Here is a 144,179-nt window from a genome sequence, read left to right as displayed (position 1 = left end):
ACTTACATGAGTGTGATCGCCAGGGCCCACTTCTTGTTTTTTTTATCCAGAACTTCTTGTAACACTGTGCTTTCCGCATTAGAGTTGGTGCTTCCCACAAGTATCCCCCCATATCCAAGAGTATGGGGTCCTGCAAGGATGTGTATTAACAGTAGCTGTGAGATCTTCAGTATCAGCCTCCTTGTCTGTCAATGATTTTAGCTTTTACTATTGCTCCTGGAGTGTGGGTGTTGCTGAATTCTAACTGTAGGGTGCCATTCATAAGGCGCAGTCTTGGGCCCTCACTCATGGCTTTCAATTTTTGCTGACAAGACTCACATTGTGCACTTCTATCACTGTCATAATGTTCATTCACCACCAGAACTTTACCTTGAAGAACAATTACCTAGCACTTTGGGCCCTGAGCCATAGTGCATGAAGCTCTACCACAAGTCCTAGCTGTTTTTAGCGAATTTTAATTTACTACAGCTCTCAAATGGTTTTTGTTATAGTAATTACGTTGCTCTTATTGTAAAGCCTGAACTTTCTAGTTTGAAGTTATGTATAATACTTTGTTCTTTTAATTAATATTTGCTTTCATGAAACTTTCAATTATAGCATTGTTTTTGAAAAGAGGAAAAATTGGTCAAGGGTATATGCACTTAATGCTCAGAAGGAAAACTACATTATTTTAAACAAGAATTTTAATAATTATTTATACTGCTTGTTTTATATACAGTTACCTCCTATGGCTTTATTTTAAGATGCAATTTTGGTCTTTGTGTGATAAATTTTGAAACACGGTAGTTTGCATAATGCTACTTTGTATTCACTACATTGGTATCTTGTGTCTTTGCACCACATTTTCCCAGTAAGCTTTATGCCTCTCAGAGAACACGCAACACATTGTTTTTGCTTCTGTTTCTTGCCTATTTCTGTCTGTCTTTTCCGGAAAATGGTTTCCAGTTGATAGTCTGGAGAGTCCTGATGTACCAGGTTGTGGCTTAAGATCTCTGCTGTCTGCAAGACCTGCACAAATAGTTGTCATAAACTGTGATGTTGTGAGGCATTTTCCAGTTACCTTGTTGTGCAATATACCTGAATTTATTACTATAATTAGTATTATGTGGAATGACAACTTTCTCCACCACTTCAAAGTTCGATGCTCAAAAGCCACGTATGATAGTCGTTGGTCTGATAAGTCAACACCCAACTTGTTTTTATTATAGTCCACTACACAGGCTGGTTTTGACCCCTCTGCCTCTTATCAATAAATGTCACAATCTCAGCAGTGTGTCTTATACTTATCATGTGCACATTTCTTTTGTCCTTCCAACAGAATGCCAAGGTATTTCCTTAATGCCTAAAAATTAGTTCACCTTGCTGAAGTTTTGGATCTTCTGTAGCAGAAGGTAATTCCTGTCTACATTTTCTTGTAGTTCCCACAAGAGCAGTTTTTGCAGCTTCCAATTCTGAAGCAAGGACTGGATGGTGTAGGATCCATCTGTAAACAAAGTGTAACCTTTTACTGACAGACTCCCAAGCAATGTCTTTACAAGTGTCAGACATCTCACCTACATAAACACAAAATTTCTAGACATAACCTCTCTCTGACTCTGACAACATGTACAGTTTTATAACACATTTATTTGGCTTCTGTGGCATGTAATGCTTGAAATACACATGGCCACTAAATTTGCACATGCCTTCATCAATAGTAATGTTTTGAGAGGGTGTATATGTTTTCTGGAAATTAATATACACCATATCCAAGAGGGGTCTCACTTTTTTAAAAAAAAAATATGTAAAAATCAGCCAACGTCAGTCATGTCCAAAGTTCGTCTCACACTTACACACATACGGACTACAATTGCCAGAAACTTTCTTATTTGTATGAGAGTAACTCCTTTCCACTTTGATAGTGAGCTGGTAGGGGAAAGGGAATTTGTGCTTTGTAATTTCCTTATGCTTTGTTGTGCATACAGATTAGTTTTCCGCTTTATATGATTCACCATACTGTCTTCTGTAAGTAAAAACAAAAAGTCTAGAGGCGTGCTGTTCTGGTCTAAACTGTAAGGCTGCACGTTCCAGAGTGACCTGAGAATGGATATATATTTGGCACTGATCAGTGGTCATCCAGCCGTCCTGAGAATCAGTATGGTGTAAAGTTCTCGGTCTCTCACTCACCCTTGGTCGCCCACGCACTTCAGGTATGGTATCAGCAGCAACAATGACAATACATGCTTCTGAAGAACTTGGACACTCCCTCTCCTTGTCTGAATCTACCATATAAGTAGTATTTGCAAATAAAATCACTTACTACAGTAGTTTTGTACTGAAAGCTCTTTCAATTGAAATCTGAATAAAAGTATTGTGTATTTTGCTATCTGCATTCCTTACCTGAAGACTCAGAATCTTCTTCTTGAGTATAGTCTACGTCATCATCAGAATCAAGCAAATCATCATCCTCTGAAGAAAGTAATGTTGATTTTTCAAACTCACGCCATAACTCACGAGGAATTTCATCATCCATCAAACCATGATTCACCATGACGACGAGACTGAGTGCGTGTATGCGTGGCAGAATATTTCCGCTCGCAAAGCCTCACGAAGAAAAGGACTGGTTCTCCCTTCTCCAGCATGCTCGCACCATCTTGTGTCAAATACTTTAACTATAGCCTCTGTCATGCTTCCCAGACCATTGGGAGCTCTACGAACACATAAAGGAAGGAAGGGAAAGATCGAGCACACGAGCCCGTAAAATTACCGGCATCAGATTTTTGGGATGGTCAGGCGTGCCCTTATTTTTACAGGCATCAGCTCCTAAGTGTTAATTTCATGAAGACTTATCACTTTTTGGGACAGGTCTTCGATACCAGGCTGATGTGGCTTCCTAATCTTTATCAACTTAAGCAGAGGTGCACGCTACACCTTAATACAAGTTCATTGCCTCAGTAACACCAGCTGCAGAGCAGACCTCACTACCCTTCTGCAGCTTTACGAAGCCCACTGCCTGTCCTGTCTTGATTATGGGAGTATGGTTCAACATCGGCCTCAACATTGTAGTCATTGGACCCGATACACCACAGTCATCTGCAGATTGTGGCACATGTTGGAACAAATTATGCCTGTCGTCTGGGCTCTGAGATCATATGTGGGACAGATGAGGTACAGAAGACCAGCTTTGTGCATGAAGTTACAACTATATTCACAATTTGCAGCATTTTCCCAAAGAACTGATTGTGACAGTTTTTCTGAGTCAAGTGGAAGGATTAAACCAGAGACTTCAAAGATTCTGTGAAAAGCTAGCCTGCAACTTCCTGGACATTCGCAACATATGGATGAGAACTGTAGGATCCCCCTAAATGGTTCAGGTGTGCACTACCTGTCAGAAGCTCCTACACAACTAGCTGACTGTGTGTGTGTGTGGAGTGCACACAACAGTTTTTTTTTTATATAGGCAACTCTTCATCCAGTCCAGATAACGATATCTGAAACCAAGAAGTATCAGTGTAAGGTCAAAAGCAATGTGTGTCACAGGTGAGAGTATTAAAATCCTAATAGTTGACTGCTCTGAAGCATTTGAAACAAAGTGCCAGAGTTGGAAGCTCTCCTGAAAAGCAGAGCAGCTAACAGAAAGCTGCCCAAAATTCATAGCAGCGAGATTCTTGGGGAAAATTTAAGTGTATAGCAAAAGAATAGGCAAACAGGAAATGGAGGTGGTGTATTTGTCACAGTAGACAAGAAACTCAAATCCACCAACATAAAAATTGAAGCTGTGTATGAGATTGTTTCGGCAAGACTCAGTATCAGAGGTGGGCACAAAATGACTGGATCCTTCTATCACACACCAGTCTTATCTCCTGATGTCGTAGCAGCTCTGCCTGCTTTTATTTCATTTGGTGTCCTCAGTGTTGTTGTATTGCACTGCTACACTGGCTGAAAAGGCAGATGTCAAAACAAGAGGGGAAGTAAAAATATCCCAGCTTGCTTCATCACATTGTAACTGGAAAATTTAGAGAAAACATCAGTTCACTTTTACATAATTCCCCAATCATACTATAATCACTGAAGGAGACTTAAATCATTCAACAGTCAATTGGGAAAATTACAGTTTTGTTAGGGGTGGGCATAATAAGAAACCCTGTTAAGCATCAGTAAATGCATTCTCTGAAAACTACATAGAACAGATTGCTAGAGACCTGACTCTTGATGGAAATATATTGCAACTAATGGCAACAAATAGATCTGACTACTTTGAGGATGTCCATATTGCAACTGAGCAGTGATGCAGTTGTAACAGCAATGATTCCCAAAGTACAAAGGATAACTAAAACAAGCAGAAAGGCATATGAGTTCAGTAAACTAGATAAAAAATCAGTAGTGTCATATCTCAATGAGGAACTTGAAATTTTTAGCAAAGGGCAGGTACATGTAGAGGAACTGTGGCACAATTTTAAAATAACAATGGACCATGCACATAGATATGTACCCAGCAGAACAGCCTATTCCATGGTGCACAGCCACTGTGAAGAAACTTCTAAAGAAACAGAGATTACTACATGATAGGTCTGAAACAAAGTGAAGGGCTATGGACAGAGACTGAATGAAATGTGTTTAGCTGTCAGCAGAGCAATGCATGATGCCCTCAATGACTACCATAGCACAATATTGTGATCTTTCACAAAATGTAAAGAAATTCTGGTCATGTGTATAGGCTGTTTGTAGCACCAAATTTAGTGGCCAGACTCTAGTGAACGAGACAGGTGCTGAAACTGAAGGTACCAAAGCAAAAGCTGAAATGCTTAACTCTATTTTGAAATGTTCCTTTACATAGGAAAACCCAGGAAAAATTCCCCAATTTCATCGCTGTACCCCTGAAAGGATGAAATCTGTATTAGTGTCAGTGGTGTTGGGAAACAGCTTAAATCGTTAAATTTAACAAAGCTCCAGGGTCCGATGGAATACCCTATCAATAGTTAGCCCCTATTCCAACTACAACCTATTGTAGAGCCCTCAAAGAAAAAACTGTGCCCAGTTCTTCTACGAGAAGTGTAGTAGTAGTGATCCACAAAACTACCATTCATTATCCTTGACAGTGATTTGTTGTATAATCTTAAGACATATTCTGAGCTCAAAGATAATGAGGTATCTCAAAAAGAATGACCCACTCCATGCCAACCAACATGGATTCTGAGAACATTGATCATATGACACACTGAAAGCTCTGGACCCAGGCAGTCAGGTAGACGTGGTATTTCTTGTTTTCTGAAAAGCATTTGACTTGGTACCACACCTATTGTTATTGGTAAAGTATGATCATATGGGGTATGTAGTGAAATTTATGACTGGACAGAGGACTTTCTGGTAGGGAGGACGCAGGATGTTATCTTGGATGGAGAGTCATCATAAGATGTAGAAATAACTTCTGGTGTGCCCCACAGAAATATGTTGGGACACTTGGTGTTCACATTGTTTATTAATGACCTTGCAAAATATTAATAGTAACCTCAGACTTTTTGCACATGATGCAGGTATCTATGATGAAGTACTGAGTGAAAGGTGGTCCATAAGTATTAACTCGGATCTTGAGAAGATTTCAGAGTAATGGAAAGATTGGCAGCTTGCTTTAAATGTTCAGAAAAGTAAAATTGTGCACTTCACAAAATGAAAATACAGTTTCCAATGACTATAACATCAATGAATCACTGTTGGAATTGTCCAACTCATATAAACAGCTGGGTGTATCACTTTGTAGGGATATGAAATGGAATGATTACATAGGCTCAGTCATGGGTAAACAGGTGGTAGACTTTGGTTTATGGTAGACTACTAGGGAAGTGCAGTCAGATTTCTTACAAATCACTCATGTGACTCATTCTAGAATATTGCTCAAGTGCTTGGGACCTGTACCAAATAGGAAGAACAGGGGATATTGAACATATACAGATGAGGTCAGCATGAATGGTCACAGGTTTGTTTGATGTATGGGAGAGTGTCACAGAGATACTGAAGAAACTGCTGGCACTCTCTTGAAGATAGGGAAAAACTATCCCAAGAAAGCATATTAACAAAGTTTCAAGAAGCAGCTTTAAATTATGACTGGAGGTAGAAACTGCTGTGCAGTCCTGCTGTACCCTGCGCTGCTAAGTTCCACAAGAAACTAAGTCCTTTCCCTGAAGCAGAATAATATAGGTCCAGCATCTGAGGCAGACTGAGTTTGGAATTCCTAGCATGCCAGCATGCTGCTTATGACCCTCATGACGCAGCTCCCACGCAATCATATGCCATCCTCCTGATGTCTGGTCATTCTAGAAGCTGCTTCTACAGCCGGTCATGTAGGCTGACATTAGGTTACTCCTTTACATGCATACATCATGCAACATTTCCAGTCTGGCTACTCTCATCATATCTCATGCAACTTGTTTGAGCCAACTCCCTCGATGAGGGAAAATGTTTTAGTTTCTGTCCTCAGAGACTGCAACTTTTGTATCAGCTGCGTTAGAATGTGCCTCATGAATTCATTACTTTGTTTACAATTTCCCATACATAAATCTTTTAAATGTAAGTCTTTTTCTTCATTTACACCTACATTTTCTAAACACTTTCACTTTTGCAACCATTCATCAATCTTGAAACACTTATGTTTTCTATACGCACCATTAATCATATATCTTTATCAACTAAAACATCTACTACACAGAATAATTTTCTCACTTTGAATTTCACATTTTCTGTCACAGTACTTATATTCTGGACGCAGCAGTATTAACTTTGTATCTTAGATTACACACTTTCTTTACAATGCATGCTTTTGCACAAAGCAGCTTCTTTAACAAAAACACATTATAACTTTTCACTTATCTAGGGCAACATACATTACCATTTCATCATAAATTCACAAGTTATACATATTTGCACAAAGAAACTTTTAACATAAACATATTATGATCTATTTTCTTTTCAATGGTACACAACAATTGTCCTTTCTGGCTACACACTCATTACAATTACAACAGAAGTGAACTGTTTCATTCTCTTACTACTTCAGCTCTTCAGTTTCACTTTTGTCTCTTCTTGACACTAGCATTAAGGGCTCTCTACATCTTACAAATATCTTGTTAGTACAAGACTTCATTCATATGTCACATTACCACTATTTCTAGCTTCATATTGAATAGATATTCTATCAACATCAACTTCTTCATTTGCTCTTAAATCTCTTCGAGCAGGCTGGTAGTATCTGACCAGTTATCTACGGGCTACTGGTTCCCTACATTATTTCTTGCAACAGTTGTCACCCGTGATTCTAAACATGAACTGAAAACAATCCCTACAACATTCACACTGTTTGGTAAATACACAGAATTACAATTATAATCACAATACATGATCTCATATAACTCCAAGTAGGTATAATACTAAATGAAAACCCACTAAAAGCTAATCTTTGCTGATATAAAATTCCATTCTTTAAGTCATCCAGTTTGTGACCTACTATATTTAAATCACTCTACTGTCTAACCATATGATCGACAGGTAAATTCAAAGCAAGTTCTGTTATACCCCTTTTTCTTGGTTAATATTGCATTGCTCTACATCCATATTCAAGTTTGGAACTATATCATTATTTGGTATGTTTGTCCTAACAATATGCTATATCAGTTTTTGAGCTGCATATCCTCTATATTTACCGAGAAATTTCAATTTACCTTTACAATGAGTAACTACATCACTCGGTTCATTATCACTGTGTAACACTGTAAGACCTCCATCTTTCAGAGCTACAAATAACCATTCAGCACCACATATGTGTGTCAACACTTTTATTTAACACTATATACTATGGGATACAGTCTTTGGGTATCTTTGTAACACGCTGTAACATTATTACTTCACTCATCTTATGATCTTATGTCAACAATAGAACAAGTGTCTGTTTACACACTCTGTGACTTTGATCTACCTTTTACATAATAACTGATCGTACTCAGCTTACATGTTGGCTTTTAGAATAATCTATGAACAGTATTTCTTTCTCTGGAGCAATATAGTTTTCTTGCATTAACTTCTACAGAAAGTAGCCAAATTTTGTACATGTCAAACACATCTTACTTACAAAGGGAATATTTAATATGTGGATTAACATATTTTCAGTAATGAATACACCAAGATCTGTATTACTTCAAGCAGTGGATAATCATTATCCCCTGTAAGAGCTATTGAAAATGTCTTATCTTTCGTATCATCTTTTGTCAGTTCTAGATAATTTCACTACTTGCACAGTGCTCACCAAGTGCAGTTTCAAAATACCTTTATGTACATTTACAATTGCTGTACTTAGCAATTCATGTTCCTGTTCAATCTCATTAAAGAAATGCAGCAGCTGAATGAGTCACATATTAATGGTTATCAACATAACAGCTCTCTGTACCTTCTCTCAGTGCTGTTCTAGAACTCTATGATGATGTGCTGACCGAGCCCTTTCATCCTTTGTGTAATGACCTGTTTGTTTCTCTTGATGGAGCATACTGTTTGACAGAAACTTGTTAACATGGCATTTACTGTTGTTACTGACTCTATGGTTAATCATAACTGTTGTTTTTTCTGCCTGTAGCACACATTTTTTCCCATAAAATAAGATGCACCATCTACATCTAGGGTTACAAATTATATCTTTCTGATTAATGCAATAAAATTCAGTACTCCACATTTTGTTATTCTTTATTCATGGTGAGCTGATTGTCCAATTCGACTGAGATTTCTCAGTTTTATGAATGTGCCATTGTAATGCCTGTTTTGCACCTTCACACTCTAAAGCACTCATGTTAAGTAGAGTGATAGCTCTGGTAGCTATTATTATGGTGTTTTCTAATTTATCCTTTAATTCTACTTAATTGAAACAACTTTCGATTTCCCGTGTTACACTGTAACAACTGACTTTCCTCATGTTGTCCTGAGAAGGACTAGAGTTTCATAAGCTGTAGATCCAAATACTGTAACATTGTTTGGCCTGACTAATCCTGAAAGATAGAATGGTAATTCCCACTACCAGACGTGTTACTGTCTGAGTAACTGAAAGAAATCTTTCAGGCAGTTGGTGTGTACTGTAATACTTATTCCCTCTTAAATGTATGACAACATTTGATCCTTTACCTTGATTTGCAATACATGGGCCATGCCATTGACTATCTAATTTCTTTGACCTTCCACTGCATACACTTTTGCCAAATAACAAAACTTTATCTCCTGATTGGAACTCTGTGGATGTTGGGCTCTAGTATAATATTACTTGTTCTTCAATTTAGTCTGAGTGTCAAAAGTTTGTGCATAATGATACCTAGTTCTCATTCACTCTTTTAACTTAAGTACATAATCAGCATGATTGTAAATTATTTTTGCTGGGTTCTTTTGTAAAACTTCAGTACATTACTCTCTCTTCCAAAGAATAACTCGTGAGGTGTATACCCAGTTGCATCATGCAGCATTGTGTGAATACAAAAAACGCATATGGGATCCAGATATCTGTCAGTCTGTGCTCATTCTACATAATGGCTGAGCATTTCTGTTGGAGTTCTGTGTGTTCTTTCTAATGCTCAATTACTCTGTAGCTGCTAACACATGGTTTGGACTTTCTCTGTACCCCAGTAGTGTACATGCCCAGCACATGGTTTCACTGTGCCCCAGTAGTGTACATGCTCATCACATTGTTTCACTGGTAAAATTACTACCCCTATCATTCAGTAGTATCAATGATATTCCAAACTTTAAAATAATCTTTTCTGGTAGTACTCTTGCTACCATTTCTGAGTCTTGTTTCTCAATGGGTTCTGCAACAAAAAATTTTATCAGTGTTTTCTGGAAGGTAAAGATGTACTTATTAATGTTATCTGTTCGAAAAAGTGGACCTACAATATTTGTATCATAGATTTCAAAGACTTGCTCAGGGGTTGTTGTTGTTTCCATTGGCATTTTCATTTTATTTTCAGTAGTTTTGTCATTCTGTGGCTTTCACAGCAGCACATACACTGTTTTGTAATAGCTTTTGTGCATTCCCACATAAAATATTTCATTGTCCCATTGAAGGTTCTCTCTATTCCTTGATGACTCAGTTGGTGAATCATGGAACTGCTTCAGGATCACTCTCTTTTCTTCTGGAGTCAAACTAGCAACTGGTTTCTACTCACCTTTGTTCGCTGTTAAGGCCTGTGTGTCACCCACACCTACATGGTATGGGTTACTGCCCTTGTTTATCTTTCCTTCTCCAGGAAACCCATTAGCTTCACCGCATGTGACCTCAGGGACAGCCTTTAAACTTCCACTTCCCACAGCTGTCTTGGCTGTTTTGGTTATCTTTCTTGAATCTTCAGCTTCATTACTAATTCTCCTCAAGTTTCTGATTCTAGAGAGAGCATCTGTGACTTGATTTCACTTACCACATTTACAAAATTTGATAATCATATTCTTCTAGTTGCAATCTAAATTTCCAACAATCTTGATGATGGATCTGAAATACTAGTTCACCATTTCTGTTTGTGAAATGTGCATACTATGAATTTCTGGCCAAATAAATGTGGTTGTAAATGCTTAATTGCCCAACATCTCGCTAACATCTTCCTCTCAATAGTTCTGTATGACTGCTTTGCTTTATTTAATGTTCTAGATGCATATGCAACGGGTAAGTCACTGCTCACTTTTCCTTGGCTCGAAACAATGCCAATTGAGTCTGGCTTGTGTCAGCCACAACAGTAAGCCCATGGGTAGAATCCGAATACTGAAAAATCAGAGGACTTAAAAGTTTCTCCTTCAACTGTTGAAATGTCTCTTGTTCTATTCCTCAATTTATGCTACTCCTTTCTTCAGCATGTTACATAGAAGTTTTGCAATTTTACTATAATTGCTTATGAAATGAAGATAGTACCAACTTGGCCCCCAAAATGATTTTAACTGAATGGTAGTCTTTGGCTGTGGCTACTGTTTCACTGCCTCAACCTTCTTTGGATCAGGCTTTAATCAACCTGCAGAAAAAAAAAGCCCCAAAAATTTAACCTCTTTGTGCAGGAATTCACATTTAGCCACCTGTAATCTCAAATTATAGCTTCTAAGTCTCTTAAAGACCACCTCAAGATTGCTATTTACCGAGGAGTCAAATGTTACTTCACCAGCTAGATATATGAATAGAATAGAATAGAATATTTTTATTCGCCTTTCAGTATTTTTCATACAATTGGCTTCGTCAAAGTTTACAATGGAGTACAGTTAGGTCAATAAACACTTATATACACATAATTATTTAGCTTATTTAAGAATTGAAAACATTTATCACTTATCAAAAGCTTATATTATAATGAGTATTTCCTAGGAATTCTTCAATTGTATAGAATTCACTGCATTTTAACCAATTTTGCAATACACTCTTGAGTTTATTAAATGGGGCTGTACGAGCTGAGTATGGTAACTTATTGAAAAATTTTATGCGCAAATGTTTATAGTTATTATGTACAGCAGCTAGCCTCGAGAAAGGAAAATCCAACAAGCGACTATTTCTAGTATTGTGTGTGTGTGTGTACATCACATCTCGTGCTAAATTTGTCCAGATTTTCTTTAGCATACATTAAACAGTTATATATGTACATGCTAGGTACTGTCATTACATTGAGATATTTAAAGTGGTTTCTGCAGGAATCTCTGGGTGCTAATCCTAGTATACATCTGATGGCCTTCTTTTGCCATCTGAAAATACATTTAGCCCCTGAGGAATTACCCCAGAGCAAAATTCCATACTCCAGATGGGAATGGAAGAAAGCAAAACATGACTGGAGTAACAGCTGTTTGCTCACACTGTTTCTCAATTTGTACAATAAAAAAGGTACACGGGCTAGTTTGCTGCACAGGTGATTGGTGTGTTTTTCCCAGGAGAGTTTTTGGTCTATGTGCAATCCAAGTAGTTTCACTGCTTTATTTTTACTTTTTGTAGCTTTTAGGTTAAAAATTATTTCTTCTGTTTTGTATTGTTTATGCACAGTTGATTGGCCTGACACCAGTGACTAGCCATTTGCATTATTTCTCTGTTGTTATCCAGCACAGATTGTAAATTGTCACCTGAGGTTATTAGTGTTATATCGTCAGCGTACAGTATATTCTTACATGGAATATAATTTGAGAAATCGTTAATATAGACAATGAACAGGAAAGGCCCAAGAACCGAGCCTTGGGGTATTCCTCTTTTTATAGGGAGTATTGTTGATCTCTGTTTATTTGCATATACAAGCTGTAACCTATTGCTTAAATAAGATTTGAATAAGGTGAGTGGTATATCTTCAACACCGTAGTATTCTAATTTTTTAATGATTATGTCATGAGACACTAAATCAAATGCTTTGCTTAAATCAATAAGTGTTCCAGATATATGCAGCCTCTTCTCATATACTTCATATACGTTGTTCACCAAAGCTTCAATTGCTTTTACAGTTGATAAGTGAGACCTGAATCCGAATTGCTGTTCATTTAGTAGTTTGTTGCTTTCAAAATAGTTGTATAGCTGCATATGCATACAATTTTCTATTATTTTGGATATGATTGGTACTATTGATGTGGGTCTGTAGTTGTTTGGGAGGTTTTTATCACCTTTTTTATACATAGGTAGTGTAACTGTGAGCTTAAGACATTCTGGAAAAATTCCTTCATCTAGTACTCTGTTTGACAGTGAGAGAAATGGCATTTTGATTTCCTTTGCTATACGCTTTATGATGAAATTACTGAGTCCATAATAGTCTTCTGTTTTGGAATTGCTTAGTTTGTTTATCGATTTGCAAATGTCATTTAGGGTGATAGGGGTCCAAGTAAATTTCTCACTAGTCTGTTTTGTACGAATGAGTAGTGTTTCTGCATCTGTGGTAGAATTATTGAGTGGAGTGGTAGTGGCACTATTTACAAAATAATCATTGAGTGTATCGCAGTCTATAGGGATGTTTTTTTCTTTATTGATGTTATTAATATCCTGTTTTATGACTTTCCAAGCTGCTTTACATTTATTTTTGGAATTCAAAATATATTCATCATTTGCATTGCAATTAGCCCCTTTTATTTCTGATTTGTAAAGTTTTCTCATATTTATGTAATTTGCCTTGTCTTGATCACTTTTTCCAGACTTATCCTTCAGAATTAGGAGTAGTATCCTAAGTTTGTTAAGTTTTGTAGTGTACCACTTGTTAGTAGGCCACTGCTTATGTGTATTATTAGGATGTTGTCTTTTTGTTACAGTGGGGCACGTCTTTTCTACAATGTGCTTAATTTTTGTGAGGAAAATAGTAAAGCATTTGTCAGTTATTTTATTATTATTAATTTTATGAGACCAATCAATTTCCTGTAATTCATTAATCATGTTATTTACATTGGATTCTCCTAGAAGTCTATATGTTACTTGTCTTTCTTTAGGGTTGAGTTTTGTATTTTCTATTCGAAGCCATAGTCCTGCATGATCTGATATTCCTAATTCTATTACATCACATTCAAGAGTATCTTTATATACATTACTAATTATGTTATCAAGACATGCATACTGTCTGGTGGGCTTTTCATTAAGACAATAATAGTTCAGTGATTTCAGAGAATTAACCATATAGATAACATTTTTCTTCTTTGCTCTTATATCTATGTTAATATCCCCTACAATTATAATTTTATGTTGTTTATATTTGGACAACTGCAAAATTAGAGTGTTAATTTTTTCTATAAATATTATTTCATCAGATCTTGGGGTTCGATACACTGACACAATTACAATTTTTTGTGTGTGCATTACCATACCAGCTACTTCAAATATGCCTTCAAGGCACATTTTGCTAAGGTCTACTACTGAATAATCTAAATCTAGTTTGCTTTTAACATAGATTGACACTCCACCATGTGAAATGCTTCTTCTGCAATAGCTAGTAACTAGCAAATATCCTGGAGGAACATACAAGCCTATTTCAGACTCTTTCGTCCAGTGTTCATTGATACACAATATACTGCAGTTAATTTTATCAAGCCAGTACTGCAGTTCATTGATTTTGCCACGAAGTGATTGTACATTTATATGTAAAAGGAGAACATTGTTATCTGCACAGAAAGGTATTTTGACGTCACAAGGTCTTGTATGTTCATTTATTTTCACCGATTGATCTAAAACAACACAGTTATCTGAATTAATTACTTTTCTGCATTTTTCCCTTATCGTGGTTTCTACCCTTCCTTCCCCTGTAACGTTGTATTGCCTAAAAAAGGAGGTCCATAAGTGTCCATAGAAATAGTGTCTTTTAAAACTAGACAGTTGCGTTCGTGAATTTCGTTTATAATTTTGCTTATCTCATGACAGAGTAATTTTTTACCCTGGTAATTCAGATGCTCACCGTGTTCAGTGTGCAGATTTTTCGCCAGTCTGTTAATAACTACTACATTGCATTTTGCGTAAGTAGAGCATAATTGTTTTATTCTAGCATTGGTTTTACGAATTTCTTTATTCACACACGCATTATACACGAATTCGTGTCTATGAGGTATCGTCACAACAACAGTGTTTTTCATCATATTTACGTTTAAAAATCCCTCAAACCTGTTATGCACTTTCCGGCTTCGTTATGAGCTACGTCGTTGGCACCAGTCACACAAACAACGATGTCACTGTTCTTCAGTGTATTCCCGTGTTCTGAGACACCTTCAATAACGTTTTTGGTCTTCGCGCCGGGTTTCATGATGCCAGTTGCACACAGATCCGCATTCACTTCTTGTAAAATACTAGCTAGCTTTCTCCCATGATTGTCAGCTAGAAAAAGCACATTGCATTTCTTTGCCTGCTGCCTACGATTCCTGGTGGTTTTGATTTTACCGTTTGCAATTTTAATTTGATTTTCCTGTTGGATGTAATGTTTATTTTCAATGTTTACGAAGTTGCTGCTGTCTTCTGATAAAACACTGAACCTATTTGTGCATACGAGACCGGTTTTGTTTGATGAATTTTGTTGAGAGAAGGTTACTTTTTTACGCGCTTTGGTAGGCAGTTCTTGAGAAGCAGGGAAAATGTTTGAATGGTTTACGCACTTTTGATCAGTATTTTCACTTGGAACTGTGTTTGAATTATTAACGCACTTTTGGCTGTTATAGGCATTATTTTCCACTATTGCACTGTGATGGTTTGTGTACAGGAGCTTCAAATCATTGGTAGTTTTCCGTATTACATTTTTACCTGGTATTTTGCTTGATGCAACCCAATTAAAACTGAAGTCATTAACTTTTGAGACCTACTGGGAGCTGTCTTCAAACCCATTGGCATTCTTTTATATTTATGATGCCCACGATCTTTCTCATCTAATAGCACTTGGTAATACCGGTTGGCTAAATCAAGAGTTGAGAAATACTTTGCTTTTCCTTGCCCATTGAGAATTTCATCTATTCTAGGGACAGGATACACATTGTCAATAGATACTTGATTTAGGCACCTAGTATCTGCTACAGTCCACTGTTTTTGTTTCCCACGAGCATCCATTTTCTTTGGAGTCATAATTAGGGGAAAATTCCATGGACTGTTAGTTGGAATTATAATGTTGTCATGCAACATTTTATCAATTTCCTCTTGCAAGACCTTTTTAGTGCCTGTGATATTTGATGTGGTCTTGAACATACTACCAGACCTTCTGCTTCCAGTATCAGCTTGATTTCATGTCTTTTAACATCAGTATGCATCAACTGATTGCCTGGCAAGTGAAATATGTCATTGTGTACCATACAAAAGCCCATAATGGTATCTCTTTCTTTGCACTTCAAATTTTTGACTATTAAGATTTTTTTTAACTTACTTGGCCTGTCTGCAGTCTTCCCACTTGCCGTAATTGAAATGTCACCTCTGGTGGTACTTCTTCAACCACCAGTAACAGGGCAATTCATTGACACTCTCTCTTCTGTCGCATTTAGCACACTCATTACACATGTTCCTTCTCTTACCATTACCAGTGCTTCTGGTATGTAGACTCGTGGCTTATTTCTTGCTTAGGAATCATTGCTTTCAACACATTCTGTATATGTACTAGCACTCTGAAAATTCGTTCCTTTCTGGGACCCGTGGTCAATTTTTGCCCTGTTCTTACCTCTTCTCTTGCGGGTTCTCTCCTGCGCTGGCATTTCCTTGTTTTTGCCACTTGGACAGAATTGAGTTTAACTTTTCTCTACCATGGAGCTCCAAGTGCTACCAAACCTACACTTTGGTGTCTCATGGCTTTTACCATGATTGAACCAGCAGCTACCATGTTTGATACAACTCTTCTAGGTTTCACAGCTCCAGCAACAATCAAACCTACATTTTGATATTTCATGGCTTCTACTGCCAAGACTGGCACCCTCAGCATTCCACACAACTCTTCTCAGTTTTGTGGCTCCAACCAACAACTGAATAAATATGTTGTTTCCTCAGGGCTCCTACCACTTCCACATCAACATTTGACGTTTCCATGGCTCCTAGTGCCACCTGATCAGCTCTTCCCATGTTTGATGTTTGACATAACATGTCATTGTTTCAGGCTCCTACTGCTCCTGAACCAATACATTACTGTCTCTCGGCTCCTCCCACACTTACTCTAATGTAATTACTTTCCACAGCCTCTGCTGCTCTGTCATTAATTACTTTTTCACAATGTTCTCTCTCTTGGAGCAGATGTTCCCTCACTGTTTGCAACTCAATTCACTTCCCAATGAATCCATACACTTTTTGCACCATAATCTTTCACAGCATCTTGTCTAATTAGGAAACCTCTTCCTAATAGACCCTCGAATGGTAAATCTACTTTTGTCCTAATAACATGAATTTTGCACCTTATTAACATGTCTGTTGCAACAAGCAATTCCATGTCTACAGCACCTTGTGTCTTAGCAACAGTCTTAGCGATCCCTCTGGTCATAACTCTCTCACCTGGATCACTTTCCATTTTAACTAAAGTTATTTGCGTGCTACTATACATCTAAAACCTCACTGGATACCATTTTCTTTTTTTACACCAAAATTCTATAAATTCACTTCTTTTTGTGCAGTCAATAGTAAATATTTAACCTGCAAAGGTGCAATGTTATTGAATCACTGTGCCTCCTTTTAGTTTTCCAGCCTCTTATTCTTTCTTTTCTCTAACCACAGTCATATGTACATTGCCCCTTACAGTGGTCTCTCTGATAGCACTTAAAAACATATTACGTCACTTGACTCTGCACATTGTGCACTGCGACCAAATAACTTTCACTGGGAACACTTCACTGGCCTTAACTGTCCATTTCTCTGCAGTACCCCTTAAATCCAGGGTTTATTTCTGCGAGCCTTTCCTAATTTCTGTGCTCCAATTTTGGTAGCCAAACTGCCTTGTCTCTTCCCTCCTTGAGGTTTCTTTCTGATTGTCTCATGTAATCACACCCATCTATGTGCACAACAGTCTTTTGCCATGTGTCCTAGCTTACCACAGGTATAACATTTTAGGCTTTTAGGTCAATCAGTCCTCAACATTCCAAATACTTTTTTGCCACTGGCTTTTCTTTTGCTGATGCAATAGCACTCTCCACTGTACTGACAGCATCACAGTGTTACTGTTTCTTCTCTAGCCCTTACTATTATTTTAACGCAGTCATCATGGAGACCCTGTATCAATAATGCTCTGCCCAATTTCAGAAGTAGGGCAATACTCCCAGCTAACTCAGGTTCTGTCATTACACCCGTAATGGCTTCTCTAAACTGATGTTGCAAGTCACCAATGCATGAAGCACACTATGCTATACTTTCATTGTGTTCTCATCAACTTGCAAACATCTTACAAACATAGCAGTATAATGTGCAAGCATGATTTTCCACTAAACTAGCATGTGCATCAGACCAGGTGGTTGTCAGACCCCTGACTAACAATTTACTCCTGGCAGCTCCAAGTGTTCACACCTTAACAAACTTAAGCAAAACATCACGCTGGGGCCACTAATTGAAATGCGCTATTACAATTGTCTTCACTCATTCAACTGTGCTTTGTTACCATCAAAAGGTTGTGGTAATAACTTCAATACACCACTTAAAGTAATGTACTGCATGATTGGTGACAATTGCACAATACCTCCTCTTTTCACAGCACAGTGTACCAACAAGTTTTCTCTCCTAATTTGGCCCTCGTCTCCAGTCTGTGATGCCTTCTGTCCCATCTGTCTCTGCACTCATCACTTTCCAGCCTTTTACCCTCACTGCCAGCCCAGTCCCAGCAGCCATGCACCTCCTGTTAAGTTTTCTGCTTCCTCGCAGCTGGAATGGCATGCTCCCACACCTCGCCTCGCACGTATTGGACTCGCGCCATGAATCTTCCTGGCCCAGCAGAAACTCTTGTGCCATGTCCCTCTGGATCAGTGTGCTGACATGCTTCATTGTCAACCTGCCTCTCACATAGTCGAACCTCTGCTGTAATGGACCTTCCCAACCCATCAATACCATCATCTTCTCTCTTCGCCTCAGGGCACCCACCACCTGTCATCACAGTCTTAGCTCTCAAAGCTGTCAGTTCTTTCCTGATTTTGAGCTGAGTACCGTCAGAAGTTCACTACATCCTACATCTATTTCTCAAAACTGTGGCCTGGCCCCAGTACTGTGTAGAGACATAGTAAGGCTGTGGCTTCCTGATAGCCAAAACCTGACAAAAAGGATGCCTAATTTTTGCCAACCACGCAGAATAGGAATGTGTACTTTTAGCCACCCCCTCATTTGGCACCAAAAATTTCATGTCTTTAGTGCCCTGTGATCAGAGCAGGATGGGGCCTGATGCTCTCTCCAGCTGTGAAGTGTCTCGTCCAACTCGTAGATCAGGTGTCAAGTAGAAATATTTTCAGATAATGAAACTAAGAGGGAAAGAGATGAAGAACTCTAACAAAGGCTTCAGGCTCAACAACAAAGTAGGATGGAAAACTTGTATGTAACTCGTGAAGCTATGTACAACAAGAAACTAAGTCCCATCCCAGAGCAGAGTAATGCAGGTCCAGCATTAAGGCAGACTGAGTTCGGAATCTCTAGCAGCGCTGGCAGCATTTTGTATAAAGCTTCACATGATGCGATCACATGTCATCCTCCTGACCTCTGTTTCTCCCAGAAGCTGCTTCTACAGCTGATCACACAGGCTTCTTCTTCTTAGCATCCCTACTGAATTTAGATTACCCTTCTACATGCACACATTGTGCAACATTAAAATCCTGACTACTCACTCTTAGTATCTCCCACAACTTGTTTGCAACAATAGTAATATGTAATTTATATGTATGTAGTCTTGTTCCGAAACACTTTTGTTTGTAAAAATTGATGTTTGTGACAAATCTCATTACACTCTTGCAGCTGCACTCCCAACCCTTTGTATAAAATGATAATACTGCACTCAAGTACAAATTAAAATATTGTAATTAATAAATACCAAAAGTCGACCACTCTAAAGTTTGTGAGAATCCTAGTCTGTGTCATTATTTTAAGTCTATGGCACTTTTTGTAATGAGTTTTTGCTGACAGTTGATACTGACACTCCTTCACAGTGAACACGCCACACAGCAACTACCTTTGACACATGTGCTATGCACCAAATAGTACGATTTCATCATCATATGGTGCCAGTGTGAAATTCATGTGAATCAGATATATATTATTGAGAACATATGAAACCACACTATGTTTTCTGCCTTGCTGTCACTTGTAACTTGACTCTGAAACTGGTAGCCCTCTATACAGTACACAATTGCTGTCAGCAAGGTTGGTATCCAGTGGACGATCAGGACCATGTAAGTTACATCACATAGCACTGCTACTGTTTTATTACTTTCAGTTAATGAAATAGACGCTTAAAATGTTTCCAGTGTTTCTATAATAACAAAGAGACACTACTGGATGTTGTTATGCACAGATCTCATGTACAGAAGATGGATGGAAGGTATTGTGAGGAGGAATAAATGGGAAAGTAGACAAAAATTCAGTGTCACTTTTATGATACAGAAAGACAATTTCAGGAGCTTACATAGACCATCATCATGGCATGTATTATTGGGGACAACTGTCAGTACAATAGAATGGTAGTTGTGGACCTAAAGCTAATTTTGAAATGCTAGATCATAATTAATTCGCACATGATATTTTGTAAAACACATCATAAAAGAAACCCTTCATGGATGTGGAACAAGTAAGTTACTCATTAACAGCACAAGCAGCCACTGCAGATAGTTCTGTAAAGTAGGCTAACCACAACTTCTCTTTCTCACCATGGTAATCACAGTACTTGCTTCTAGAGTACTTCATATATGATTATTAGGAAATATCGGGTACTTTGGGATTTTTTTTTTTAATATCACTGTTTCCACTCTTATACTATTCAGCTACTGTCTTAATATAATACTTCAAACAATATTTATGTAACATTACAGTGATTATTTCTGTCTATAAGGGGGTTAGTCTGTGTTGTTGCCCCGGATAATGATTACACGAATATTTTAACAGGATTTGTAAGTGGTGGGTCCTTGAGGTACGGCAATACACGAACATGAGAAGTAAGTTTAAACAGTTTTATTAACAAAGGCGGATTATAAAACATGCATGCCATGCGCACCCATCATCACTGTGTCTGACATCCTAACACCGGCTAATTATGGTTGTATCGAAAGGCTCCATGGTGAGCTAAGTAAAGAGACATATTCGTGCCCGAGGCCACGCTAGTTAATACTGCCCGCTGCGGACAATGGCCAGTCGTGTACTCCCCGTCGCAGTGAGGCTGGACATGAGACTACTGACCAAGCAAATCGTCAGCATTCCAGACAGGTCAGCTGGTGAGCGCATGTTAATACACAATACGGCTGCGAGCAATCCGTAGACCCTTACATCACTCTCCTCATAGAAAAAGAGCAACCATAGGTGGCTCAAAATAACCTCCTAGGCGTTATTACTCTATTTTGCCACTTGTGGCTTCAGAAGGCATTGCAACATGTATTTCATTTGCAGGCACAGTAATGTTCAGTACAGAGAAGCGTGCCTTCAAGATGACAATTACATACATGAAAAATGCTGTTGACAAAAGACAAATTAATAAAAGCAATAAAAACACAATACTGACAATCAAGTATTTATTAACATTACTGGAGGGATCAAAGGACTCAATTCTATTTGCTGCTTCAATGAAATTTAACTCATTATTTTAAGAGATTACATTTTCATGGATGTCCTTAATCAAATTATGGTCTTCAGAAAAACTTGATGAGGAATGCTTTCCATATGTTAATATGTATGAATCATTGTAATAAACAGATAACATTCTAGTTAATGGCAAATATAGTTGGCAATACACTAGATATATCAACTTAGTTCACATGATAACTCACAATGTGTGGCATTCAAGATTAACCCACTATTGTTCAATTTTAGTGTAAAGGGTAGCTCAGGTGTATCATAGTTTTTACATGTAAATGCGACATAAAGGGTGGAGTTAAATGAGAAAATTATACCATCAGAATATCATTTAAGAAATGGATGATAAAAATACGTTCAGTCATCTGTTGAGGGATGATTCATAAACAATTCTTTCTCACAGCTGTACACTCTACTGTCTAAGAATACTGTTGATTCAGGGCAAATTAAATTATGACTACATTTACACATATGCAAATCATTTTCATTTAGGGACACACAATATCTTCGATCCTTGCTCATCGGTAGATAATCATTCAGTACATACTTTACACGAATGCCTGCCTGTCTCCATTTCACAGGGTGAGTATAAATCTTATACATTTCAAAATTATGCTTTGATCTAGCAGTGGGAATAGAAACAATAACAGTTAATTCATCTTCAATCATTAGGAAGTGTGTGGTGGTTAACTTACAGTAAGCATATAAACTGTAAGAGTTAACAGGGTAAATCATGGTATGTGTTACATCTAGCTTTTGTTCAATTGATAGTAGGATCTGTAAAAATTGTTCTGGATGTGGTAATACACTGCACAGACAATCATTTGAACTACTTTCTATGGCTGTTCTTAAGTTAAGGGCATCAATTCTAGCAGTGGACACACAGAAGGAATTAATTTAGTTTTTTAAGTATGTATGTCCTGTATCTTGACACTGTTCAACACAGTGTAGTGATCATTCAGGAATTCATCACAATACACACATTTCAATCAAGGTACTGTTAATCACACACGTGTCTGTAACGTGTTTTGTGTATACTCGCAGAATGTGATTACACTCTCTCTCTCGCGAATGCTGCGAAACCAACGTTGCATTGTTTTTGTGTGGCGCGGCTGGCCCCACAGTCAGTCACATATTTTACCCACAAAGACGCTCCGAATCAAATTATTAGAGGTCACGAGTTCCTTTTAACTGCTAATATTGGCAACAGAACTTAGCGTCCATAGCATTGCTGTTACCTTCAACACTACATGAGTGTTCTTAAGGTTTCTTGATCACAGTTTATCACTGTTCACATTTTTCGCTAAATAAATCAGTGTCCACTAGACTTTTGTGCAGTTCTTGTAAGACACAGATCACCTTTCTGATTGCTGTGAGTGCACGTCCATAGTACTTACACACAGTCTATATGCGCACGACACCTTTCATGAAAAGAGGTCCGGTACATTTGCACATATTTTCGCATTACAATAACCAAATAACAAGATCAAAATTTTATCCAGTTACATAAACATAATACAGTATAAAACTTTAGGAATCTCATACATTGTTGTGATCATTAGATCATTCTCGAACAATCGAGATAACAGTATATTTTCATGATCTCTCAGCCCACACATGACCAACACTCTTTGCATGTATGGGACTATATGACTCAATCTCATTTAAAATATTTTATGCATTTCATTGATATGTACACTACATTAAAACAATATATTTATTACATCTAATACAATACTATTTAAGTGAACTTTCATGAAGATACTGATTTCTTTTATTAAAATGTGTTTATCAAGGAGATTCTTAACTTCTTGCACAAATAATTCTCCCCAATCCAGCATTTTATGTATTGCTTTCATGACTTCGTTCTTCTTAGTCCAGGGAACGACTTCGTTCTTCTTAGTCCAGGGAACCGATTAAGCTACTCTACAATAGGTCTTGTGCAGGAATACATTCATTTTATATCGATAATCTTTTATGATACCAGGTTGTTCAACGAATACTTCATGATATTCAGACAATAATTTGGCCAATTGCTTAGCCTCAGAAGTTTTAATGCAAGCTGTCTCCTTTATTTTTTCTTTTATTGTTGCCACGATGTCATTCATGTTTCTGGGTGCATCGTTATTTTGGTTTTGACTACATATTTGCGGGTACTCTTGGTTCAACATTAACACCTTCTGTTTACTGACAGAAAGGTGTACCTTTTGCATTAATGGAAGGTTTGCACTGAACTCCCGATTCAACATCAAAGTTTTTGGTTGCTGTTGGTGATTAAGATCACACGTCTCCCAGGTGAGATTAATTATACCTTCCTTTTCCCGAAGGAACTAAAGTCCAAGTAGCACTGGTACGGATAAGTTATCTATCAATAGGAACAAGCATGTCAAGCGATCATTTCCTAAGGTAACTTCCGCCTGTGTCTGGAATTTTATGGTTTGTGTCTTATTTCCCAATGTTCCAATAACCTTGCAATTTGCGACGGGTAAGATTGGTAATTTTCCTAGTTGTGAAACCTTGAAAAATTGCATATTCATCATGGATACATTTGCACCTGTATCGAACAGAATTTTAGTTGGTATCCCATTTACTCTCTCGGTGGCACTTGCTTTAATTATTTCCTTTTCTATCTTATCAGAAATGACAAGTTCTTGATATAGCCCATCTTCTAATTTATTTCCATCCTGATATCGAATCATGTTTATATTGTGCTTCTTCGACATATTGCCTTCCTTGTTGCCCTCGGTTGCGTGGCAAAGGCCTACAGGGACTACAATTAGTTTGTTGGCTTCTGCGAATTTTTTTTGGTATCAGAAGGTACCTCTGTTATTTTCACATTTTGTGAATTTTCTGTTGGAGTTGGAGGTGGCCTTCTTGTATCCCACCACAGTGGATATTGACTGTTTGAGATTGGAATAGCTTGGACATAGTTTATTGGCTGGCCTGTATTAAAAATACCTTGTGACGGTTGCCAATGGCTTGGTCCTGGTTGCCGCCAATATTCGTTATCTCTGCGCATATTCTTTGGCTTATCTTTGTACAGACTTTCTGGTCTGTGGTCATTCTGTCATTTTCAGTTATTAATGTCACTATGAAAATTTGAATTCTGATTGTGATGCTGCCTTTGATTACCATTTGGCTGTTGGTATTCTTTGCCTTTACTATAATACTTGTTATTGTCGTTGTAACCACAATCTTGGTTGCATTGGTTTCTATTACTGTTATTGTTGTAATTGCTGTGTCCATAAGATTTATTTTTATTTTGTTTAGGACTAGCTTCACCCCTATTTCCCTTGTTTGAATTCCATGAATTCTTTCCATTCGGACTGTTTGTATTGCTGGTGACATCAGAAGTTTTTCTGGCGTCGTCCTGCACAAGATCCAAGGGATCGATTACAGACAGAAATTCTTTTAAGTCAGTGTCTGTAACATTGAACAGTTTCTCTCTATTGTGGACTGGTAGTCTGGCTTTTAGTACTCATAACAAACCTCTAGTGGTAACTGGCTCATCCCACTATCTGGTCATGTTAACGTAGTTTTCAAAATATTTCCTTAATGAACCTGAGTTCAGATTATAGACTTAGGCATTGTATACTATTTTACGAAGTCGCTCTTGAATAGAAGCTGACCAAAATTGATCTAAAAATGCCTTTTCAAAGTCATGAAAGGTTTTACAAGTTTCTGCAGCATTTAATGCCCATTATGACGCATCACCAGAGATATGTGATACCACAAATTGTATCTTTTATTCTTCTGACCATGATTTTGGAAGAACACTTTTGAAATTATGGATAAATACAACAGGGTGTACGTTTCTTCTGCTTTCTTCATTGAAGATCTGAAACTGCCGATGCTTGATGAGACTCTCTTCATGCATCAGAGTTGTTAGTTGCGTTGAACTGCTATCATTTGCAGGTTGTGCATTTATCTTTTTACAAGTACACTGTGCTTCGTTATCATGATAGTTTCTCGCATTGCTGTGATTACCAAAGTCTGGTTTTCTTTGTGGCAGAACAAGATTCAGTGTAGAATGTTCTGTGTACGTTTGCCTGTCAGCTTCAGTGTTGTTATTGCTGCATATTGACAGATTTTGTGGGTTACGGTTTTCAGGATACATTGCTCTGGCTACCTCAGTTTTGACTTGCCTATGAATTTCAGAAGGAATATCTTCCTGCAATGTTTCGACAGCTGTGGCTAGAGCTTTGAATCTACTTTCAAGTTTATCCACATCAGTTTGAAGGCTGCTAACCTGAACTGGAATTTTCATTAATGGTTCGATCATGGATTTCACTGCAATGATCTCTTGTTTCACATGATTAGTAATTGCACTATCCCATTCGTTTAAAGTTTGATTGATCTGGCAGACAATTTCCTCATCTCTTTTAAGAAATATGTTGCTGATATTTTCAACTATTTTCTTTTCCCTTTCTTGGTCTTTAATTTCTTCTCTCTCTCTCTCTCTCTCTCTCTCTCTCTCTCTCTCTCTAGCCATTTCTTCCCTCTACTGGATAGAAAATTTTTCGAATAATGCTGTTCAACGTTCCAGCTCTCTAGCTCTTTCTTCCCTAGCTGGATAGTAAACTTGTCGAATAATACAGTTAACATATCCTGTAACTACATAGCTTGTGCATTGTGCACTTGTGCCCCTGGACCGGTACAAATAGTGTCTCTATTTTCTAACTGAATGACTGGTGGAGTGCCAGTTTGCTTCGGCAGCTCTTCAGTCCACCTATCTGTCGGAACATAATCTACAAAATTGTCATCAGTAATTAAATTCTCTAATGACTGAGTAGGAGTGTGAACAGATTGTTCTACTGGAGGATCTGATACCATTTCTGCCTCCATACCCTCACTACGTTTAACCAGTTTCCTTGGCCTAACCATTTTATACACAATAAACACAACAAGTCTATATATATATCACTGACACATTAATCAACACAAAATATGATTACATTTAGCAGTAACTTTCCCGCAGCCGGTTTATTGAATCTCTACTACTTATGGCTGTTCGTGTTGAATCTTATTTGAATGTGACTGCAACTTTCTAAAATCAAACATGGACCCCTGCTCCTACATATATACTCCTCTGAAGTGGTCAGCAGTGCTCTATGTGATTTGTCTGTCGCACCAGCTCTAGTATTATTATTAGTACAGCAACTCAGTGGACAGATGTCAATGTTCGTGAAAAACAATACATACAAATAATTAATAAATTGTTGTGGAAATTTATACCTGTAATAAACTACAAATTTTTTGTGTTATTTCATTTAAATGAACAAATGTCCATTGGTGGTCCCTGTTCGAGCACCAGTGTGGCAGTTTTTGCGTATCATCAACATGGACAAATGCAATGAATATGGATGATATGATACTCTATGGTATTCTGCGGTTTGAATTCACTCTATGCTTTAGCAGTTGCATTGATTTGATTTTGTAAATGATACTGACAATATTATACACATGTATAATGTATTATTCATACTACTACTCCCAGATAATTATTTTGTTCAAATTGCACAAGAATTCCACCTGACGTAGTGTAATAGTGTTGACTGTGAGTTGTGTTCATATAACTAAAATTACAGATCATACATCAGAGCTTTTATAGTTTTGATCTTCAATGGATTTAATTAATCTTAGCAAATTGATCATGAAAAGGAACCACAAAATACCACCCGCACACAACACTGATGCAAGTTACCAGAAATATTTTTTCTACGTGATTCGTGCATAGTTTAATTTTGGCCCTATACATCAACAATGAAATGTTGTTCAAAAATAAATACCATCAGCATTATTCTTAGACAATGCAGTCTGATTTGATTATTTGTTTCTTTTATAAATAGAGTTCAGTACCACCGGTGCACATTTATTTCTTACACATCGGAATATTGTTTGCAGTTTCAAGTAATTTAAATTTGCTGCCGAGATAAAAGTTAAGATGGCGGACAACAAAAGATAGAGGATTTCTTTTTCAATTAAGATTTTCCTTTGCTCAATAAATAATTAATCATTTAAATTGATGCCACCAAAAAAATTATTAATACTGTTTTGCAAATTAGTTTAACACACACCCTTGATATGTCGACCAGAAGTACAGACGAAGTTGCTATATAATCGCACCTAACAATGGCTGTGCTTCTTGCAGCTATGATAAAACAATTAATACAAAATTATAATTAAAAGAGGAAGTGATTTTTCAATAATTAATTATAAATAGTTTTAATGCATTTGGCTCTATTTGTTTTTTACCAGCAAATGAACATAAAAGTACAATAATTTTACATTAAATGTTTTTCATTCAATAGACCTTGAATCGATTCACGTCTTGTGTCGGTGACGTACATCAGTAGAAGATGACAAAAGGGTACAAAACAAAAGAAAAGAATGACATAGATTAGCAAAGAATGTGAGACAAATATTGTCTCTGTTTTACATAATTATCATCTTTTTAAGAAATAATTACATAACTGAATGAATATTGTGGAGTTACGTAATTTTTCCACATGTTCATATTCCAGTCGTTTATGCAACCAACGGTTGCTTCTTCAGGAAAGAGGGAAGGAGAGGGAAAGACAAAAGGATGTGGGTTTTAAGGGAGAGGGTAAGGAGTCATTCCAATCCCAGGAGCGGAAAGACTTACCTTAGGGGGAAAAAAGGATAGGTATATACTTGCGTGCGCACCACACACACACACACACACACACACACACACACACACACACACACACACACACACACACACACACAAGCCAACGTTTAAACCTGTGGGAAGCTGCTAAAAAATGATCGGTTATGTGGGAAAAACGGGAATGGAAATAAAATGAAAGTTGTTGGAAATAGGTGAGACGGTTGTTTAATGGGTGAAAGGAACTGAAGCTGTGAAATACTATTCACAAGTTTACACGAAATGTTTGTAAACTTGGAACAGTGGATTTTATAGCAGTGGTAATGTTGAAAGCGTTAAATTTTTTAGGTTATGGTTTGGAAGTAAATTACGTAGTATTGAGTATAATTAGGCAGGATAAAATGTATGGTAGATTACGGAAAAAGGGAAGATGAATACAAAGTGAAACTACTTGTACAAACAAAAAGAGAAAGTAAGATGATAGAAAAGATTTCGAAATGCAACAGAGACAATAACAAACGTAATTGTTGGGTTCAAATTAATGATGTAAATAAAATAGAAAGAAACTTCCACATGGGAAAAATATATTAAAAACAAAGATTCCAAGACTTACCAAGCAGGAAAGTGCTGGTAGACAGGCATAATAAAATAACACACAAACACACACACAAAATTTCGAGCTTTCGCAACCGGCGGCTGCTTCGTCAGAAAAGATGAAAGGATGTGGGTTTTAAAGGAGAGGGTAAGGATTCATTCCAATCCCGGGAGCGGAAAGTGCGCGCGAGTATATACTTACCCATTTTCCCCCTAAGGTAAGTCTTTCCGCTCCCGGGATTGGAATGACTCCTTACCCTCTCCTTTAAAACCCACATCCTTTCGTCTTTCCCTCTCCTTCCCTCTTTCCTGAAGAAGCAACCGTTGGTTGCGAAAGCTAGAAATTTCGTGTGTGTGTTTGTGTGTTATTTTATTGTGCCCGTCTACCGGCGCTTTCCCGCGTGGATATTATACCGGTACTACCTGATATTTTCTTTGTTTTGTTTGAGTACAATGCTTTGGTACTTGGTTTAGTGGGTTGTTGGAATGTGGCCATTCATTCTGAACTCCCTTGCATCCTTATCCTGGGAACACTGTCAAAATGTTATGTTCGCCACTTCAGGAAGTCCTACATGTCTTCCTGAATGTTCTTTATGGATCAGTGGCAGTGGCAGTACCACTCCTATAAGCGTTTCCTGTATTCACATTCTTTTGTGCAGCTCTGTAAGCTATTTGGTTACCCGAGCAATACTGTAGAGTCCAACAGTTTGCTCTAACATGTCCAGTATTTCTACAAATGGTGCACGCTGGTGCCAAATACTTGGACATTTGCAACAAATGCAGTGCACTTCAGTAATAATGCACGTCTAGCAGGGTTTACCGTGGTCGAAGACAATTTCAAGTCATACAATCTTAGTGTGCTTGACGAAGCACACTTTACCTCAACACCTACCTTTGAGTCAATTGCACAAATAAATACCTTTAGACAGCAAGTTTCGGCTTCACTAAATAGTACCTTATTCCTTTTGTTACAAGGTGTACAACTTTGCTTCCGCTGTTTGCTGATAGGTGGCGACAACGGTAAGTAGCAGTTGAACTCGAAAGAAACACGTCACAGACGTCAGACAATTAGCTTGGACCTCGGTCAACATAACCTCATTTAAACAGTAGTCGATTTGTGTCTGCATCATAAAGTTGTTCTTGATTGAAAATGTCAGTTTACGAGGTGTTATTGTTTTGTTTCAATATGAAGAAAACGGCAGCTGAGGTTCATCGAATGCTCTCAAGTGCATATGGTAAGGACAATATTAGTGAAAGAATGTGTCTTGAGTGGTTTCAACACTTCAAGAACGGTGATTTTTAAAGTCGTAGACCGGCATAGTAGTGGAAGACGGAATGTTTTTGAAGATGCAGAATTGGAGACATTGCTGAGTGAAGACTCACGTCAAACTCGAGAAGAATTGGCACGATTGATGAGTGACACAGCAAACCATTTCAAAATGTCGCAAGGCTATGGGAATGATTCAGGAAGAAGGAACGTGGGTCCTGTGTGAGCTGAAACCAAGAGACATTGAACGGCATTTGTGCGTGTGTGTGCATTGTTGCTTCAGAGACAAAAACAGAAGGGATTTCTGCATTGCATTGTGACTGGGCACGGAAAATAGGTTCATTATGATAACCCTAAATGCAAAAAATCTTGGGGATATCCCAGCCATAATTCCACGTCGACAGCCAAAACAAATATTCACGGGTCCAAGATCATGCTCTGCGTCTGGTGGGAACAGCTCTGCATCGAGTACTGTGTTAAAACCAAGTGAAACAATCACAGGTGCTCATTATCGAATGCAATTAATGTGTCTGCACAGAGCATTAAAAGACAAACGGCCACAATACAGTGAGAGGCATAATAAAGTGATTTTGCAGCATGGGAACGCTCAATCCCACGTTGCAAAAGAGGTCAAAACGAACTACCCCACCCACCGTATTCTCCAGACATTGCTCCCTCTGACTATCACCTATTTAGATCAATGGCACATGGCCTGCCTGACCAACACTTCCAGTCTCCTAAAGAAATCAGAAATTGGATCAATTCGTGAATGGCTTCAAAAGATGAACAATTTTTTAGATGCACGATTTGTACACTGCCCGAAAGATGGGAGAAAGTAGTGGCCAGCAATGTAAAATACTTTGAATGATACATGCGTAATCAATTTGTTTCATTAAAGCCTGAAATGTTGGGGAAAAAATACGGTGGAAGCAAAGTTGTACACCTTGTACTGTCCCTCAATGTGTGTACAAAATGACTCAGTTCTTATTCTGTCAGCAAAGTGCTCTAAATCCTCTCCAGAATTTTGTAGTGTGGAAAGTTGGTCCTCTTAAGAGCTAATGTTATGCTTACCTCCGTATCTATCCACCAGCCCTTTCAAAAGAACATCAAATGCCTTGGTATATGTGAGCCATTCCACAGAATTTACATGAGCATATGTCTCTCCTTGCAACTTAAGGCTGACAACTCCTACGAACACTTAATCACTCCATGTGGACAGTTTCGGGAACTAGTGAACCCATTACAATATCAATTACAGGTCCAGAAGTGGGGAAGCAGCGCTAACTACAGCACTGTGCTGCTTTGTGGTTCTGCATTTACTAATGCTTCATGAGGGATCCTTTGCATATGTCCATTTTCCACCCAGAGTTGCCCAAGCCTTGCTTGCTTGTCAGAATCCATCTCCAGCTGTCCCTGTGACCTGGTGGTGGGCATTACCTTACCTTAACTTACACACATCAAATCAGATAAAAAAATCTTCAGCAACAGGTCTCGGCAACATCTCAGGCAGCACTGGAAGCTGGCACTCTTTCTTCCTAGAAGTGATGCTCACAAGTTCAGATAGTATTAGACGTGTACAAGTCGAGTGTAGGCGGCCTGCCACCTAGCAGCAGAACTGGTGAAGCTGTGATTTTAACAGATGGTTTATACGCTGGGGAGAAATATGAAGCATTCTATTCTGCTGTGGATCTAGTATGTTCAGGTGTATGCATGCATGTGCAAAACACATCATTTTGAGTTAGTTTTCTGCTTGTTTTTGTTTTCACTTGCGGTTAGAAGACAGAAATACATTAGCTTTTGAAGACTCTTTTGGCTGCTGTGAGAGATTTCAGCGAGTTATTTTTTATAAATACAGAAATAAAATGAATGAAAATTCTCTTTCTTATATTCTGCATCTTTGCGGTCGCACTGTTGTGAAATAGCTTCCCCCATTACTGAGTCATTTGCATGAATCCAATCATATACGAACCACAGCAGCTTGGTCAAAACATGGCTTATCATTTCTGACAATATTGCTAAATGCCTTTATATGTTAGGGCCTCTACACATTCATTACCAAGGAGTATATGCCCCTCCCTTCACCCCCCTTCCTCCAAGCTGGGGTGGAACACAATTCCTACCCCTGGCATTGTGTCATTCTGGCCTTCTCCTAGTGACTGTTGTCCAAGGCACAACAGCAGCTTGCAGCTGTGACAAACAACGTGGCTGTTACAAATAATAAATACTGGAGAATATTATACTAGTGCTGTACATGGTGTGATGTAAAACATGGGTTTGACAGTTAAACTGTGTGGCTCCTTTGTGTGAATGGCACGCAGTATGTGGCTAGCGGTAGCACGGTACACTTCGACGGTGCTGAGAGAGGCAGCTGGAAGCTGCATTATAAAGTATTTGCCTCGGATGTGGATCTGGCTAATATTTGGTATTCACGGCATAATGGAATGGCTCTAGTATGTTGAAAATCCGATGCCAAGAGCCATGAGTACTGTTAGCCGCCATGTCGCCTGCCACCAATCTTGGCCACTGCTCCACAAACTTCATACATTCAGTTAAGTAATGTATACGGGCATGGGCCAGTTAATTTGTGTGTTGTTTCAATAACAACCATACAAAACCTAAATTCATGTCCAGAACCATATTTTCGATCCTGATCTTGAACCTATGCAGGGTCCTCACTTAAGTGCTCCTAAAACCAAGTATGCTGATTTAAAAGAACAATTCTTGCATTTATGTTTTTAAAAGTGATTTTTTGTCTAAAATAAACGGAGTAGTAAAAGTTAGAGCTAAAACCACAAAAGTGAAGTTGGATAGGCTTTTGCTCAATTATCCTTAGTTTGTTATAATATATAGTTTTGTAGGGTTACAGTATAAGATTGTTTAAATATTATGGCCTACAATACCTGCTTCACAGGTGATTAAAAGGCAAATACATACAAACCTTTAATGAACAGATTTACAACGGTAATGTTAGAAGTGAAGTAATGCTCATTTTCAAAACTAGTGTGGCTTTGGTTTGAAGTTAACTATACCCAGTGTTGTATTTTATTATCTTGCAAAGTAATTTATGAACCACCCCAAGTGAAGTGAATGATTAGTTTTTTTAATTAGTCTTCACTACTGCAATAATCAAAGAGGGCTGTCTAGTGAAACTAAACTAGTTTATGGGTCCCCATCATATTCTCCACCTATTAGGATAAAACAACTGTCACTGTTGCTAAGGAAAACTGACATTTGTAGAGGAGCTTAAACAGTGTATTTATGATATTATTCATCTTCGTGTTTTTTCATGTCGGTCAAGATAGAAGCCCCTCATGTCCAAATTTGGTTCTGCACTTCATGCAGTGATATTTCAGTATTTGATTAAGTAATGCTCTTGAGTGTGGCTGTCATTAGTATGAGCTTGGTGCGAATTTACTCCCCATAGTTTACTGGTTTGTATGTTATTGGTAACTGCTGCTACACACAGTACAAGAGTGCAGTGTGTCAATTTGTATCCCGTTTGCTATTCAAAATGGAAATCTTGACAAAAGTAACTTCAATAACCAATATTCAATTTTCTCATATACATATATTTCCAAATTAATGTGCCTAATTGGGCTGGTGACCATTTTTTTAAATTTATTTATAATTTTATCACTTTCTTTAGCTCCCAAGTATAAAGTCTAGTTTTTCTGTTAATTTCACCAAAATCAAAATTATAGTCTGATTCCCTTGTCCATTAGACACATAGCAGTCATTCTTCAGAATCCTCTCAGAGGGTAACAGTAGCGTGTTTCATGCCAGAGTGATATATGTTACTTATATATGTGCCTTTCCGGTGACAGGACTAAATGTCCAGTTGCTAGTGATACACAATAGTGTTACAACCTCTCTCGGATTGCACACAATGTGTAATCTTGATGCATACCTATTTGTAACATTGCTAACTCGTCTTGGCAAAGAAGCTGTCCTGGAGCATTGCATTAGCCACTGCTGCCCACTAAGCACAATGTGGCGACATGTAGGTTATATCTAGAGGTCTGCATGGATGCGGATATCTGCGGTATTTGTTACTTGGTGGATAAAATCGCGATCAGCGCAGGTATCCGCAGGTCATCTGCAGATAATGAGCAAGGCATCTTCCCAGTACATATGTTGCAATGTTGGTTGAAAACTTCAAGTCTGTTGACATTCTTGGAATCTTATTAAAAACTGCCATAAATTCAAAAATGTTGACGTTAATAAAGTCTGTTTAGAGCAGCATCTAGAAGCATGTGCAACAGAAGTAGAGTTCCATAACAGATCCGATATAATAGTAACTATTTACCGAGCACCTGCAGGAAATTATAATCTATTCATAAATCATCTAGAAGCTCTTTTGGGTTATTTAACAGTAAGAAACAAAGAAATTTTTATTGCTGGTGACTTTAATACAGATTTTCTAATTCAATCTTCCAGCAAACATTTACTGCAGTTAGTAATGTTGTCCTTCAATCTAACTCACACTGTAAACTTTCCAACTAGGATCACTAAATCCTCAAGGACAGCCATTGATAACATTTTTATAGACAAAACAAAGGAACAAAATCATATCATAAAACCTGTAATAAATGGACTATCAGATCATGACATGCAGCTCCTTGTTGTAGATGTAAATTCTAAGCAGATTATCAAGACTGCTAAATCTGAGTACAGGAGAGATCAACCAAAAATTGAGTGTTTTAGAAAACTGCTCAAAGATATGAACTGGACAGATGTTTATAGTGCTCATAACATGAATGAAAAATATAACACATTCATGAACAATGTCAGTACCATGTTCGAAAACTGTTTTCCTCTAAAAGTTACTCAAATTAAACAGAAGTCTATAATAAAACCATGGGTCACCCAACGAATAAAGATTTCCTGTAAGACAAAAACGAAAATGTATCTGTCGACCAAGAATAGCTCCAATGCTGATGATTTAGCTAAATACAAGGAATACTGTAAAATATTAAAAAAAGTAATTCAGGCATCTAAACAAATACAATACGAGAAGAAGATAGCAATGTCAGGGAACAAAATAAAAACAATATGGGATATAGTGAAAGAGAAGACTGGTAGAACCAGAAAGGAACAGGAGCAAATAGCACTAAGGGTAGATGACACATTAGTAACCGATGGGCATAGTGTGGCAAATCTATTTAACAAGTACTTTATATCCGTTACTGATAGAATGGGATTGTCAGGATCAGTAAATAATGCCCTTGAATATCTGAAACTAACCTTTACAAATAGCTTCAGGTACATGAATATGTCACTCACATCACCAAAAGAAATAACTTCCATAATAAAATCAAATGGGACATAACAGTAACCCATTAACTTGCAACATTTTTGAATCCAAAATATAAAAACCTAACATTTCTTAGCAATGCCGAAAAAGATGAAGTTGTAAAGGAAGCGAAAAATTATGTTGCGAGAAACAGAAGTCTGGCGTACTTTTTAATGAATTTGAAGATTCCTCAGAAAGAATGAATGAAGATGAATCGACGAGAGATCTTGACTTTGCGTCAGATGGAATTCTCAGATATGCGAATGATAAAGTCCAGTTTTCGGAAGGCATCGACCTGATAGCTTGGTGGCATGGACGTGAAAACGTCTATCCGCATCTTTCCAAACTCGCATACTTCATGCACTGCATTCCAACGTCCAGCGCGCCATCTGAGAGAAGCTTCTCTACTGTGGGACAAATAATGCAGGACCGACGGACGTTTCTGAAGCCACAGACGATTGATAACATCGTGTTCCTGCATAGTAATCTTCCAAACTAAAAAGGTACTTGTACAGCTTCTCTTACTTCACTGTATTTTTTGGGCTTATCTGAATTAGTTACAATTTTGTTTCATCTGATTCTTTCTTTTACAGAATTTGAATCGGAAGCAAGCACAAGATGAAAATATTTAATCTGAAGTCTTTGAGTTTTTATTGTAATATTTATAGCAAAGAATTTCCTCAACATATTGTTAGTATTTTTACTATTCCCAACAAGAACATTAAAGTAGCATTAGGTAAAAGAAGGAAATATTTAACAAGCAATTTGTTTTGTTGTAATTTTCATATTAAAGAGCTCAATTTTAAGTTTTTACTCTTCACACCAAGAATATTCAACAGCTAACACGTCAATATTATTAAACTAGGTAATGATGATCTCATAAGTGCCTACCTAAATTTTTGCGTGCACTACAGTAACATTTGCAGCCGCTGAGCATTGTCGCTCTTTGTGAACAGTGAAACAGCCCGGCCGGAGCGGTGGCACGGCGAGCCTTGTAATTAATTACAAGTGTGACATCAAACTACGGCTCACGACCACCAACAAGCTGTGACTGTGATATCCCGTGAAAGATTATTCTGATCACATTGAAAACTTACAAAATATTCAAATCATCCAAAATAATAATGTGTCTTTTAATTTACCAGCCAATTAGAGTAGGTATAGAGCATTTACTGTGATTTAAGAAGTCAAAAGTAGTTAAGTTGTCGCAGAAATGGCACCCTAACAATAACTATGTCATTACATACCATAATTCTAAGTACTACTGTCTATTACTATTAATTACTTATTCAAAACTTAAATATATGCGGATGCAGATAAGGAACTTGCGGATGCGGATTAATTGCTGCGGATGCGGATGCAGTCGCGGATTAGGACCTTGCGGATGCAAATTGCACTTTTCTTATTCGTGCAGACCTCTAGTTATAGCAGCATGCATGAAAAAGGATTGTGAGACAGGCTAGCTGTGTTCTGTAGACCCTGCACTGCATGGTGGTAATAGCCAGAGCAGGAAGGACGGTGTCACCACACCACAGCTAGAACTATGTTATGAGCTATGTGACCAGGAGATAGGCAACAGTGCAACAGATGCACCCTAGAACAGTATAAATAACTGTGCATTTTGAGACCAAGGCATTTGGAGCCCACCAGTAACAATATGAAGCCAGGACTACCCTAGACAACAAGACAACAATGCTGCCAGCTGTAGCCATGGGATCTAGATCGGGACAGGGTAGCCACCTCTGTACTACATCCACTCTGAGGGACTTGGCACTGCAGCATAGTGGGCCTGCCATCTAAACCAGTCACTGCCAGACTCTTGCCAGAAGGCAATGGGTCATGCCCCATGCATAGCAGTCATCCCTCTTCACTGTGGAGGCCACACCTCGATTGCCTGGGCATTGTCATTTGACAGCAGAGAGCCAGTGCAGCAAGAAGGAGTAAGCTGCTGACTTCAGAGCTTTGGCTGCAATGCCAGAGTGAGGTGTGACTGCCTCTCAGTGAAAATGAAGACATGTTGTAATTAAAAGCAAGAAAGTGTCTCTTCAACAACCAGTCTGTCACTGAGCCCCAATAGCCCACCACTCAGCATCACCCTTGGCCAGCTGGAAACTACATACTGAAGGCAGTCTGGACAGGAGGTATCACCTAGAAGAGGTTCTAGGGCCCCAGGTACAGTTCTTCCATTAAGTAATTTCACAATTCATATTTCAGTAGGACAATGTACTACCACAATGTGACACAGAAACTATTGGTTACATGGTCTGTAAATGTGCCTAACATGTTGCCATTTCAAGATGCTTAGGGATTGGTTGGCTGGAAATTTGGATGTCATGGTCCTCCAGTAAGCACTGTTGATGCTTTGTAGACTAAAGTGTGGGGATAATGTTCTGTTCTGGCATAACCACAAGCACCGGAATGAAGATGAAGAATGCAAGAGCAGAGAAGGTGGTAAGATGACGACGGCCAAAGGTGCGCTGACTAGGACCACACCACACGAGGAACGCCCTCTAGCCAAAGAAAGTATAAGTGCCGCTCCTGCTAGCCTCAGCTGGACATATTAGCACAGTACTAGGAGAGCACTACAATAGGAGTGACATGTATCCATACCAACTGCTTCCATGGACCTTGTAAACAGCAAAGGACTTTGGTTGAATGTCACCCATCACTTGCAACACCATTGTAAGTTCAAAGTTAAGTATTGTCAATCTTTTTATTCATAATGAAAACTATTAACATGATTTGCTTGAATTGTTCTATAGCATTCTGAGAATGCAGATCCTTTAGGCATCCTATATGAGACGAGTGGGCAGGACCCCGCATGTTCCCCGGGATCATAAACAGGTCCTATTTGGTTCCATGTCATGATGTTTAGAGACTAATTATTGCATATGGGGCTTCACACCACACCAAAGTCCGAGACTCGGGCATCTTAACCATTTGGGTGTTGTTACAAACTTGATGTATGGCATAAAGTTCAGTTCAGCCCCATGGCTCCTCCTTGGTGTTACAGTTTTTTTTTTTTTTTAATGTTAGTCTATAATGCACTGATAACATATTCAAACATGTCTGTATGCAAGGTCATTACAATCTGTTCTTGTCATTGTGTCTATTATAAATGTCTGAAGAAAAGGATACACGTGGTCACGCTGAGTGTGATCTGGCATGGAAATACATGAAAAAATATCAATGTTTTTCCAGACATGGCAGCAATGAAAAACTTGGAACTTCCATATATTAAATTTAAACTCATAAATGCCATGAATGAGTCTACACTGTCTCCTTATAATATTTCAAAAATGGAAAATTTTGCATTGTTATACAAATGAAGTAGGCAAACAATATCTAAAAATACAACTTCAGAGTGCTGTTAAAGTGGCGATTATGGGGTAGTGTGTGTTCAGAATGAAGAGTACTTTGTGAAGAATTCAGCCACAAAAACAAAGATCATAGTTTTACAAAAGTTTTTATTTTTAGAACATCAATATAAAATATGTATAAAACAAGATTCTCTTAAAAATCACACATACATATATATATATTCCTTTGCCTTCAACAAATTATTGTCTTATTCAAACACCCTTTTCTCTCCCTTTATTTATTTTTCCTTCTTGGTGGAAGGACTTCCTAAAAACTTCCTTCTTTGAGAAACCATATGCAGGAACAATTTTGGGAATACTGTAAGCAAATGAAACTTTATGTTAAAGTGCTTATAAAATGTCATAAACTAAATGACACGAACATGTAAGTTTTACAATTTTTAATTCTATTAAAAAGTCCGTGAGAAGTAAAGTAGAAATCCACCAAAATGTTGCTTTTAGTGTGTGTGCTTCTGAATTTCTAATCTGATACCTCTGGAACATCACAGACAAAGTGTTAAAATAAATAAAGATTCAGAAGTACAAAAGGTAGTCTTGGTGATATGGGAATAACCTTGAGTTATGGACAATATGCTGTGTAGGAGGTAGCAACAAATGCAAGCAATTGCAACTGTCAAATTGCATCAATCATGTGAAGAATGATTTGGCCTGAACAAATGTGTAATACGTTATGAGAACAAATATTCGGTGTGCTGTGAGGCGTATTCATCTCAGTTCTTAGAATTGTCTCATTTTAACTGTATATCTGGTCTAGAACAAGAGTTTGTTAGGAAGAGGCACAAGGTGATAGTAAGTCAAGTGGAGTCAGTGACTATGTTTCACTTTGGCCTATTCATAATCAAAAAGCACATTTAGGGTGTCTTTACAATTACAAACTAGAATTGTTATGAAATATACAGCAAATGTTCAGGGCATCATATAATCATATATTAAGCGTTTCCATTTATGGATGGCATGTGAATAGGAAAGCATTTATTTAATTTTAGTATCTCCCCCCCTCCCCCGCCCGAGAGTGTCAACTTTTTTCTCAAGTGTCTGCCAATACTGATTTATACGAAACAATAAGTTAAACAAACACATGATCATCTGTGCTGTCAACTTGTGTGTGTTTAGTATCCACTGTTGGTTTAATCTTATGTCAATTTCACAATATGAGCAATATTTAACTCTGAAAATTTTGTTAGCCTTCAGACAAATTCTTTTTCTGTATTCTAACTTGAAACAGATATGTCTGTAAGCTAACTACATTTCCAGTATCTTTTATGTGTCCATCTATGACTCAACATTTCTATTATTCAATGAGTTTTTATTTTTTCACACAGATTATTTACATTTTTCTCACATCTTCCATGCCATATTAATACTCTGTTATGCAACACACAACCATTTCATAAGCTGTCTTGTTCAGAGATGAACTGCACTTTTCGATCTGATACATCTGCTGTGTACATAACTTAATGTGTGTTCATTCTCTTTTGCATGCTGAGGCATTCCCATTTGAATTGAACTTTGTGCCCAATATTTAACTTTCCTTTATCTTGCTGTCATATGTCACAAAATGTGTATTTACTTCAGTTCAAAATCATATCATTCTATACATTTACAGCTGTTTACCAGTATTTATACAGTGCTGAAATATTGTAAAAGCCAGGTTAATGGTGCACTTTTCCTCAGCATAGTCTCCCATAAACAATTATGTGGTCTTCAAAAATTCTGACACCTGTTTAATAGTAGATATAAATAGTAATGCAGACTGGTCTGGGTCACACTCAAAATTGAGGAGCATTTTTTCAAATCTCAATAAATACAACAGGTACAGTTTTTCATAAAATAAGTTTTTCCGTTTTCACCTAGATATATATGTTTGAGCATTTGAATTTTTACACAACTACTACATCTCACTGGCGTTATTAAAAGTGGTGTAATGAAATACAAACAATAATGTTAGAAATACAGTGGCATAATAAAATAACAGCAGTGATAACTATTTTCAGGTAATTCTTTAGTTTGTCAATACTACATGAAGTATAAAATGAATTACACAAAAAGTATTGTATGTTACAGTCACATTGTTATTCTCAGGTTTTCCCTCTTACATTTATACGTTCCCTGTGTAGGACATCTTTGTAAAACTCCTTTGCATCCTCTGGAATTTCAAAATACTTTAGCAAGGCAGAAACATCTTTTCTTTGGTTACCACATTTTGTTTTGGTAAAAGAGTGGAGGGTGAATGGTAGTACTGCTTTATGCATGATTTCATTCATTTCAGGATTTCAACTTGTACGGGATCTCCAAAGAATGTACCACTTAGTGACACATTAACAATTTTCTTTGTTTTCCTGTATGAGATGACATGCTGACTGTTCATTTAGAATAATGGTTTGGATTTTAGTACTCTCTGTGCACTATCTTTAACACAGTCCAGTCTGTATTTAGAACTTTGATGGTACCATGCTCTTCTAAAATACTGTAATATTCTTTAGAAGACCAGATGTTTTCTTTTTTTTTCTGTAAGACTTCTCAATTCTACCAAACACTCTGTCTGGAGACACGTAACTATGGCCATGAACAAGGAAGAAGATATGAATATTATTGAATTTTGAGCTGTTTTCCAAAAATGCTGTAAGCATCACCATCACACAACTGTTTTTACTTCGGCTGCTGCAAGAATCTGAGAACAGATGTACAGTATTGGTGCCATCAACTGGTATTTTTTATCTAAGTCTGAAAGAAAGTCCAGCAAAGCCAAAGCAACTTCACTGCATCCTTTTGAAGATTCTGTGTCCAGCCAGGTGTAGAATATAATGCTATCACTTTTTTGCTTCTTAGCATGGATCATGATGCACAGATTGTGTAACCATACTTGTCCAACATAGAAAACCTCACTGATTAATAGTCTTGGAATACGCTGCTTTTGTTGTACATCAAAGCACATCTTAATGAAACTATTATCATCTTCCTTCTTTATATCAAGTTTTGCACGAATTTTATATAATCTGTGTCTAGTTTGTAGTTAATTCTTCTTCTGCAGACACGTTTTAGCTTTTATTTTCATTAAACCAAACTAACAAGTGGAACAGGTATTGGAATGAGGTGTCCTGAATAGTGGGTTGAAATGTTTGTCAAACATATACTTGTATTTTGAAAAAGAACACTGTTTCAGTCCAATTTTTTTCAGAACCTCTGTAACATTTTATTGACTGTGAGATCTGAAGGCAAATAACCTCTTATAGACTTCCCCCTTTCATGGTGGCTATCTCTGCATTTATATATCTTTTCATATCATTCTTAAAGGCAATAGTTACCTCATTGTGATGGTTTCTTGTTCTATAGCTCCCCGTCCTTTCTGTTAGCAACACTCTTTCTTTATGGAACCTGTTTGTTGGATAGTATAACCTATCCTTTGACAAGACAGGTACTCCTTGGAATATGGCAGCACCAACAGGCACTACTTCAATACTCCTTTCTCTAACGGTATACTTGAGTGTCACTTTTTTTTCTCCTTTTTGCTTTCTGGGTGTCCACTACTCTGCACTGAGGTGGAGAAATATTAATAAATCTTAACAGAAACTTATCTTGATCCATTTTATTCAATGATGTCATGTGACAATGAAAGTGGAAAATATCTTCATAGCAGAGTTCAGAAGCTTTGTATTCTTTCATTCCTGTAGCTTTAGAAGGCAAAACGTCAAGTCCATGATTGCATTTAATAATAAGTTCATTTTTACATTCTTCTTTGCATTTTAGGTTGATGTAAGCTTTTCTTGAATTGGGATTTTCTCGCATCAAAACATTCTTTAACCTGTATGACATTTTCAGAGTCATCCACTATCTGCAATACTTCTTTGGAGGTGTACATGTGAGCACTGAGTGAACACTTGTGTAAAAGTAAGCTGCAGGTGTTCTAATGACAATGAAACCTGGTTGCAACACTATTCTTGCCAATAAATGTTACAACAATGAGTAAAATCAATTAATGCAACCAATATATACCATTATTGTTCACTGTTTTCAGCAGAAACAGAGCCAAGACAAGAGAGAGTAATTATTTTGCATTTATTGACTGTTGCTATAACTGTAAGAATGCATATATCATCTTTTGCCAAAAACTTGTTATTTGGAGTGTTCATATACACGGCAGTAGTCGACTTTTGCAAAAACTTGGTTCAGGAGTTGATGTGAAAGGTCAACATTCAGCCATTATCACACCTAACTCAATTTTAATTTTTTTTTTTTGCATAGTTTATGTTTTGAAAAAATGCTCCTCAATTTATTTGCAAATAAGCGTTTTTTCAGTCATATCTGCTGAGAAATTTTCTTTCCAGCAAGCCATTTACTTTTATCTGTTTACATATGTACTTAAGCACTGAATGAAAAACTTTTCAAAATTTGAGAGCATAGGACCAACCTTGTTATCTTAAGTGTGCAATACATATTTACATCTAATTTCATATCATTCTTTCAATATTTTTGGAATCTTTCCTCAGTGCTGTGCAGAAGAAAAGCAATAAAGAGATAACTCCTGTCATTTGTGTCCATTTTATTTTAGTACTACGACAACATTCTTTTGTGTACTTCTACACTCATTTCTTTTTGAAAATTCAATTTTCCAATAGTATTTGTGTGTTATTTTTTAAATCTTGTAACAGAAATTTGTTATGATAATTAGTAGATTAGAATTTTTTTGCACTAGGATAGTTTCTGAGCTGTAATTCTCAAGTAAATATGTACTGTTATTTCAAGGCTTTATGCTTTACAAAAAACTGCGATAACCTTTTTATTCAAGGTAGAGGAAAGTATTTCCACACATCTATACTTTTCCTTTTGCCAACAAAAAATTATTTCTAAAACCAAGACAACTTAATATAAACAAAAAATAAAAATAATCTTCTGCTGCTGCTGGAATCAATTTCCATTCTCTCACACCACAACCCTTTTCCAAAAACACTACAGACCCACTTTGTCAAAATTGTGTTGCACACACAGTGACAAACTGATTAAATTTTTTTTACCTCCATGACTTCATAGTTGGTGGTTTTTAGTCAGCAACACACATTATTTCTCAATACTCCTTGGGTGACAGAAAATCACTACATACAGCTATCTGTGTAAAGGAGGTAAAACTAAAACTTTATTCAGCGTAGTTCAGTGGAACAGGCTACGTCTCCTATCATGAATGGAGCAATGCACCATGGGGACTCACTTCAATCTGTCAACATGGATCCAACAGTCATCGGAGTTTCAAGTGAGCATTGTCACTTAACAGCAAGAAGGACTGCCAATATGGAAAGTTGTCAGTGAACTGGTGTACACTGAAGTGATGTCATTCCAAGATTCAACCACTACTGTGAGACATAAAACATTGAAAATCTGCCTCTTAGTGGTCACCGGCAGTCAGAAACAACCAGGCAATAACCATTACCTACAAATTGTGACTCTTACGTAACCTGATGAGAATGCAACAGAACTGCAGATGTTCTTTTTGGAGGCAACTAGAAGGGATGTGTCCATCCAAACAGTACACAACCACCTACACAAAGCCATTTCACTTCTTGAATATACACTGCAAACAACAGGACAAACTACTCAGCAGCATCAGGTGTTAAAAATGCAGGCAACTGAAAACCAGGTTCTATGGTGTTGGGTTCCCTTTACTGACAAGTGCAGGATTTATCCAATGATCATCAAAGATTGTGGAAGCAGCTAGGTACCAACATATGTTTCAGGTACGCAAACCCTTAGCTATGTACGAGTACTATCTTAAATTAGCATCACAAGCACACACACATATGCCTCGGCAACACATGGCTACTGTTTAGGATCTCTCTGACCCAACTGTGGGCTCTGTTCATGTGTCTTACATGGGCAGCAATCTGGGGTGGGTAATGAGTTTAACAAGGAGGCATGGGGTTGGATGAGGGAGGAATATCAGAGTATCAAACAGGAAAGCTGATGTACTGCTATGGAGTGGCATGATAGAAATTCTCGGTGAAGTATCGGGAGGCTGTGCTATGGAAGGGGATAGGAGAGACACAGAGAAGGGGAAAGACTAGTAAGTGCACAGGAGGAAAAGAAGGCATTAGTAGTGCTGGAGCAGGAAAGGGGGTGAAGGACAGGCACTAGTGAAAGTTGAGGCCAGGGGGGTTATGAGAATGAGGTTCCCACCTACGCAGTTCAGAAAAGCTGGTGTTGGTAAGAAGGATCCCAATTGCACAGGCTGTGGTGCAGTCATTGAAGTGAAACACATCATGTTTGGCAGCATCTTCAGCAACTGGATGGTCCAGCTGTCTCATGACCACAGTTTGGTTGTGGCCATTCATGCACACAGAGAGCCTGTTAGTTGTTATCTCCAAATAGAAAGTGGCACAGTGTGAGCAGCTTTGTTTTTGTGTATCAGAGGGCTGCTTTCACAGGTAGCCTTGCATTCAATGGGGTAAGAGATGCCACTGACAGGACTGGAGTACATGGCGGTGGTAGGACGTATTGGACAGGTTCTACTTTTAGGTCCATTTCAGGAATATGAACCTTGAGGCTAGGGGCTGCGAACAGGGTTAGTGTAGGGATGGACATTCCTCATTTCAGGAAACAACGAGAAGTAGCCAAAACCCTGCTGGAGAATGCGATTCAGTTGCTCCAGTCTTGGGGCAGAGCAGAGGGTACACCACTTTGTACAAGTTATTAGGGTTTCTTCCCATTCCATTCAAGTATGGAGCGGGGGAAGACTGACTGACAGAATGTCTCTGTGCAAGCAATAATTGTTTTAATCTTATCCTTAAAAATCCTATTCAAGTGCTCCATAGGAGGTTGTAGTAATTCATAATGTCATCATTTGAAGCTGGCTCTTGAAACTTTGTTAATAGACTTTCTCAGGGCAGTTTATGTCTATATTCAAGAGTATGCCAGTTCAGTTCCTTCAGTATCTCTGTGAACTCTCCCACAGATCAAACATTCCTGTGACCATTTGTGCTGCCCTTCTGTATATACATTCAGCATCACCTGTTAGTCCTCTCTGGTACAGGTCCACCCACACACCTGAGTGATATTCTAAAGCTAGTTGTAAGCAATCTCCTTTGTTAACTGACTGCACTTCCCCAGTATTCTAGCAATAAACCAATGTCTACCACCCGCTTTACCTGCAACTGAGACTATGTGATTGTTCCATTTCATATCTCGCTCAGGTATTTGCATGAGCTGGTTGTTTCCATTTTGTGAAGTGCACAATTTTACATTTCTGAACATTTAAAGCAAGTTGCCAATCTTTGCACCACTTTGAAATCTTATGAAGTTGTGACTCAATATTTATGCAGCTTCTTTCAGACCGTACTTCATCATAGATAACTGCATCAGCTACAAAAAGTCAGTAGCTACTAGTATTACCTGCAACGTCATTAATATATAACAAGAATATCAACACACTTCCCTGAACCACACCTGCAGTTAGTTCTACATATGACAACAACTCTCCAGCCAAGATAACATGTTGTGTCCTCCCTACCACAAAAGGCCTCAATCCAGTCACAAATTTCACTTGATATTTTTGACAGTAAGCTTATCTATGGACTTAGTCTAATGCTTTTCAGAAATCAAGAAATACTGCATCTGCCTGACTGCCTTGATCCAAAGCTTTCAGTATGTCTTGTGAGAAAGGTGTGAGCTGGGTTTCACATGACCAATGTTTTCGGAATCCATGCTGTTTGCAATTGAGAAGGTCAGTCTGTCCACGGTACCTCATTAGTTTGAGCTCAGAATATGTTCTAAGATTCTACAACAAATAAATGACAACAATACTGGATAGTAGTTTTGTGAATTACTTCTACTACCCTTCTTGTAGAAAAGTGGCCTGTGCTGGGCACAGTTTTTTGTTCAAGGTATATGTGATAGATTACAGATGGAAAAGGGGATAACTCAGCTGCAAATTCTGTACAGAATCTGATAGGGATTCCTTTGGGCCCTGGAGCAAACGATTTCAGCTGTTTCTCAACACTACTGACACTAATACTCAGTTCATTCACCTTTTCAGGTGGGGCAGATCTCTTGCTGAGTCACAAATATGCACAACAAAAAGACTGTCACCACAAATAAGCTTTCGGCCAGCAAGGCCTTTGTAAAAACAAACACACACACACACACACACACACACACACACACACACACACACACACACACACAGACTGCAGTCTCTGGCAACTGAAGCCATAAAGTGAGCAGCAGCACCAGTGAATGATGGAAGTGGATGGGAGTGGGAGTGATGACTGGGTGGCCCACTGGACTTAGAATAGCTTTCTGTTGCTCTCCCAATCTCTGCAATATTCTTGTCAAACCCTATGCTCCTTCTGCACCTACCTCCCTAACCTGTGGCGTCAATCCCTGTGACTGTCCCCACTGCAAGACTTGTCCTCTGCACCCTCCTACCACCACCTACAATAGCCCTGTAACTGGCAAAACACATACTATCAAAGGGAGAGCCACCTGCGAAATGACATGTCATATACTAGGTATTATGTATATACTGTTCAGCTTTCTACATCTGCATTACTACCACCAAATTATCAATTAGGATGAATGGGCACAGGCAGAGGGTATATACTGGCAACACACAATATCCTGTTGCAGAGCATGCTCTACAACATGACATTCGTGACCTTGGCCCCTGTTTCACCACACGTGCCATCTGGGTTCTTTCCCCAGACACCAGTTTCTCAGAACTCCGCAGGTGAGAACTAGCACTACGACATGTCCTTGGTTCTCGCCACCCACCAGACCTCAATTTACATTAATTTCTTCCATCTCAGCTTCTCTCCACTGTAACTACTCTTTGCTTCACCCTGTTTTAGTTTTCTATGTCTTTCATTGTCTTTCCTTCTATTTTTCACCATCCCCTCCCACCTCTATTATGTACAATGCACTTAGCTTCTAACTCTTATTAAGTTGTGCACGATGTTTTAGTAGCAATCTCTCTCTTGTGTATTTCCCTGTCGTCCACCTTTAAGCTCTCAGGTTTTCAAATAGCGTCCGATGCAGTCCCCAACAATCAGTCTTTCCTTCTCATCCCGTATGGTAAGTCTCCCCTGACCTGCGGTTCTGGGAGACTTTCCCAACATCCCTTTTCCTAGAACTCTGCAGTCCTTTTCCTTCACCCTTCTTCCTTCCCCTTCAACCCTTCTGCCTGAAGAAGGAGCCACTGGCTCTGAAAGCTTCCCAATCGCAACAGGTTTTTTTTTTGTGTGTTATGCCACCACTTGGTGAGTAGATTCTTTACCTATCCAATTAAATAATTTTACTGAATACAAAGATTTTTCTCCTTTTTTTTTTTTTTAGTTGTCCTTTGTACTTTCATAATCATTGTTGCCACAACCGCATCTTGGTCACTGATACCTGCTTCAATGTCGAAATCCAAAGAGATAAGGTCTATTTTTTGCCATTAGATCCAATATATTCTTATTATGAGTGGGGTTTCTATCTATTCTAGGTAGTTTTCAGAGAAGGCATTTAGTAATATTCCACAGGATGTCTTATAATGCCCACCGCTAACAAAAATTGTAATTTTCCCAATTAATTGTTGGATGATTAAAGTCTCCTCAGATGATTACAGTATGATGCGGCACTTATGTACAAGATAACTGAAGTTACCCCTGAAGTTTTCTGTTACATCAGAAGATGAGCTGGTGAGCAATAGAAGGATCCAATTATCATTTTATGCCCATCTCTGATACTGAATCTTGCCTCAAACAATCTCAAATGTTGCTTCAATTTCTGTCTGGGTGGATTTGAGTTTCTTCTTGTCTACTGCAACAAACACAACATCACCATTCCTCGTTTGCATACCCTTTCAAAATGCACTCAAACTGTCCCCAAAAATCTCACTGTTATCAATTTCAGGTTTCAATGAGTCATATGTGGTGTGCTCCTTGGTGTCTGACAGTGAATATGTGGGAGATGGTAGATGACTGAACAGACAAGAGACAGTAGATCTGTTTCTGGATCAAGGTTGGGAGGGTAATTTCACCCTGTTAAGGCCTCAGTGAGACTTTTGGCAAATTTGGTGGGGGACTGCCCTTCACTATAGATGTGATAATAATGTGTGGCTGAAATTGGTTGCAGCTGTTAAAGTAGAGGTACTGTTGGTGGTTGGCAGGTTCAGTGTGGACAGAGGCGCTGATGTAGCCTTTCTTGAGGTGAGGTCAATATCGAGGAAGATGGCTTGTAGGGGTTGAGGAGGACCAGATGAAGTGAATGAGGGAGAAGGTGTTGAGGTTCTGGAGGAATGCAGTGCTTTCACCCTCAGTCCAAATCATGAAGAAGCCATCAATGAATCTGAACCAGGTGAGGAGTTTGGGATACTATGTGGTTAAGAAGGATTCCTCTAGATGATCCATGGATAGGGATGGTGCCACACGGGTGCCCATTGCTGTATCATGAATTTGTCTGTACAGTTTACCATTAAAGGAGAAGTAATTCTTGGTAAATATGTAGGAGGTTGTAGGTATGGAGTCAGCTGGGCCACTGGGAGAGGCAGTGTGCAATAGTGGCAAGGCCATGGGAATTGGGAATGTTGGTGTAAAGGGATGTGGCGTCAACACTGATGAGTAGGGCATCAGATATATATAAATGACCTACTAGACGGTGTCGGAAGTTCCATGCGGCTTTTCGCAGATGATGCTGTAGTATACAGAGAAGTTGCAGCATTAGAAAATTGCAGCGAAATGCAGGAAGATCTGCAGCGGATAGGCACTTGGTGCAGGAAGTGGCAACTGACACTTAACATAGACAAATGTAATGTACTGCGAATACATAGAAAGAAGGATCCTTTATTGTATGATTATATGATAACGGAACAAACACTGGTAGCAGTTACTTCTGTAAAATATCTGGGAGTATGCGTGCGGAACGATTTGAAGTGGAATGATCATATAAAATTAATTGTTGGTAAGGCGGGTGCCAGGTTGAGATTCATTGGGAGAGTCGTTAGAAAATGTAGTCCATCAACAAAGGAGGTGGCTTACAAACCACTCGTTCAACCTATACTTGATTTTGCTCATCAGTGTGGGATCCGTACCAGGTCAGGTTGACAGAGAAGATAGAGAAGATCCAAAGAAGAGTGGCACATTTCGTCACAGGGTTATTTGGTAAACGTGATAGTGTTATGAATATGTTTAGCAAACTCAAGTGGCAGACTCTACAAGAGATGTGCTCTGCATCGTGGTGTAGCTTGCTACCAGGTTTCGAGAGGGTGCGTTTCTGGATGAGGTATCGAATACATTGCTTCCCCCTATTTATACCTCCCGAGGACATCATGAATGTAAAATTAGAGAGATTAGAGCGTGCACAGAGGCTTTGCGGCAGTCGTTCTTCCCACGAATCATACACGACTGGAACAGGAAAGGGAGGTAATGACAGTGGCATGTAAAGTGCCCTCCGCCACACACCGTTGGGTGGCTTGCGGAGTATAAATGTAGAAGAAGATGTAGATGTAGGTATTAAAGGAACAGGAACTGTGGAGGGCTGATGGGGAAATGATTGGTGTATTTCATATGGGAGGTAATAGGCGAAGGCGCTGGTTCATGAAACAGATATTCTGCAAGTAAGTGGCCACAATGGGGTGTCCTGGGTAGTAGTTTTATGGATTTATGGATCCATGCAAAAGGTAGGAGTTTGGGAAGCAGTGGGAGTGAGGGGAGAGAGAGAGAGACACACACACACTGGGGGCAGGGCTTCTCAGATGGACCTAAGGGTTTTAGGAGGGACTGGAGATCTTGCTCGATTTCTGGAATGAGGTCACAGTGGTAGAGTTTGTAGGTGGCTGTGTCCCACACTGTTAGAGACCCTTCCCCAACTAATCCCTATGGTTCATAACCACAGTGATGAGGCCTTTGTTGGCAGGTAGGATTATAAGTTTGTGTTCAGTTTTTAGGCTGGAGGTGCAGATGTAAGACTGGTTTCCGTGTTCAGGGATTTGAGGAATGATAGTAAGGCAAGGTTCAATGTTAAAAAAATCTGGAAAGTTAACAAGGGATCATTTGGGGGCAATGGGGATGGATCATGATTTGATGGAGGAATGAACTGAGTCAGGCAAGTTTCAATATTGGTTTTGGATTGAAACTGACTGGCTGTGTTGGTGAGAAAATGTGTTACCACAGTAGGGACTGGGAGAAGGAGATAAGGTCTTTAAGTCCAGCATGTCTGAATTTGGTATTGGGGCAAAGGACAAGGCCTTTGGAAAGGACTGACACATCTGTAGGACTGAGGCTTTTGCAGGATTGGTTCATGACAGTGTTTTGCATCTGTTTAGGTTTGGATACTGTATGGTGGTGGGAGGGAGTTTCTGAGGGTGTGGTAAATGGACTAGGTCTGTAAGACAGGATCTGTCAGCTATCAGGGGTTGGTGGTGGGGGGGGGGGGGGGGAGGGGCAGTGGGGGTTTTGATGGAGGCTTTTGTAGAGCTGGTGGACGTTGGTAATGCAAGTTGGGAAACTCATCAAGGTTGGAGAGTTTTTACAGGCTGCATTGTGCATGCTGCTCTAGTTCCTGGAGAATGGGTGTTTCATTCTGGAAGATGGGATGTAGGAATTTGGAAGTGCAGAATAGGATAATTTTACGGATGGAGAAGAAATATTGCAAGGAGGTTTGGGCCTGATTCATATGGTTTTGCAGGACTATTGTGGTGAGGGCTACAGATTGACTGAATTTGAACTGATAGAGGTCATTGTGGGAAGAGTGTTCTCAGCCAGCAACTGATAATTTAATTGTCAGGCCATTTGTGGGGATTCCGTGAGCTAGGCAACAATGCATGAACACAATGTGGGACTGTATTCTAGCTGGGAATAGGGGAAACTTTTCTGTACTGGTGCACATGCAATGAACAAGGGTCCATAATGAAGAATTAAAAAATACATAAAAACATGAGGAAAAACAAGGGCATAAAAAGCTGAAATGGATCAGATATGGGGGAAAAAAGGTGAGATCTGAGGGGGCAGAGCCGATAGTGAAAGATGAAAATGAACAAAATCAACAAGAAAACACAACATATCAACAAGAAAAATAAATAAAATGACTACAATAGTGGGCTGTAGATTGTAGAGTTGGTATATGTGAAAAAGGGGGCATCAGGTGTAACTGGAGTGAATGCGGGCATTTCCTCCTTCTGAGGAAGGACTTTTTGTCCAAAAGCTAAAAGTTTAGCAGTCTTTTCATTGTGTCTGTCTGTGACTCAATGTGTCCTCTATCGTGAGTAGCAATCTATCCTTAAATTAATTTTGTCTTGTATTAGGTGGAAATTCTCTTACAAGTAGTAAGTGAAGTATAGGGTTGGTATCTCTGATGCCTCTCACACTATCAGAGGTAATTTGAGGGCTATGCTGTATTGTGACAGGATCCTCCAGCTTGCTGCCCAGCACATCAGACAACATTTTGGATTGCATTTGTCTTTCAAGATGATAATTCTCAAGACTATATCACCCACATTATGAACACCTGCCTCCAGGAGGCAAAAATCAGGAAAATGAAAAATCTGCACTATATGCCGACACAAATCAAAGTGAGTGTGCCTGAGACAAGTTGATACTTGCAGTGCCATTATCAAAGGTTGAATAGGTTAGTTCAGCAACATCTCATGTCAATTATAATCCAAATGTGTTAACAATGGACAAGATGGAGCAATAACATATGGAATGTAACCTAGCTGCAGGTTTAGATTTGAAAGATGTACACTTTCAAATTGATTGCCTTTCTTTTTATTTCGTAGTAAAGTTACTTTTTTTTTCCATAAAACTAAATCTTTAACTCCCTATTCTCCTTCAATTTAAGCCCACACACACTTGTCATATATCCAAGTGATGCAAAACCTTTTGAGTTGTGCACTTAAATTAATTTATGACAATTGTTTGAAAAGGACAGATTGCTGCTTACCATATAGGGAGTACTGAGTCGCAGACAACTGTACAATTTAGCTTTTGGCTACAAGGCCTCCTTCTGAACTAGAAAAAAAAAAAAAAAAAATCCTACACACACACACACACACACACACACACACACACACACACACGGCACTGTCTCTGGCCGCTGTGGATGGAATGACTGACATTTGCACCTGATGGAAGCAGAAAACCATCGTTGGCAGTAAGTAGGCGTAGGCAGCATGGGGTGGTGAAGGTGGGAGAAAGCAGCGTTGGGTGGAGGAAGATGTAACACAGCTTGTGGTAGCATGCAGGAATGTGGCGGGGACAGGGTAGGGCTGCTAGGTGTAGTTGGAAGATTTGGGGGCAGGGGAGGATAGTGGGAAAGGAGAGAATTAGAGAAAGGGAAAAGGACTAGAGGATGTGTTGTGATGGAATAGAAGCCTTTGTTGTGCTGGAGTGGGAGCAGGAAGCGGCTAGGCAGGTCGAGAACAGGGACTAGCAAAGGTTGAGGCCAAGGGGGTTACGGGAACATAGGATACATTGCAGGGAGAGATCTTACCTGCGCAGTTCATAAAAGCTGGTGTTGGTAGCAAGTGCTGAAGTGAAGCACGTGATATTGGGCATCATATTTAGTGACTGGGTGGATCAGTTGTCTCTTGGTCACAGTTTGTCAGTGGCCATTCATGTGGACAGACAGCTTATTAGTCATCTACATCTACATCTACATCTACATGACTACTCTGCAATTCACATTTAAGTGCTTGGCAGAGGGTTCATCGAACCACAATCATACTATCTCTCTACTATTCCACTCCCGAACAGCGAGCGGGAAAAACGAACACCTAAACCTTTCTGTTCGAGCTCTGATTTCTCTTATTTTATTTTGATGATCATTCCTACCTATGTAGGTTGGGCTCAACAAAATATTTTCGCATTCGGAAGAGAAAGTTGGTGACTGAAATTTCGTAAAAAGGTCTCGCCGCGACGAAAAACGTCTATGCTGTAATGACTTCCATCCCAACTCGTGTATCATATCTGCCACACTCTCTCCCCTATAACGTGATAATCATATCCACATAGAAAGTAGCGCGTTGGTTGCAGCTTTGTTTATAGATCACATGACTGCTTTTACAGGTAGCTTTGCCTTTGATGGAATAGGAGATGCCTCTGACCAGACTAGAGGAGGTGGTAGTGGGAGGATGTGCAGGACAGATATTGCATGTAGGTCTATTCCAGGGATATGAGCAATGAGATAAGAGTTTGGGGGCAAGAGTGGAGTAGGGATGGACAAAGATATTGAATAGTTTGGTGAGTGGTGGAATACTATTGTGGGAGGGGTGGGAAGGATAGTGAGTTGGATAGTCCTCGTTTCAGGGCACAACAAGAGGTAGTTGAAACCTTGGGATTATTGGAAGTAGTAGGTGACTGAAGAGACAAGGTGCAAGAGATCTGTTTCTGTGCAAGTTTGAGTGGGTGATTTTGTCTGTGAATGCCTCATTAAGACCCTTGGTATATTTGGAGAGGGACTGCTCATCACTGTAGATATGACAACCATGAATAACTAGGATGTATAAAAGAGACTTCTCAGTACAGAGTGGCTGGCAGATTTCCACAGTTCCTATTCCTTTACCACATAGTGGCCTGCTCATAATTTTTGATGCCACCTACTTTTAAACTACCATCCCCAATGTACATGGCCTCACTGCTACTGAATACTACCTTTCTCCATGCCTGACTGACTCTAAACCTAAAACCTTTTTCCTGGTCACCACAACCAGCTATATCCTCACCTGCAATTACTTGTCCTTTGAAAACAGCACTTACAAAGAAATCTGTGGTACGGCGAAGTGCACCCCATGACACCAACCTATGCTAACCTATTCAAGGGCCTTCCAGAGGAATCCTTCGTAACCATCCAAGTCCTCAACTGGTTCAGATTCACTGATGATATCTTTGTCATCTGGACTGAGGGTGAGGATACTGTTTTAACCATGTAGTGAGAGCATGCATAGTCAAAAAGTGTGTGATATAAGTGCCTCCATGGTGGCCTAGAGAGGTAGCTCACACTCTGGACAGATCGCGCAGCAAGCACTGTACCACATGCGCAATAGCACAATAAAAGCCTATCGCGCTGAGCCCTCGGCCTCACTTATGTTTATGAAGCTGATATCTGTAAAGATAACCATTGGTGATCTTGCAGTTATCAAAGACTGAAATTATAATGAATCCAGACCTTTAGCTACTTACAGGCAATGATAAATATCAACGGGGACAGTTGAAAAATGTGCGCCCTGACCAGGACTCGAACCTGGGATCTCCTACTTCCTTGGTAGATGCTCTATCCAACTGAGCCACTGAGGACACAGATGATAGTGCGACTGCAGGGACTTATCTCGGGCACGCTCCCCGTGAGACCCACACTTTCCAACTTTCTGTCCACACACTACATTTGTAGTGCCCCTGCACAACATACTACTCGCAGCAGTCAACCTACCTATTCCCGTAAGAGTTCGAGCAATGTGAGTGCATCCGCACTTAAGAAGATAATTGGCCGGCAAGCTTTATCTATATGAAGATGGTATCTGTTCACTCGGACAGGAGATCCCAGGTTCGAGTCCCGGTCATGCCACACATTTTTCAACTGTCCCTGTTGATATTTATCAAAGCCTGTAAGCAGCTAAAGGTCTGGATTCATTATAATTTCACTTATGTTCACCTGCTTATTTTATTGCTCACTTATGAGTCTGTATATTGATTTGTTCTATAGTTATGAGACTTTGTACTGTTCCATACTTAATTTGGTGTTATTGTGGATCTCTTCATGTGGAAGAAGAATAAAACTTGGTTGGTATTACTTCTGATATTGCGTACATACAATGTTACAACATACTTGGCAAAAAGTTCAGTATTATTGGAAGAAATTCTTCATCTCTTGTTGAACAGCAGCAAGCTTTAACCAACCATGCCAATAAACAATTTGGCAGCCTCACTGAAGTATCAGGTTCCACTGCCATCAATGCAACTCTCACTGTCTCCCCCTTATGATGATTCTGCAGAAGATTGAGACACACGTTAAAAACGCCTTCAGCAAAAATTTTCAAGCTTTTTGAGCTGCCAAATCCAATGTGTGGGCTTTAATATTATCATGGATTTCTCTTCATGTGGTAGCTAGCTCCTATTCATGAACATGTCAGTATCTCTTTTGATGAAATGTGCCAGTTGCTCTCTAATTATCACTGCAAACATACACATGTTACTGCTGCTCACGTTGAGTTCTACCACTGTCAAATCAGCCACATCAGTCATACAGAGCTTGGGCAGTAGAACTTCATGGGCTCAGCTATCATTGCCAGTTTGTTACAGAGGCCCAACAGAACTCATATGCTGATTTGACAGTTTGTGATGCTATAATATGCTTGTCCCCTGATAGGAAAGTTCGTGAACATGCTCTCTTACAGATGTTCTGAACATTGCTCAATATTTTGAAGTATTAGGGCAGCAAGTATTCAAACACAGAAGCATTGTGTGAAGTAGCCGCCTTTGTTTCCTCTCCCCCTCAGGCGCCGTCAGTTAGCTCATATGAGGAAGATGATGATGCAGCTGTGTAACTGTAATGTCCATGCTGCATAGGGCCGCACCATTCTAAGCAGCAGCAGCAGATAGTATCACAACAATAGCTGTATGCTCCTCTACCATCATGCTCTTACTTTTTGTTCAATATCAATGGACAGTGTGTCCAAAGCTTTGGACGACGTACAACCATTGAAATGAAATAAAATAAAAAATAATAAAAGAACATATTATTTATGGATCATATGTTGAAAACAATAGACTGGCTGGGTGAGATTAAGATATGTGAACACAAAATAAGCAGTCTTGCATATGCGGATGACTTAGTTGTGATGGCAGATTCGAGTGAAAGTTTGCAAAGTAATATTTCAGAGCTAGATCAGAAATGTAAGGACTACGGTATGAAGATTAGCATCTCCGAAACGAAAATAATGTCAGTGGGAAAGAGATACAAACGGATTAAGTGCCAAATAGGAGGAACAAAGTTAGAACAGGTGGATGGTTTCAAGTACTTAGGATGCATATTCTCACAGGATGGCAACATAGTGAAAGAACTGGAAGCAAGGTGTAGCAAAGCTAATGCAGTGAGTGCTCAGCTACGATCTACTCTCTTCTGCAAGAAGGAAGTCAGTACGAAGACTAAGTTATCTCTGCACCATTCAATCTTTCGACCAACTTTGTTGTATGGGAGCGAAAGCTGTGTGGATTCAGGTTACCTTATCAACAAGGTTGAGGTTACGGATATGAAAGTAGCTAGGATGATTGCAGATACTAGTAGATGGGAACAATGGCAGGAGGGTGTCCACAATGAGGAAATCAAAGAAAAACTGGGAATGAACTCTATAGATGTAGCAGTCAGGGCGAACAGGCTTAAATGGTGGGGTCATGTTACACGCATGGGAGAAGCAAGGTTACCCAAGAGACTCATGGGTTCAGCAGTAGAGGTTAGGAGGAGTCGGGGCAGACCAAGGAGAAGGTACTTGGATTCGGTTAAGAATGATTTTGAAGTAATAGGTTTAACATCAGAAGAGGCATCAATGTTAGCACTGAATAGGGGATCATGTAGGAATTTTATAAGGGGGCTATGCTCCAGACTGAACGCTGAAAGGCATAATCAGTCTTAAATGATGATGATGATGATGATGATAAGAAAAGGACATATTGTGTCTGAGTGCACCTCTCATCCTCCCTTCACCAAACATGAATATGGAGGTGAACAGCGGTGCCAAGTGCACCAAACAAACTCTATACTGAAATGAGTGTGACGGATAAGGTATTAGAAATGCAAGGGGACACACGTCCAGCAGTCACTGTTGAATTCTCAAATTTATGTAGATCTGGGATTACTGGTATTTTCCCCTGTATCTTGTCGGTTGATGACAAATACCCATACAGGGACTGGTTTCTACTTTTGTAGTGTACAATGCAGCTGTTTGGCCTTTGACTTTTTCTAGTAGTGGATGATGCCAACATTGGAAACTTATTTAGGTTAGCCACCTTCAAAATTTTTGGGTTCTCTATTTCCAATGAAGAGCATCTGGTATCGGATCAGGTTCCAAACCAACAACTGGATGTGCTCTGCTTAGACCTCCTTGTTTTTGGAGTGTTTAGATATGCTACTGGCTTCAAAGCTCACATTACAATGAAACCAATGGAATGCCCCCCCCCCCCCCCCCCCCTTTGTTTGGCCACTCAGTCCCAGCTATGTTATAGGTGCAAGTCAAATTGGAACTAGAGCAACTTAAGTCTTTGGGTGTTATCACTCCTGTCTCCTCTATCCAATGGTCTACTCCTTTGGAAATTGTCAAAAAATCGAATGGCAAACTTTAGCTCTGTGGTGATCTTAAAGTGTTCTGCAAGTTCATATCTATTACTGACATCTATCCCTTACCCTGTCCGGATGAGCTCTTAGCATTGCTTTCCAGGGGCCAATATTTTTTTGAAACAGACTTGTCAGAAGGCAACTTACAACTGCCTCTAGACGATGATTCCAAATGTATCCTTGTAATGAATACCCCATCAAGTTATATCAGTGCCACTCAGCATGGCTAGCGCCCCTGCCATTTTCCCACAATTTTTGGAGCAGTTCATGGCCTCCATGTCTGGGTGTATTAAATACCTCGATAGTATTTTGGTCTCAGGTTTCTCAACAGCTGAACATTAGCAATACCTTCATGCCTTGTTCGCAGGCCACCACTTTGTGGTGTAACTTGGACAAATCACAATGTTTTCAGCCATCTATCATCTGTCTCAGTTTTGAAGCCCTGTGTACTGGCCTCAAACCTGTGCACCAGCAGTGTCTAAGAGTTGCAAGCCTTTCTTGGAAAGGCTGTTTACTACCATGAATTTCTTCCTGGTGCAGCCATACTGGCCCAGCCACTTCACACTCTCTTACATAAAGATGTTCCTTTTCATTGGTATCCCACCTGCGAGTATGTTTCCCTTTTAAGGTCAAAATTACACTCGGCACCTTGCTTGGCTCCCTTCCAACCAGCCAACATCTTATTTTGGTCACAGATGCCTCCCACGATGGACTTGGGGACATTCTCTGCCACATATATGTGGACAATTCGGAACACCCTACTGCATATGATTTCAAAACTCTGAATCATTCCCAAGAGCATTACTCACATATAGAAAAAGAAGCCCTTGCCATTGTGTGCACACAGCAAATATTTCTTGTTTTTCTATACAGTTTTAAGTTACATTTGATTACTCATCATAAACCTCTGTTTCTCTTTCCAGTGCTTCAGCATCTTTACCTGACAAAGCACCCCATTGCCTACAATACTGGGATCTGCTTTTGTCATGTTATAACTATGAGATCCATCTCCAATTCACAGGACAACACGCTAATGCAGAGGCCCTTTCTCAGATGCCAATTGGCCCTGAGCCAGCGTTTGATCAGGATGAACTGTTGTGCTTCTATTTTGATGTCAAAGCCCAAAACACCGCGGATGGTTTTTCCATTACCAGTTCTCGGTCGGATTTCGTTGGCTATTGTGGCCAGTCCATCAGGGTGTCCAATTTGGGGGAGGAGAAGGGCCAAACTGCGAGGTCATCGGTCCCTTGCTCACAGTAACATAATTACACAATGGAAAGAAGAAAAGAAAGGAAATGTAGAGCACAATAACAAGAGAAAGGAAGAACTAGAAGAATGACAGAAGAACAACCAACACAACTATGGACAAAAACAGGAAAAGGAAACCGTAGAGAGAAGCAAGAAACAGGTAGAAGGGAGAGTGGAGAACACAAAGGGACAAAGGACATGCACTAAAACTTATATACAATTATAAAACCCACAGTCGCATATAAAACGGAAAACTAAGTTAGAGTCCGTAGTAGGGCAGCCAAAGAAGGACAGCTCATCAAGATATGGGCCACGGTCATCCAGGTGCTGCACCAACACTGGGGTGGGTCATCACGGCGCAGGAGGTACCTGTGTAACACCCAAGCATGGCCAATGTGGAGCCACTAGAGAACCACAGAGACCTTGCGAGAGGCCCGCATGGAGGACTGCCACACATTTTTAGTCTCCTTAATGGCATGCAGTTTGTTGTGCGTGCTGAGGTTATGCCGTTTCATCTCCCAAAGCTGTAAAACCTTGTGGCATAGTACTGAATGCAGATCAGTTGCAGAGAAGCCGATCTCCATAAGCAGTTTCCGAGTAGCCTCTTTGGCCAGCCAGTCGGCAAGTTCGTTGCCTAGGATTCTGACGTGACCTGGGGTCCAGACAAACACTACTGAATGACCGGGCCATTCAAGAGCACAGATGGACTCTTGGATGGTCACTATCAAAAGATGACGAGGGTAGCACTGGTCAAGAGCTTGTAGGCAGCTCAAGGAGTCATTACACGGAAGAAACACCTCCCCAGGGCATGAACAGATGTGCTCAAGAGCCCAAGATATAGCCACCAATTTAGCAGTGAAAACACTGCAGCCATCAGGCAAGGAATGCTGTTCAATATATCCTTCATGGACATACACGAAGACAACGTGAGCATCAGCCATCAAACCGTCGATGTAAACCACTTTGTGGCCTTGGTACTTGCAAAGAATCGAGAGGAAGTGGCAGCGGAGAGCCGCGGCATTAATTGAGTCCATAGGGCCATGTGATACGTCCAGGCAACGCTGCACCCTAGGTGTACACCGTGGGGTTGTACGTGAATGGACCTCAAGTATAGATGGTAAAGGCAAGGACTCCAGTTCAGAAAGAAGGGATTGGACATGAACTGCAATTGGAAGCCCTGTCGTGGGCCACCAATGTGGGAGATGAACCACCCTGGGTGGGAAAAGGAGACAGTGAATCAGATGTGCAGGATAACTACGAATGTGTGCTACATAACTGGCCAGCAGTTGTGCATGCCTAATCTGCAATGGAGGGACTTCGGCTTCCACAATGACGCTGGTCACTGCACTCATCCTAAGAGCTCCTGTCACTAGGCGAACACCACAGTGGTGCACTGGGTCGGGTGAACACAATGCTGAGGGCATCACCAAACCATAAACCAGACTTCCATAGTCAAGGCGGGATTGAACAAGGGCTCTGTAGAGCTGCAGCAGCATAGAGTGATCTGCACCCCAGTTGGTGTGGCTCAGGCAGTGGAGGGTATTGAGGTGCTGCCAGCACTTCTGCTTAAGCTTACGAAGGTGAGGAAGCCAAGTCAATTGGGCATCAAAAACCAGTCCTAAGAATCGATATGTCTCCACTACAGTGAGTGGATTGTCATTAACGTAAAGTTCTGGTTCTGGATGAATGGTACGATGCCAACAGAAGTGAAAAACACACGACTTTGCAGCCAAAAACTGGAAACCGTGGGCTAGAGCCCATGACTGCACCTTGTGGATTGCTCGCTGTAGGCGCTACTCAGCAATACCAGTACTGGTGGAGCAGTATGAAATGCAGAAGTCGTCTGCATACAGAGAAGGTGAGACAGATGGCCCTAAAGCTGCTGCTAGACCATTAATGACCACTAAAACTAGAGAGACATCAATACAGAGCCCTGCGGGATCCCATTCTCCTGGATATGGGGGGAATTATGGGAGGCACCAACTTGGATGTGGAAAATATGAAGCAACAGGAAATTCTGGATAAAAATCAGGAGTGAGTCTTTGAGACCCCACTCGTATAATGTGGTAAGGATACGATGTCGCCAGGTCATGTCATATGCTATTTGTAAATAAATAAAGACGGCAACCAGGTATGTTAGCATCTGGAAAAGGCTGTTCAGATGGCAGACTCTAGGGAGACAAGATTATCAGTGGCAGACCAAACCTGGCACAAGCTGCCCAACACATGGAGCCAGTAGGCCACGTGACTCTAGGACCCAACCCAACCACCGATACCCCATATGTTGCAACAGCTTACAACGAATGTTGGTGAGGCTGGTGGGCCAATAGCTATCCACATCAAGTTGGGTTTTAGTGGGTTTGAGCACCAAAATGACAGTGCTCTCCCACCATTGCGCTGGAAAGATGCCATCGCACCAGATCCAGTTGAAGATGATGAGGAGATGTCACTTGTAGTCAGATGAGAGATGTTTAATCATCTGACTGTGGATCTGATGTGGTCCAGGAGCTGTGTCGGGGTAATGTGCAAGGGCACTGAGGAGCTCCCACTCTGTAAATGGGGTGTTCTAGGATTCACTGTGGCATGTAGTAAATGAGAGGACTTTCCCTTCCAGCCGATGTCTGACAGTGCGAAAGGCTGGGGGGTAATTCTCCAATGCAGAGGCTCGACCATAATGCTCAGTAAAGTGCTCAGCAATCGCATTTGCATTGGTAGATAACACATCATTTATGTCAACACCGGGAACACCTGTTGGGGTCTGGTACCTGAAAACACATTTGATCTTTGCCCGGACTTGGAAAGGTGACGAATGGCACCCAATGGTCGAGACATATCTCTCCCAACACTCCTGCTTCCATCGTTTGATAAGTTGGCAAATGCGAGCATGGAGGTGTTTAAAGGCTATGAGGTGCTCCACGGAAGGTTGCCACTTATGCCACTGTAGAGCTCGCTGATGCTCCTTAATTGCTTTAGCGACCACCAACAGACTGTCTTTCAACAAGGGCACCCTAAATAGAGAGGGATCATGTTTTCTGTCACAGAAATGATTGTTGTTGTCACCTACTCAACCATCATATCGATGTTACTGTGTGGGGGAGATTCAACGGTGACAGCAGAGGTGAAAGTTACCCAGTCCACCTTGTTTAAAGCCCATGTGAGCAGGCATCTATGGGCTTGATGCTGGGGCAATGACAGGAAGATGGGGACGTGGTTACTACCACACAGGTCATTACGTGCTCTCCAGTGGATAGATGGGAGAAGTCCAGGGCAGCAAACAGAGATCAATGGCCGAATATGTGCTTTGTGCCACAATGAAATGCGTGGGGGGCCCCTGTATTTAAGAGGCAGATGTCGAGTTGTGACAGTAAATTTTCGACATCTCTGACTCAGCCAGTAAGCACAATGCCACCCCACAAGGGGTTATGAGCATTAAAATCTCCCAAAAGTAGGAAAGGTTTAGGGAGTTGAACAATCAGTGCAGTTAATACATTCAGGGAAATTACACCATCTGGAGGAAGATATACATTGCAGACAGTTATTTCCTGCGTTGTCCTTATTTTGACAGCCACAGCTTCAAGAGGGGTCTGAAGGGGCACAGGTTCACTCAGACTAAGTTTAGGGCAGAAACACAAACTCCACCTGACACTCGACTACAGTTGCTACAGTTCCTGTAGTATCCCTAATAACCGCAGAGGGCAGGGGTCAGCATTGACGGGAACCAGGTTTCCTGGAGGGCAATGCAGAAAGCAGGTGTAAAGCTTAACAGTTGCTGTAGCTCAGCCTGGCAGTGGAAAAAACCGCCGCGATTCCACTGGAGGATGATATCATCTTGAGACTGGGAAGGCATGAACCATTCAATGAAGCAGTTTGCACTTCAGGGTCACCTGCTGACACCGACTTTTTGCCTGCACAGTCTATATCCATTTTGTCTGAGGGTCTGGCGAGATCTAGGTCCTCAGCGGACACCAGAATCTTCACCTAATCCACAGATGCAGAGCTTGGAGGCAGTGATGGTGTGGGTGCCACCACAACTCCCTTGGTCTCGGGGGACCTTCTTTTTGGATTTCTCTTGTTGTTCCTTGGGTTTCCCTGGCTGGGAGGACTTCACTGATTCAGTCTCCAGGAATGAGGATGAGTGTGAAGCCCTGTGACCAGCTGCTTTTGGGCTCTTCAGCCACTGGCAGGTGTCATCTTTCCCACTAGCGGAAACCTGGGAAGGGAGTGACCCAAGGGACCCCTTCCTAACGAGAGAAGCTGAAGAAGTTTTATGCTTCTCCGGCTTAGAAGTTGGGACAGACGTAGTTGGTGCAGGAGCAACAGAGACGGAAGTGTCCCCCACCGTCAAGGGAGGTGTAGTCTTCTGGCACTGAAAGGTGACCGGAGTTGGCGGAGCTGATGGAGCTATAACTGTTGTAGCGGTGGCAGAAGACGATGTCACACATACAGGATGTAGGCGTTCAAATTTCCTCTTAGCCTCAGTGTAGGTCAGTCAGTCCTAGGTCTTGTACTCCATGATGTGCGTTTCTTTCTGGATAATCCTTCAGTCTGGCGAGGAAGGTGAATGGTGCTCTCCACAGTTGCAACAGAAGGGAGACGGGGCACAGGAAGTATTGGGATGTGAAGGGCATCAGCAATCTCGACATGTGATGTTGGAAGTACAGTGCGAAGACACATGACCAAACTTCCAACATTTAAAGCACCGCATTGGGGAAGGGATATAGGGTTTTACATCACAGCAGCAGACTATCACCTTGACCTTCTCGGGTAATGTATCACCTTCAAATGCCAAGATGAATGCACTGGTGGCAACCTGATTATCCCTTGGACCCCAGTGTACACGCCAAATAAATGTACACCTCGCCATTCTAAATTGGCGTGCAGCCCATAAGACTACAAAAAGAAGGTCCCTGTGAAATATGATACCCTGGACCATATTTAAGCTTTTATGGGGTGTGATGGCTACAGGAACATCCCCCAGTTTGTCGCAAGTGAGTAACACCCGTGACTGGGCAGAGGATGCTGTTTTGATCAAGACTGACCCAGATCTCATTTTGGACAAGCCCTCCACCTCCGCAAACTTGTCCTCTAAATGCTCAGTAAAAAACTGAGGCTGCTTCGTCATGAAAGATTCCCCATCCACTCTCGAACATAAATGGTACCGGGCCGAATAAGAGCCACTGCCATCCTTAGCCTGACTTTTCTCCCATGGTGTGGCCAGGGAGAGGAACAACTTAAGGTCATACTTCTGTGAACTGAATTGAGCCCATTAACACTTAGAGACTGCTGGTATTTGACCACCAGCAAGAGATTGTGTACTACGCTTCATCGTGTGTCATCTACCCTGATGCCACCCACTCTGACCAGGAGCCCTCCTCACGGGCACCACCCAGCCGCAGCAAAGGCCATCTGGCACGATGGGCATTGCCGCAAGTCCTGATCCCCCAGGGTGGCAGGCACCTATTCCTTGGTGTACATGTGGAGTTAACGCTGCAGGCATCAGCAGAGCGATCCCTGTGTGGTCAGGGGCTACAACCAACAGGGTACATGGCAGCCCCACCACAATGGACTGGCTACTGTGCTGGATATCAGGTGCAACCAAGCAAACAAGTCCATTATCATTATCAGTGCAGAAAACAATACTGCACAGTTGATGGAAAAATATGCACCCAGGAGGGTGACCACGCCTAACATTTGGAGAATGAGCAGAAGTGCAGATTCAGATCAACAAAGGATGAGATAGTTCTCAGCGCATGATGGACACAATGCACTATGTAAGGTGCCCTTCCCCAATTGGCTCGCTCTTCAGGAAAATTTTGAAAAATGGAGGTCAAACCCTACACAAAGGCCGAAATGTGTGAGACTCCTTTTAGTCACCTCTTACGACAGGTAAGGAATACCTTTGGGCCTATTCTAACCCCCAGACCCGCAAGGGGGGGGGGGGGGGGGCAGCGTATGGATAAATCACCGAGCAGAGCATCAAATATTTTCTCTCCGCCACCATCTTTCTGTTCTCGATGGTGTATTACTATTGGCTACTGAAGAGTCGGCGCACAGAGTTAGGATCCCACTTTCACTGGGGCGGGACATCATGTGCTTTCCACACCTGGACCATTGCAATGTTTCTCGTACAAAATTGCTGGCCTGCCAGAGTTGGCGCCTCAGGTGTTGATAATGAGAACATGTGCTCTGTGGAAGCCTGCCTGCAGTGTGCCATCCATCAAGCGGTACCACAGGCCTCTTTCCCTGTGGAAAGTGGAGTGACTTGTCTGTACATTCAAAACCCAGATGAAAAAATATATCACTCAATCTTTTCCCAAGGAAGCCCTTGACAGTTTCTCAAGGAGATGCTTCATGGCTGCCAGCCCTGTATGCTGCTTCATCTGTTCCAGCAGCCAACACCCGGCCACCTGCCAGTGCCCACCTCACAGTGATTGCACTTGGGCCCTGCTGCATGGGACCACGGGTTTGGTTGGTGCCCTAAGTGGATAGTAGCTAGTGCTACCAGTGGAAGCAGTCATGTGATCTAAAAACTAAGCTGCAACCACTGTGCTGCTTTTTACATGGGCATGAAGACTAACAAGCTATCTGTCTGTATGAGTGGCAACTGACAATCTGTGGCACAAAGACAACTGGAGCACATGGTCACTGAACATGCTGCCAAACACAATGTGCTTCACTTCAATAATTGCTTCACAGCCCGTGCCACCTGGATGCTTCCTACCATCACCAGCTTTCTGAATTGCACAGATGGGAACTTTCTATGTTCTCATAATCCCCTTAGCCTGAACCTTCACTAGCCCCAGTCCTTCACTTACCTATCCCCTCCCTGTTCCCACTCCAGCACAACACAGCTTTCCATTCCACCAACATACCTCCTAGTCCTTCCCCCTTCTCTACTTCTCTCCTTTCCTGCTACTTTCCCTCTTCCTCAAATCTCCCAACTGTGCCTAGCAGCTCTACTGTGTCCACACCATGTCACTGAATACTACCACAAGCTCGTTACATCATCCCCTACTCCACCCTGGTTTCCCCTCCCTCGCCACCCCATACTGCCTCTTTACCCCCCACCACTGGTTTGCTCTCCTATCAGGTGCAGTTATGATTCAGTCTGGCCACAGCAATGTTTTCCATGTGTGATTAATCAGTGTTTTGCTTTTGTGTTTACAGCTGAGTTGTTAGTTCCATTTCATGCACATTATTTACATGAGCGACCCACACATCTTCTTCAGGTGCTCCAAGATGAGTTGTTATGCAATTCCAAGCAGCATCTGCATATAACAACACAGATTGTAGCACCTGAAGAAGATGACTGGGTTGACCATTGTACTGTGCATAAAATGGAACTAATAGCTCAACAGTATTCCTGGAATATAACTATTAAACATACATCTTAGAAATATAAGAATCATGTTGTTATTCATCTGAATATGCAAGAGGAAATACCTGTAATGTGCAAATACACTATGCTGCATGCAGTGCTTGTTATTCTGATCATCTGATATGAAATGGGCACATTTCTCTCATTTATGTGAGAAATACTCAATGCAGTTTATTAACATTATACCTGTGCTGCTAAGTGACGTAACACAATATAGGCCAAATTTACATACAGAATAAACACAGACACCAATAAGTAGCAGTAGATGGGGAAACATCAAGGAAGTAGTAGGTATTTTCTGCTTCATTTACTTTTTAGTCACTACTCAACTGACGATTTCTTCATCAAAATGTTATTACTCCCAGTGATATCATGGATTGGACTGGATTGGATTGTTTGGAGGAAGAGACCAAACAGCGAGGTCATCAGTCTCATCGAATTAGGGAAGGTCGGGGAAGGAAGTCGGCCGTGCCCTTTCAAAGGAACCATCCCAGCATTTGCCTGGAGCGATTTAGGGAAATCAAGGAAAACCTAAATCAGGATTGCTGGATGCAGGATTGAACCGTCGTCCTCCCGAATGCGAGTCCAGTGAGTGATATCATGAAATGATGTCATTGTACTATCTGTTGCTGTGTGATATGTATCATTTTACATGAGATAGTTTTGTTGAAAAGTGTGAGGACATCAGCTGCTAAAATATATTATTTATTTATCCAGTGAACAAAGAGTCCCTGAGCTAGAAAATGTGCTGTTTACTGGATTTGTAAAATACTTGTTCTAAATAAACTACGTTCACAGTATGGAAAAAATAAAAGACATCTATCATCCAATGATAGACTGTAAAAAAAGGTCTCATTCTTCTCGAAATATTTATGATCAGCACAAACTAATCAAAGTTATTAAAAACACACTGTCATTATTAAGGTTTTCTGATGAAGTATGGCCCCCAAAATGTACACACTGGTTACTAGCCACACAAATAAAAATCCTATCAAAACATCCTATCACCAGTCAGATGATAGAAGAAATGTAAAATGGTGGCAAGTATATATTTTCTAGAATACATATTATTTCAAAAGTATTCATAATTAATATCAGTCATGATTTTCACTTACTTGGTATGTAAAGCAGCATGATAATAATGACAAAATAGCTGTAACTAAATGTGAAATTAAATGGATTTGGTAAACTGATACTCCACATGTTGGTCTTTGAAATGTATGTTTGGGCAGCATACATGCACAGCAGTTCTCCTGTTATACCAATTGGATATAAAACCATGAAAAAAGTATACCTGGAAAATAAGTGGACAATTATGAAGAAACACACACAAAAGTGTTTGTGCACACATGAACACACTCTCACTCTCACTCTCACTCTCACTCTCACACTCTCCATCCCCTCACTCATCAGTCAAATAAGGAGCAATAATGATACATACCTACTGAAAGTTGTATTTTGAAAAATGTGAAAATGTTGTACATAATATTTTGTCAGTACTAGGATATGATATTTGAACCTTATATTTCAGTTTGGAGCCATGCTGTCTGCTCGGAAATATAACTGATTGAAATCTGTCAAATAGTGCTTTTGTGCTCTGGAATAATCATACTGAACAATCTATATGATTCACTGATATTTCAAAACCATACAAACACATCCAGAAACAAATGAATTAATGACATTAGTTACCGGTGGGCACTGATTTAAATTAATGGAGAATGTTGAAAATTTTCACCAGACCAGGATTTGAACCTGGGGCTCCTGCTTACTAGGTAGATGCACTGAAAATTGTGCCATCCAGGTACAGCATAATGAACTCCCAGATTTCAGGTTTAAATTGCCGAGTAGTAGTGGCCAGGCATCAGAATTTCATTTCATAGTTTGAAAGAACAATATTTCCCACATTTTTTCCTGCATTTACATTCACTTTATTCCAAATGTAACATTATTAAAGTGTCCCACAATCACTCACACTGAAATTGTACATTACCCTCATCATCATTTCCGCTATTGTTTTCCTGACTGCTTCACATATAGCACATGTCAGTACTTCATTTGCCATCAACCTATTTTTGTGACCCTTGGCCTTCTGGCGCTGTTTAAATGCACTCTACACAGAAGGGAATAGTAAATATTCTGTGTGTCATTTTTTCACAAAATGTATTTTCAGTGCTTTTGTGTTCTTGGTGTTCCTAGACTTTATCCACATACCAAATCATGGTGAAAGCCTTTCAAACATGTGTTAGTAAATTATGAATGGACTTTATGCCAAGCTGTGCTTCTGTCTGGAGTTACAAAACTTAAAGAGATATGAGAAGCGGTTTTTGTTGACTACAGTTCTACAACTTAAAAACTTAATGCTGTATTTCTGTATTTTTATATCACAAATAAAATGTTGTGCCTTAGCATTAAGAGCACTTTGAACAAAAACTTTCTTCCTGCTATTTTGTAGAAAACTGACATTTTTGAGACAGTGGCTGTGTACAAATACAAGTTGATTTTTGCAAAGAAGAAAACAACAGCCAGCCATAGTTAATAATTTAACTTATCTACACAAATTGTGCTATTACCATTTTTGAACTGCCAAGTTCATCTTCAGACAGCTCTTCAAAATTGATATTACATTGGTTATTGTTTACATTAGTTCTTAAAAAAAAGGCCAACAACTGATGAAAACAATAACAAATGTAAGATAAATGTGAACGGTAGTTTGAAGAGGAATCTGTTAGTTGAAAACTTGTAACAATACTATTTGGGTACATAAACAGCATTATTAACAGTTGCTGTTTTCTTCTTTGTAAGAACCACTCGAAAAACTTTCTTATTAGCACCTAGAACCAGTCAGTTTCCTAGTATGGCACTTAGAACATTCTTTATAAAGTATTTCTTTTCTAATTTATCTCATTATTTTTCATGTAATGCAGTGAGCAACAATTCTATGGTATCAAAATACCCCCTCAATTTTTTTGGATACAAATCAGTTATCAAATTCCTCCCTCAGAATGAATAGCCCTTGACACCAAAACAAACTACAGCACACAAAACAGAAATGTGCTCAGAATGGAGAAGAAATTAACAATGTCTTCAAGGACTTCTCTTGCCCAGTATCTGTTGTGTTTTCTCACACAGCATGACATATGAAAATGTGATTCATCACCTGAGATCAGAGCTAAGGTAAATAAACAAGTTTGCTGAAAATCTTCAGATGAACTTTGTTTAGTCCAGTTGCACTTGGTAAGTTCCTATAAGAATGGGACCTCATGTTTAAATTTAAAATCCTCCTCAATTGTGGATTAGAATTTTTAACAGCAACTTGCACTTATTTCAAACAGTGTATGTAACCATTAAACAAATGCCTGTCACACAATTTCAACATTCTGTGGCCTCTGCACCCTTAAGTGACTTCTAGACAATGTAGTTTTTGATGCAAAGTTTCTTCTTCTGCCAGCACAGATCCTCTAAAACTGCCTTCCTTCCATGAATCTACACAAGTTGAGAAAGTGTTGGTTCAAAAATCTCTATGTTGCCATAACAAAATCTTCATTTCTTGAATATGCTGCTGCTGCTGCTGCAGCAGCAAACACAAAATTCTCATTGCTCCACAACTTTGAGACGACTGAAACTGTAAGGCACCTGCTAATCAATGCCATAGCTGCAGCTCACCTAAACCTACCAACATCGCAACAGCTTTCTTCATAGTCCCCAGTAACAACAAACAGTTCATTATTAAGATTCTGATATTTGAATCAGGGCTTTTATTGCATGGAAAAGCATTACAGCTTTAGTAGATGGCTTCAATATGTAATATGATTATTGGCTAGCTATTTTCTGAGAGCTCTATTGAGACGAATCCAGTGATGTGTAACAGTAAGGTCTTTGAAAGTCAATGAAGGTCACAAAGGTAGCACGAATGTTCATTTACAGAAGGTGTTCGAAGTGATGACCATTGGTACAAATGCAGTTCTGCAACTTTCTTATTATGGACTGAATGGTATTCCTTACCATTTCGGCACTTATCGAAGCACAAGCTCTGACAATTCTTTCTCGTATATTGTGCAAATAGCAAATATTGACCGAAATGGCATATACATCTAAATTGCCATTGATATGTAAACACCATTCAATGGTTTCACAATATAACACTAATGGGAATGGTAAGACAAGTATCGTCGAATCAAGCAAATGTGAATGATGTATTCCTTCGAAGAGCAAGTCAATGTGCTTCTCATTTACGGACAATGCCAAAGAAATTCAGTGAGAGATAGAGTCTTATACACTGAAAGACATACTCAACGTTCTCACCCTACATGTCATACATTTAAATATGAGTATGATAAATTGAGAACAACTGGATCTTTATGCATCGGAAACATATCTGGCAAAGCAAAGTTACAAACAAGGAAACAGAAATTGGTACTCTTTCCACTGTGATTCGAGATCCTTTTGTTAGTTTGCATCAAATCGCAAGGTAATCTGGCATGAGCCAGAGTAGTGTTGTTCATGTTCTGCATCGCCATAAATATCATCTTTACCATATCAGTCTCCACCAAGAATTAACTGGTACAGATTGTATGCATCGCAATGAATTCTGTCAATGGGCTCACTGACAAGGCTACATTGACAAACCATGGAAATGTTAATTTGCGTAACATGAATTACTGGACAACTGAAAATCCATGTTGTCTGTGGCAAGTAGCCCACCAAAAACCATGGTCAATCAATGTGTGGTAGGGATTCTGGAGGACAGAATTATAGGCCCCTATTTCATTGAGGGAAATCTTACTGGTAGGAAGTACACAACATTCCTGCAAGAAACATTAGGTCTTTTATTGGAAGAAATACCTTTAGGACAACACGATGGATGTCCGGCACATTTTTTGCTGATGGCTAGAAACGAGTTGCAGAGACAATTACCAAATCGTTGGATTGGATGCAGAGGAGCTGTGTAGTGGCTGACTTGTTAGCCAGACTTGATGTCCCTGAATTTTTTCTTGGGGGGATTCATAAAAGACATTGTTTATAAAGATGTTCCAACTACACCTGAAGATAGGGGAAAGAGAATTGTCAGAGCATGTGCTTCAATAAGTGCCAAAGTGATAAGGAATACCACTCAATACATGATAAGAAGATTGCAGCACTGCTTTGATACCAATGGTCATCACTTTGAACACCTTCTGTAAACAGACGTTCACGCCACCTTTGTGACCTCCATTGACTTTCAAAGAAGTTACTGTTACACATCACTTGATTTGTCTTGATAGCTGCTATCAGAAAATAAGTACCAAACTATAGCATCCCATTTAAAAAAACAAAGTTGACCTTCATATCTCTGACGTGACCCCACCTAGCAACAAAAAACCAACATCATACTATGTGACCCCTGTTGTCCCATGCAACTTTTGTCCCACGAGCTTATCAGCACCTATCACACTTTTGGAGTTATTCTTGGTGGCAATAGTTAGTGACTCACCCTGTGTATCCAAATGTCTTTCTTTAAATAATGACTTAAATCTCATTTTTCATATATCTCACCGCAGCATCTCCATACCTTATTTGCATCAGTTCTTCCTGTTTAGTACAATAACTGGCTGGATTTAACCCTTCTCAAATAATATTTCTTTTTATCTCGGAACCAGTTTTAGAGAATGATTGCTCCAAAATTAATCTCTTACCACAGAAGTAATGAAATACCACAAACCCCTCCTCTCCCCATCGCCCACCCCCTAAACTGTGGACCCTGAAGATGAACACTAATTTAAATGCCAACCTGCAATGCCTTGGTTTTGCACCAGCCACTGATAAGCATTTCCTCTAAATGGTTAGAAGAGGACTGTATCTTTCCTCAATATTTGAAATTTTTTTTGGTTACATTGTCTTTTGAAACTTCTCCATTATGTAACTCATCTTGGCATTCTTTGTGTAATTTGCTCAAACAAAAGCTTTTGGTTCTCAAGGCTTTAATCTTAATTATCTGCAAATTTTAATTGTTCAGCATTAATACCAAATGCTACTCCCACTCCCCACCCTCTCACCAACTGCACTGAAACAGGAAGTTAATAACTTAATTCAAATAAATTAAATAAGGATTTAGTCATATATTCATACATACCTGCACCATATCAAAGCGTATGGCACAAATCCCGCAATGTTGAGTGCATAATATAGGTAACGAGTTATTTCTGATATAGACCAAGCCAACATAGCAAGGGATACACCAATACTAAGTGGTGCTGTAGGAGTTGCAAGAAGAACACCACAAACTGCAAATACTCGTGAAAAGACTTGGAATGTTGTTACCACTACACTGGATGGTACAAGCTTCAAGGCTGCATGAAGTATCTGAAAAAATGTATATTACATGTAATTCCAACCACGGCATCACAGTTTCATGGAACATCAGAAACAAAACTAATAAAACATTCAAAGAAAGCATTGATATTATGAAAACAAAATAATGAAGTAACAGCTTATACCTCTGCCCTAGTGAACCTCTCTGGCAGTTTTACTCAACAACTTCTTGATTTCTTCTCAGAAATTCCTCACCTGGGTCCCATTTCAATCACTTGTTGTTGCTGTTGCTGCTGCTGTGGTCTTCAGTCCCAAGACTGGTTTGGTGTCACTCACCAAAATACTTTATCCTGTGCAAACCTCTTCAACTCTGAATAACTGCTGCAATCTACATCCATTTGTGCCTGCTTACTGTATTCATCTATAGGTCTCCCTCTACAATTTATATCCCCCACATTTCTCTCCAGTACTAAACTGGCAAATCCTTGATACCTCAGAATGTGTCCTAACAACTCATCCCTTCTTTAAGTCAAGTAACGCCACAAATTTCTTTTCTCCCCAGTTCTATTGAGTGGCCCCTTATTAGTTACATGATATACACATTCAGCATTCTTCTGTAGTACCACATTTCAACAGCTTCATTCTCATCTTGTCTGAACTGCTTATCATCCATGTTTCACTTCCATATAAGGCTACACTGTACACGTGTGTCTTCAGAAAGATGTCCTAACAGTTAAATTTATATTCAGTGTTAAGAAAATTCTCTTCCACAGTAGTAATTTTCTAGCTACAGCCAGTCTAGTTTCTGTACAAGTTGTAAATAACATTTTACTTCCTGTGTTTTACCCCTGCTTATCATCCATGTTTCACTTCCATAAAATTTTACTTCCTGTGTTTTACCCCTGATTATCATCCATGTTACACTTCCATACAAGGCTACACTGTACACGTGTATCTTCAGAAAGACGTCCTAACAGTTAAATATATATTTAGTGTTAAGAAAATTCTTTTCCTCAGTAGTAATTTTCTAGCTACAGCCAGTCTAGATTTTGTATCCTCTCTACTTTGGTCATCATCAGTTATCTTACTGTCCAAATAGCAAAACTCATCTACTAGTTCAATGTCTCATTTTCTAATCCAATATCCTCAGCTCTGCCTGATTTAATCTGATTACATTTCATTAACTTTGTTTTGCTTTTGTTAATCTTCATCTAATATCCTCCTTCCAAGACACACTCCATTCCCTTCAACTGTTCTCCCAAGTTCTTTGCTGTCTCTGACAAAATTATAAAGTCATTGGCAAACCTCAAAGTTTTGATTTCTTTTCTCTGAACTATAACTCTTTCTCCAAATTTTCTTCAATTTCCTTTACTGCTTGCTCAATGTACAGACTGAATAACATCAAGGATGGGCTACAATCTTGTCTCTCTGACTTCTCAACCACAGCTTCCCTTTCAATGCCCCTTGGCACATAATTGCTATCTAGTTTCTGTACAAGTTGTAAATAACATTTTACTTCCTGTGTTTTACCCCTGCTACCTTCTGAATTTCAAATAGTATATTCCACTCAAAATTGTCAAAAACTTTCTCTTAGTCTGCAACATATAAACACAGGTTTGCCTTTCCTTAACCTGTTTACCAAGACAATTTGTGGGGTCAATATTGCCTTGCATGATCCTATATTTCTCCAGAACCCAAACTGACCCTCCCTGACATAGGCTTCTATCACTTTTTCCATTCTTCTGTAAATAATTTGTGTTGTATTTTGCAACCATGATTTAAACAGATAGTTCAGTAATATCACAACTGTCAGCACCTGACTTCTTTGGAATTGAAATTATTACATTCTTCTTGAAGTCAGGTAATTTCACCTGTCTCATACATCTTGCACATCAAATGGAATAGTTTTGTCCTGGCTGGCTCTCCCGCAGATATCAGTAGTTCTGACAGAATGTCTACTCCAGCGGCCTTGTTTTAACTTAGATATTTCAATTCTCTGTCAAATTCTTCTCAGAGTATCATATTTCCTTTATCATCTTCATCTACATCCCCCTTCACTTTCTATAATATTGCCTTCAAGTTCATTTCCCTTGTACAGTCCATTTTCATACTCCTTCCAACTTTCAGTTTTCCCTTCTTTGCCTAGAACTGGTTTTCCATCTGAGCTCTTGATATTCATACAGCTGCTTCTCTATTTTCCAAATGACTCTTTAATTTTCCTGTATGCAGTATCTATCTTTTCCATAGTTAGACATGCTTCTATAGCCTTGCATTTGTACTTCTTGTAATTCCTGACTAGCTATTTTTTAGATGTCTGTATTCCCTGTTGCATGCTTCTTTTTTTTTTTATTTTCTCCTTTCATCAATTAAGTTCAATATCACCAGTAACATCCACAGGTTTCTGCCTTCATTATTTTATTTCTCGAAGATGCCAATTCATCTTCTACTGTATTTCTCTCCCATTTTAGACAATCATTGCCTAATGTTCTATCCAAAGCTCTCAACAACCGCCAGACTTTCAACTTATCAAGATTTCATCTTCCTAATTTCCCACCTTTTTTTTTTGCAATCTGTTCAGTTTTAGTAAAAAGTTCATAACCAACATCTGCTCCTGGATATGACTTACAGTTTAAAATTTAGTTCCAAAATCTCTACCTTACCATTATATAATCTACCTGAAAATCTTCCAGTGTCTCCAGGTTTCTTCCAGATACATAACCTTCTTTCACAAATCTTAAACAAAGTGTTAGCGATGATTAAATTATGCTCTGTGCAAAACTTTACCAGGTGGCTCCTTCTTCCATTCCTTTCCTTTCATTCATAATTCACTTATAGTTTTTCCTTCTCTTCCTTTTACTACTACTGAATCTCAGCTCCACATCACAGTTGAATTTTTCTCTCCATTAACTAGCTCAATAATTTATTTTATCTCAGCACACATTCTTTCAATCTCTTCATCATCAGTGGTGTTACCTGGCATATAAACTTATAAAACTGTGGTGGGTGCTGGCTTCGTCTATATCTTGGCTATGATGACACATTCAATATGTTGTTCATAGGAGCTTATTCACATTCCTATTTTCTTCTTCATTATTAGATATACTCCTGCATTATCCATATTATGTTTTGTATTTGTAACCCATATTCATCTGACCAGAAGTTCTGTTTCTCCAGTTAGTGAATGTCACCAATTCCCCATTATAACAAAGTTCTCTTTTCAAATTTTCTAACCTACCTGCCCAATTCAGGGTCCTAAGATTCCAAGATGCAGCCCATAGAATGTCAGCTTTGATTTTCCTGATGACAAAATCTTCCTGAGTAGTCCCCACCAGGAGATCCAAATGGAAGACCATTTTACCTCTGGAATATTCTACCCAAGAGGATGCCAACATTATTTAACCATACAATGGAGCTGCATGCCCGCCAGAATACTAATGGACATAGTTTCCCCTTGCTTTCAGCCATTTGCAGTAACAGCACAGTAAGGCCATAATGGCTGACGTTACAATGTCAGATCAGTCAACCACCCAGACCGTTGCCCCTGCAATTACTAAAAAGGCCCTCTTTAGGAACCACAGGTTTAGAAACTCCTCTGTTGTAGTCGCACCTACAGTAAGGCTGTCCGAATTGGTGAGGCAAGAAAGCCACACCACCAAGACAAAGTCCAAGATTCATGGCAGGATTCAGTCACATACTCTGACAGAAAGTGGGAATAGTGGAAGGAAAGTAGTACAAATTAACAATGAACTCACCATGATTCGTGGAGTAATCATACACACTTTGCTTGTCCTACCATTACATTATGTGGACAGAGTGCTTTACTGTCAGTCTTTCTGACTCAGTTCAAAGTGACTGAATGGCTTATAACCATTAGCAATAGACAAAGTTTGATTACTGTACATCCATCTGATGGATAGTGGGACAGTGGCTGTTTTATTTCTGTGTAGCAAGAATAACACCATCAGCTAATACTGTTGCTACACATAAGTTATATTATGGCTGAATTCCTACAAATTTATGAATTATTGCTAAAAATTGATTTAAGGAACATGAAATAAGGCCGTACATGTGTAATATGCCATATATTTAATTGATAACACAAGAAAATATAAAATGTAATAAATGAAGCAGGCAAAAGAGAATACCAGAAACATCTAAAAATGAGATTAACAGAAAGTGCACATTCACTAAGCAAGAATGACTAGACAATAAATGAAAGGCTGCAGAAGGATGTCTGACTAGTGAAACATACTTTAAATGATGATATTTTCTTCATTTGACTGTAAGTGTATTATTGTGCACAATGAAACTGTTACACACACAAAAGTGGAAAGAGACTCATTTGAAGAATTTATAGGGGCTGTGGACTCTTTATAAGAAGCTAGGGGACAGACAGATGCTGCCTACAAGAAAATTATAGAAACCTTTGAAGAAAAGAGAAGCAGCTGTTTGAATATTGGCTGCTCAGAGGGCAAGCTAGTAATAAGCAGAGAAGGGAAGGCTAAGACTAAAAGGCGAAGGGAATATACAGAAGTGCTATACAAGAGAAATGAATTACACGACAATATTATTGAAAAAAGAGGATGCGGATGAAGATGAGAGGGGATATGGCACTGCAAAATTAATTTGTCAGAGTGCTGAAAGATCAAAGTCAGAACAAAGCACCTGAAATAGACAACATTACCTCAGAATTTAAGAAAATGCAAGGTAATGCTGACCCAATGACTTACCTTAGAAGATAACTTGATGAAAGGTATACTTATATTTACAGGATCTGTAGACTCAGAGGAAGTTTTTGACAATGAGACTGGAATACACTCTTTGAAATTCTAAAGGTTGTGTTGTTGTGGTCTTCAGTCCTGAGACTGGTTTGATGCAGCTCTTCTAAAGGTAGCAGGGATAAAATACAGGATGAAAAAGGTTATCGACAACTTGCACAAAAATCAGATTGCAGTTATAAGAGTAAAAGAACATGAATAGGAAGCAGTAGTTGAGAAGAGAGTGAGAAATGGTTGTAGTCTGTCACAGATGTTATTCAAGCTGCACATTTAGAAAACAGTACAGAATATCAAAGACAACTTTGGAACAGCAGTTAAAGGCCTGGAAGAAGACATAAAAACTCTGTGGCCGACTGCTGACATTTTAATTCTGTCAGAGACTATGGAGAGCAGATGAATGCAATGGATATTATTTTGAAATGAGGCTACAAGATGGCTATCAACATTAAGTCAAACAAGGGTGATGGACTGTAGTCAAATTATATCAAATAATGGCAAGAGAACTGGATTAGGAAATGAGATACTAAAAGTAGTACACGAGTTTGCTATCTGGCAGCAAAAACTGATGATTGCCAACAACAAGCAATGTATTCCTGAAAAAGAGAAATTTATCAACATCAAATATCAAAATACGAGGAAGAAATTATTTTCTGAAGGTATTTATCTTGAGTGTAGTCTTGTATGGAAGTGAAATAGTTCATTTGATAAGAAAATAGTAGCTTTTGAAATTTGGTACTATAGAAAACTGCTGCACATTAATGGATAGACTGAATAACTAATGAGGAAGTGCAGAATTAAACTAGGTGACACTAAATTTATGACTTGAATAGGAGAAGAGATCAGTAGACAGGACACATTCAGAGGCAGCAAGGAATTGTCAGTTTGGTAACAGAGGATAGTGTTTATTATTATACATTCTACTCAAAGGCAAGTCTTCAAACAAATGCTCTTCTCATCTGTCTGTTTTCTGCTGCTCTCTACATTTCCCTGTAGCTCCACTTCCTTAAATGCTATCCACCATCTTGTATCTTCTCCTACCTTTCATTCTTGCCGCAGCATGTGACCAAGCCAATTCTTCTCTCTTTTTCTTGTAACTTCCAACAGTCTTTCTCTGTATTCTTTCCAACAAGTTTTCATTAGCCACTCTCTGTAACCAAATATTCCTTCCCATCCGCCACACCCACATCTCAAATGCTTCCAACCACCTTTCATCTTCTCCTTGTCCATGTTTCAGCTGTATAGAGTGCCATACTCCAGACAAAATACTTAGCAAGTCCATTCCTGGGCTCTTTATCTAGTTTTTCATGAAAGAAGTTTTTCTTTCTACTGAAAGCTTCCTTGGCTACTGCAATTTAAGCTTTGACCTCTGGTGGCACCTCAGATCTCCCGTTATTATGCTTCCTATGTACTTGAAAGCTATCACTTGGATAATTTTAATTTGTCTTGCCTTAACATTAGCCATTTCACCTTCTTCTTTTCCAGTTATTATAAAATATGTTGTTCTCTCACTGATTTGCATATTATATTCTTCACAGGACCCATTTCGATATTTTAACACACTGTTTGCACCACTTTCATTTCTTGCTAGTACCACTACATCATCCACAAATCATATATGTGCCCTTCCCTTAACACAAACTCCTTTTTTCAGCTGAACATTTCTGTATGCATGTTAAGGAGCAATAGTGAAAGACAGCAGCCTCGACTCATCAAACTTTCCTCAGACATTTCGCTTCCAATCTTTACTCATATCTTCTGTTCTCAAATTAATATTCGTACCAATTTCCTCTTCTTACAATCAACTCCTTTATTCCTCAAAATACTTGTCAACCTGTTCTATTGTATTCTGTTGAAAGCCTTTTCTAAGTCAACAAATACAATAAAAATTTTCACTTCCTCTCTAAAGGTCTCTCTCTCCAACACTTCTTAGTAGTCTGATTTCATCTTTGTTTCTGTATACTTTCTACATCCAAACTGTGTCTTTGCAATGTGCCAGTAGGTTTTTCATAGAACCCTCTGATCAGCTTCCTCAATAATATTTTGGCTGCATGTGAAATTAAACTGATAGGCCTATGTTTTTGACACTTATTAGTATTATTCTTTTTATCAGTTGGTATCATTAATATTATGATAAAGTCCTCCCACCATTCTCCTTTTTTCATATATTTTATTACAAAGGCGGGTTATCTCTCTCCTCCCTCCCTCCCCCAAGCTCTTCTTCACCTCCACTGGCAAATTGTCACTTCCACATGCCTTGTTATTTTTGCACTTCTCTGTCCAAAATACTGTGACCATCATCTGGCACATTTGCCTTTGACACTCTTTACATTGCATGATATTTGATTCATCTCATATAGACACTGTATATACACTCACCATCTGTTTAACAACTCTCATGTATCTTTTGTCATCGTTCCATCCTTTCTTTCAATTTTCATATTATTCTTCCTTTTCCAAATTTCAAAAACCATCTCACTAGTTAATCTGTACATCATTTTGTACTTTCCCTATTTCTGTATTTCCTTGGATTTCCCTTTCATTCATTTTTCTCCAGCACATACTGTCTCTCTTCTTAATTCATTATACAATTTCCCATGTCATTTTTTCTTCTCTATTCTCCATATTCTTCCATTTTCTCCACTTTTCCATCTTTTCAGCACATCTTCAATTACCCTTTCCTTAATGATGTTTTTAGACTTTCTGTTTTGTACAATTTGCTTTTCAAGTATTATGAGACTGACCCTCATTTTTATCCCTTTCTCATTTATGTTCTCTCCCTCATTATCTCTTCCTAGTTTTTCTATAAATCTTTTTTCCAATTCCAATTCCTTACCTGCCTTCTTTAGAGACCCTATATTTAATTTTTATTTAGCTTTTTATTTTCACACTTTCTTCAATTTTGCTTTTATTTCCCCAGCCAGTAGGCTGTGATCAAAATTAATGTCAGTTCCTTGTTATGCTTCAGCATTCTTATGGCAGTTCCTATATATTTTCTGTATAAATATGTAGCCCAGTTGCTATCTCTCTTCCATAAGACTAGAAACTCATGTGTGTATCACCTCCTCTTATGGTTCTGAAATGGTGTTGCCAGGAACTAACAAGTCTTCTTTACAGAACTTAAATACCCTTTCACCTCTACCATTCTCTGTGCATAGTCCATCCAACCTTCTCTCATTCCATAGATGTAGCCAGGATGAAACAATGATATTAATATGAAAAGGATACACTGTTATTCACCATAAAGGGGAGATGTTGAGCCAGAGACAGGCACAACAGAAAGACTGTGAGGTATTGGCCAAAAGGCCTCTTTTAATGGAGGACACACACATTATATATATATAGTCCAGCCTCAGTAGCCAGAGACAGTGGTTAGAGCATGTGCAAGTTATGCTTGCGTGAATATGTACGTGAGGTCTACATTAGAAGGAGACTTTTTGGCTAAAAGCTCACATGTATAACAGTCTTTTTGTTGTGCCAGTCTGCAACTCAATGTCTCCTCCTATGGTGAGTAGCAATCTATCCTTTTCATAATATTACATTAATAATACATTTTTTTTATTCTCCCAGTAGTGTCATCATCATTATCATCAGTCTTCTTTCTATATATTCTATATGTTTCATCCACATAAAAAAATTATGCCCTAATAACACTCCCACTCCATTTGCTCCACCTTTTGTTACAGCCTACATTCACCTCTTCTATTTTACCATTTCCTCTCCACCTCACCTCGCAGATGCCAAGTACATCCAAGCTGACACTTTCTGGCAGATTAAAATAACATAACAGGCCAGGACTTGAACCTGGGTCCTTTGCCTTTCACAAGCATGTGCATAACCAACTGAGCCCACCCTCACAGTTTTACATCTGCCAATACCTCATGCCAGATTAATTCCCAGTGAGATACACAGTTTTAATCTTCCAAGAAGTTTCTTATCAGCACACACTCCACTGTAGAGTGAAAATTCATTCTGGAAACAATTCCCCAGACTATGGCTAAGCCATGTCTATGCAATATCCTTTTTTCCAGGAGCACTAATCCCACATGCTACACTGGGAAACTTCCTGTGAAGTGTGGAAGGTAGAAATGAAGTAGTGGTGGACTTAAAGCTCTGAGGAAGGATCGTGGGTCATGCTTAGATAGCTCAGCTGGTAGAGAATTTGCCTGTGAAAGGTAAAGGAACTGGGTTCAAGTCCCAGTCTGGCATCAAGTTTTAATCTGCCATGAAGTTTCACATCCACACAGAACAGGGAGAATTCATTCGGGGTACATCCAGGTCGTTCTTTAAAGTATACCATATGGAATTCTGTAATTTCATTCTCTGCAGTGAAGTTAACACATCCCATCTTCCAATTCTGATCATTTCTTAGTTTTTATTCTCTCTTTTGTGGGTATTCTCTCCTGAAAATCCAAGTGAGGGGAAGTTTTGTGTAAAAAAAAAAAAAAAAACCACACACAGACTGAATTAAACAGATTAAAATGGCTGCAGTTGTGTAGAGATGAAGAGGATTAAACAGGATAGACTAGCCTTAAGAGATGCATCAAACCACTCTTTGGACAGAGGAATACAAGAATTAGAATAAGAACAGCAACAACACCACCACCTAGAAGCAATCGTGGAGGTGGAATTTTGCACCACTTGTGGTGTTGACTTCAACAGAGCAGGCATTGACTTTATTGCATGCTTACGACCAACAATGATGCATATGTTACTTGTTATCAGCTATGGGTGAAGCAAATGGATGTGTTCAGCTTTTAATCATAAATGTGCTTGCTGCGAATGACATCTGCTACAGTAAGGTGGCACTGACTTTGCGACAAAAAAAAAAAACAATCAAAATTATTGCAAATTGCAGATTAAAAAAGTCCAAATTAATGAGGGTATATCTTCTCACAGCCACCACTTATAAACTGTAATCATTCCCATCAACTGTTGGATGATGAAAATCCCCTCCATTGAAGACAGTACAATTAGAGAACATGTGTATTAGAGAGCTGAGGTTTAAAGTATTTGGTTACATCTGTCAGTGAGCCTGGTAGTCAAGAGACAGACCCAATTATAAGGTTCTATACACCACTAATACCGAGTCTTGTCCAAACAAACGCACTTGCAAATTTAATTTCTATCTTGATGGAGTTGTGTTTCTTGCCTACTGCAACAAATACACCATAACCATTTCCCATTAGCATATTCTTTCAATATGCACTTACCCTAAAAAAATCTCACTACTGTCAATTTCAGGTTTTATACATCTTTCTGTACCTACTATTATGTATGATCCAATGCTTTTTACAGGTGCTTCAAACTCTGGAAATTTATTGCGACTGCTTCTACAGCTGATTTCTAATTTTTGAACTGTCCTGTTAGTAGGGGCATGTATTTATGTCTTACACTAGTACTCTGGGATCTCCTACAGATGTCACGATCTAGAATGGATGGAGAGTAGCCTATGCTAATGCGATCTGTGCAGTTTACAGAGAAAACATTATAAGTGATGGAATGGTAAGAAAGTGAGTGAGAGCATTTCAAGATAACCGCACAAATGTGCATGATGAACAACAGAGTGGGCGTCCTTCAGTCGTTAATGAAAGTTTGGTGCAGGAAGTGGACAATAAGGTGAGAGAAAACAGATTCTTTACGATTTCCTCCTTGCAGGACAACTTTCCTAATATTTCTCGTAGTGTTTTGTATGGCATTGTGACTGAGCATTTGAATTACCGAAAATTGTGGGCACATTGGGTACTGAAAATTTTGACAGATGTGCATAAAACCAAATGTTTAAACAGTGCATTGACTTCCCCTGAGCAGTACCACAATGACAGTGATGATGTCTTAAGCCAAATTGTTATGGGCGGTTAAAATGGGTGGCCTATGTCACACCAGAATCAAAGCAACAGTCCATTGAAGGGCGGCATTCAGATTCACCCAGAAAGGTGAAGTTTAAGCAAACAATTTCTGTGTGGAAAATCATGTGTACAGTTTTTTGGGACAGAAAAGGAGTACTGCTTGTGGAATTTCTGTCTCTTAATGAGACAATCAATGCAGCAGCTTACTGCAAGACATTGCACAATCTGTGCCGTTCAAATCAGAACAAACGACATGGCAAGTTGAGCAAGGGCATCGTTTTGCTGCAAGATAATGCCCGTCTGCATGTGGCGAATCGGACCAAAGATCTCATCACATCTTTTCAATGGGAAACTCTACATCATCCTCCATACACCCATGATCTTGCGACCAGTGACTATCATCTGTTCCTGCACTTGAAGAGACACCTGGGCCGTCAGCGTCTTCAAGATGACGACAAAGTCAAAACAGTGGTTAACACGTCAGGCGGCAGACTTCTCTGAGGAGGGTATTCAAAAACTAGTACAACAATATGCCAAGTGCCTCAATATTGACAAAAATTATCTAGAAAAGTAGATTAAGGTACAGACTTTTGTGCAAAAATAAAATTATTGAGATATCTTAGCATGTCTTTTTTTTTCAAAACAGTACTTACTTAAAAAAAAACATGCCTCATATTTAACTACTTATGAAATTTGTTATCAACAAGTCATCTGAGTACAGGAGTAATAGGGAAAATTCACAACTACAACATCAGAAGGAAAGTGATTTACAATACTTTTTACTGAACCTAACTCTGACACAAATTGGTTGAAATAGGCAGCTATAAAAAATGTCTGGCAATCTAGTCATGGAAGTAAAATGTCTGAGAGACAGCACAACTATTTTCAAACATAGATGAAAATTCTATAGGTAAAAAAAGGGAAAGGCAATCACTCACCTATAGCAGACCAATGTGTGGCCATGGGAGTGTGCATTTGGGTCTCTTATGGCATCATGGAGGTGTGCATTTGGGTGGCTGTGTGTGGTTGTGTACGAGAATGGGCGTAATTATGTTAGAAAAGAGCAAGAGCTCGAAAGCTAGAGTGAATGCTTTCTCCTGTTACGTATTTCTGTGCTTGACACATCAATCTGCGATAAGTTAGTGGTTGCATTTCCCTTATTTTACATACTGCTTCATCCAGGTGTTTCCATTATTGTCTGTTCTATGTTTATTCTGTTGACACATTCCACATCATAGTTTTTATCATGAATATGATCTATGGAACAACTAACTAACAAGGCAATTATTGAAAGCAAATTATATTGTGAATGAATTATAACTGTTTCAGTGTATTAATACACAGACAATCATCAACTAATGTGCTCACTATTGAATAATGGTAGTGAAAGGCAAAGGTTATTGAACATGAATTTTGTTATTTGATGAAAATGTTTCTGGTGGATAAGAAATATACAAAAAGAATGAAATCTCAGTAGAAATTATACAGGGAACTTATTCCGATTTCCTGTCATGTCGTTTACAAATGAGGCCATGATAAACAATTCTATTTTGTAAAAGAGAAAAATCTCTATGAAATTTATTTTCAAATCTTGTTTCATAGTCATTTCTATCAAAATTCTTTCGAAACTAATATTTTATTCTCCACAAACATCACTAAAGATTAGACAGAGTGATGTGTAAATGTGAGAATCTCAAGATTCTTAGAGAGAAAATTGTCAAGTTTTCATTTCTGCTCATTTTTGTACAATAAATACTCTGACAACTTTAATGACTATATTACAACAGAAGATAACTTTATAAGGTAGTAGATAATAAAAGTATACGGAATACAGCACTATTGTCTGCAGGTTAACAGAACATGATATATTTATTTGTGTATACAGACTGAATCAATTTATTTATTGGGTTATGAATTTGTTTCCCATCTGGGTATAAAAGGAAGGAATTTTAGTATTCAACATATCACTGATGTCCATTCATTACAAACAGAGCACTAACTATGTTATAAAAGGATTGTGATGCAAGCATCCATGACCAGCATCAAGGAGCATCCTTCTCATATGGCAATTAATGGAAAGTACAGAATATCTGAATCACAATAGACAGTTAAACTTACTCATCCTGAAGTCAGAACACTACAAAATTCTAAACTTAAAACATTTCATCTTGCAAGTAACAGAGCTTTTGGATCTAAATTACTTTCAGTTCTCCAAATTAAGTGAAAATCTTTTTTTCTGGCACAAATCACTTTAATTCCACATGTTTAACCAAGTATCTCTCCAATTTTTCTTCAAGTTAGCCATAATTTAGTTTTACATTAAACTAAGTGTGTTATAAACATATAAACTAAATTGAATTTACCATAATGAAAGGAATGGAATCAACAAGGATGAAGCAATCTCACAAGTTTCCTCAGTGCAAATGATTAATAATGAGCTTCCTGGTGTTCTGGCCAAGTTGTTCTTTCCATTTTTTGCACAATATTTTGATTACTAACTCAATGACCAAGAGTCAAGAAGAGATGGAAGGAACTTCAGTGACACACCCGATTAAAACAGGCAATCGAACCGTCTGTCACCGAGCGCTGCCTCTAAGACAATCATGAAATGAAATATGATGAGACTAGTTTCGTGGAGCAAACATCAAATTTCTGGGACAGTAAAATTAAAGAATCTATCAAAATAAAGATGTCAGAAAATCTAATAAAGAGGAATGGAGGTTTCAATTTAAATTGCATTTTGGGTCTCACACCTGCTTTATTACAATCTAGTCATCCATCACTTCCATCAGAGCTGGAAAACAATGAGGGTGTAGTGACCACTACACATGCTGACTGCTGCAGTCACGCGCATTAGCTCCATTCATGCCATACAGAGATGCAGAGCAAGCTGAGTGACTGTGCAGTGACAAATGAATGGCATCAACCACCAAGTTTGTGTTCACCAGTTGGAGTGCTGAGTTAATGCTTATTACTTACTCCTTGGAATTGTAATTCATTTACTTTGTGTTTATTCTATTCTGTGCTTGCTGTATACTGACAAATTGCCTCTAGTAACTTATTCTTTCCCTCCTGTTATTTTGTGTTAATAAAACTGTTTGAGACTATTCTCAGTGTGTGATTGAGCACTTCTTAATTATGGGTTGCACTATATGATTTAATATTTCCATCGGTGGTGACCCCAATGTGATCTGGACTGAGAAGACTGGCTCGCAACAATACTGATCACAGGATGGAACCGCCTGTAGTATAGTGACTGGCATTTCACCTCCCACTGTTTTGGCTGAATAATCCAATTCTCTAGTTTGCGCAGGCTAAGACTAGCTTTTACTATGCCACAATTACAGTGGATGCAACTAAATTTCTACTGATTGTGAATCAACTCAATCGACCTAGCTTATGGCGTTCAGGATATAATCGTAGCTCCACCGGCAGAGAACACCTACGAAAGATGAAAGACTGAACTTATTCAAAGAGTCGCAATGTCACAAGAAGTCCATTCAGATATTTGCTTAATCAGGAAGCAATAGGCAACAGAAAATTGTACCAGTACATGCGTCACCTCCGCAGCAAGGTGAACTTTGGAACAGTGCCTGACAAGCACACTCTATGGAGTAGTCGTCTGCTTTCGCAGGTCAAGGGAACCTTCACGTCACAGACAGAGATGTCTCTGGACACTGTTGCAGAACTGGCTGATGGCATTCAAGAAGTCGTCACTCCAAACCAACAGGTTTGGGTTGTGACAATGTCTGGTAATGGAGCGTCTATGATCCTTCCAATCTTACACATAAATTAGATGCTCTGTCTGCCAAAGCTGATGCACTGAGCACATAGACTGGCACACTGATGTCACAAAGAAGTCCTAGTTGCTACAGAGGATGTAGCCACAAGCGATCTAGGAGCTGTTCCTTGACTCAATCTGTGCCATATGCTGGTCCCTTAACTTGCTGGTACCACAGAAGATATGGAGAGCAGGCAAAAAAGTCCACTACCCTCTGTGCCTACCCAAATGCAAACTGTGGTCATTTGTAGGGGCCACCGACTGCCCAACTATGTCCCAGCACCCACTCATTATTGACAGGGTAACAGGCCTGATGACAGGGTAACAGGCCCAGCATATTTAAGACACAGGGTCCCACCGTAGTATCCTGCCCAGATCATCACTGCACTGTTGCACAGCTTCTACTGCATTTTGCTTGTTCGCCACAAATAATTCAGCAATTATGAACTATGGCATGTCAAGTGAAGAGTTTAATTTGGGACTCTGTCACTTGGAATTTTGCTGTAGCAGTTCTGGCCAAAGCAATTATAGGTGCTAATTTCGTAACTCACTACCAGTTCCTGCAAAATGCCTGCCTAGTGAAAAATATTTCCAGACTTATGGCCTCTGTGTACCTTCTCGATACCAGAACGTATGACATCAAAGTGAGACAGGTTGTGAATGAGAAGTACTGCTCACTACTGTGGGAGTTCCCAAACTTAACGAGATCTCTAGGTGTGCCACAGCAAATTTTTCATGATACAGTCTACCAAATCAAATTCAAGGAAAGACTGCCTAGGCCTTGCCAAGCTGAGAAAATTGGCTCTAGGTCACGTCAACATTGCTAAAGCGGAATTCCACAATATGTGAAAAGGCAGCATCCAACCTTCCAGCAGCCCATGGGCATCCACACTGCATTGAGTACCCCAAAAAGGGAGTAGCCTGATGTCCATGTGGAAATCAGAGAGCCTGATCGCTGCCCAGTGCCACTATTAAGAGATTATAACCACATGCTGCACAGAGCCACTACATTCAGTATTATAGATGGCATGAAGGCACAAACCCAGATTCCCATGGTAACACAGGATATTCTGAAGAATAAAATTATTACTCTGTTTGGGTTTTATTACAGAAAGTTTATGACCTTCGGCCTACATAATGCAGTACAAACCTGGCAGTGGTTCATCGACTATCTTGTGTGGCTGACCTTTCGTTTGGTCTATTTAGACAATGTTACTTTATGTATCGTCCAAGGATCAACATCACCAGCACCTGCGAGAAGTTTCTGAATGTTTCAGAAAGTAAAGCGTGGTGTTGAACACAGCTAAATGTGTGTTTGGACAACCTGAAGTTGAATTCCTGGTCATCGAATACCATCAGCAGGCTCTTTACCCCTCACTGAGAAGGCGGAAGCTATATCACAGCTACCTTCATTCTCTATCATAAAAGAGCTACATAGATAATTTGGAATGCTCAAATTTTACGGCCAACATTTACCACACACTGTAGAACAACAGGCACTGCTGAATGCACTACTCACTGACCCAAGGTTAAGAGCAGTTCTCCCATGCAGTGGACTGAGGAGATGAATGTGGCTTGAAGCTCCACTGGCATCAGTAGTGGACATCAGTCAGCCAGCCATTGGTGTAGCTCTCCACAATAGCTGGAAAACATGTGGCAGCCACTGGCTTATTTTTCGCACAGCCTATCACCTTTCCACCAAAGATGTAGCACATACGATTTTAGCCATATATTAAGTAATTGAATACTTCCAACCACAGGTTGAGGATAGGGAGTTCATTATGAACGAGGGCTGTTCAAAAAGTAAAGTGACTTTTCAAATTGCACAGACAATGTACATTCGATATTGATCTTTTATGTTTGTTCACATGTCCCTAACATATGTTCACCGTTTCAAGTGAACAGCATACTTTGTTTTTGACAGATAGAGAGGTTAAATGTGTTTTAGTGAGCTTGAAATTTTCGATTATTGTAAAAAATGGAGCAAAGAATTTGCATCTAATTTTGTGTGAAAAATCAAATCAAGTGCTCTAAAACACTTTAAAAGTTGACAGTGGCTTACGGTAAGTCTGCTCTAAGTAAAAAAAAATGTTTACAAGTGGTACAAGTTCTTTCAAGAAGGCTGAGAAGATGTCATTGATGAACCTCACTCTGGACGCCCCAGCATATCAACAACAGATGATAATGTCGAAGCTGTGAAGTAAATTGTTTTTGAAAATCATCAACTTACCGTAAGAGAAGTTGCTGAGGATGTTGGCATATCAGTTCACTATGTCATGCAATTTTTTCAGATGTTTTGAGCATGAAATGAGAGTCAGCAAAGTTTGTTCCAAAACTCCTCAACTTTGATCAGAAGAACCATTGCATGAGCATCACTCAGGAGCTCTTGAATGATGTAAATGATGATCCTGATTGGCTCAAAAGGATCATAACTGATGACAAAACATGGGTTTACTGTTATGATGTCAAAACCGAAACCCGATCGTCCCAATGGAAGCATCCTGGAGAGCTTAGACCAAAAAAAGCATGCCAAGTTTGATGAAATGTCAAAGTTTTGCTCACTGTTTTTTTTTAATTGCCGTGGCATAGTGCATCATGAATTTTTGCCTGAAAGTCATATGGTCAATAAGAAGTATTACCTTGATGTTTTGTGCCATTTGCGAAAATTAATATGCGAAAAGTCCACAATTGTGGAAAAACAATTCATGGCTTTTGCATCACGACAATGCACCTGCTCACTCACTGTTGTTTGTGAGAAGTTTTTCGGCCACAAACAACATGACAATCTGTAGTGCCTCGAGAATGTCAGGGTAAATTCTAGAGACCCTCATATTTCCACCGTCTCAAACACACATTATTTTAGAGATGAGTGTGGTAAAGTAGAACTGTGTCTACTGCACCACAATTATGTGTGTGCAGGACGGACGTGTATTGGATTGATGATCAGTACAGGCAGGTAGTCGCCGAGCCCGCCTAAGAAGCACCAGCACAAGGAGTAACCGAGACAGTGCGATGACATACATTATTGTGTGAAAATTTGAACATTGTTGAAAGAAGAGAAGACACAATTACTTATTCATTCATTCTCTTACTTTTGTAAGATCCGGACAGTTGTCATGTTAAACTTCAGATAATTCCGAAACTTCATTTATTGAAAATGTACGTAATAGTTTCTGATGTTAAGAAGATATACGGGAACTTACTAAATGTCAATATTCATGTGTCAAAGGACTGAGAGAATCTCAGTGTGTATAGTTGCTTTGTCCACTTGAAGTGTACAATACCTGTTGCGTAATTGATTGATTAACTGCCAAAGCAGATCGTCATGTCGAAACCACCAGAACGTGGCAACCAAACTGAGCAGGCCACAAAAAGGAGGAATATTTTTGAAGAAGACTGAAATGAGAAAAAGTTGAGAGTTTCCATAGCAACATCTAATGACGAGACAAAAAAATTGGTCTGCAAGATTCGATTAAGAAGATTTGGTTGTGGGGAGGAAGCAATCCTCACACATGCAGTAACCAGCTGACACTGACGCAGTAACCAGCCAGTCGCAATAACCCGCCATCACTGCTGGTTGCTGACTTCGTGCCCTTTGACACTGCCGGCGCCCGTGCAGTTAATCGGTACTGTTTCTATACCTCACCAATGCAGCCTAAAAACCTATGCCAGCTAAGCTCAAGATAATAACTATTTGAATGTAAACTAGGGTGGTCATTATTCGGAGAGGTGATTCTTTTTAATGATCACAAGATCAAAAAAAAAAAAAAAAATTAGGACTATGGAGAAAGAACAACAACCTACAGAAACTGTAGAACTAGCCATGGCGATGACAGTGACTAAAGTCACGCCAGACTGGACTGAAGTAGTTAATTTAATTAAAGGACTAAAACTTCAGTTAAATACTAAATTAGATGCTCAGAATGCTTTGTTAAGTGAAAAAATAGATGGGCAAAGTGTAGCCACCACAGCTCAAATTGACTCTTTGAGAAATGAAATAAGTACTACTTTAAGTGAAAAGTCAGAAGTGCAGAGTGTAACTTCAACTGTTCAAATTTCCTCTTTGAGGAACGTAATAAGTGATCAAAATGTTTCTTTAAATGAAAAACTACAAGCACAGGGTGAAGCTTTTAAAAACTAGAAGTACAGGGTGAAGCTTTAAATTCTAAATTTGAGGTGTTAAATAATAAAGTGGAAAATTTACTAGTAGATTTAAAGAACAAATTAAGTAATTCTTTAACTGTACAAAAGAATCAAATGTTTACGGACTTTAACAAAAATCAGGATGATCAATTCCAGAAGCTGACCCAGAAATTAGGATGTGATATTGAGGACAAGTGTACCAGTATAGAGTCTGAATTTAATGAGAAGTTAGGGTCATTTAAAAGTGTGTGTAATGTTACATTTGACAGAGTGAAATAGAGATTAGATATTTTGAAAGATACCATTGAAAGACAAGACAAAACTGATCCTTATTGTCCATTCGCAAATTGCAGGGGTCAACACTAGTGTAAGTATGGTAGAGAGATATTTTAATGAAAAGCTAGCAACCTCAGGCACCATTAATATAAACAGTCTGGAGGAACAGGTAGAAGAATTAATCGACCGGAAAGTTGTCAAAAGGGTAACCACAGACAATGTTCCACCATGTTCAGTATCGGAACTTGATGATACTAAAAAAGGCATAGACGATTTGTGAACGGAATTTAAACTTATGCAGAATAAAGCAGAGAAAGGAGTAGCTTCACAGAATGTAGTGTTGACTAGTAAAGAGGTAATTGTTTTATTGAGGGGAGACTTTCGCGCAAAATGCAATGAGAAGTGCTGGTCTGCATTTGCTCACGTGAGGTTAAGAGCAGATCCATGGGATCCGGGCATAGTCACATTATTCCACAGGGACGTTAACATTCTGTGTTAATGGGCGGAGTAATGACCGTCGGATCCTGAGTTGGGTTCGGTGTTACTTCCATATTCGCTTTCCCACACCGAATTCTCTTCAAGTCTTATACTATCCTGTATTCTGTTCTCATCCTCTTATACTGTCCTATAGTTTAGTACTTCAGCATACTCGTCTTGATGTGGCAGACAAGCAAGAGTTGCAGCAAATCAATCGCTGATATCAAGGTCATACTGCTTCTAGTGGAGGTAGCAGTAAGTGATCTTGTCATTATATACAGTCTTACTTGTTTTAAGGGTGCTAGGATCCCCAGTTATATAATCACCTTGATGGATTTGTTGTTTTATCGAGTCAAGACTGAGGCATTTGGTAATGCCTCGTAATATGTAAGTCAAATGCATGCTCCGCTCTAGTCTTGAGGTAAAAGTGAATTGGCAGCATGCTACGCTCTAGTCTTGATATAAAAGTGAGTTGACAGCATCCTCCACTGTAGTCATCAAGGATCTCGAATCCACATATAGTTAGGTCATATTTTTGCCTAGCCAACCAATGTATAGTTAGATCTGATTTGGACCTAAACGATTGGAGGATACAATGTAATATGAATAACTATATATTTATATTAAAAACAAAGATTCCATGACTTACCAGACAGGAAAGCGCCGGTAGATAGGCACAATAAAAAAACACACACACAAAATTTCGAGCTTTCGCAACCGGCGGCTGCTTCATCAGGAAAGAGGGAAGGAGAAGAAAAGATGAAAGGATGTGGGTTTTAAGGGAGAGGGTAAGGAGTCATTCCAATCCCAGGAGCGGAAAGACTTACCTTAGGGGGAAAAAAGGATAGGCACGCGCACACACACACACACACACACACACACACACACCATGCCTTTCAAACGACCTTCACAGACAAGAGTGAGATTCGTCACCATTGCCATTCCATAGGAGCTGCTAAGACCTATCGTCAGGGACTTCAAAGGTGAAGGTGAGAATGTCCGTTCTGCATGAGATGTTTAACATCATACCTCCTCCGGCTTCTCACTCCAGTCCCGGCGAAGTGGGGATACTGGGGAAGAGGCATGGGAAGGGTTTCCTGCCTTTGGGGCTACCTTCTTTCTATGTTTCGATCATAGCAATCATTTCTACTTTTTCCTTTCTTAAGTCTCTTTTGAGTACCAGTCTATCTTTCCCTCTGTCCATATGCATACACTACTATCGTTGAAGTCTTCTCAATTTCCGTGGTTTTCAATAACCTTCAACTTATTTTCTATAAGCTGGCCAAAGAGTCAGGCTACACAACTACCCATATACATATACACAATGAAACACAAAGACATAAACAGGAAGAGTACAGTTTAAGATAATGTGGGAACTGTCATGTATTACAGGGAGAAAAGTGTGCACAGTGATAGGTAAGTGCACCTGGTTATGTGAGGTGACGGTTCCACATCACGTAAAGGTATGTACAGGGATATATTTATATATGTAGCTAAGAGTATTTATGGTAATGATGATGATATTACACTAGTTTATGCACATGGGAGGGAATGTAACAATACCAGAGAAGGAAAGTTGCTACTCACCATATAGCAGAGATGCTGAGTAGCAATTGGCCCAACAAAAGGATTCACACAATTATACCTTTCGGCCATTAAGGCCTTTCTCTACTCACACACACACACACACACACACACACACACACACACACGAGCAAACACAACTTGCCCACAAGTCTGCAGTCTCAGAGACCTGAAACCACACTTTGAACAGCAGCAGATAGGAGTGGCGACTGGGTAGGGGTAAGGAGGAGGCTGGGGTGGGGAGGGGGAGGGGCAGTATGGTTGGAGTGGCGGTCAGTGAAGTGTTGCAGTTTAAACGGACGGTAGGGGAAGGGGGTAAGTAGTTGAAAGGAGAGAAATAAAAAGAAGAAATTAAAACACTGGATGTGGTGGTGAGGTGACAGCTGTGTAGTGCTGGAATGGGAACAGGGAGGGGGCTGGATGAATGAGGACAGTGACTAATGAAGGTTGAGGCCAGGAGGGTTACAGGAATGTAGGATGTATTGCAGGGAAAGTTCCCACCTGTGCAATTCAGTAAAACTGGTGTTGGTCGGAAGGATCCATATGGCACAGGCTGTGAAGCAGTCATTGAGATGAGGGATATCATGTTCAGCAGTGTGTTCAGCAACAGGGTGGTCCACTTGTTTTTTGGCCACAGTTTGTCGGTGGCCGTTCATGCAGAAAGACAGCTTGTTGGTTGTCATGCCTACACAGAATACAGCACAGTGGTTGCAGCTTAGCTTGTAAATCACAAGACTGTTTTCACAGGTAGCCCTGGCTTTGATGGCATAGGTGATGTTAATGAGCGACTGGAGTAGGTGGTGGTAGGAGGATGTATGGGACAGGTCTTGAATCTAGGTCTATTACAAGGATATGAGCCATGAGGTAAGGGATTGGGTGCAGGGGTTGTGTAAGGATGGATGAGTATATTGTGTAGGTTCGGTGGATGGCAGAATACCACGGTAGAAGGGGTGGGAAGGATAGTGGGTAGGACATTTCTCGTTTCAAGGCATGACGAGAGGTAATCGAAACCCTGGCAGAGAATGTAATTCAGTTGCTCCAGTCCTAGATGGTACTGAGTTATGAGGGGAATGCTCCTCTGTGGCCGGACTGTGGGACATTGGAAGGTGATAGGAGACTGGAAAGATAAGGCACGAGAGATTTGTTTTTGTACAAGGATGTGAATATAATTACGGTCAGTTAAGGCTTCAGTTAGACCCTCAGTATATTTAGAGAGGGACTGCTCGTCACTGCAGATGCGACGACCACGGGTGGCTAGACTGTATGGAAGGGACTTCTTGATATGGAATGGGTGGCAGCTGTCGAAGTGGAGATATTGCTGGTGGTTAGTAGGTTTGATATGAACGGAGGTAGCCATCTCTGAGGTAGAGGTCAACATCTAGGAAGGTGGCTTATTGGGTTGAGTAGGACCAGGTGAAGCAAATGGGGGAGAAGTTGTTGAGGTTCTGGAGGAATGTGAATAAGGTGTCCTCACCTTCAATCCAGATAGCAAAGATGTCATCAATGAATCTGAACCAGGTGAGGGTTTAGGATTCTTGGTTTTTAGGAAGGATTCCTCTAGATGGCCCATTAATAGGTTAGCATAGGATGGTGCCATGTGGGTCCCCATAGCCGTACCATGGATTTTTTTGTAGGTAATGCCTTCAAAGGAGAAGAAATCGTGGGTGAGGATATAGTTGGTCATGGAGACTAGGAAGGAGGTTGTTGGTTTGGAATCCATAGGGCATCTGGAAAGGTAGTGTTCTATAGCAGTAAGGCCATGAGCATTAGGAATGTTAGTGTACAGGGATGTGGCATCAATAGTGGCGAGCAGGGCACAGTATTGTAAAGGGGCAGGAACTCTGGAGAGTCAGTAGAGGTAATGGTTGGTAACTTTTATATAGGAGGATAGGTTCCGGGTAATAGGTTGAAGGTGTTGGAGATTATATAAAGTGTGGTGTCTATTGGGAACATAGGGCTGGAAGAGTAATGGAGGACTCTAAAGAGTTAAAGAAAGTACTGAGCAGCGAGTGTAAGGAGTGAAGTCGGATATTCATTTTTCTAAGAGGTATTCGTATTATAGGGTACATAAAGATGTATGCTAGGGCAATGGACTCTGAAGCCTACTCGGGAAGGATAAGGAAGGCACACCCAGCATTCATTGGTTGGAAAAGGGAAGGTAGGCAGACCCAAGAAAGGTTGACCTTTACTGTGCAGGCAGGGGGGAAGGGGACTGACCTGCACCACAGTATATTAGGAATTTGTTTAAAGGGGCATACCTACCAAAATGGAAGGAGGAAGTGCTTTCATAGTATAAACCTGTATGTGAGATATAGGTACAGTGCCTAAAGGAAAAGGACAGTATCGAGACAAACATCATACATGTTGTGACTCGCCGATCTTTCAAAGTGCCGCCGTGCAGTTACACACATCCTCTGCATGCGGCGCTGTCTGCCAGCCATGCAGCAGCCGTGCCACCTAAGCGGCCAGCCAACCAGCGGCCTCTAGACTTGGACTCAGTGCTGATTTGACTGTTACCGTGTACACATGTCTTACTTTGTTTACTTGATCTGTGACTTACATTATTGTGTCGTCCTTGAAATATATTTGTTCAACTTAATGTTATAACAATACATTTTGTGGAGATTACTCTGGTAAGTTTGAATTCTCATTTCCACTCACAGTGTGCAGTGCTCACCATATTGCGCAATGACCCTGGTAACAGTTAAACTACACCTGGACAACATGCCTGGCAAGAATACAAAATTGTACTGTGAGGTGTCAAGTGGCAGATCACGCCCTTTCATCTCCGTTGCATTTTGTTGGCCATTGTTCGAAGCCTTACATAATTTTTGTCACCCTGGAGTCCGGTCATCATTCAAGCTAGTATCTAAGCTATCCTTGTGGTCAGGGACAGATACTGCTATGACTGGACAAGAACTTGCCAGTGTTGCTAACTTTACAAAATCACCTTACAGGTTCATTCCCCAATCGAAAGGTTCCCGGATGCTGCTTCACATTTCACCGACATTCATCTTGATGTGGTGCACCTGCTAGGGGACTTAGTTGATGCCAGCCTACTGACAGAAACGGATGATCAACGAGTTTCTTTGCAAGTTACAGGAACATGTAAACTGCATTAAACCTAAAAAGGCCTCCTGGCATGATTATCCAACAACTTTTGTGGACAACGAACATGACGGCTTTCCACACATGTTATGTACATAGTGCATCAAGTCATGACTAAAAACACACTGTACTGGAACTACCCATGTCACTACCCATGTCATGCATGTACACACACACACCCACACACACACACACACACACACACACACACACACACACAATGGTTGTTGTGAATGGAAAACAAGCCACCTGTCTTTTAACAGAGTGAAGCCTGCTTACATTTTCAAGAAGGCACCTATGTTGTGGTCGAGTGCTGCAAAGCAGGCACATACGACCCTGACCTCCAGCCCTGCTGCCACAACAAGTTGCTGCAGAACCTACATGCACCACCTACTCTGGACTACATATCCGCTTCCTGGCCTGGCTCAGAAAAGACGCTCCATGTTCTGCTTTCACCAAGGGGGCTACACATGTCAACTGCTATGGTCGCACGCATTACCTCCATTCGCACTGTCCAGAGATGCAGTAGTGATGTGGGTTGCATGACTGAGGAGACAGATGAATGGCTCAAATTGCCAAGTTTGTATCTGCTGTTTGGAGCACTGTGTTAATGTTTATTACTTACACCTTGAAGTTTAACTCATTTACCTTATATTTATTCTGTTCTCTACTTGCTTACATTAGCACATCACCTATAGCATCTGATTCTTTCCCTTCTGTTATTTTGCATTTTTAAAAGTGTTGAAGTTTATTCTCAGCATGTGATTGAGCACTTATTAAGTACGGGTAGCACAACACAATTTATTATTCCTGTCACGAGAATATCAGTGTAAACTCTAGGACCGGAGGAGGGGGGGGGGGGGGGGGGGGGGGGAATAATAAGTCATTTGGCTGTAAATAGCAGCATGAGTCCCAACAACAGTTCACTGCCATACTGGTGTCCATGCAGTGAATACACATAACAGCAAAACTCGCAGCACTTTAAGATGACACCTAGGTCAGTTGTCAAAATATTGTGCAGAAAATTTAAACAACTTGCTGTACCACCTGGAAACTTGTTGATAACAAGGATGAACTTAATGAAGTGCAATGAGCTGAAATGGTGAGTGAAATCCATTTAGAAACACTAAACCTGTAACATTATGAATGCACGGGTATGCATAAAAATCTAAGGCAGACAACAATTCTTAATCAAATCTCCTGCTTATCAACAGTCATCTAAAGCAACTGAGCTTTTCTAGCTTATCTGCAGGACCAGCCCAAACTTTCAGTTTCACTATCACTTGTTATCCCTATGGCAGTGGAAGACCTAGTTCTACATGTCCATTACACGGCTTGTCCTATTCCCAATAGGAGAATTTCTGACTCTTTATTCCCAAAAATTGGGTAAAAACAGAAACAACACTGAATTTTAGGGTTAGACTTAAGAGTTTGGATGGCCCATTTGGTTGAGGTGACAACTTGCAATAAGCAGGAGAACTATCATGGTCTGGTGTAAATGTTCCTTTCTCGTGACACACTATGTGAACATATTCAGAGAAGGTTCTAAACTTATCATTTCCAATGGCTGTTCAGTAGAACTTTTCTCACTATCTGAAATGTAATGACGTGGAGCATACACTTGTTCTCTCCGTCTCCTACAGTAAATAAAAGCTAATTTTCGTTCTTACTGCAATTCACTTTCAGTAAGCAATTATCTGGTAGATATCAAACTTACTTCACAACCTATGTTACTCTGGGTCTTATTATTCACAGAGTTTTTATGTTTACATGATTATAATGGTGTAGTTAGTTTTGTTGACAAATTTTTATTTTACAGGAGTATCATGCACCTTATTTAAGTAGACCCTTACAGATGAATCTCTGTTGAAACATTGACCTTTATTGATTTGAGGTACTATGTTTCCTGACATACAAATGTATCCAGGCTTACCTAAGATATTGTATGTAACTGGCACACAGTGTTTCAGGATACAAACCACACCTGTCACTGAGTGAACTGCCCTATGTTTGGCTTAGTACAAGTCTTTGTAGTATCTCTTCCTAAAGTTAACTTAGTGCCTGACAAAAAATGTGAAGCAATCTGGAGACATGATCAGATGACAATGTAATTCATACACGTACACCCCACTGACAGAGATATACATTTACATTGATTAGAGTTAAAATGCTCTTTGACAGGAAGAACAGACACCAAAGTGCATTAGAGCTGCTCATGTTGAGTATTGTTACCAGGCCTGGTAAGGTGAGACACGTAAACAGCTTCAGTTGTTGAGTGATCACTGTGGAGGACATTGAGCATATTTACATGATAAAGCAATATCAGCACAGGGAGCGAAAGGCTATTGACAATTTGTACAGAAAACAGATGGCAGTTACAAGAGTCGAGGGGCATGAAAGGGAAGCAGTGGTTGGGAAGGGAGTGAGACAGGGTTGTAGCGTCTCCCTGATGTTATTCAATCTGTGTATTGAGCAAGCAATAAAGGAAACAAAAGAAAAATTCGGAGTAGGTGTTAAAATCCATGGAGAAGAAATAAAATCTTTGAGCTTCGCCGATGACATTGTAATTCTGTCAGAGACAGCAAAGGACTTGGAAGAGCAGTTGAACAGAATGAACAGTGTCTTGAAAGAAGGATATAAGATTAACTTCAATAAAAGCAACATGAGGATAATGGAATGTAGTTGAATTAAATCGGGTGATGCTGAAGGAATTAGATTAGGGAATGAGACACTTAAAGTAGTAAAGGAGTTTTACTATTTGGGGAGCAAAATAACTGATGATTGTAGAGAGGATATAAAATGTAGACTGGCAATGACAAGGTAAGCATTTCTGAAGAAGAGAAATTTGTTAACATCGAGTATAGATTTAAGTGTCAGGAAGTCATTTCTGAATGTATTTGTATGGAGTGTAGCCATGTATGGAAGTGAAACATGGACGATAAATAGTTTGGACAAGAAGAGATTAGAAGCTTTCAAAATGTGGTGCTATAGAAGAATGCTGAAGATTAGATGGGTAGATCACATAACTAATGAGGAGGTACTGAATAGAATTGGGGAGAAGAGGAGTTTGTGGCACAACTTGACTAGAAGAAGGGATTGGTTGGTAGGACATGTTCTGAGGCATCAAGGGATCACTAATTTCGCATTGGAGGGCAGCGTGGAGGGTAAAAATCGTAGAGGGAGACCAAGAGATGAATACACCCAGCAGATTCAGAAAGATGTAGGTTGCAGTAAGTACTGGGAGATGAAGAAGCTTGCACAGGATAGAGTAGCATGGAGAGCTGCATCAAACCAGTGTCAGGACTGAAGACCACAACAACATAAGTTTTGATTTGGACCATGATACAGAAAATAAAATACATAAATTCCAAGCAGTCTGTGGTACCATTAGTGGAATATTGGGCCATAAAGTACAAAAAGAAACCATCATGAAATTCTATAAAGTAATGGTGGTTCATATATTATCAAAGGGCTGCACAAGAAGAGATATGATTAGAAACAAAGATATTAGAACAGAATTAAATACATTTTCATCATGAATGAAAAAATTCAAAAATACCATGAAAATTGGGAACACCACCTCATAATAATACTGTTGTTGTTGTTGTTGTTGTCTTCAGTCTTGAGACTGGTTTGATGCAGCTCTCCATGCTACTCTATCCTGTGCAAGCTGCTTCATCTCCCAGTACCTACTGCAACCTACATCCTTCTGAATCTGCTTAGTGTACTCATCTCTCGTCTCCCTCTACGATTTTTACCCTCCACGCTGCCCTCCAACACTAAATTTGTGATCCCTTGATGCCTCAAAACATGTCCTACCAACCGATCCCTTCTTCTAGTCAAGTTGTGCCACAAACTTCTCTTCTCCCCAATCCTATTCAATACCTCCTCATTAGTTACGTGATCTATCCACCTTATCTTCAGTATTCTTCTGTAGCACCACATTTCGAAAGCTTCTATTCTCTTCTTGTCCAAACTAGTTATTGTCCATGTTTCACTTCCATACATGGCTACACTCCAAACAAATACTTTCAGAAACGACTTCCTGATACATAAATCTATATTTGATGTTAACAAATTTCTCTTCTTCAGAAACGCTTTCCTTGCCATTGCTAGTCTACATTTTATATCCTCTCTACTTCGACCATCATCAGTTATTTTACTTCCTAAATAGCAAAACTCCTTTACTACTTTAAGTGTCTCATTTCCTAATCTAATTCCCTCAGCATCACCTGATTTAATTTGACTACATTCCATTATCCTCGTTTTGCTTTTGTTGATGTTCATCTTATATCCTCCTTTCAAGACACTGTCCATTCCGTTCAACTGCTCTTCCAAGTCCTTTGCCGTCTCTGACAGAATTACAATGTCATCGGCGAACCTCAAAGTTTTTACTTCGTCTCCATGAATTTTAATACCTACTCCAAATTTTTCTTTTGTTTCCTTTACTGCTTGCTCAATATACAGATTGAATAACATCGGGGAGAGGCTACAACCCTGCCTCACTCCTTTCCCAACCACTGCTTCCCTTTCCTGCCCTTCGACTTTTATGACTGCCATCTGGTTTCTGTACAAATTGTAAATAGCCTTTCGCTCCCTGTATTTTACCCCTGCCACCTTTAGAATTTGAAAAAGAGTATTCCAGTCAACATTGTCCAAAGCTTTCTCTAAGTCTACAAATGCTACAAACGTAGGTTTGCCTTTTCTTAATCTTTCTTCTAAGATAAGTCGTAAGGTCAGTATTGCCTCATGTGTTCCAACATTTCGACGGAATCCAAACAGATCCTCCCCGAGGTCCGCATCTACCAGTTTTTCCATTCTTCTGTAAAGAATTCGCGTTAGTATTTTGCAGCTGTGACTTATTAAACTGATAGTTCGGTAATTTTCACATCTGTCAGCACCTGCTTTCTTTGGGATTGGAATTATTATATTCTTCTTGAAGTCTGAGGGTATTTCACCTGTCTCATACATCTTGCTCACCAGCTGGTAGAGTTTTGTCATGACTGGCTCTCCCAAGGCCGTCAGTAGTTCTAATGGAATGTTGTCTACTCCTGGGGCCTTGTTTCAACTCAGGTCTTTCAGTGCTCTGTCAAACTCTTCACGCAGTATCGTATCTCCCATTCCGTCTTCATCTACATCCTCTTCCATTTCCATAATATTGTGCTCAAGTATATCACCCTTGTATAAACCTTCTATATACTTCTTCCACCTTTCTGCCTTCCCTTCTTTGCTTAGAACTGGGTTGCCATCTGAGCTCTTGATATTCAACACGTGGTTCTCTTCTCTCCAAAGATCTCTTTAATTTTCCTGTAGGCAGTATCTATCTTACCCCTAGAGAGATAAGCTTCTACATCCTTACATTTGTCCTCTAGCCATCCCTGTTTAGCCATTTTGCACTTCCTGTCGATCTCATTTTTGAGACGTCTGCATTCCTTTTTGCCTGCTTCATTTACTGCATTTTTATATTTTCTCCTTTCATCAATTAAATTCAATATTTCTTCTGTTACCCAAGGATTTCTAGCAGCCCTCGTCTTTTTACCTACTTTATCCTCTGCTGCCTTCACTACTTCATCCCTCAGAGCTACCCATTCTTCTTCTACTGTATTTCTTTCCCCTATTCCTGTCAATTGACCCCTTATGCTCTCCCTGAAACTCTGTACAACCTCTGGTTCTTTCAGTTTATCCAGGTCCCATCTCCTTAATTTCCCACAGTTTTGCAGTTTCTTCAGTTTTAATCTACAGGTCATAACCAATAGATTGTGGTCCGAGTCCACATCTGCCCCTGGAAATGTCTTACAACTCAAAACCTGGTTCCTAAATCTCTGTCTTACCATTATATAATCTATTTGATACCTTTTAGTATCTCCAGGGTTCTTCCACGTATACAACCTTCTTTCATGATTCTTAAACCAAGTGTTAGCTATGATTAAGTTGTGCTCTGTGCAAAATTCTACTAGGCGGCTTCCTCTTTCATTTCTTAGCCCCAATCCATATTCACCTACTATGTTTCCTTCTCTCCCTTTTCCTACTGCCGAATTCCAGTCACCCATGACTATCAAATTTTCGTCTCCCTTCACTACCTGAATAATTTCTTTTATCTCATCATACATTTCTTCAATTTCTTCGTCATCTGCAGAGCTAGTTGGCATATAAACTTGTACTACTGTAGTAGGTGTGGGCTTCGTATCTATCTTGGCCACAATAATGCGTTCACTATGCTGTTTGAAGTAGCTTACCCGCATTCCTATTTTCCTATTCATTATTAAACCTACTCCTGCATTACCCCTATATGATTTTGTGTTTATAACCCTGTAATCACCTGACCAGAAGTCTTGTTCCTCCTGCCACCGAACTTCACTAATTCCCACTATATCTAACTTTAACCTATCCATTTCCCTTTTTAAATTTTCTAACCTACCTGCCCGATTAAGGGATCTGACATTCCACGCTCCGATCCGTAGAACGCCAGTTTTCTTTCTCCTGATAACGACATCCTCCTGAGTAGTCCCCGCCCGGAGATCCGAATGGGGGACTATTTTACCTCCGGAATATTTTACCCAAGAGGATGCCATCATCATTTAATCATGCAGTAAAGCTGCATGTCCTCGGGAAAAATTACGGCTGTAGTTTCCCCTTGCTTTCAGCCATTCACAGTACCAGCACAGCAAGGCCGTTTTGGTTAATGTTGCAAGGCCAGATCAGTCAATCATCCAGACTGTTGCCCCTGCAACTACTGAAAAGGCTGCTGCCCCTCTTCAGGAACCACACGTTTGTCTGGCCTCTCAACAGATACCCCTCCGTTGTGGTTGCACCTATGGTACGGCCATCTGTATCGCTGAGGCACGCAAGCCTCCCCACCAACGGCAAGGTCCATGGTTCATGGGGGGGGGGGGGGTAATAATACTAATACTAAGCCCTAGAATTCCTCAAAAGACCCTGAACCACAAGCCAAATGAGAAAAGAGGTTTTGCAAGACCTAGAAAAAGATTTTTTTGCGAGTTCAAAACAGACAACAGTCTAACTCTTGAAAGGAAGATGATGATAGCAGCAAAAGAGAAATGTTATTGAATTTATTTTTTATTTACAGCTTTGAACTTTGAAAATTATTGAGAAAAAAGGAAGGAAGATTGGGGTTTAATGCCCCACAGACAATGCAATTATTAGAGAAGAAAGAGAAGCTTGGATTGGAAAAGGAAATGAGCCATGCACCTTCAAAGGGAACATTCCAGCACATACAGAAAAGCACAAGAAAGCTAAATCTGCATCAGCAAAGGGAATCTGAACTGCCCCCTCACTTGGTGAAATTACAAAATTTCAGGAGTACCTGAAAAGTGAACCTTAGAATTCTTTAGGTATAAAAACTGTGCTGGTTGTTTGTTCTTTGTAAACAATTTATATTATTATTGATTATTATTTTTTACAATGTTTTGTGATTTAATTTTAACTTATCATTTGGCCAATGTGCCAGGAAAACAATTTACTGGTTGCAATAAACTTCTATTGGGAATTTGGCAGCTTCATTTTAAAACTAAAACCATTATTTACAGTTATGCAATTTAATGTACAAAACGATTTTATTCAAATTGACAATACTGGTCATGGAAGCCTTTGCACATAAATTTACTAGTTGTTTTAATACCAAATTCAGAGACAACTGTACCTGTAAACAAGTTGTGAATGGTAGTGGCAACATGCATTTAATCTTATTGGAAACATTAGTAGGCACAAGTGCTCTAAAGCTGGACATATTTAAAAATAAGATTGACAGAAAATGCTAACTGCCAAAGCAGGAACTGCTAGAGATGAAATAAAAAACTGTAGAAGCTGCATGATTATTGGAAAGATAGACCCCCCCATGAACCATGGACCTTGCCGTTGGTGGGGAGGCTTGCGTGCCTCAGCGATACAGATGGCCGTACCGTAGGTGCAACCACAACGGAGGGGTATCTGTTGAGAGGCCAGACAAACGTGTGGTTCCTGAAGAGGGGCAGCAGCCTTTTCAGTAGTTGCAGGGGCAACAGTCTGGATGATTGACTGATCTGGCCTTGCAACATTAACCAAAACGGCCTTGCTGTGCTGGTACTGCGAACGGCTGAAAGCAAGGGGAAACTACAGCCGTAATTTTTCCCGAGGACATGCAGCTTTACTGTATGATTAAATGATGATGGCATCCTCTTGGGTAAAATATTCCGGAGGTAAAATAGTCCCCCCGTTCGGATCTCCGGGCGGGGACTACTCAGGAGGATGTCGTTATCAGGAGAAAGAAAACTGGCGTTCTACGGATCGGAGCGTGGAATGTCAGATCCCTTAATCGGGCAGGTAGGTTAGAAAATTTAAAAAGGGAAATGGATAGGTTACAGTTAGATATAGTGGGAATTAGTGAAGTCCGGTGGCAGGAGGAACAAGACTTCTGGTCAGGTGACTACAGGGTTATAAACACAAAATCATATAGGGGTAATGCAGGAGTAGGTTTAATAATGAATAGGAAAATAGGAATGCGGGTAAGCTACTACAAACAGCATAGTGAACGCATTATTGTGGCCAAGATAGATACGAAGCCCACACCTACTACAGTAGTACAAGTTTATATGCCAACTAGCTCTGCAGATGATGAAGAAATTGAAGAAATGTATGATGAAATAAAAGAAAATATTCAGATAGTGAAGGGAGACGAAAATTTAATAGTAATGGGTGACTGGAATTCGAGTGTAGGAAAAGGGAGAGAAGGAAACATAGTAGGTGAATATGGATTGGGGCTAAGAAATGAAAGAGGAAGCCGCCTAGTAGAATTTTGCACAGAGCACACAACTTAATCATAGCTAACACTTGGTTTAAGAATCATGAAAGAAGGTTGTATACGTGGAAGAACCCTGGAGATACTAAAAGGTATCAGATAGATTATATAATGGTAAGACAGAGATTTAGGAACCAGGTTTTAAGTTTTAAGACATTTCCAGGGGCAGATGTGGACTCTGACCACAATCTATTGGTTATGACCTGTAGATTAAAACTGAAGAAACTGCAAAAATGTGAGAAATTAAAGAGATGGGACCTGGATAAACTGAAAGAACCAGAGGTTGTACAGAGTTTCAGAGAGAGCATAAGGGAACAATTGACAGGAATAGGGGAAAGAAATACAGTAGAAGAAGAATGGGTAGCTCTGAGGGATGTAGTAGTGAAGGCAGCAGAGGATAAAGTAGGTACAAAGACGAGGGCTGCTAGAAATCCTTGGGTAACAGAAGAAATATTGAATTTAATTGATGAAAGGAGAAAATATAAAAATGCAGTAAATGAAGCAGGCAAAAAGGAATGCAGACGTCTCAAAAATGAGATCGACAGGAAGTGCAAAATGGCTAAACAGGGATGGCTAGAGGACAAATGTAAGGATGTAGAAGCTTATCTCACTAGGGGTAAGAAAGATACTGCCTACAGGAAAATTAAAGAGACCTTTGGAGAGAAGAGAACCACGTGTATGAATATCAAGAGCTCAGATGGCAGCCCAGTTCTAAGCAAAGAAGGGAAGGCAGAAAGGTGGAAGGAGTATATAGAAGGTTTATACAAGGGCGATGTACTTGAGGACAATATTATGGAAATGGAAGAGGATGTAGATGAAGACGAAATGGGTGATACGATACTGCGTGAAGAGTTTGACAGAGCACTGAAAGACCTGAGTCGAAACAAGGCCCCAGGAGTAGACAACATTCCATTAGAACTACTGACGGCCTTGGGAGAGCCAGTCATGACAAAACTCTACCAGCTGGTGAGCAAGATGTATGAGACAGGCGAAATACCCTCAGACTTCAAGAAGAATATAATAATTCCAATCCCAAAGAAAGCAGGTGCTGACAGATGTGAAAATTACCGAACTATCAGTTTAATAAGCCATGGCTGCAAAATACTAACGCGAATTCTTTACAGACGAATGGAAAAACTGGTAGATGCAGACCTCGGGGAGGATCTGTTTGGATTCCGTCGAAATGTTGGAACACGTGAGGCAATACTGACCTTACGACTTATCTTAGAAGAAAGATTAAGAAAAGGCAAACCTATGTTTCTAGCATTTGTAGACTTAGAGAAAGCTTTTGACAATGTTGACTGGAATACTCTTTTTCAAATTCTAAAGGTGGCAGGGGTAAAATACAGGGAGCGAAAGGCTATTTATAATTTGTACAGAAACCAGATGGCAGTTATAAGAGTCGAGGGGCATGAAAGGGAAGCAGTGGTTGGGAAAGGAGTGAGACAGGGTTGTAGCCTCTCCCCAATGTTATTCAATCTGTATATTGAGCAAGCAGTAAAGGAAACAAAAGAAAAATTTGGAGTAGGTATTAAAATTCATGGAGACGAAGTAAAAACTTTGAGGTTCGCCGATGACATTGTAATTCTGTCAGAGACGGCAAAGGACTTGGAAGAGCAGTTGAACGGAATGGACAGTGTCTTGAAAGGAGGATATAAGATGAACATTAACAAAAGCAAAACGAGGATAATGGAATGTAGTCAAATTAAATCGGGTGATGCTGAGGGAATTAGATTAGGAAATGAGACACTTAAAGTAGTAAAGGAGTTTTGCTATTTAGGAAGTAAAATAACTGATGATGGTCGAAGTAGAGAGGATATAAAATGTAGACTGGCAATGGCAAGGAAAGCGTTTCTGAAGAAGAGAAATTTGTTAACATCAAATATAGATTTATGTATCAGGAAGTCGTTTCTGAAAGTATTTGTTTGGAGTGTAGCCATGTATGGAAGTGAAACATGGACAATAACTAGTTTGGACAAGAAGAGAATAGAAGCTTTCGAAATGTGGTGCTACAGAAGAATACTGAAGATAAGGTGGATAGATCACGTAACTAATGAGGAGGTATTGAATAGGATTGGGGAGAAGAGAAGTTTGTGGCACAACTTGACTAGAAGAAGGGATCGGTTGGTAGGACATGTTTTGAGGCATCAAGGGATCACAAATTTAGCATTGGAGGGCAGCGTGGAGGGTAAAAATCGTAGAGGGAGACCGAGAGATCAGTACACTAAGCAGATTCAGAAGGATGTAGGTTGCAGTAGGTACTGGGAGATGAAGCAGCTTGCACAGGATAGAGTAGCATGGAGAGCTGCATCAAACCAGTCTCAGGACTGAAGACAACAACAACAACAGATGCCACTTAAAGGAAAATTAAAGAAGCCTTAGGAGAAGTATTTGTATTAATTATCAAGGCGACAGCTGGAAAGCCAGTCTAATCTGAGAGGAGAATGATGAAAAATGGTAGGGAAGAAACTAACACAATAAGCTCTCAATATAAAATAATATTAGTCATGCTTTAAAAATGCACACTGGTCATTTTTGAGAGGTGGATCAATGTGACAGAGACACACAAAACACTCTGTGACTTAATGAAAAATGTACTCAACCCAATCCCACACAAGCCAGGACCTAACAGGTATGAATATTACCTAACAATCTATATTAAAAACAAAGATTCCAAGACTTACCAAGCGGGAAAGCGCCGGCAGACAGGCACATGAACAAAACACACACACAGAATTACGAGCTTTCGCAACTGGCAGTTGCTTCGTCAGGAAAGAGGGAGGGAGAGGGAAAAATGAAAGGATGTGGGTTTTAAGGGAGAGGGTAAGGAGTCATTCCAATCCCGGGAGCGGAAAGACTTCCCTTAGGGGAAAAAAAGGACAGGTGTACACTCGCACACATACACACACACATATCCATCCGCACATACACAGACACAGGACAGGTGTACACTCGCACACATACACACACACATATCCATCCGCACATACACAGACACAGGTGTCTGTGTATGTGCGGATGGATATGTGTGTGTGTATGTGTGCGAGTGTACACCTGTCCTTTTTTTCCCCTAAGGGAAGTCTTTCCGCTGCCGGGATTGGAATGACTCCTTACCCTCTCCCTTAAAACCCACATCCTTTCATTTTTCCCTCTCCCTCCCTCTTTCCTGACGAAGCAACTGCCAGTTGCGAAAGCTCGTAATTCTCTGTGTGTGTTTTGTTCATGTGCCTGTCTGCCGGCGCTTTCCCGCTTGGTTAGTCTTGGAATCTTTGTTTTTAATATATTTTTCCCATGTGGAAGTTTCTTTCTGTTTTATTTACCTAACAATCTGTTTAATGCACTGTAGTCCAAAATACTAACATGAATTACTTACAGAATAATGGAAATAAGCATATCAAAGAGATGATCAGTTACAGAGATGTAACAACATGAGAGAGAATATTTTCACCAAACAACTTATTTTATAAGATAGACTGAGGAATGGCTGACCTATATTTATAGCATTTGTAGATTTATTTATTTTTAAGATTCTGACAATGTTGATGGTAACAAACTTTTCGAAATTCCGAAGGTAAAACAGATAAATTGCATGAAACAGAAGATTATATACCACTTATACAGAAATCATACAGCAGTTGTAAGATTGAAAGGACTCAAAAGGGAGGCAGAAGTTGAGATGGTACTCAGACAGGGCTGTAGCCTACCACCAACGTTATTAAATCTGTACACTGAGCAAGCAGTAAAGGAACCCCAAGAGACATTTAGAAAGGATGTTGAAGTTCAAGGAGACGACATTACAGTTTTAAGTTCTGTTGATGCAATTTTGTCAGTGACTTCTAAGAACTCTGAAGATTAGTTAACCAGAATGTGTAGTGCCTTGAAAAAAAAGGTTACTAGATCAACACTGAGAAAATTTAAATATATAGGTAACTGTATGTAATTGACTTAAATTTGTTGCTGCTATGGGAATTAGATTCATAATATGTGATATCGGCAGAAGACATAAAGAGAATATAAAAAAGAAACACTTATAAAACTTAAAGGGTATATTAGTACAAAACAGACAATGCGAATGTGCCTTGCTTTTATGCAGAAGGTAACTGCACAGATCTCAGTCGGCACTGAGATTTCAATAAATTTGGAATAATATTTTCAATTGAAACTGTGAATGGGTCACACTGACACATAGGCCTATATTATTCTACAATTATTGATTTAAACATCATATTTCAATCATCAACTACAGACTGCACCAAAAGAAAATGAATAGACAAATTTAAACTGCACAAAAGACATGGTAATAATTTGTAGACACTGAGTTTAGGAAACACCCTCATTGCTCATCCATCAGGGTATTTCCTTGTTGGGATTTACAGACCATCATAAACAATACCACTAAAACCTTACACATTTTTATGATAAATTGCATAATACTAGGAACAGCAACCGCTTCCATTAGTTTCCATTTCCACATTTTCTCAAAATTAACATTAATATTTATGCTAGTTGTATGGCAACATTTACATAAAGTTCAGGCCCTAAAGTCAATGTAGCATGTACTAAGAGAACAATAATCAAGGAAAAAAGTGCATGTACACCATCACACTCATTAATATCACAGTGTTACACACTGAAAGTATTGCTGATTCAGCAACCCACTAAAATGAAGAAAATATGCTTTCTTATTAGAATGCTGATAGAAAATTTGCCTCTTAAAGATCACTTTATTACCTCTAGGGCAGCTGCATTCTGGAAGATGCATATAGGAAGTTTAACAACTTCCCACAATATAACACTTTTCGAGGGCTGCAAATGATGTCTTATAGTAAGGAAGAGAATATACGACCATCTGGAACGCGAGATAAACATTTAAACAACATTTTCATTCATGATTATGAAAAGTACGTTTCACATTATATACTTGCCCCAAGAACTGGACAACGTTATATGCGAAAAGATACGCTGTGCCTAGAGTTCCGGGCCCTTTACGCACGTTCGTTTGTGATTTCTTGGCCATTTCGCTGAGATATTCAAATACCACCCACTTGCTGCTCAGTCAACAAACAGGTATGCAAGAACCCAAGTGGGAAACTTGTTTAAAAGCTGACTGGCAATATTGTAATATGCTGCCAACACAAAACTGTATATTCAACCATCGAAATACTAGACCCAACACAAACAATAAACAGGTACAGGGTAATGAGTGCTAACTGGTATTTATTCTTTAAAGCGGTTTTCTATTATAACTGTAACACACAGCAATGTACGAATTCAAATCCAGTCGCCTTTTATAGACTCCGTAAGTCTGGGCGTCATAAACAAATATTGTACGATGCAAGCGGCTTTGCGCACGATGAAAATTCTCTGCATAAATTAGCCCTACATCTATTGCGAGATTGAAAGTGTCAGAATGAAACCCATAAAAATGCTATGCTTTAAAGCCATTATTACAACGGAAACCAAAACAGTATCTACAGGAAATGTCAACAGAATTGTACATTTACGACAGTGTGAATGATTGTTTATTTTCCTCAGGCTGACACTTATCAAACAAGTACAACCGAATCCGATATAGAGATAACATGTTTTTCTCTATATTAAATTATCAGCAAATATCTGTTAATTTTGCGAGTAATGTTGGCAAAATGCACACCGGCATTTCGAACCAAGATAATGCAATGAACTAGGTCCTGTGTGATCGATAGAGAAAAATCGATCTATGAATTTGTATAAATGAAAAATAATCAATTTTTGAAAATATAATGTAATTGGACAGATAAAAATCTACTTACCAAGCGCTGGCATGAAAGCACACATATAAAGGTATTTACATTTACAAGATTTTGGGGCCGCTGGCTCCTTCTTCAGGCAGAAGGGTTGAAGGGGAAGACAAAGGAGCGAAGGAAAAGAGCTGGTGAGGTTTAGAAAATGGGGAGGGTTCGGAAAAGTCGCCCAGAACCCCGAATCAGGAGAGACTTACAGGATGGATGAGAAGGAAAGATTGATTGTTGGGGATTGAACTGGACTGGTCTGTATCTCTACATCTAGGACACCTTTCTGGAGACCAGTTGTTCTGGACCGAATTATGTGTAATGTCACCCCGCTGCCTTGTTTCATAGATATGAAAAGGTTCATTTAATGTTTATGAGCTGTCTGTGTTTCATTGGTCGATCTTAATGAATGATGTAACACAATGAATCCAAACAAATAGCAGTGTCATAATGCCAAGTCTCTTAAAACGTTGCGTGCATTATTCATAATATCTCAGATTACATATTATACGTACGAGTATTACCCTTTTTTTGCGTTTTGTAGATGGGTGAGTTACCTCAAAATATGATTCCATATGGTAATCTGGAGCAAAAGTAAGAATAATATGCTTATATAAAGAATAATTTGATGACTGATTTGCTGAATACCGTTACAACATAACACACAGTTTACACCTTATTAGAGATATAATTGATATGTATGTTCATTTAAGATTTTCTTCAAGCCGTATACCAAGAAACGTAACAGAGTTTGGATCGCTCTTGGTTGTTTAGGAGTGTGCCAGAGATTCTTGTCATCAAAAACTGGTTAGTATGGCCTGAAGTTGGATTCGTATCTATTTCATCCATATGTAACAGAAACAGTATGGCCGCAGCGTTGAGTCTCGTAGCACATCATATGTAACAGACATAATTTCAGAGGAGTGCACAGTACACTGATGAACATCAGTATTCTTTTTTTTAAATTCATTTCAACTTTTTGTACTCTGTTTGACAGATATGATTCTAACCATTGATTTGCAGTTCTCTTCCTCTTTTATTAGGTATCTTTCTAAGGAGTATCGTGTGGTCGACAATATCAAAAACTTTAGACCGATTTTAAGAAATATCAGTAGCAATTTCTTTATTATCTAATGATTTTAAAGTTTTGTTGAGATGTTCATACACCACTGTGGTTTTTTTTCTAAAGTAATGCTGGTGATTTGTTATTATACAGAATTCGTTAATAAAACTTTCCAATCTGGTATAAGACAATTTTTCAAAAAAGCAATATTTCAAACTTTTTTTTCAGACTAAATTTTCATTCTACAGCAGCAAAGCAAAAAGCAAAACTCTGCGTTCTAGACCAGCTGGGTCAATTGGAAGCGATCGATGGCCATTTCAGCCTTTGCAGATTAAAACTGTGTGCAGACTGGGATCCAGGCAAATGCTCTATCCACTGAGCTATCCAGGCATGACTCAAAAGCGCCTCAAAGCCTTACTGTGGCAAGCACCTCTCTCTTACTTTCCTAACTTCACATAAGTTCTTCTGTGTGCTCTGTCAGACTAGCATTCCTGGAAGAAAGGATGTAGAGGAGATGTGGCTTATTCACAACTTAGGGCTTGTTTCCATGCTGAATTCGCCTCCCCCCTCCAGCACTAAAGTGTGTTCTGGCTTGAGATTCCTGATAGATTAAAGGCCATTTCACATTGGCTGTCACATCACGTCATGTCAAAACATTCCTCAGTGCGTCCCAAATGGCGGAACTGACAGTTTTCTGTCGTCTCGTTGCCACTGTACGCTTGTACCATGGGAAGCAAGGAGAGGATGTTGTTTGGTGGCTGGTAACCTCTTTCTATAACAGAACGGCGCCCATGTATTAACAGGGTTCTTTATTCATCAGAATAAGATAGCTACCTAACTTAAGCTAGTTGTGGTAGTACAAGGTCTTCCTTAATAGTTCACTTTAGCCTCACTGCTGGTGAAGAACTCGTCCCGCTATGCACACTACTCTGGCCACTATGTGCTGCCTGAGACAGAGACTCTGATTGCAGTTGCTACTTTCTGGAGTACGGCTAAAGACTCGACTCATTGACTCACTGGATGACTGATTCAAACTGACTGGGCCCTCCTGTCTGTGGTGGCGATCTAAATACTGGTGGTTGAGAGGGCATTGTCAGCACATTGCCTGCAAGTCTGTTTTTGGCCTCTATCGAATTTCTCACAATCTCTTTGCCGCCCGATGGGCTGATGACAGCACATTCCTCCGACCTCGAAATGCCACACAGTTGTAGTGTAGCGAGGCTGCGAACGACAACAGGGAGGGAGGCAGGACGCTGGATGTAGAGATGAGCTGGGAGCTGTAGCTGTGGAGGACAAAGTACTCCCAACCGTACCCCACCATCTGGTTGTGAGGCAACAAGAACATCCTCTGGAAAACTGCTGCCATGGCACATGTCCAGGCCTGAGGGCATTTTCTGGGGCAATGCCGGCAACGGCGACGGCGAGGGCGGGTCCAGGTCCACCGAGTCAGCGACTGGTCGAGAGCGCTTCGTCCATCCGCTCCCCCTGGGGTGCCCTGGTGGCACCAGTGGACGGCTGCAAGGGCTGCCCCGTCCTGTGAGCCCTTGAATCTGGGGAAGAAAAGCATCAGAATCAGGGGCAAATGACTTGCACGAATTTGGTTCTGATGGTGGCACTGCAGACCATCGGGACATGTAATCAAATACATAGAAGAGCCTTTGCGTTCCTGGATTACACCTCTTTCCATGCACCCACAGTTGCCATAAACATGAAAAGAAGAAGATCGTGCAGCGCAAATCGATACTCATGGATCATGGGCTGCACCAGATGCTGTGATGGGTGTAGCAGCGTCAGATTGTAGTGGCCATGCAGATGTTCTGCAGTTAAATGGTCTGTCTCGTGGGTTCGGGTGATAGGAGGCGAGAAAGAGTTGCAGCACTTGTTCGCGTGTGTGGGTGGCACGAAGCTTGGCCATATGTTGCTTAAAAGAAAGCATTCTGCTTCTCCATTGGACTGTGGGTGAAACGAAGAACTTGTGAGATGACAAATGCCGTTTCATTCACAAAATTGTTCAAAATCACATGAAGTAAACTGTGGTCCAGTGCCCAACACAAGTACTTCGGGCAAACTTTCGACGAAAAATATTGAGGTCAACGCTTGAATGGTGCTACGTGATGTGGTAGAGTTCATAGACAGCACAAATGGGAACTTGGTATAAGAGTCTACTGCTATGAGCCACCTAGTCCTGTAAAGTCTATGGGCACTCGTTGCCGTGGCGATTGAGTCTTACGCCAAGCTAAGAACCTCTGCGGCGTCTCGGATTGGTTTTCCGCGCACTGTGACGTCATTTGTTCAGTGTGGGCGCACTAACTGTTTAGTGGGAACAATTCTCCAATGTCCTTGGTGGATCAATCGCATGCAATCTTTTTACAACACTTTGGGAATAAGCGCACGTGATTTTTCACTGTCATTTTGAACTAGAATCACACCCTGTTGAATTGAAAGGTTATGGCGTCATGCAAAATATCGGCGGACAACTGAGTTCTGGATATTGTTCAATGAAGGCGGCCAAAATATGCGAATGTAATGCAACAAAATCCTGAGATCTGGGTCAGCTTCCGTGGTCTGTGCAATTTTTCTGCAGTGTAATGGAAAAGATTCCAACAGTTCAGAGTCCTGCACATCGATTTGGCAAGAAGATGTGGGAGATGCATCAAAATCAGAGTATGGGCCAATTGGAAGGCGAGACAGGGCGTCTGCATTGCGATGCTTTGCTGTAGGTCTGTACACAGTTTCATACTGATACTGTGAAAGCAACAAAGCCCAGCGCTGCAATTTTTGAGCAGTGCGTCTAGGAACCGGCTTTGATGGATGAAACAAGGACTGCAAAGGCTTATGATCTGTCACTATATAGAACTTGTGACCATACAAATAGTGATGGAATTTGGTCACAGAGTAGCGAGAGCCTCTTTTTCAATTTGAGAATAATTGCACTGAGTTTGAGTGAGCACCTTTCAGGCAAACGCAATATGTCTGTCTTGTGCACCAATTCTGGGCGAAAGTACAGTGCCGATTCCGTAGGAAGAAGTGCCGACTTTGCAAAACTACTGTCCTGGCAGGGTCAAAATTCACTAAACATCTGTCATTAAGCAAAGCATTTTTGAGTTTCTGAAAGACGTGTTGACAGTTTTAGTCAACATAAAAGATACATTTTCGTGACGCAAGCGATGCAATGGAGCCGCGATCTGAGCGGCATTCGATATGAATCGAATGTAGTATGTCATCTTGCCTAATGCTGATTGCAGTTCAGACACATTGCGAGTAACAGGCAGGTCACGGATTGCAAGCAAATGAGATTGAAGAGGGTGCACACCCTGACTGTTTATCACGTGACCTAAGTACTGTAGTTCAGTTTGAAAAAAGTCACACATTTAGAGACAGCACATCTGTCTTGCTTCTGACAACACTCGAAAAAGAGTATTCAAATTGGCAATGTGTTTCTCTGGTGCACGGCCTGAGACGTCAGTATCGTAGTTTGAACAAAATGACACTTTTTCCGTCAGCTATTCCAACTAACTTTGAAAAATAGCGGGTCGGAAGCACTGCCGAAAGGCAAACGCATGTGCTTGAACAGCCTAATGTGTATTTACAACGAACACATTCTGTGATTCTTCTTCCAACGGAATTAGCAAATAGGCATCACGCAAATCTATCTTAGAAAAGTACCGTCCAGCACCAAGCCTGTCCATGAGCTCCTCATGGCGAAGTAATGGATAAATGTTAACTATCGTCTGTTGGTTGACTGTAGACTTGAAGTCAATAGAAATGTGAATGCGACCAGAAGGCTTAGGCAACAAAACGAGAGGACTTGCCCATTGACTAGCTTGAATGGGAACAATCACACCATTATCTTGCAATTCTTTCAATTCACTGGCTACTTTGTCTCTTAAACCAGTTGGAACAGGGCAGGTCCAGACAAACTAAAGCTGTGCATTGTCTCTCAAAGTAACATGCGCTACGAAGTTATTAGCTTTTCTGAAAATAGTTCAGCAAATTCTTTAAGCAAACTATCTACACTGTCTTTTGGTACAAATGTCGAGACGGACAGTACATTGTCGTCGATGCTAAGCCCAAACAATTCAAAGGCATCTAAAACAAAAATGTTCTCACTGTCTCTTGATTTTTGCACAAAAAAATCCACTGTCCTAGTAGAGATTTGTAAGTGGCAGGCAAACAGCACTATCCATGCACTGGAGTTTCCTGCCTATTTCAGCAGTGAGGTGCTTGCTAGATTTAGAAAGCCATGGTGAGCTTAACTGTTCGTACGTGACACGATTAAGCAAAGTTACTGAGGCACCTGTGTCTAACTGAAAGTTCACACAACAGCCAGCAGTTCGTAAGGAGACAAATAGTTTGATAGAATATCGTTGCACAGCACTAGGGCGAGAAGGAGCCACAAGCTTAATCTTACTTTATAGGTATAGAAAACTCAACATTCACTGCATGTGAACGAGTTTGTTTTTTCTGGGAGCAGGCAAAATTGGCGTTTTTGTGCCATTGCTTACAAACTGCTTGGACATGGCCTTGTTTTCTACACATGGAACACGTTGTGTTATGTGATGGGCACTCTTGTTTTTTATGGCGAGAAAAACATCGAGAGTAAGAATTCACGGAGTTCACACGTCTGTTTACCTGTCTTCTTGACTGTCCACACAGCTGTGTATGTGGTCGTTGTTGTGGCTGCTTGTGGTGGTTGTGAGCAAGAGGAGACTCAACCTGATAATTCAGGTCCTGGTCAAACTTATCGGCTGCTGTGGTATCCAAATCATAACGGTCTAATATTTGCAATACCTAGGGAAGTGATGGATCAGAGTACTTTAGGATCTGTTTCAGTATTCTACTATCTGGGACTTTGAATGTTATTGCATCTCTAATTATTAAATCACTGTAAAAGTTGCCACAACTACACTTACAATTTACACTTCCTAGTCATGCCCGTTCATTCTGCGCACCACTGATGGTACAGCTGTTCTGGCTTTTTCTGCAAGCGAAAGAACTGATATCTGGATGCAGCTACTTGGACTTGCTGGTCATAATGTTGAGTTAAAGCGTCGATTACTTCACTATAACTGAGTTATCGAGAGACACAGTTGGTAACAGTTTCTGTTTTAACCTGAACACTGGGGAACCGACAATCGAAAGAAAGCATTTAAGCTTCAGAGTACCTTCAACTCGATGAACTTCATAATGTGCTTGGGGCAGTGTCAGGAATTCGAGCCATTCCTCTTCGGTGTCGTTAAATTGCCGGAATGTTGGTATGCCGGTCAGCAGCACTTGTTGGGCTGGTCAGTCGATCGATTGTTACTGTGCAGCCGACATGGCTTGTGCAGCCAGAAGCTGTTGTACTGTCGTTAGTATGGCAGCAATTTTTTGGTCCTGAAACTGAAAAGCTTGTGTTAGATCCATGACATTGGCCGTCTGAGGCGAGGACAGGGACAGGGGATGGAGGGGGGGGGGGAATAGCCATGATTTATACAAATATGTTATAGCTAAAAAGCTACATTTGACTAGTTTTGCGGCTCCCCTCCAGGAAATCGTACAAGAACACAACAAAAAATGATCAGACACTTGAACGAGAGCACCCCTGCAAGCTAAAGCACAAGAGAAGAAAGCAAAATCTCCTCTGAATTATACTCGTCGACAGATTTTTGTGTCGCCCCATTGTCACTGTAGACTTGTACCATGAGAAGCATGGAGAGGATGTTGTTGGGTGGGCGATATCCTATTTCTATAACACAACTGCACTCATGTATTAACAGAGTTTTTTATTCATCAGAATAAGAAAGATACTTAACTGAAGCTAGTTGTGGTGGTACAAGCTCTTCCTCAACAGTCCATTTTAGCCCCACTGCAGGTGAAGTACGCGGCCCACTATGCACACTACTCTGATCGCTGTGAGCTGCCTGAGACAGAGGCTCTGTTAGTCATTGCGGCTGTCGGGGCTGTGAAAGAAGACTCGACTTGGTGACTCACTGAATGACAGACTCGGGTTGACTGGGCCCTCCAGTCCGCAGCGGCGACCGAGGTACTGGCGGTCGAGAGGACGTCGTCGGAGCGTTCCCTGCGAGTGTGCTTTTAGCCTCTATCAATCTTCTTGCAACCTCTTTGCCACCCAGAGTACTGGCAACAGCTTACGTCAGCACAAACAGTAGCCGTCAGCGGCTGCCAACACAAGGTTTCTCAGGGAAAAAAAGGTTTTGACAGTGATTTAGTCTGCTAACATTGGAAGTTAACCTATTTTCACCACGCTCACTCACGTTATATTAGTGGATTTTGTGCATTGCGTCTTCTTAATATTACCTTATATTGTGCTTTGTTTACGTGGCAAATATTAAATGACGACTTGAATATTTTTTCGATATCTGAAAGCTAATAATTATTTAGGTTCTAAAATAACAGAACAGAGGTAACACACAGACTGTATATAAATAATAACATAAGTTGCTGAAGCAGTTTTCATTAAACGACATTTTAAGTGAGAAAGGCCAATTTCCAATGGCCGTCACGTCATGTCACAGCACATTAAAGCAATCCACAATGTATTTCAAACGGTGGCATACACACTGGCTGTCACTTCACATCATGTCAAGTCATGGCGCCATCAACATTACTCAGGAACAAAGTTTTGACAGCTGACATTATCGTCTGTTGTTGATTATGTTACGGCGTATAGTCAAGCGCTGGCACGCCAGTCGAGAACGACAAAGAAGTGAAGGGTGTGAGAAGAAGTCAGCCAACCACACGCTGACCAGACCTCCCTCCAGGACGACAACGAGGCAGCAGCGGTCCATGTGTGAAGAGGACATAAGTGCCACGACCGAGTGGTGATGGCCCAATTGAATAGCAAGTTCAGTATTAGCGAGTTCTATAGAAGCGCAACGGTAGTTACTTCGCTTGTACTTTCTATGTAGCACAGACTAGGAATTGCCTATACTGAAGAATATTGCTTATTTCATACATCGCCCTTTGCTTGCGACACATGTGTGCAATTGCAAAGTTAAGTATTGTTAACTTATTTTTGTACTAAACCTATTTAATACGATTTGTTTGAACGTTTGTCTAGCGAACTGAGCATGCATGCTAGATACGACAGATCATATAACCCCCAACCTTATTTCCCCCCAATACGCAGCCATACTTTCATCCTCAATACTTTGTTTCATCGAACTCTCCGGAGATAGTAATTTTCGTGATTGGTATCATTGTTATTCTACATCTATTCGTTTCTTGTTATTTTTCGATATTTATTATCAATTGAAAGAAGTTGAGGACAGCCACGTAAGTTCAGTTCACACGACCTGAACTGACTTGTGGTGATGTGACATGACAGAAACTGTGAATGCACCATGACAAGGTGGTGTAGTGACGGCCAGTGCGAACTGGCCTTAATGAACAGAAAAGTACAGTTGTTTATGATGTTATTAGTTATATAAGAAAAACATGGGTAAAGTAAATAGGTTCTGTTTATTCGATTGTAAATATTGTTTGACGTGTATGCATGTACAAATTTTCGCTAGCAACACACAAAATTGATAAAGCACACATGCTGTGAAGTTGACAATTAATAAACTGTGTTGTTACGAGTTCCTCAATTCGGGTACTCCAACATTTTGTATCACTGATAGTAACTCATAACCTCACTTTCACATTTCGTTAGTGGACTAAGCGAATTGATGTAACATGATGAGGCAGAAAGTGTGAATATACTCTGATGTGACAGTGCAGTGACGTGATGGCCAGGCTAAATTGGCCTTAGTATTGTGTGCGATGCAGAGATTAGAACCTGAAACTTTTGTCTTTAGTTCAATTCACAAACATTTCAACAATGCTGAAAATGTCCAATGAACTACACTCATGCAGTGTCTCTAATTTTCTGGAATTATAAACAAGTAACCTTTTACATCGCTAATGAACAAACGCAAATAATGATTCATAATATCAAGCCAAAAATGAACCTGACAAACAGAGCCTCCTTAACTGGTGTCATGAATGTGCTTATGCTAGAGCTGTTCTGCTGCTATGATTGATCTCATTCTGGCAGTGTTATACTGCATGTTAATTTGGAGGTGGAAAAGGCATTAATTACTGCTGACTGGGGCTACATTTTATGGCATCAGTTATGACTACTGTAAGATGGGGTTTCACTAGGCATGGCATTTACCTCAGTAGGTTGGGAAGGTAAGAATTAATAGGAGTGTAGAGTGTAAGAATGGAGTCACACAAGGCCAAAGTCCTGTTGTCATAGGTAGGAGAATGAGGTAATTCTTTTTTTTTTTAACAGAACATGACAAAAGATTTCACTGTCTAAAAAGAGTTTGCCGGCCGCAGTGGTCCTAGTGGTTCTGGGCGCTCAATCCCGAACCATGCAACTGCTACGGTCACAGGTTTGAATCCTGCCTCGGGCATGGATGTGTGTGATGTCTTTAAGTTAGTTAGGTTTAAGTAGTTCTAAGTTCTAGGGGACTTATGACCACAGATGTTAAGTCCCATAGTGCTCAGAGCCATTTCTAAAAAGAGTTTCACTTGAGTTTCATTTGACATACATTTCTAAAACAGCTACACAGAGGTACAGTGTACCATACTGTACTACTGTGCACCATTAACAACTACAATAATAATAATAATAATAATAATAACAATAATAATAATAATAACAGCATATTAACACAGTAATATGTTGCCACCACATATAAACTACACACCTAAATTTCAAGGAAGAAATAAAATGAAATATTTTATGCAAAAATAAGCAACAAACTGACTGAGAGGAGAAAAATTACCAGGAATTTGCTTGTACTTACATGCATGTATCAAAAACATTTATTCTACACTCCTGGAAATGGAAAAAAGAACACATTGACACCGGTGTGTCAGACCCACCATACTTGCTCCAGACACTGCGAGAGGGCTGTACAAGCAATGATCACACGCACGGCACAGCGGACACACCAGGAACCGCGGTGTTGGCCGTCGAATGGCGCTAGCTGCGCAGCATTTGTGCACCGCCGCCATCAGTGTCAACCAGTTTGCCATGGCATACGGAGCTCCATCGCAGTCTTTAACACTGGTAGCATGCCGCGACAGCGTGGACGTGAACCGTATGTGCAGCTGACGGACTTTGAGCGAGGGCGTATAGTGGGCATGTGGGAGGCCGGGTGGACGTACCGCCGAATTGCTCAACACGTGGGGCGTGAGGTCTCCACAGTACATCGATGTTGTAGCCAGTGGTCGGAGGAAGGTGCACGTGCCCGTCGACCTGGGACCGGACCGCAGCGACGAACAGATGCACGCTAAGACCGTAGGATCCTACGCAGTGCCGTAGGGGACCACACCGCCACTTCCCAGCAAATTAGGGACACTGTTGCTCCTGGGGTATCGGCGAGGACCATTTGCAATCGTCTCCATGAAGCTGGGCTACGGTCCCGCACACCGTTAGGCCGTCTTCCGCTCACGCCCCAACATCGTGCAACCCGCCTCCAGTGGTGTCGCGACAGGCGTGAATGGAGGGACGAATGGAGACATGTCGTCTTCAGCGATGAGAGTCGCTTCTGCCTTGGTGCCAATGATGGTCGCATGCGTGTTTGGCGCCGTGCAGGCGAGCGCCACAATCAGGACTGCATACGACCGAGGCACACAGGGCCAACACCCAGCATCATGGTGTGGGGAGCGATCTCCTACACTGGCCGTACACCTCTGGTGATCGTCGAGGGGACACTGAATAGTGCACGGTACATCCAAACCGTCATCGAACCCATCGTTCTACCATTCCTAGACCGGCAAGGGAACTTGCTGTTCCAACAGGACAATGCACGTCCGCATGTATCCCGTGCCACCCAACGTGCTCTAGAAGGTGTAAGTCAACTACCCTGGCCAGCAAGATCTCCGGATCTGTCCCCCATTGAGCATGTTTGGGACTGGATGAAGCGTCGTCTCACGCGGTCTGCACGTCCAGCACGAACACTGGTCCAACTGAGGCGCCAGGTGGAAATGGCATGGCAAGCCGTTCCACAGGACTACATCCAGCATCTCTACGATCGTCTCCATGGGAGAATAGCAGCCTGCATTGCTGCGAAAGGTGGATATACACTGTACTAGTGCCGACATTGTGCATGCTCTGTTGCCTGTGTCTATGTGCCTGTGGTTCTGTCAGTGTGATCATGTGATGTATCTGACCCCAGGAATGTGTCAATAAAGTTTCTCCTTCCTGGGACAATGAATTGACGGTGTTCTTATTTCAATTTCCAGGAGTGTAACACATAATACTCACATTGGCGCCTAACATACCAGCAACTTATTTCGCCTTTTTCACTCACATCACATATTCACTTCATCACTCTCACTCCCATTATTTTCTTCGTTGTGTTTCTACAGAATGTGTTTCTTGGTGCTATCCATTGTACTCGATATGCAGCATCTCTCGAACCCCTTCATGATGTACAATAAATGTATTCACATTTGAGATTATGGACAACTATTAGTTGTAAATTCGAATGATGACAATGAAAACTTCTACCAAATGGGGACTCAAACCCAGATTTCCAGCCTATCCTGAGCAGTCGTCTTACCATTTAGGTATCTATGCATGACTCACAGCCAGACCCACAGTTTCACACATCGTCAACCCTGTATCTACAACCCATACATCCATTTTGTTCATTCCTGTACATGTAAGACATTTTACTTCCCAGGTTGTTGTTGTTGTTGTGGTCTTCAGTCCTGAGACTGGTTTGATGCAGTTCTCCATGCTACTCTATCCTGTGCAAGCTTCTTCATCTCCCAATACCTACTGCAACCTACATCCTTCTGAATCTCCTTAGTGTAGTCATCTCTTGGTCTCCCTCTACGGTTTTTACCCTCCACACTGCCCTCCAATGCTAAATTAGTGATCCCTTGATGCCTCAGAACATGTCCTACCAACCAGTCCCTTCTTCTGGACAAGTTGTGCCACAAACTTCTCTTCTCCCCAATCCTAGTCAACACTTCCTCATTAGTTATATGATCTACCCATCTAATCTTCAGCATTCTTCTGTAGCTTCACATTTCGGAAGCTTCTATTCTCTTCTTGTCCAAAATATTTATCGTTCATGTTTCACTTCCATACATGGCTACACTCCATACAAATACTTTCAGAAATGACTTTCTGACACTTAAATCTAAACTCCATGTTAAAAAATTTCTCTTCTTCAGAAACTCTTTCCTTTTCATTGCCAGTCGGCATTTTATATCCTCTCTACTTCGACCATCATCATTTATTTTGTTCCCCAAATAGCAAAAGTCCTTTACTACTTAAAGTGTCTCATTTCCTAATCTAATTCCCTCAGCATCACTCGACTTAATTCGACTACATTCCATTATCCTCGTTTTGCTTTTGTTGATGTTCCATCTTATATCCTCCTTTCAAGACACTATCCATTCCGTTCAACTGCTCTTCCTTTGCTGTCCCTGACAGAATTACAATGTCATCGGCGAACCTCAAAGTTTTTATTTCTTCTCCATGGATGTTAATACCTACTCCGAATTTTTCTTTTGTTTCCTTCACTGCTTTCTCAATATACATATTGAATAACATCGGGGAGAGGCTACAACCCTGTCTCACTCCCTTCCCAACCACTGCTTCCCTTTCATGCCCCTCAACCTTTATAACTGTCGTTTGGTTTCTGTACAAATTGTAAATGGCCTTTCGTCCCCTGCATTTTACCCCTGCCACCTTCAGAATCTGAAGGAGAGTATTCCAGTCAACATTGTCAAACGGGTCAGTATTGCCTCATGTGTTCCAACGTTTCTACGGAATTCAAACTGATCTTCCCTGAGGTCGGCTTCTACTAGTTTTCCCATTTGTCTGTAAAGAATTCGTGTTAGTATTTTGAAGCTGTGACTTATTAGACTGATAGTTCGGTAATTTTCACATCTGTCAACACCTGCTTTCTTTCGGATTGGAATTATTATATTCTGAGGGTATTTCGCCTGTTTCATACATCTTGCTCACCAGATGGTAGAGTTTTGTCAGGACTGGCACTCCCAAGGCCGTCAGTAGTTCCAATGGAATGTTGTCTACTCCGGGGCCTTGTTTCGACTCAGGTCTTTCTGTGCTCTGTCAAGCTCTTCACGCAGTATTGTCTCTCCCATTTCATCTTCATCTACATCCTCTTCCATTTCCATAATATTGTCTTCAAGTACATCGCCCTTGTATAGACCCTCTATATACTCCCTCCACCTTTCTGCTTTCCCTTCTTTGCTTAGAACTGGGTTTCCATCTGAGCTCTTGATGTTCATACAAGTGGTTCTCTTATCTCCAAAGGTCTCTTTAATTTTCATGTATTCAGTATGTATCTTACCCCTCGTGAGATAAGCCTCTACATCCTTACATTTGTCCTCTAGCCATCCCTGCTTAGCCATTTTGCACTTCCTGTCGATCTCATTTTTGAGACGTTTGTATTCCTTTTTGCCTGCTTCATTTACCGCATTTTTATATTTTCTCCTTTCATCAATTAAATTCAATATTTCTTCTGTTACCCAAGGATTTCTACTAGCCCTCGTCTTTTTGCCTACTTGATCCTCTGCTGCCTTCACTACTTCATCCCTCAAAGCTACCCATTCTTCTTCTACTGTACTTCTTTCCCCCATTCCTGTCAATTGTTCCCTCATGTTTTCCCTGAAACTCTGTACAACCTCTGGTTCATTTAGTTTATCCAGATCCGATCTCCTTAAATTCCCACCTTTTTGCAGTTTCTTCAGTTTTAATCTACAGGTCATAACCAATAGATTGTGGTCAGAGTCCACACCTGCTCCCAGACATGTCTTACAATTTAAAACCCGATTCCTAAATCTCTGTCTTACCATTATATAATACATCTGAAACCTGTCATTATCTCCAGGCTTCTTCCATGTATACAGCCTTCGTTTATGCCAGGTATCGACATATAAATATGATATTACAGTGCCTATGTTATTCTGAATTATGGTGCAAAGTTGCTTTGGCTTGCATGCATGCAGGTTACCAGATTGTATAAAGCAAAATGCAGAAATCTTTTTAAGAGAAGTCGAAACAGTTGCTCAGTAAAATATGATAATACTCATTCAAAGATTTCTGAACTTCATTGTTGGTAATACTATTTTTGGAAATGGCAGTGCATTGGTGGTGATAAATATTTAAAAGTTAGCATCAAATATGCTACATGTTGCATATACACATTAAATTTTTTGGCATTTTATCATCGTTGTAAATGTACAAAAATGACGATGTAACAGAGTAAATAATTATTATCAACAATTAAAGATTATTGTTAACATATTTGTCCGAAAAATAAACAACACTCTTTACCCAAATTTCATGCTCGGATATTTATTGTGTGGCTTATTTCCACTACTTTTCTTTTTTACATACCCGTGCTGTAGCACAATTATGCTTGTTTGCAACAATACAACCAGCAGCAAGATGTTTTGTTACACAATAATGTAAACTGGTATTTTATTGGCATAAACATTTGGTATGTCTATCTATTTTTTTCTGTTAGCTTACAATTCACTTTCAGTTGGATACTGGTAAGAAAGCCTGATCTATGCCGATATGAATGTCCTTTAAGAACGAAAAGTATCATCAAGACAAGGAATTCACTGCAGTTACGACACAATCTTTAAACTTACAGCTGTGTGTTATGCCAAAACCACAACCAACAGAGAGACCGGAAGAAAGTATGGACTGAATGTTGGATTACTTCAGAAGAAAAATAGAAGAAGAATGTTTCAATGAGACAATCATTCAGGGGACAATAATGTGACAAATATCCAGAACTTGAAGCTAAGATTCCTAATCTTCCTTTGTGAAGATAAGGAAAGTTGGGTGCCTATCTCACGAAAATAATCCAACTGAAGGTCTTGTTTATGTGGAGTAACGACATTGCTCTCTGACCAAGTACCACACTAGCACAGGAAATGTTTCTATGAGAAACTGCTTAACTTCCAGTGATACGTCATCCAGTTGCGGAAGTGTCACTCATACCTTTTACCAGACTAGCAGTACTAACGAAACTCCAGCATTTTTTCACATGCTGAGCCAAACTACAATTTACAGGAGAGGGGGAAAAATGTATCCCATTAAAAGGAACTGGGAATGAAAAAAACTGGAATAACTGTGAAGTTAGCTGTCACAATCGATGGGGGAAAATTACCCCAATATATCAGTATGACGTAAATAATTATGCTCAAGGAAAACTTTCATAAGGGGTTAGTGACTTGTTGCCAAGAAGAGATCTGCATAACAAAGAAACTGAATGATGACTGGCTGTCTACTATTTGGAATCGCAGACCTGGGGCACTGCTTGCTAAGAGATCCATGCTAACTTTGGACGCTTTTAACAGACTTAAAGCTGCTGAAGGAAAAGATAAACCCACTGCAAAAAAGACAGACATTGCCGCAGTAGCTGAAGGAATAACTTCAAAATTATAGGTGTTAGATGTCGCCATAAACAAGCCATTCAAGGATAACTTCCGAAAAATGTATTCAGGTTGCCTCCTAGAGGAAGACCATGTCCTTACACTGTCTAAGAAGATTAAGAAGCCATAAGTCACCCTTCTGTGCAAGTGAATTCTTGTTTTGTGGTCCTCCATATCATCAGAGTCCATCATCAAGGGCGATGCACACGATATTGCAGTGCCTGTGTTATCTGAATTACGCTGTATAGTTCCTTTGGTCATGCATACATGTCTAAAGGAACAGGCACTGCGGCGACTCCAGCCATTATGAAATACATTAAATGTTTTCACAATTACGAGTATAGACAACCATCAGCTGTAGAATGGAATGTCAACAACGAAAATTTGTGCCAGAATGGGACTTGAACCTGGATTTCACACTTATCACAAGCAGTTGACTTACCATTAGGCTATCCGAGCACGACTCATGGCCAGACCCAAACTTCCATATGTTGTCAACCTTGTGTCTGCAACCTGTATTCATACACCCATTATGTATATTCCTGTACAGGTGAGACTTTTACTTGAAACTCATGTGGCAGATGTTGATGGATAAATACGATATTGTAGTGCCTGTGTTATTCTGCATTATAGTGCAAAGTTCCTTTCGACATGTGTGTATGTGGGTGACAGTGTCAGAGAGGAGAGGAGTGGCAGAGAGTTCACCAAGACTGGATGGCGCTGATGAAGATGCATGATCTGGAGGGTGCAGGTGTGGAGCTGTGATGCTGAGGATACCATCAGTGGAGAAGTGGGAAGTGAGAATGGCAGGTATCAACACCATGCAGTATTTTAACCATTTCCTGAAGTGACTGGCAATAGAGCCACACATAGTCTGGCGGTCTGGATACTGCCCTTCTATGAGGTGGTCATTGTTGATTAATGTGTTAAGACATTCCAAAAGGAAGTCGTGGACAGCAAGGCACCACCACCTATAGTAGTTGGTGTTAGAGCTGTACCTTTTTTTAGACTGAAGTCAGCTGATAGGTATACCAGCTTAAAGGAAGTGCCTCTAAGGGCTCACCTCCAGAGGATGTAATGTTTCCAAGTAGAGAAGGAATTAGCATATTTCATCAAAATATAAGAGGTATTAGAGATAAAGTTAGTGAACTGCTAATAGATGTTAACTCTGAAATTATTGGTATATCAGAGCACCACTTAAATAAATTAGCTGGCTGTTTCTCAAGGAGTTCCTTACGGGGTTGGGGAGTGGCTCTGTACATAAAAAACAGTCCATAGACGCATCACGACACTGCACTGAACAGATATTTCAAAGTTGTGCAGCATTAGTTGAATTTAGTGAAATTAAACTTGTAATTGCTGTTGTTTATAGGTCTCCTAACTCAGACTTCAGAGCATTTTTGCTTAAGCTAGAGAGGGTTCTTGATTCACTTTGTAGGAAGTACCAGAAAGTAGTTCTGTGTGGTGACTTCAATATTAATTTTGTACATGATTGTGCAAGAAAAAGGATGTTGGTAGATCTCCTAAATTCATATGATCTGTTTTTTCCAACTAGGGTGCAGGGGAACAGTAGCACAGTCATAGACAATATTTTTATTCATTCTTCATTACTAGATGGGCATTCTGTTAGTAAAAGGGTGAATGGCCTTTCAGACCATGATGCACAAATTTTAACACTAAAATGTTTTTGCACTCTAACCAATGTCGTATTTAATTACAAACTGCGTAGGAAAATTAATCCAACAGCAATACAGAGTTTTTCAAAACTTGTCAAGGAACAAGAGTGGCAAGATGTTTACAATGCCGATAATATAGATGATAAATACAATGCTTTCCATAACACATTTATCATGCTCTTTGAGAGTTGCATTCCATTAGAACATTCTAAACGGGGTACTAGCAGTAATGGACAGCCCAGTTGGCTGACTAGTGGGATAAGGATATCATGTAGAACAAAGTGGGAATTATATCAAAATGTTAGAAGTAGTCACAATCAAACTACAGTAGCCTATTACAAACAGTATTGTAAGGTGCTTAAAATATTATTAGCAAGGCAAAAAGTATGTGGTATGCAAATAGAATAGCTAATTCACAGGATAAAATTAAAGCCATATGGTCAGTTGTGAAGGAAGTGTCTGGTCAGCAGCACAAGGTTGACGATATAAAGTCGGTTTGCAGTAATATTTCTGTTACTGATAAATCAGATATATTTAGACTATTTAACAACCATTTTCTGAGCACTGCTGGTGAATTAAATAAAAATTTAGTATCTACAGGAAATCATATAAATTTCTTAGCAAATGCCTTTCCGAGATTGACGTCTGAAATACTCCTCTGTGATACAGACAAGAGGGAGACTGAGACAATAATCAAATCACTGAGGACTAAGGACTCTCATGGTTATGATGGAGTGTCTAGTAGAATATTAAAGTACTGCGCTGCACATGTTAGCCCTGTATTTAGCCATATTTGTAATTTTTCGTTTAGGAATGGTCAGTTTACTGAGCGATTAAAGTACTCAGTAGTAAAGCCACTTTATAAAAAGGGAGAAAGGGATAATGTAGATAATTTTAGACCTATTTCTATGCCAGCAGTGTTTGCAAAAGTTATCGAAAAGGCTGTGTATGTAAGGTTAATTGATCATTTTATATCACACGATTTGCTACCAAATGTACATTTCGGCTTTAGAAGCCGTTTGACAACTGAAAATGCTACATTCTCCTTTCCCTGTGAGGTACTGGATGGGCTAAACAAAAAGTTTCGAACGCTTGGCGTATTTTTTGATTTAACAAAGTCATTTAACTGTGTTGATCACACAACATTGCTCCAGAAGTTGGACCATTACGGAATAAGGGGAGTAGCTCACAATTGGTTCACCTCTTACTTTAGCAACAGGCATCAAAAGGTCATTATTCACAATGTTGATAACGGCTGTGATGTGGGATCTGAGTGGGGTACTGTCAAGTGGGGGGTGCCCCAGGGATCAGTGTTGGGGCCGCTCCTGTTCCTTATTTATATAAATGATATGCCCTCTAGTATTATGGGTAACTCTAAAATATTTCTGTTTGCTAATGGCACTAGCTTGGTAGTAAAGGATGTTGTGCGCAACATTGACTCGGTTTCAAGTAGAGCAGTACATGACCTCAGTTCATGGCTTGTAGAAAATAAACTAACTTTAAATTACAGTAAGACTCAGTTTTTACAGTTCCTAACACACAATTCAACAAAACCAGACGTTTTAATGTCACAGAATGGGCATATGGTTAGTGATACTGAACAGTTCAAATTCCTAGATGTTCAGATAGATAGTAAGCTGTCGTGTAAAGCCAACGTTCAGGATCTTGTTCAAAGACTTAATATTGCCATTTTCACTATTCGAACGGTATCGAAGTGAGTGATAGTTCGACATGTAAATTAGTCTACTTTGCTTATTTTCATTCACTTATGTCATATGGTGTTATGTTTTGGGGTAACTCTTCCCATTCTAGAAGGATATTTTTGGCTCAGAAACGGGCGGTTCGGGCAATAAGTGGTGTGAGTTCACGAACCTCTTGACGACCTCTTTTCACGAGTCTGGGTATTTTGACATTGGCCTCTCAATATGTATATTCCTTATTGTCGTTTCTTGTTACCAATATTAGTTTATTTGCAACAATAAGCAGCTTTCACTCGGTTAATACTCGGCAGAAATCAAACCTGCATTTGGATCGGACTTCCTTAACTCTTGTGCAAAAAGGTGTGCAGTATACTGCTGCATCCATTTTCAATAAGCTGCCACTCGAATTAAAAAATCTTAGCAGTAATCCACGCGCTTTCAAATCGAAACTGAAGAGTTTCCTCATGGGTCACTCCTTCTATTCTGTCGAAGAGTTCCTTGAAAAATTAAGATGATTCTCATTGTATTGCTGATAGCGTTTGTTTAAACTTATGGACTGATTTTCTTTCAGGTTCATGAACATTTATTTTTATCTGTTATTACTTTTTATGTTGTAAGTTCATGTACTGACATGTTCCATGACCTTGGAGATTTGCTCCTCAATTTGGTCCTACGGAACTTGACATTTAAATAAATAAATAAAAAATGAGGATTGCTGTCCAGATGCTTGAAATGTGCCACACAATTAGGGAGCAACAACAGCATTGTAGTTGTGAAATAACCATAGCTGTCCCAAACTGAATGTGAACACAGCTGTCATAGGTCACCAGTGTAGTACTACACTGTGAATGAGATGTGGGATGTACAATAACATGACCAGATCCCGAGTAAGCACACTTGTTTTTGTAGTTAAGGTGGTACAAGCATGATAAAATTGCACACTTAGAAGTCGTTAAAGAGACTGACATTCACAGACTGCTTGAGCGTAGTCAGCTGCCAGTGATGTCCTCTTTTGTTGCGGAGTGCCTGATCTTAAGGACATACGAAGAGTACAGAGTCAGTAAATTACACTTGATGAAGTAGTCCCTACAGGACTGGATTATGCTTATATTAGCAATTATAATAGTTGCTGTCTTTTGAAGCTTGAATATCCTGTCCATGTAGGCTGTAGGCGTTTCAGATTTCACATTGCAAGATACCTCGATCTTACATCACTTTCCTCTATGAGCATAAAACTGCGTGCAACAGCTGTTACCTTGTGAATCTGAATGCAAATTATTCACATTTATGGAGCAATATGGTATTTCGGCAACTTTTTCAAGACAGAGAGGTTGTGTACACGTTTTATGTTGTCAAACATCATATAAGATCAGCTGGATTCAATAATATTTTATGGAAGGCAAGGTTGGCAGTCGCTAAAGAAAAGATGTAACTTACGAGTTATGAACTGGGTACTAATGATCGTTGTTTATGTAGTTGTTATCTTTTTTTATTTGTGACTCTCTACCTATCGAGAGGGAGTGGATTGATATAACTTCAAAAAGTTAATCTCAGCAGTACAAAGGCAAAACGAAAATAAATTTGTACACCTTGCATCGACACAAAGACCGACGACAAAGTGGCATGCACTGTAATGCACCTCTAGGGTAAGAACATAAACTAAGGAACTATTTTAGCCATGATCAGAGGATTTAATTTCGCTCCAGTGCCTCCCACACTACCCATTGTAGAGTGGAATTGAGCACTCACAGGACGTCGCAGATTCACGAGTTGCAAATTTTTGTACAGTGGTAGGGAGTTATAATGAATAATGTTCTAAAAATCCTTGCTGGTGGAATGTGAATGTGGTGATGGGGGTCCTTTAAAAGTTACTTTTATGTTTTTCTTGACAATATCGAAAATCAAGGCTTCTAGCGAATATATTTCCGAGTACAAAATTAAACTACATCAGATTTCCTACAAAAAAGGTGTTAGTCATTATTTCTCTAGGATTAATGGTTTCCACATTTTAGGGGATGGAAAAACAGTAAATTACTAAACACAGTGTTTTTATCGCATAGAATTAATGTATGAGGACACTGTTAGCGTTAGTGAAGAACAAATGTTAAGCATTTGTACCACATCTAAGTACTGTAGAAACGTTTTAAATGATAACTTGTGTTCTGGGGACGTAACAGGGTGAGAAGTAAGGGGTAGACGTTAGAAGTGTGAGGGAAGGTAGGTAGCTGAATTGTGGTCTTTCGCTTTTCTCCTTCCTTGGTCTCTGCAAAATAAAGAGCGATCAGGCAACTCCCCATTGTGTCTACTGCAATATATCACAACAAAAGCAGCTATAGGGCGAGTCACCGACGTTTTAGCAGCTCACCTTGTGAATCACTGGTGATACAGCGTGAAGACATGTCTGAGGTTGTTTATTTTCCACAAAGTGCATTTACACTACATGGAATACAGATATGAATTACTAATAATTTTTAATGTAAGTAACACATATGGAGAGAATTTACATATAAATCTGTGCACAGTGTTCTACAACGCTAGGCAGAAATTGATTCTTAATCATCATGTACTGTAGTTGTAGAGTTCTTCCTGAAAAGGCGACTTTCCCCACCACGAGTGCTGCTCACTTTTCAGTTTACATACAAACTATGCCTTCCCAGCTTTTGCTGTCCAATTTTCTCACGTTAATAGATAAAATAACTTCACTGAGCATATATTTGTACAATCGAGTCATTTACAGTTTATTAAGTGAGTATTTATTTAAAGTTTTTAAATGAGCATTTTGTAAAAAGCTCAACAGCGGGAGCTGTCAGGTCAGATGTCTACCACACTGAAGAGTGCGCACCAAGTGTAACAATATGTTTTCTAAAATGTCGATTTCATTTTGTCCACTATCAATGGCTGGAATACTTTCCGCAGCTTGAGGGTGTCAGATGTGTACCTTGGATCCCTCTGTAAAAGACGTAGGTCACTTAGGTGTTATGGAACTACACATGTTTCAACATGAGTCAAACAATGAGTTACAGCAGATTACGGTTCTAAATTTAATCTTGGTCTGTCCTATTCATTCAGAGATACTGACACCCATCTCCCAAGACATACTGTAAATGTGTGGCTCTACTTATTGCAGCCCACTCTGCAAGTACCTGCATTTCCTGAATAGGAGAGATTTATACCGTCTACTAGTAAAACACTTAATGGTGAGAGAAGTGCAGTAACTTTCAAGGACTTCATTAATTCACCATGAAGTGGTTGCAGTAAGTTTACGTGGCTTAACAGTATGCTGTCAGCTACAGACAGCGGCAAATTGCCACATTTACCCATCCAGTCCCTTTGCCACCAACACTACATAGATCTCGGACAATATCACACTTACAAGTTCATTACTTCTCAGCCTCTGATTATATGAAGGTAGTTTACGTAAAAGCTTACCTAACAACTCCAAATAGTACTCTACACAGTGAAAAGAACTTCACTTTAAAAACTCGTGCTCAATGAAGTTATTTTGTTTACTCGTGTGAGTGGAGTGGACAGGGAATGCTGTGAAGGTATAGTCTGAATGTAAACTGAAATGCTAGCAGCGCTCTTGATGGGGGAAGTTGTCTTATGACTAAGAATCAGTTTCACTCCAGCATTGTAGAACAAGGTGCAGAGATCTATGTAGATTCTGTCCTTGTGGGTTTCTAACGTCAGTAGTATTAGTAACTCCTATCGGTATGCCATGTAGTGTTAACGCACTTTGAGGAAAAGAAACACTTTCAGATATGTCTGCACACGGTGTCGCCAGTGATTCATAAGGAAAGTTGTGGAAGGGTCGGTAAAACTTTCTTAAATAACCTGTACTTGCTGTTTGCGACATAATACGGTAGATAGAATGGAGAACTGTCTGGTCACTCTTCATTTTGCAGCCCTATGAAGGAAGGAAGTCCATGACCACAATCCAATAAACTATCCTCCCTGACACTTCTAAAATCCACCCTAGCCATCCCTCCCTGTTACATCTCTAAACACACTTTATCCCTTAAACCGTTTGTCGTCGATAGAGCATATATATCCCACTAACCTTAAGCGCCAATTTGAGTATGAGGATTCATGTCATCCGGCTCTGCCATCAAGGGACGACTGTACTGAACCTGAGAAAAAATCTGGACTGCACTGCACAGGCAATAGAGTGGGCTGTGACTACTTTTGTTGATTGGCGCTAGGGATGGTCTGAACTGCGATTTTCCGATATCAGTGATTTCTGTGAATGCTACTTTTCGGTAACTGTTATTCTTAACTGCGATTTGTCACGACTTACGCGATTTCTGCGCTTTATCACTGTAGATGTTACACTGTCATTGCTGGTAAATGAGAAATGAACTGTGTCAATGCAATCTAGAAATATGTTCTTGCCTGTATAGGTGATTGTTTGTCAAGGCCTAATGCAACGTTTCAGTAACCCAACTGACAAAATGTTAGCTGAAATGGTATTATTAATATTTCCAACGACTGTTCCTCAATTGTTACCTGATATACGAAAGATACGCTCACCCACAGACAAAATCAGTATTAAGTATGTCTTACCTATGTTCTTCCTTTTGCTTCAGTTTAAATTAATGGAACAAGTGTGAAAAAATGGATAGTGTGTTGTTGAGAGTCACAGCACTAGCTACCACATAGTACCGTAGGAGTTCACGTTTAGAATACGGATTCTAAATACTCTGGCCTGCATGCAAAGTGTGAAATCTCCTCCCAGTCAAGTGCTTTCATTCCAAAAGTATAAGCAGTTGTATGATGTGAATTATATTGCTGGTAATTAGTAGCAATATAAACGTTTGTTAGTTGAATAGTGATGGGGGGAATAAAATGTAATATCTATTGGAAACTGATTAAAATTACTGTTTAAATCATTTAAAACGAAAATTTTTAAAGAATAATTGAAAGAAATTGGAAGATACACATAACCTGGGCGAACTTTAACTGGCACTAATATCAACTAATATCAACAGACCTTCAATATTCAATACATTTAAGATCAAAATTCACCATTTACATTTTCGTACTTCTCGTTATCGCCATTGTGCATAGAGCTGGTTATGACGAACACCCCTCCTCTGCTCAATCAAATTCCTCTTGTATGATTCGATCCCCTTGATGCAGGATTCTCGACGTGTCGTGGAATAATGAACAGATGTTTTTTTTAATAAACTTCGTCGCCAAATAACTTTTATAACACGTCTTTATAATCTCCACTTAGAATACACATTTTTGAACAATATTACTGCAGAGGAACTCTTCATACGTCCGCCCGCTACCACTTATAGAGAAAAACGACTTTTTGACAATATTAACCGGCGGAACTCGTAATACGTCCGCCGGCTATAACTTATGGAGACGAACAGATGAATATAAAGAAATTTTTAAAAAATGAAGAGTGTATATAAAGGACAAGGCATAAAAGAATAATAAAAATAATAATACACTACTGGTCATTAAGATTGCTACACCAAGAAGAAATGCAGATGATAAACGGGTATTCACTGGACACACATATTTTACTAGAACTGACATATGATTACATTTTCACGCAATTTGGGTAGTAGATACTGAGAAATCATTACCCAGAACAACCACCTATGGCCGGAATAACGGCCTTGATACGCCTGGGAATTGAGTCAAACAGAGCTTGGATGGCGTGTACAGGTACAGCTGCCCATGCATCTTCAACACTATACCACACTTCATCAGGAGTAGTGACTGGCGTATAGTGACGAGCCAGTTGCTCGGCCACCATTGACCAGACGTTTTCAATTGGTGTGAGATCTGGAGAATGTGCTGGCCAGGGCAGCAGTCGAACATTTTCTGTATCCAGAAAGGACCGTACAGGACCTGCAACAAGCGGTCGTGCATTATCCTGCTGAAATGTAGGGTTTCGCAGGGATCGAATGAAGGGTACAGCCACGGGTCGTAACACATCTGAAATGAAACGTCCACTGTTCAAGGTGGCGTCAATGCGAGACGTGTAACCAATGGCAACCCATACCACCACGCCGGGTGATACGCCAGTATGGGGATGACGAATACACTCTTCCAATGTGCGTTCACCGCGATGTCGTCAAACACGGATGCGACCATCATGAAGCTGTAAACAGAACCTGGATTCATCCGAAAAAATGACGTTTTGCAATTCGTGCACCCAGGTTCGTCGTTGAGTACACCATCGCTGGCACTCCTGTCTGTGATGCAGCGTCAAGGGTAACGACAGCCATGGTCTCCGAGTTGACAGTCCATGCTGCTGCAAACGTCGTCGAACTGTTCGTGCAGATGGTTGTTGTCTTGCAAACGTCCCTATCTCCCCATCTGTTGACTCAGGGATCGAGATGTGGCTGCACCATCTCTTACAGCCATGTAGATAAGATGCCTGTCATCTCGACTGCTAGTGATACGAGGCCGTTGGGATCCAGCACGGCGTTCCGTATTACCCTCATGATACCACTGATTCCATAATCTGCTAACAGTCGTTGGATCTCGACCAAAGCGAGCAGCAATGTCGCGATACGATAATCCGCAATCGCGATAGGCTACAATCCAACCTTTATCAAAGTTGGAAACGTGATGATACGCATCTCTCCTCCTTACACGAGGCATCACAACAACGTTTCACCAGGCAACGCCGGTCAACTGCTGTTTGTGTATGAGAAATCGGTTGGAAACTTTCCTCATGTCAGCACGTTGTAGGTGTCGCCACCGGCGCCAACCATGCGTGAATGCTCTAAAAGCTAATCGTTTGCATATCACAGCATATTCCTGTCGGTTAAATTTCGCGTCTATAGCACGTCATCTTCGTGGTGTAGCAATTTTAATGGCCACCTTGTGTAATATGATACATTACAATTGCCCCTCGCTGTGCACTGACGTCATACGGAGGTGCACAGTGTCTGAGCTTATTTCTCTTTTTATGTGTTGATAACTCTGGCCGGTATGGGCATAGCCTTTATATTTCGGTCATTTGAGGTATCCTGTATGGTTACCAGTTTATACAGGTATGTCAGCTCCCTTAACACAAAGATGTATAAGTTTTCCTTCATAACAATGTGCTTGCTGTAAGCACGTAGTTCCATTATTGTATCAGTGTCTGCCCAGAGTTTAGTTGGCAAAGCATGTGCACGCAGCTCGACGTCCGTTAACCGTCCCTGCTCGCTTCACGCGTTTAATACAATGTCAGAGTGCCCGTGTCGTGCGTTCACATAGTCTTCGCTGCACAAATTCGTGAAGCTCGTGTTCAGTGGCGTGATCCACTGTGAAATCTTCGATGCGGTGACAACTGGTTTCCCGATCAGCGACCTGGGGAATGTATTTCACCCCGTCGCTCGCACTTATTCAGTAGGGATACCAGCTGTACGTCCGACATCCGCCGACAAGGTAAGTTTGTTGCTGCTCCTACGACGTTGTCGAGCACAGAAAATTCATGTCACACGCAGCATTGTCATTCTTAGTTCCATCACGCGCACACCCACATATCTCACACGCAAACTTAACACTTTGCAGGCAGTTTTCGTATGTTTTTGCGCTTTGTTTTTGAGCGCTTTTCATACCGTCCATTACACAAAATTTCTGTAACGTTGCCGGCCGCGGTGGTCTCGCGGTTCTAGGCGCGCAGTCCGGAACCGTGCGACTGCAACGGTCGCAGGTTCGAATCCTGCCTCGGGCATGGATGTGTGTGGTGTCCTTAGGTTAGTTAGGTTTAAGTAGTTCTACGTCTAAGGGACTGATGACTTCAGATGTTAAGTCCCGTAGTGCTCAGAGCCATCTGAACCATCTGTAGCGTTCTTTACCCATACTATACACAGGACAAAAAAATAAAAATAGGAACAATATTTTCGTGCCAGGTGTGGGGTTGTTTTGGGTGGAACTGATTTTTGAGATAGGTAGAGACACTTCGTTCCCACTCAGCCTGAGGTCTTGACTGGACTGACGTTTTTGTGACTCTGTCAGACGCTACATTGGCAGTCCAGTGAGAGCAGATGGAGCGAGAAGAACAGAAGAAAGAAGAGGAGGCCGGACGTTGAAGCCGGATGCCGGAAGACAGGGCCAGGGCAGCCTATCTTCACGACTACCGACACCGCGGGGGCGGCGGAGCGCCAACGAGACGGGGCCTTATCGCGGTCCTGGGAGGACCGACAGGGCATCGCACCCACGGCACCGAGCCAGGGCAGCGCGGAGACACGTCCTTCAGGTGTCAGCAGACGTCTCCAGAAGCGGCTGCGGACTACGCGACACCACGCCTGGCCCGAGACAGCGCATCGCTGGACAGGCGATAGCAGCTCGGCTCAAGCAGAGCACGTCGGCACGCATCTGCACGTACCAGACCAGCGCAACGTCAGCCCACTTCTACTCAACACGTCGCATCACAAACACAGTGAGTCATGACGACCCTTAACTCTGCCGATACTAAAAGCGGACTGGCTACGGCTAGCATTTCAATAAGCGACGCGTTAAAGTCGATCCCTCAGGTCTTTGATGGCACTAAGTCAGAATTTATAAATAACGTGGACATAGCCTTCGAACTAGTACGTGAAGCAAATCATCATACCCTTTTAAAATTTGTCAAAACAAGACTGCAGGGTCCTGCACGAAGCAAATTGCTCGTACGCGAACTATCTTCCACATGGGTAGAAGTATGAGCTATTTTGTTAGAAAATTACGTATCCAAACACATGTTAGATTTTTATGCTTGTTCTGCACTACTGGCCATTAAAATTGCTACACCAAGAAGAAATGCAGATGATAAATGGGTATTCATTGCACAAATGTATTATACTAGAACTGATATGTGATTACATTTTCACGCAATTTGGGTGCATATATCCTGAGAAATCAGTACCCAGAACAACCACCTCTGGCCTTAATAACGGCCTTGATATGCCTGGGCATTGAGTCAGAGCTTGGAGGCGTGTACAGGTACAGCTGCCCATGCAGCTTCAACACGATACCACAGTTCATCAAGAGTAGTGACTGGCGTATTGTGACGAGCCAGACGTTTTCAATTGGTGAGAGATGTGGAGAATGTGCTGGCCAGGGCAGCAGTCGAACATTTTCTGTATCCAGAAAGGACCGTTCAGGAGCTGCAACATGCGGTCGTGCACTATCCTGCTGCAATGTAGGGTTTCGCAGTGATCGAATCAAGGGTAGAGCCATGGGTCGTAGCACATCCGAAATGTAACGTCCACTGCTCAAAGTGCTGTCAATGCGAACAAGAGGTGAGCGAGAGGTGTAACCAATGGCAACCTATACCGTCATGCCGGGTGATACGCCAGTATGGCGGTGACGAATAGACTCTTCCAATGTGCGTTCACCACGATGTCGTCAAACACGGAACCTGGATTCATCCGAAAAAATGACGTTTGGCCATTCGTGCACCCAGCTTCCTCGTTGAGTACACCATCGCAGGCACTCCTGTCTGTGATGCATCGTCAAGGGTAACCGCAGCCATGGTCTTCGCGCTGAGAGCCCATGCTGCTGCAAACGTCGTCGAACTGTTCGTGCAGATGGTTGTTGTCTTGCAAACGTCCCCATCTGTTGACTCAGGGGTCGAGACTTGGCTGCACGATCCGTTACAGCCATGCGGATAAGAAGCCTGTCATCTCGACTGCTAGTGATACGAGTCCGCTGGGATCCAGTACGGCGTTCCGTATTACCCTCCTGAACCCAAAGATTCCATATTCTGCTAACAGTCATTGGATCTCGACCAACGCGAGCAGCAGTGTCATGATACGATAAACCGCAATCGCGATAGGCTACAACCCGACCTTTATCAAAGTCGGAAACATGATGGTACGCATTTCTCCTCCTTACACGAGGCGTCACAACAACTGCTGTTTGCGTATGAGAAATCGGTTGGCAACCTTCCTCCAGTCAGCACGTTGTCGGTGTCGCCAGCGGCGGCAACCTTGTGTGAATGCTCTGAAAAGCTAATCGTTTGCATATCGTAGCATCTTCTCCCTGTCGGTTAAATTTCGTAGCACGTCATCTTCGTGGTGTGGGAATTTTAATGGCCAGTAGTGTATGTTTTCGAGTAGGCAATCAAAGGGAGAATCAATTGCAGATTGGGCTAATAAAGTAGATTCGCTTCAACATCAATTTCGTGAAGCTGTACACGGTGCTATGTCAGCATCAGAACTGGCGGGATCTGTGGCGTTAGTAGGAAAATTAAACAGAGGAGTATTCATTCAGGGGATCTACGATTAGCGTACACAGACAATCATGCGTGCAAGGGGCGAAAACATTACTCTGACTGAAGCGGTCGAAGTCCCTTTGACAGAAGAGTCAGGAGTTATGTCCAACAACGAAAAAGGATTTAATGACAGAAGTCAGCAGGGCAAAATGGGGAAAGCTACTCTCAAGTGTTTTACCTGTGGCCGTGTACTGCATACGTCAAAGGATTGCAGGAGTAATATCAGGTGCAAGACTTGTGGGAAATAGGGCCATTTAACGCGAGACTGTCGGCTTCAGAAACGGATTCACAAAGTCGAATCGGCGCAAGCGTGTCGAGAATCAGAGACGTCAAAAACAGTTAAATGTGAAAGTTGCAGTTTATTGGGACATCGAGGTCCTTGCAAGAAAGCGAAATCAGTTGTGTGTTTTGCGTGTCATAGGCCAGGACACATGGCTAGAGAATGTACTGAGAACTCAGGGTCAACTGTGAAAAGTAAGAAGCAGGGAAACGCTCGGAAATCATAAGATTACAGTCGCCTTATGCTGAACTAGGGAAGGTATTTAAAGTCGACTGTGAGAGTAAAAATGAGTTTTTACAATTAAGGTACCCCAAGAGTACAGAAAGTCCGTTAAAATTGCTTCAAGATAATGGAGCTCGGTCGGGTATAGACCTGAAGAAAGTATAAAGATTAAAGGTATTACGAACCCAGCCATGAACACGTATAGGACAGCAGTCTTAGATCTTGACATAGATCGCGAGTTAAGAGTTAAACGTAAGTTTCATCTGGTAGGAGGCGAATTGGATATTCCCTATGATGGTTTAATTGGAAGAGACTTCTTTACGAAGAATGGCGTAGTGACTGACTACGCAAAAGGAACATTGTGGATCAGCGGCCGGCCGGAGTGGCCAGGCGGTTCTAGGTGCTACAGGCTGGAACCATGCGACGCTACGGTCGCAGGTTTGAATTCTGTCTCGGGCATGGATGTGTGTGATGTCCTTAGGTTACTTAGGTTTAAGTAGTTCTAAGTTCTAGGGGACTGATGACCTCAGAAGTTAAGTCCCATAGTGCTCAGAGCCAGTTTGTGGATTAGGGGTAGATCTGTTAAGCTGTGTACGGGGGTGGAGACACCAAGGCCACGTACACAAGAGCCGGGGCTTAAGGGGCCGCCGATGGAGTATGAACCTGCAGAGAGAGAATGCAGTACACAGGTTACCGGTAGCCATGTGTCGCCAACAAGAAAAAGTCGCTACCGAGCCTAGGACAGACCAGGTGGCAAAAATAGAGTTAGGTCCTCGCGAGGAGAGGTTTTGAGGATAGATGTTGCAGATGCTAGCCTAGAGGAAGGCATTGTGGAAAAGCAAGAATTGCTAGAAGGAGTGTACCTCCCAGAAGCGTTGGTGAGAATAAGAAAGGACTCTTGTTTAATTAATGTGTTAAATACAAGAGACGAGGCGATTTCTCTTGAAATGCCTCGGATTAAAGTGGAAGGAGTTCCACAGTTCAGCACTAGGCCGCAGCGGACCGTGCGTAACGTAAAAGTCTCGAGCACAAAAAAGTCTAGAATCAGTTTACTTCAGGAGAATTTACGATTGGATCATTTAAATGATGTAGAAAAACAGTCCATAATAGAGGTGTGTCTGCGTATAATTACATTTTCCATCTGCCTGGAGACAAGTTGACATGTACAGAGACGCTTCGTCATAAGATACAATTGATTCCTGAGGCACAGGGGTGAATTATTTGTTTCCGCGCAAACCGAATCCCGGAAGCGCGGATAGAAGCGTTGCAACAAGTGAGAAATCAAATGTTAGAGGACGATATAATCGTTCCTTCCACCAGTTCTTTCACCTTTCCTGTAATTATGATTACAAAAAAGATGGGTGCATCAGTTAAAAAGAAATGGCGAGTAGTTGGCGACTTCAGGAAGCTAAATGACATTAGTATCAACACAGTCTTTCCGCTTCCGCGAATTGATAAAATTCTGGATGGCTTAGGCAAAGTGAAATATTTTTCAACACTTGATTTGGCAAAATTTTATTACCAGGTGTTATTAGAAGAAAAAGATAGAGAACTTACAGCTTTTAGTGCGCCATATGCTCATTATATGTATAAATGATGCCCATGGGAGTTCGTTCAACACCTTCCACCTTTCAAAAACTGATGAATGCCGTATGAACTGGGTTGCAGGGTGACAAGATGTTTATTTATTTAGATGACATAGTAGTTTTTGGTCCATCTCTGGAAGAGCACAATTCCCGATTGGGTCAAGCCTTCGAGAGACTAAGAGAACATAATTTGAAGTTGCAGGTTCATAATTGCGAATTCTTAAGTAAGGAAGTCACATATTTGGGGCATGTTTTGACTGTAGATGGGGTAAAACTGAATCCCAACAAGTTGAAAGCAGTGGTGGAGTTTCTGCAGACACAAACAACAAAAGAATTGAAACATTTATTGGATTAATAGGGTGATATGGGCGTTTCTTGAGTGACTTAAGCAAAGTGGCAAAACCACTCCATGAATTATTAAAAAAGGTGTTAAGTATGAATGGGGCGCAGAGCAAGAAAATGCGTTCCGAATGCTGAAAGAGAAGCTACTTAACCCCTTGATATTACAGTATCCAGATTTTTCAAAAACGTTTATCATTACAACTGACGCGAGTTCATTTGCGATAGTGTCTGTTCTATCACAAGGAGAAACAGACAGAGACCTCCTCGTGGCCTTTACATCCAGAACCCTAAACAATGCAGAGCGAAATTATAGGACAATTGAACGGGAATTACTGGCCGTGGTTTGGGCCGTCAAACATTTCAGACCGTATGTATTTGGTCGCAAGTTCACCATCTGTACTGATTACAAGCCATTACAGTGGATCGGAAATATTAGCGATCCGCCCTCACGTTTAATGAAGATGAGACTGAAATTAGAAGAATATGATTACGAAATTGTGTATAAAAAAGGGAAAAATAATCTGGTTGCTGACGCGCTCTCGAGAGTGAGAGAGTTCAGGGCGTCTGATAACCGCCCGGACGGCGACAGTAGCCTGTGTCAGGGCATGGCCGAAGAGGCAGCCATAGAGCAGGTCCCGGACTCACAAGGAGACCGTGCACCAGCTGAGTCAATTACGGCGGAAGGTATAAACAAAAGTGAGGAAACAGCGGTAGGTCAGGTAGAAGAACAACAGGAAATAACTGATGCAGAAAAGGCGAAAACTTTGCGAGAACTCCATGACGCACCCATAGGTGGCCATCAAGGGATCGTGAGAACCTACGATCGTATATGAAAATACTGAACGTGGCCAGGTATGAAGAAGGACATTGAGGACTATATTAGAAAATGCCCCAGTTAGAAAAAATAAAATAACACAGAATAAGACAAAAATGCCTGTGGTTATAACACCAACGCCGCAAGGCGTATTTGATCGGTGTGATATTGACATTGTCGGCCCATTAACAGTAACCGAGAAAAACAACAGGTATATACTGACATTTCAAGACGCGCTAACGTTCATTGTGGCCGAACCCATAGAAAAAACAGGACGCAGACTGTGTGGCTCGCGTCCTCGTGGAAAAAATAATTATAAAGTTTGGAATGCCTTTGGTAATAGTGATGATGGCAGCAACTTCTTGAGTGACACGCTAAAGAGAGTGTGCAAAATGTTAAGGATTGACAGAGTACAAACTTCTTGTTATAATCCGCAGTCTAAGGGCGCATTGGAAAGGTCGAACTGCACCATAACAGAATTTTAAAAAAAAATGGTTCAAATGGATCTGAACACTATGGGACTTAACATCTATGGCCATTAGTCCCCTAGAACTTAGAACTACTTAAACCTAACTAACCTAAGGACATCACACAACACCCAGTCATCACGAGGCAGAGAAAATCCCTGACCCCGCCAGGAATCGAACCCGGGAACCCGGGCGCGGTAAGCGAGAACGCTACCGCACGACCACGAGCTGCGGACTAATAGAATTCCTAAGGCACTATATCAACAGACAACAAACAGACTGGG

General features: G+C 40.3%; 1 protein-coding gene across 1 annotated transcript; it reads right to left on the bottom strand.

Annotated features, from left to right (window-relative positions):
- Positions 1-38,407: 38,407 nt before the first annotated feature.
- LOC126335171 (very-long-chain (3R)-3-hydroxyacyl-CoA dehydratase 2) lies at positions 38,408-111,017 on the bottom strand. The gene is made up of 5 exons (XM_049998153.1): positions 110,254-111,017; positions 110,060-110,177; positions 72,363-72,592; positions 67,366-67,544; positions 38,408-38,635 (listed from the first exon to the last, which is right to left on the bottom strand). The coding sequence occupies exons 1-5, from the start codon at positions 110,343-110,345 to the stop codon at positions 38,556-38,558; spliced, it is 699 nt and encodes a 232-aa protein (XP_049854110.1). The 5' UTR covers positions 110,346-111,017; the 3' UTR covers positions 38,408-38,555.
- Positions 111,018-144,179: the final 33,162 nt, after the last annotated feature.

The sequence above is a fragment of the Schistocerca gregaria genome, chromosome 2 (genome assembly GCF_023897955.1).
Source record: "Schistocerca gregaria isolate iqSchGreg1 chromosome 2, iqSchGreg1.2, whole genome shotgun sequence".
NCBI classification, from domain to species: Eukaryota; Metazoa; Arthropoda; class Insecta; order Orthoptera; family Acrididae; genus Schistocerca; species Schistocerca gregaria.
This window is presented reverse-complemented; position numbering and strand designations above follow the sequence as displayed.

Bases quoted from the DNA above. Each gene is read 5' to 3' on its own strand.
- LOC126335171 (XM_049998153.1), bottom strand. From the start codon at position 110,345: ATGGCCAAGAAATCACAAACGAACGTGCGTAAAGGGCCCGGAACTCTA. The intron at 110,178-110,253 runs GCAAGTATATAA...CTCGCGTTCCAG, and splicing joins AACGTTGTCCAGTTCTTGGG to ATGGTCGTATATTCTCTTCC. The intron at 72,593-110,059 runs GTAATAAAGTGA...ACATTTTTTCAG, and splicing joins AGAATGCAGCTGCCCTAGAG to ATACTTCATGCAGCCTTGAA.